Genomic DNA, 144,179 nt, shown 5'->3' with positions numbered 1-144,179 from the left:
TAAGCGTCATGGCACCCCCACTGGCCCCTGCCACCTAAAACCATAGATGAAAGACGACAAAAAGACGGAAAGCGAAATACTGCTGGCAACGCCACCGCGGTGTTGTCGCATCGGTTCTCTATGACCTCAGGGCTGAACTAAATCTCCTTGGATGTAGTTATTTTACATTGACTGAAAGGCTACCTCGTATTTTAAAGGAACTAAAGGCTCAATCTAAAATGATTCGAGAACTTTTTGTCATGTCTCCACAAAGGGCCCAAATACTGTAAGATATTTTTACGAGGCATTGCGTATGAGCCTGCCATTAAAGGACCGCTGTGCTACGCTTAGAAGAAGAAGACGGGACATGCCTCATGAGATGCTGTCAGCCATTCTCTGGCGGCAGCAGCGTATAAATGTTGTCTCTCAAGTGTACTTGTGAATCCCCGTGACAATTTGGTGGAGGTGCGGGGTACCAGAAGAAGTGCTGTACAACGGAGCTCCGCAGTGGTCGTCAAGTCGGGGTCATCATTATGACAGACGAGACCACGACCACGCCGCCTTCGCCGGCCACTGCGACGCCTGCACCAGCGCCGATCACAACGTCAACGATCGTCGTTACCCATCCTAAAGACCCGGGAACATTCTGCGGTACGGATGAAGTTGACGCCGACGATTGGATTGCCAATTATGAACGCATCAGTGAGGTCAATCGTTGGGACCCGACGATGATGCTGGCGAGCGTGCTGTTTTACTTCAAAAGAACGGCAAAGGTGTGGTTCGATAACCATGAGGCAGAGATTGGAAGTTGGGACCCTTTCAAAACCAAACTTAGTGCCCTGTTCGAGAAGCCCATCGGTCGAAAGGCGGCCGCAACTCAAGAGCTATCCATACGCGCTCAGACGTCCACTGAACCATACATCCTACATTCAGACGTCACGGCTCTTTGCCGTAAAGTGGACATGAACATGACGGAGTCGGACAAGGTTGGTCACGCACTAAAGGGAATCGCAGACGATGCGTTCAACCTATTACTGTGCCGAAATTGTGCGACAGTCGACGCAATTATTGAAGAATGCCGGCGTTTGGAGCGAAGTCGGCGTATTGCGAGGTCATTCGCTCGGCTACCGAACACCGTCCCGACGTCCTCATGCGAAAACGGACAGGCATCTCCTCTGTAGTCATCGCCGCCATCGGAAATTACAGGAATCGTCCGTCGGGAAATCGAAGCAATTGCTCCTGTTCTCCCCAACAACGGCCACGGCGATTTTCACGTGCTGGCCGTTTCCTTGATCCAGTCCATTGTGCGGGAGGAACTCGGCAACTTGGGTTTCGCCATCTGCACCGTTGATCAGTATCGGACAACTGACTTTCGCCCTAGGTCGCCGCCTCGCCCGAGATCACCGCCCCAGGAACAACGGTTTTATCCGCGCTCTCGTAATCCGGCTGAATGGCGGACGGCAGATGATCGGCCGATTTGCTTCCACTGCCGCCGTATCGGTCACGTCGCGCGCCATTGCAACAACCATTGGGTGTCGCCGTTAACCCGGGATGACACTGCTAGCCGCACCGACAACTACCGCCGTTTTCAGCCCGCTCAGCCATACCAACCATACAACACTGATAGCTACCACCGCTTCCAGCCTTTTGAGCCGCACAACGTCGATGCCACCTCTACGCCGCACAGTCGTTCCCCGTCGCCCCGAGGTCACCAGTCCCGTTCGCCGCCAGCGCGTCGGCCGTCGTCTCCTTCGCCTCTACGACGGCGTCCAACATCGCCGCTCAACAACCTTCAACAGGGAAACTAAGGGATGCAGCTTTTAGAGGTGACGCAGCATCTTTGACTTCCACCTCAAATCCTCTCGTAGTATTGCCGAGGCGACGAAACTTGATCGACGTTGACGGCTTAACGGTTCCCGCACTCGTCCATACTGGGTCACAAATATCCGTGATGAGTAATCACCTTCGTTGCCGCCTCAAGAAAGTACTTGCCCCCGCCGCTACTGGTATTATTCGCGCGTGATGGAAGAAGTCCCACAGTAATCGGAATGTGCACAGCTTGCATCACCATCGCCGGTCACCATATATCGGCTTTGTTTACTGTTCTCGAGCAATGCCCCAACGACGTCATTCTCGGACTCAATTTCCCTTTCCGAAGCGCCGTCCGTTTTAGCTTTGAAGTGAGCCGGAGAAAGCCTAGCGACGATATCGGCGCCGTCGAGCGATCGGCGGCGGTGAGGCTACCGCACAAATGGGTCCCGGTCTCATCCTCTCTACGGCAAGGAAATCTCACCGTTCGCGAGGAAAACCACCGTCGAACAGCTGCCCGCGAATGGCAAACGGCATGCGGCGAGTTACCGTGCCGCTATATCGGGACGTGGACTCAGTGTTTCTCGGCTACCCGCAGTTGCTGCGGTGCCGGCCCGTGTTCATGCGAAGCGTGCCGCTATAGACCCTATGTTGCGCGCTCGTCTAGAAAGGCCAACACTGTCGCACTCAATTCGCGCAGCTAATCAGACCACTAAGCACGACTGTGTTGGAACGTGAGGGATTTGGCACTTGCGTTGCGGGCTGTAGTTACCGACTCGCAACTGCGCACATACGAGCAACACGACGAGGAAGAGCAGAAAGCGCGTGTAGCTGCTAGCAGACAAACCGTAAGTCGTAGGTTCTTGTTCGACCAATGGACATCGTTTCCGCAGTTGACATCACCAGATTCCCCTGCTGACATCGTGACGACCGCTGGGGTTACCGGAAAGGCGAGGCGCGGAGGACGGCATTGTTTTTTTTTTTTTTTTGTTTTTTTTGTGGCGCTCCCGCGGCGCGTAGCGCTGCAGCGTTTGGCATCGTTGATCACGACGGCATTCTGAACTCGATGCGCGTGTTTACTTGAATGTTCAAAAATATCTGAGGTGGTTTAGGGGCCCTTTAAGACTTGAGGATATGTATTGGTAAGCGCATAGGTAGGCAGGTAAGCGAGTGAGGGTATGGGTAAGTTTGTGGGTAGGCGAGTAGGTGAATGGGTCGACGGGTTCGCGTATCTGGGTAAGAACGTTGGTGAGCGGATTCATTAACATTGGTGTAGGCGAGAGAGTTAATCTTTAAGGTTAATGATGAAACTTGAGAACTAGCTTTTAAGGGCCGCGAGACGAGCGATTGAACGAAAATGTTAGGCGCTAAATACAGCGGTATGCATTAAAAAGCAAACAGGTCTTTGTGGTTCAGAGGAAGGCATGCAGTTGGGCAGGTCGTGTAATGAGTAGAGGAGATAAGCTTGGGCATTTAGAGCAAATATAATGGACATGTCTGCGTTTGTGTACGTTGTAACTTACTCACTGCAACTGCAAGCTACACAGGGTGTTTCAGCAAACAATTTCAAAAATTTTGAAATGTTGCCTGTGGCAGGTAGCACAATTCTAGTTCATGAGCTGGTCTACTGGACGACGTGGACATTACTTGTACAACAAAATTGAAATGCATAATTGACTAATAAATAAAAAACACTAATTATTTTTAACTAACTACCTTATGGCCCGTATTGCAATTTACAAATTCTAGCCGTGGAATTCGCAACGCGGATCCACTTGGAGGGAATTCTCAGGATGACACCAGTTTCGAGATATTATTCCCGAACTTTCTTAACAAAACGTCGTTTTATGCACTGAAGCATAAAAGTAACTGCAACACTAATGCATTTCTCTGCCACGTTCGAAAATTAATATCTCGAAACTGGTGTGATCCTGAGAATTTCTTCCAAGTGGATCCGCCTTGCGCACTCCACGGCTAAGAATTGTAAATTTCAGTATGGGCCATAAAGTAATTAGAGAAAAAATTTGTCAGTTTTTGTAAATTAGTCGATTATGTATTTCAATTTTTTTTACAAGTAATGTCCGCCTATTCGAGTAGAACCAGCTCATGAACTAGAACTGTGCTATCTGCCACGGGCAACCTCTAAAATTTTTGAAAAAGGCCGCTGAAACACCCTATACGCTCTCGTTCACCCTCTCCTTAGGCTATGTAATGCCGTAAACAGAAAGCCTGTACGTGAGTCATTTTACTTTATCTGTTTCTCTTTCTATAGACTATTCTACGAGCTTCACACCCGTGCTATCGACGAGCTGTTCTATCGACGCACCGTCGACTTTCACCAGATCAGTAACACCTCCTTCATATATTCGGTTCCGTTCGACGCGGTAAGTATTATCTGCTGCTCGAACTCTTCGTTTTTCATATAGTGTCATGAGCGCACATGTTTGGCCCATGTTATGCGTGCATAAATTCACCCGTAAGCCCTACGCCTTGTAATCACTTTTTCCTCTTTCGGCCATTTTTTTTTTCCTTTTTATGCTAGCGTCTTGCGACAGGGCTAGGGTGGCTAGAAGGGAGAGGTGTGAATACCGGCGGCGCAAGCGTGACCCCCCAGCACCGATGCCGCAGGGCGGCGCTGCTGACCGAGGCGCGGGAAGGCGCGCAGCCGAAATGAGCGCATCGCCAGCCTCGGGTATCGCGCGCTTTCTGCGAGCGTCATGGAATACGTCTTTATCATGAAATCAACGTTTTATCAGCACACATCATTACTCCTGTGAGATTTTACGGGCCCAGTCCGCATTGCATCGATAGATTCAAACGCGTTTTTTTTTTTCGTTTTTTTCTCCTCCGGATCAGGATCATATAGGCTGTGGGCTCTGGAATAATTTCGACCACTTCGGGTTCTTTAACGCGCACTGACACCTTACGGCACACGGGTGCCTTGTACTTCGACTACCTCAAAATGCGACCGTCGTCCTCGAGGTCAGCAGTAATCACCCTATGCGTGCCGTAAGTATGACCTGTAAACTGCAGTCATTACCCGATTACTTCTCGACGTACAACCACTTCATGCCAGCGCTTGCTGACCTGTAGCATGTCCTTTCGACGCTCAAATAAGCAATTTCCTATGATTGCAGACAGCTACAGATCTGGTCATAAAATCGTATATTTAAGTGAGGAAAAAAACTATGGGAAAATTTGATCTACAACACGCAAGATTTCAGTGCTTTTAGTTTATTCTCAATGTCCTGCTGAATGACACCTTTAAGCAAAAAATGAATCCTTGTTACACAATAAAACGTACAACTGACGATGTCAGGGCAGCAGAATGCTCTAGGCAACCAATTTTAGCACATCACGACTGCAAAGCACACCACCATGATCGACTGCATAAACTCTGCTACAGCTTTGGCATGCAAACGAGTGAGCTTGTTTTCAAGGGCATCGACCAGCTTGTAGAATGGTTCTGATGGATAAAAGGCCCCCAAGGTCCCTTCTGTTTGTTCTTTAGATTCCACAATGGTTTCGTTGTGACGCTGCCCAGCCAAGTAGATGCTACAGGCAAGTCCTTCTCCAATGAAGAACACTACCATTTTGATTATCACAACAGCCGCGGCATTTCATTCATTGTAAACTCTGCAGTCTGGTAACGAGCAATGTTTTGTTTAAACTTTTGCAGTGACTACAGTTTCAAAGGTCGCTTAAACTCGAAAATTAACAATTCTTCTGCGACTGGATTGGGCATTCCGTCCCGCTGTATTTGCAGCCTCCCTATCTGCCGGTGGGCATGTATTCCCCCGTCTTGTCAATAGACAAGCGCCGCTTCTCTTGTAAGATAATAATAATAATAATAATAATAATATAATAATAATAATAATAATAATAATATAATAATAAATAATAATAATAATAATAATAATAGTTTATTCGTACTCAGAGAGTCGAATATGTAGTCCAGGCATACAGGGTCACAGAAGGCGGAACTTGCTACACCGAAGTGGTTTGCGTGCCGAACCTGGGACCCGTGGAGCACGTGAGGCAACTCTTCTTTTTTTTTCTTTCGTCAGAGTCCTACTAATGTATTTTGGCAAGTTCGGAAGTACTGTTGGTACGGCATCTTCTGAGAGGGCAAGAATGCGACGTGGTATCAAGACTGCAGTTCCATTAATAAAGTCGTGAACGATAAACCTACGGAAAAGAAAAAAAAACAGATGGTGGTGATCAGATTGAGCTATCGTGAAAGGCCTCGTGAATAATACTAGGATGGCAATGCCACGACGATGCTGTGCAACACGCTATGTACCGCGTGAAACACCCCAAAACTGGCGACGAGACCAAAACTGACGGTGAAGGCACGGAGGCGAGGCCGGCATGCCTTCCCGCGCCGCGAGCGGTAGCGCCATATTTCCCCTGGTGGCATCGGTGCGCAAGGGGGTCACGCGCGCCTCAAGGAAAGCGCCGCCGGTATTCACACCTCCCCTTCTAGCCACCCTAACAGGGCGGTTGACATTAAACTTAATGAAGTCGACCGCAGCCACCATAGCTACGAAGTATTTCGTAAAATCGTGATTTTATTATACCGAATAATACAGTCTGTGTGCACTGTAGCAAACTGGCTGCATGTGTGGTTGAAACAGCCCTGCTCTTGCCCTCTTCCTAGCTCGCCTCACACTGGGAGCCAGGCCCCTCGCTCTGTTACACAACAGAAAGTTCTAGATTCGTGTTCCCTCAAACGAAACTTTGCGCATGCAATGCGCCGCGCCCTCCTTGCCTTGTTTTGTATACCTTTTTGCACATTCATTGGTGAACCCGGTCCCCCAACGCTTGGGCACCTTAAACTTAAAACTCCGCTATACAGAGTTTGAAAATGGGGTACCCAAGCCACGCCCATACTTTGGGGGGGGGGGGGGGGATGCAAACTTTATTGTGGGCCCTTAGCGCTCTTTCGAGCTCGATTTGCGTTCTTTTGTATGCCCGGACATTCACGTCCCCCTACGCTTGAGAATAGTAACCTAAAACTGTCTAATATAGAGTTTTAGGTCGCAGCTCACTCACCCAACTTCACAACTCGCGCGTCGAAGGTGCCCGGTACGCGGCCACCGACAACAGCCCTGTCTACGTGACCGGCAACCGTGCGGTGTTTCTGGGAACGAGAAAAGAAAGCCCCGTCGGCCGTGGTCCGACTGCAGATCAAGCACTCGGTCTTTGAAGAGAAATTCCTCAACATTTCGACCAAGGTGCGTGTCATCGGCGGTGGTGGTGGTGTTGGTGGTATCTTCGTCCGTCATAGTCCGGACAGAGGGCCGTGGCCACGGCCAGTGTGGCAGGTTCCTCCTTCCGGACTCAGTCAGACGAAGGAACTTCTAAACTGACCACAAATGCGATATGGGAGTAAGCGACAACGGAAAACCAGCTCCAATGTAGCATGGAATGTTCACTGAACCAACACGCGAAGAAAAACGGCCGGGAGCTGACAAACAGTCGAAACGAAAACTTTGCCGTCATAGGGTTTTACCTAACATCCATATCAAAGCTGCCTTCCTAGCTGTGTGAGGTGGGTTATATATTTTTATTATTATTACTTTCAAGACGATGGTGATTAAACGAAAATCTGCGGGTAGCTGCAGGTTGGCTTGTTCTGGCGATCGAGGCTGGCAAATGCTCCGTCTTGGCGTCTCTTGCAATGCCACTGGAGCACGTCACGAGACATCCAACAAAATATAGCCTCGCCGAAAAACACTGAAGTATACTTGCGAAACCAGGGCACTTTGTGGACGCAGAAGTGCCCTGGCTGTGGCGGTCACTTCTGGATCCACAAAGTGCCGCAAGTCACACATGCGGAAGGCGTTTACTATGAAAGTCAAAATTGTGACCCGCCCAATTCCAGCACAAAGCTACAAAAGACAGCAATATTCATATCACAGTTCACATGTACTCTGAACGTTGTCATATTCTGTACCCTGCGCTTGGGATTGTCAACTAATTCGGCCTCGGCCTTGAATCTGCTAGCCTTCTGGTTGGGCCAGATGTTGGAGCGACATGCCCTGAAAGACGTTGGTCCTGGTTTGATCCCCGTGTCAGGACGAATTGTTCAAACTCTGCAAAGCTTCCTTTCTGATATACCCGTACGGAGTTCCCTAGTTGCTTCACGCAACCATCGGGTGGGTGACATTACTTTTTTTTCTTCCTTTTATGAACCTCCCTCCACCTTGCGTGCTACGGCGGCTACGGTGGGTGCAAGCATCACGGTTAAACCAGCTTGTTAATGATGGACACCACACGCATTTGCCCAAAAGCTCGTTCTTTTTCCTCCAGACAGCTTTTCGACTATGCAAATTGATAATTTTCCACATAACATTGCATTGCAGTTGCAACAATTTGAAGTGAAATGCATGTGGGCAGTGACTAATTATTTGCTATGTTTGAGAGTTTTGGGAAATTTAGATAGACAAAGCTTGATAAATACTGTCACAAGAACGTTTAAACTCACAAGCACATATATATATGGTTACAGGGAGAAACTATATACACGGGATATATTTACAAGTCAAGGCACACAACGCTGCAGCAATGCTAGAGCTATAGTGCGTGCATACCGGATAGCCGCATCGTCGTTATCATCCAAGCACCGAACCACAGAACCGGAAGCGTGTCACAAATGACAACCGGCCGTGGCACGGCCCGCCGGTGGCAGAGGGCTACCATCCCGTGCAGTTAGGGCTCGGGTTGAGAGTGGTACGGTTTAAGGCGCGAGACAACGAATATGACACTCGTGATTGTCGCAGGTCATGGCCTAGGATTTAGCGCAGCGATCTCGGAGCTCACGTTAGTGACTTTGCGTACGCCGCGGTTAGGGGCCAACATAACGTGATAATATCTTGACAAATCCGCTTAGTTACTAGCCACTATTCCCATCATTTCTCTGCGTTTTTCTTTGCGCGCTTCAGTAAGAATTTTTTTTTTAAAACTCAACGGTACCAAAAATTATACCCTGATCTTTGCAGGCTTAAGAAGTCGTGTAAAACAGTGATAAAGCTGCATTGCGTAAATAAGAGGACTGAAATTGCCACACTGCAGCCAGGTGGCCACAATTTTAAGAGCTTATTGTTGTAAGACAGCTTTGAAGCTGTCCGGTACAGTCTTTGTATCACTGCCGCTACACCCTGAAACGAATAGTCGAATAAATTCTACGCAACGTGTGGTGTAGTATTTCAACAAACACGGCGAGTTAACTTAATTACAAGCGCTGAGTCTACTGGCGGCTCAAAAGGAGGCGGGGAGGGTGAATTCCGGGACTTTCGCGCTCACATTACTAAGAATGCGCACCCCTCCCCCCCCCCCTTCCCCTCAATGGAGGCTGCCCTGTATACGCCCCTGGTCAAGCCCCTGGTTAAGACTTAAACAAGGGATTTGGTTGCGTCTGCTTCAGTCATATTCTTGTCTTAGCGTTGCTCCGAGTTGTTGAGAACGTCAATTTCCTTTACCTTTCTTCTTTCATTACGAAATTCGCAGTGTAATTAGAGCTCTGTAATATGCGCTAACTTCTCGCCATCTTTTTCTATCCCCTTTCTTTGCTTGAAAACCTTGTTGCAGTGTCAGCATATCGCTCAAGCTTTTATCTCTCACTCTCTCTTGTTGCAATGCGAGAACCAGAAGCCCTGCTTGTACACCTGCGGAAACGAGGTATGTTGACACCGTCGCCACGTTGCGGCGTTTGGCGCTAATTTGCCACGTTTTGCGCTCGACACAGTTTGCACCCGACACTAATTTGCCACAGCAGGCGCGCATGCGTGCTCGGTCGGAGTTGCTGTTTGAAATCATCACTGCCTCAAACACCTCGTTGTGTGCGTCTGTCTTGCATTGTTGCAGAGACACGGGGCTGGAATTTGTGAGCAGAATACTCGAACACGAGTTACGTCGCCTTATAATTTGCCCGAAGACGGCATAAAATTAGGTGGAGGGATGAAGTCAGGAAATTTGCAGGCGCAAGTCAGAATCAGCTAGCGCATCTTGTATCGCAAGGAGAGGTCGCAAGGAGAGGCCTTCGTCCTGCAGTGGACATGAAATAGGCTGCTGATGACGATGATAATTTGACCCGAATTGCTTGTTCACTTATTTTGTTGGAACTGAATATAGTGATGGGGTCCTTCACAGCAGCCATAACACTATAGTGACGGGTTAAGTACAGGCGATGTAGAACCTGTGTAATAGTAGACCTTCCCGTCTGGTTTCATGGCACCAAGACACGGTAGATGCCGCTTTAGCGGCCGCACACCAATTAATAATGACTCGTTGATGTGCACCCAATTTAGACAGGCCAACTAGAGCACTGCACGGGCTCGGGCTTACCCGAAAGCCCGGGCCCGGCTGCGCCGGGTAGAACAGTATTTTCTCGGGCTCGGGCCGGGCTCGGGCACGGCGTGTGCTTTTTGACCCGGGCTCGGGCCGGGCTCGGTTTTTTGACGCGGGCCCGGGCCGGGCTCGGGCTTTGTGGTGTGTGCATGTAACGTGCAGCGAGTTATTTTTGGGCGTCTCAACTCTGAAAAACATTATTTTTCGGTCTCGGGCAGGGTTCGGGCCGGTTTCGAGTCGGGCTCGGGCCGGGCTCGGGCCGGGCTCGGGCCTAAGGTAAAGGGTGGCGGGCCGGGCCGGGCGGGTAACGTAGATTATTTCCGGGCCCGGGCCGGGCCCGGGTCTCACCATAAAGGCTTTGATCGGGCTCGGGCGGGCAGCCCAACATAAAACGGCCCGGCCGGGCCCGGGCTGAAAAATCGGCCCGTGCAGTGCTCTAAGGCCAACCACTGACAAGCGCAACTCTGCGAACATAACATTCAATTGAATCAAAAGGGACCCCCTCACTTTAGCAACTACACGGTGACATAACAGTCCATAGGCTATTATGACTGGCCCCCTCACTGTAGTGAGTGCATACTTTGTTCCTGTTCACAGGCAATGGCGCTTACCCACAACAGTTTCTAGGCAACAGCAGGTGGAATTGAATTATCCTTTTGCAAACAATAGCGAATCAAAGTAAAAGCTATAATATTGAAGTACGGGGGTGCTAGCCGCAAGAAAACACAGGTTTGCAGATATTGCATTATCTTAGGAGAATAATTTTGACCATGTAATTTAATACTTATCATCATTAATGATAATGATTGAAGTGGTGGTGCTTTATGGCACTCGGGTTGTGTACGGGCAAAGTTTAGTTTCCAATTCACCATCCCTGAACCTGGGGAAGAAGTCCCAAGGGATGGAACGACCGGCGAACTTAGGGAAGCCGAAGCTGGCTAGACGAAATTTCTAAATAACCTTATCTGTATTGAAATATCCGTTAAAGAATATAAATTAAAAAAATTCTCAATAGACTCTGCTGAAACTGTAAGTCACTGCAGCGCTGACCACTTCTTTCTCTTGCTTTCCACAGGCTTTGGACTGTTTCCTATTGGATAACAACTGCTTCGTCATCGTATCCAGCAATCGCAGTCAAGTGAGCCAATAATCCGCGCATCCATTGAACCGAAAGCTTTCGACGCAGTGCTAGTCGACGCCTCACAAATTAGCATGGCAGACTAGCTCTGCCGAAGCCCACAATATTGATACGGTGACCGTGGGCTTCTAGATGTCGATTAATTCGCCTCGCGCTACCGTGTGCTAGCCTCCGGGTCAGCTCAAATGGTACAGCCACCCCCCGGTCGCTGTTTCATACATTGAAGCTTAAAGTAACTGGAATGCCAATGCATTTCGTTGGACACGTTGAAATTAATACCTCGAAACTGGACCACTACAGGGAATTCGTTCAAAGTGCATACGCCTTGCGAACTCACCGGCTATAATTCGCAGATTGAAACATGTGCCGTAAAACAAGTGCATAAAAAGGTAGTCAGGGCAATTATGTTAATTATTTAATTGGATATTTTGATTGCTCGTAGAAGTAATGGCCGCCTCATCGAGCAATTTAGCTCAAATGCGAAAATTGTGCCATCTGACACAGGCAACTTTTAAAAATTTTGGACCTTCTAAAAATAACACCCTGCATCAGAAGATGGTTTTCATCAGGATCTTCTACCCGCCGTGGTGGTGTGGTCGCTTTGTTGTTGCGCTGCTGAGGAGGCGAAATGCAAGAACGCCTTTGTGACCTGCATTGGGTGCACCTTAAAGAACCCAAGGTGGTACAAATTATTCCGGACCTCCCGAGTATGGTGTGCCGCATAATAAACCCTAGCATTTTTCATCAGGAGCTTCTGTTTGTACCACCTGGGGTTCTTTCACGTGCACCCAATGCAAGGAGGTAGACTGGCATTCTTGCATTTCGCCCCCATCGAAATGCGGCCGCCGGGGCAGGATTTGATCCCGCGATCTCGTGCTTAGCAGCCCAACGCCATAGCTACTAGGCACTATGGTGGGTATTTGATCTATCATACATGTTGTGGTGTGCCAAAGATCTTTAGAACTTTTGCAAAGGACCCTAAACGATGTAATGGCTTCACCTGTGTTGTCAACTAACAATTCATATTTCAGTTCTCTTTGGGCACTCCTACAGATGAAATTTAGAAGATTGTAATAGCTGTTTTTTGGTTCCATGTTAGGAGCCACTAAGTAGGAGCTTCAGTTTTGTATGTGTGGGAGTTTTTCGCCTATTTTCCGAACTTTGTGTAAAGATTTTGAGGTGCTAATTTAAAAGTTGTCTTTTTTTTGTCCTTTAAAAGCAACAAGGTACGTTCAGTTTAACTCGCTGGTTGTGCAGTGGAAAAAAAATCTCTGAAAAGTGTCTGTAGGGGCTCTGCGAAGGACCTGCACATAGCTGAGGCCATGGAAGAGTAACTGATTCTTTTTCTTTTTATGTTACCATTTAACAGGTAGGAAATTTTTCGGTGAGATAGACGACACGGTTCCTGTCAATGGTCAAGTACAACGTTTACAAGAGGTGAGATTTCAAAAGCACTTACCAAAAGCGAGCTCAGCTCTCAACGACGGATCCATTTTCTTATCTTCGTGCTTCTTCTTTTAGGTGAGAATATACAACTACCAAGCTATCTGCAAAGACAATAACACACCGTCTGGACCCGCAACTTTCGGACAAGTATGAGTCGCGACTAAAAAACAATAGAGAGAAAGAAAGAAAACAGGTGGAAGAACGTTCGTTACACACTTTCCATTTCGTTGGCTTATGTGCAACTGGCGAGATTTCAGCTGCTGTAGTGTTATTCTAACATTCATTTCGCTCCCTGAGTGGCTAGCCAGAAGTACAAGCTACAGAACTGCTGTAGAAGTATGAAAGTTTCGGTCGAGATGGAAAGAGGATATACTGGTTACCAGCGCAACGTAGGCGAAAGGGTTCATCGATTGTCTCGCTGTTTAGCCGCAATGAACGGAATCAACTCTACAAGCTCTCCGATTACCAGCCAGCGCCTCCTTTACGTAACTTTCGCGTGAGCTCTAAGTGTGATTCCAATCCTACATTTCTTATCTCCATCATTCTGGGCTGCGAGCGCTGCGGTTGCAGTCTTGTAACCCAAAATCATGCGCTGCTGCTTCCGAGGTTTTGCACGTCTGCTATCATCACCAAAGCGACAAGCGCCGGATACCGGCATGTTCGGCAGCTTGGAAATCAATGCTGCGTTGTCGCGTATCAAATTACGACAAATTTCAATTTGAACCAAAATATTGCCTTTATAAGATGACTTAAGATACCGGACCACGCCGGGAAACCGGCTGCTAGCAGATTGGACTGTCACTCCGATTGGAAAACAAGCAACGCGATAGCATGTAGTTAAAGTGGTCATTAGCTCTACTGACATTTCGCGTGGCAGACCGCGGACAGAGCGCATAGGACTACATATTGTCACGCAGTAGTGACGCTGAAGAAAGCAGTCGTAAAACTGTGTATGACGAAACTGATTCTTTATTGGGCGAACCTGTGCCCACAAAAGCATCTGCTCTCAAAGCACAACGGTAGCGGCGAACACAGTCGGCGATCGTCGAAATCTGATCAGCGGCGAAACGCGTCCGCTTTTAAATGTGAGTCATCGAAGGTTCCAGATTAACCCCTGGTGTCCGCGCGTTTTCCAGAAAGTTCTAGACAATTCGCGTCGCTCATACAATCAGATTACTTGAGCGTCGGTGACGACAGATGTCGGATAGAAGCATCGATAAGGTTCGAGCAGCTTCCGATGCAGGCGCTTCCTGCGCTGAGCGATGACGTTTAACATTTGTTAGCTGGTGGAAAGCGGCCACCGGTGAAAGATAAACATGTACAGAGGGGTCCACTGCTAAAGGGAACACCGGAGCGCGTGGCTAAAGTACCTATATAGAAAAGTACCGCCGCCATCTACTCTTTCCTCCGCCGCCTCCTCTCCAAAGCGCTTGCTTTTTTCTTTACTTTTTGCTTGCGAAAGCCAAGTCGACGGTGGCGCACCTAGAAAGTCCACATTGAAGCTTTCAGGCCGGGCGCGCGCCGCCGCCGCCGCCGGCGACTGCGGCTGCGCAGAGGACTTTCAACATGGCTCTGAGGCGGAAAAAAAGCAAATATAAAAGTGAAAAGCGCGAGCTATCATCGTCCAATCGGATGCAGGAGAGAGAAGCGGCGTTTATCAAAGGATGGCGGTACTTTTCTTATACAGGGTGTTTCATTTTAGCTGCACCAAATCTTTAAAAGTAGCCTGTGGCAGATAGCACAATTATAATCCTTGATCTAAACTACGCAATGAGGCGGCCATTACTTCCACGAGAAATCAAAACGCCAAATTGAATAATTAACATAATTACGCTAATTAACTTTTTAATTATGTTACGGCACATCTTTTGATCTACGATTTATAGACGCCGAGTTTGCAAGGCGTATCCACTTGGAACGAATTCTCTGGACTGAACCAGTTTCGAGATATTAATTTTCAAAGTGTCCGACGAAATGCATGGGCGTTCCAGTTAACTTTGTGCTTCAATGCATAAAACAGTTAGCGTTTTCCTAAAATAGTTAAATGGAACGCCCATACATTTCGTCGCACACGTTAAAAATTAACATCTCGAAACTGGTTCAGTCCTGAGAATTCATTCCAAGTGGATACGCCTTGCGAACTCAGCGGCTATAATTCGTAGATTGAAAGATGTGCCGTAAAATAATTAATTAAAAAGTTAACGAGCGTAATTATGCTAATTATCAATTAGGCGTTTTGATTTCTCGTGGAAGTAATGGCCGCCTCATTGAGTAGTTTAGATCAAGGATTATAATTGTGCTATCTGCCACAGGCAATTTTTAAAAATTTGGTGCAGCTAAAATGAAACCCTGTATAGTGATTTTACGCGTGGCGTCTGCTCTGCGCCACCGCCGGCCGGCGGCTGCAACGAGCTTCGCGCAGGCGCAGTGAGCGTAGTGGGCGGTGCTCTTTCGTCGTCTGCTGACGTCTGGTGCCGCGCTTCTGATCGTCGCGGAAAAGCAGCTCGCGTGGTTCGTACTTGAAAGCAGCCACTTTCCTTCCAGCTGGAAGGAAAGTCACGGGATTGATCTATAATCAACAAATGTCACCCTGCACACCAGCAGCAATGACGCTGCTGTCTTTGGTTCGCCTTCGTGATACATACATAAAGCACTGCCCGCTTCAGAAAAGGTTAAGTGTGCACTTCGTTCGCCACTAATCCACGATGGCTCGAGTGCCATACGATGAAAGGCAGCGTATTGTTCAACTGTGGCAAGGGAAGTACAGACAACGCGCTATTACAAAACTTACGCAGAGGCCGCTCAATAAAGTTAATAGAATAGACAGTCGTCAGCGTTTGGGGCTGCATGACAAAGGATGGCCTCGGGCCTCTCGTCAGCTTAGAAGGAAAATTCACGGCCGACAAATACTGCGTTGTCATCGAACAAGTTGCGCTCCCTCATGCTGCAAATGGTGCTTTCCAGCCGCATGACTTCCTCTTCCAGCATGACATCTCCCATGTGCACACCACAAAAAAGCTCGATCACTTCTGCTGCGTCACCAAGTGGAAGTTCTGGGCTGACCACCAGTCTCCCGACTTGAACCCTATAGAAAACGTTTGGGGTACCATGAAGAAGGCCTTAGCAAGTCAATGCCTGCACGGGCTCTCCGCGGAGAGCCTTTGGAGCGCGGTCAAGGCCGAATGGGAGCGTTTGAAGCAAAGTGCCTCCTTCTGTAAAGCCTTGTATGCAAGTCTTCCTTCTAGAATAAAGGCAATGCTGGAGGCAAACGGCGACGCAACCAGATATTGAGCGACGCACGGGTTTTCTTTATTTGTTTTGACGCATGGTTTTCTTGAAGCCCAAGATGACGGTAGTTTGTCGGAGCACATTTTACGTCAAGTCCTAATAAAACGGTTAAGCACTCAGTGTTTTGAAGGCGTACCCTAAAATGCCTACCGTAATCAGAGAGGCACGATTTGTAAACGTAAACAACGTAAAGGTCTAGAACAATTTGGCATGCTGCTAAACTTCAACATCTACTCGTAACTAAAATATCCGCAACTGCGGGAGTTCAACACGTTACGCATGCCAATCCATTTCTCCATCGATCTTACCACTGTGAATTCTACTGAATGAGCTTCAATGGCGCTTATGGATTCTTTGTTCAGCATATATACCCACAACAGTGACTCCAATATGCCTTAGCCCGCATGAGATGGCCACTATACACGCACAAATACTGTCTATTATTGTGTCCCAAAGAGACAGTCCGCCAAAATTGTCATGTTTTCCTTGCGAGTTCGAACGGCAGAAGTTTCTGCGAGGTAATATTTTGCCCCGTCTAATTCTCGTTCAGCCTTGCAACGGCTAGCTATCCGAATGTGACCATGCAGCCTCCGGCAAACTTTCAGAACGCGTGAACGGGTTGCTTTGCGACGATACGAAGCGTGGCTGCAGACGGTAGCAGACGACGAAATAGCACCGCCCACATCGCTCACCGCGCTTGCGCGAAACTAGTTCTAGCCGCCGGCCGGCGGTGGCGCAGAGCAGACGCCACGCGCTCCGGTGTTCCCTTTAACAGTGGACCCCTCTGTACACGTGTATACGCTAGCATGTATACTAGCTAGCAAATAAACATGTATACGCTAGCAGATTGAACTGTCACTCCGATTGGAAAACAAGCAACGCGACAGGCATGTAGTTAAAGGGGTCATTAGTTCTACTGACATTTTGCATGGCAGACCGCGGACAAAGTGCATACGACTACATATGCTGTTTGTAGCGTTGTTACAGTAATAAAATTCCGGACATCGCACTTGACATCGACGACGGCTGTCGAACTTACAGCCCTGTGTGCAGCAATGAAGTTTATCGACCAGGAACCACCCCAGAAATGGTCTATCTTCTGCGATTCCAAGGCCGCCCTCCAGAGTTTGCTCTCTTCACTACACCGTGGACCCCACGAACGACTTGTCGCGGACACACACGAAATTTACTATCAGGTAGTTGACAAAGAATATGACATCGTCTTTCAATGGCTGCCAAGTCACTGTGGTATCTTTGGAAACGAGCAAGTGGACGCAGCCGCTCGATCTTCACATACCAGTACCGATTGCGCCGCTATCCCTACGTCGAGAACCGACGCAGCACGAACCCCGTGCGCTTGCTAGCCCACTGGAATTCAACGGACTTTAAAAACCAGCGCCTCTCTTCCCTGGATCATAATCTGAAGCTCCGCCTTCCACGTGGCTTACCACGACGGGAGGTAACTCTCATTTGTCGCCTAAGAATTGGAGTAGCTTTTACCAACGCGTACTCCTACCTTATCGGAATGGTCACAAGTCCAGATTGTGAAACTTGCAGGTGCAAAGAGACGATAGCACATCTTCTGTGTGATTGTCGTCGTTTTAGTGCACAAAGAAAAGTCCTCAGAACCACGCTCGACAAGATAGACAGCCGTCCCCTTACGGAAGCCAGAATTCTTGGTCCCTGGTCCCAGCCGACGTCGGAACGAACTGCTTTAAAAGCGCTAGTACGCTTTTTAAAAGGTACAGGACTTAGTGAAAAACTATAGAATTGGGCGGACTGGTGTGTTTTTTGTTTTTGCTTTTTTTTTCCTTCTTTTTAATCTTCTCTTGCTTTCTAATCTTTTCTGCCCTTACCTCATCCCCCTGAGGAATGGAAATTTCTTCGTTAGATCGGTAACTTCGTAAAATAGGGTTTTGTTAGGTCGAGCTTTAACTGTAATTCGCTTATTCGATATCATCTGTGCTATTGGCAGTGCATCCACATTATCTTCCCATAACCAGATAATCGTCCATTTTGCCTTCTCTTGGGGGGAGGGTATTGTGTAAGAGTCCGCCTAGTTGACTGTCCACTTCGGCTGTCGCCATTGGCTGCCACTTCACGAGCGCGAATGTGCCAGCCAGTCTCCTTCGCGCTCGTGAAGCGGCAGCCAATGGAGACAGGCAAAGTGGACAGCCCATGAGGTATACTCCTACAGAATAGCCCCCCTGTTCACTCGACGCGAGACTTCATGGGGATGCCGGCTGCAAGGGCCAGATTTGAGATGTTAGTGCATGCACAAGTCCGCCAACATCATTCCCCTGTAATAAAAACAGTTCTCGCCCCAGGTGCAAAACCTGCAGGCACCTTCAAAGTGACCTTAAAATTAAAAGAACCGCAATAGCTATACACACGAAGTGAAAACGGAAGCAAAAATGGCGCACACTGACGGAAAGATTATAAAACTTCCATTTTGCCGTTATGACATCAACGCCTTGCTACACAACTCCATCAAAACGTCTATGGAGCGACAATGCGACAACCCCGAACATCGACAAGAGCGCCCCTATAGACTTGACGCCGGTTTGCGATTCCGACTTCCACTTCGGATGCGGAGAGGCCAGGAAACACTAATCCATCGATTACGGCTTGGTGTGGCGTACACTCGCAAATACCTTCACAGATTGGACGGAACGGGACCCTGATTGTAGCGTCTGTCACACTACCGAGACAATAGAACACATACTTTGCGTGTGCCCTCAATATGCGACCAAGCGAAGGACACTAAAACGTAGTGTTGACTGTTTGGACTCCCGCCCCTTTTCGGAAGCCAAGGTTTTAGGCGCATGGAGAAGCGTTGATCATGCCCAGCGCGCCATAAGATCACTTTTAACTTTATGTGTGAGACGGGCTTAGACGGTCGTCTCTAGGACCTGTGCAGTGTGCAGTGCGCGAAATGTGTTTGTGCGATGACGTTCTGTGTGGACAATACTACTCCTGCGTGTAATGTGTGAAAAGTGCACAACCGCGTATTGGACAACGTGTGTAAATAGTAGCTCATTGTACGATATCATAATCATCTGTCACCTACCTCTCTCTGTATCTCCCACTCTGTAACACACACCCCAGTGAGGAGTAGCAGCTAGAGACACGCTCTCCAGGCCGATCTCTCCTCCCTTCTCTTCATTAAAATCTACTCTCTCTCTGTGCCAGTGCTCCGGCTTCGACTGCTGTAATGGAGGTTGTGCGCACACAGATTAGCATCCCTGTCGGCAGCTGTGCGCACACTACAGCGTGGTGAACTTCAAGTAAAATTGACGCATTCCTTTCTTTAGACGCTGACCGACGCCGACAGTTTTCCTTCGGTATCGTCTCGTGCACTACCGAGGTGCGACGCCGGCTGCAACGCCTCTGGCACCTCTCATCGCGCCAGGGTACTGAGACGGCTACGACACAACGTTAAACGTCGCCAACGTCGTTAGCGATGTTTCTACAACACATCGTTCTACAAACGTCGTCGCCATAACACAACGTTAAACGTGGTTAAACGTCGCTTTAAGTTCTTCGCCTTAAGGCGAAACTTACCAATGTTTTAAAAGCGATGACGCTCGCCTCCGCGCATCCGCGGCGTCGGCCTAGCGGGGAAAGAAAAAAAACCGGAAAGCTCGCCTTCGCATATTCGCGCTGCACGATCACGAGAAAGTAAGCGTTTCTTGCGGATAGTATGGATTCGAATTGCGCTACCTATAACGCATGCGCATGCGGCTCTGAAACCACGATGAGTTCAAGGTGTCGGTCGTAGTCGCTAGTAGTCAGCGACTTCGCTTAACAAAAGGATGGGTATAATTTGTATGCGCCAGCGCTTGTTTGTGTATGTATGTGCGCGTGTTTCAACTCTCTGTATACTTACAGAAAGCTTCGCTGCATAAGGATTTCAACTCGTTGGATCTGCCGCATTTTCTTTTTGAGATCTAGAATTACCATGCGCTCCACGCTACGTATACGCCACGTACGATACGCTCCATCACCTTGCCTGCACTGAAATAAAGAAATGGGGCACACTTTGCTGAGAGCAAGATTTGGTTGGTTTGGGAATGAAGATTATGGTTGATACTTTCCATTCTTTGGGAAGTGTACCGCCTTTACGAACCTTTGCCGAATTCACAAAGTTTTCTTTCATTAATACTCTCTGCCATTCGCCAACCGCATTCGCTAATATGTCGAGCATCAGGATGGCTGAAATCTTTTCTTACGAGCAGTTTTAGCTCACGAAAGTTTTGTGAATTCGGCCCCTTGTGATTTTTTCTAAGTACAGTTGCCTTTCTGACACATTTCTGAGCTGCCTTTTCAGTTATACCATCTAATCCTGGCGCGTTATGAAGGTTTGTTTTCGATATGACCATAGTAACCAGGGGCTAAAGAGGGGGCGGGCACACCGAGCACCTCCCCCCTCTCCCTCCCCATCATGGTCGATTGCCGACAATACCGGAATCAACAGACACATGATGAAAACCACATACGTGTCGCCTTAATTGTACCTGGAGGCAGAAACCAGTAAATCAAGGTTCCGGCAAGGCACCGTATATGGCACAGGTCGGCACACACACAGAAAAAGGTAAACAGATGCCTTTGCCAACGAAAAGAACGACTGAAAAAATATGCAGAAGAAAAGTAATCACATGATGTTGACACCAACAGGAAGAAACAAGTTCATTAGTCGAACGGAGGTAGCCATGCATACGATGCACAAAAAAAAAGGACCTTCGTCGATCGCCTTTTGTACAAAAAGCCCATTGTCTCGCGTATATGTATTGTGCTTCCCTGAAGTGCTTCCAGAGTGGAAGTGAAACAAGAAAATAGGAAAATTGCGACAAGGGATGAAGAATAACAAGAACAACACTAAAACTGCACTCGTCGCCGCCGCAATGGTAGTTATTAGGTTCGCAAAAGTTAAAGGGATACTAAATATGACGCTTGACAATATTGACAACACTACGACAAGCCTGTTCAGGCTGGTATTCTTTCAATAGTATCTGATTCGACAGTCTATCTTAATTGACTTAACGCGAAAATGCCTATTAGTGGAGTAAAAAAAGGCCTAACGTCCTTTTGAATTTCGCGCCATAACGCCAGCACAGCTACGTTTTTGTGACGTCATTAAAAAACTTTTTTTATTTAGGCCGTTTTTTGCGCCGGAAAAGTTCTCGAGAAGTTTGTTATACGTTGAGCCTCTCACTCGCTTTTAATTAAATGTGGTCATTCTCAACTGCAATACAATTAAAGACTTCAGCAGACGCTGCCAACATCCGTGACGACAGGACGAACTGGTGTGGGTACTTGAGGGTGGGGTCACCACCTATGATTTCGGTATTGCACGTTTTCTCCTGTAAGCGCGCACGTTTTGCAGTGCGAGAGTGTAATTCGCTAATATCTTAGAGTAACGTTATTCTTTAGTGCCCCTTTAAATAAATACGCAAAACATGTGAGGAAGCAGCTGGCAGAGTTTTACATGGAGCTCGCTGAAAACTTGCGTCGTCTGGAGTTAGGAGACGGCAAAAAAGGAAACTCTTTCCGCGCATACAATTGCAAAGGGTGGTCATTTGCATATTACAAGTTTTCTTTCTTTCGCACGTTTTATTACCGAGACTTACGGTGCTAACCGTATGCGGCCTTCCGCGCTACGCCATGGTGCTGAAACGCCCAAAAATGGCGCATTACTTTCACAAAAAAGCACACGCACAGTTCACGGCGTGTGTTTTTCGACCAGGAGTGTGACCGCGCACAGCATGGCACTTTAAAAACATATTGCCATAGCGGACGCAGAGAGTCAGGCGCATGGCTAGAATCTACCCACTTCTGTTTAAAGTATCGTTCATGCAAGAAACTTCGCTGACAGCTTTGTTTTTCTCTTGCTACTACACCTGAAACAGAATTTTCAAGTGGCACCGTCAAGACGACGGTCATCCTTTATGTACTTAGCAAACGTCGTTAAAACGGTACAGGGGAAAAGCTTGACTGTATGCAGACTACGCGTTTTGCGCACCTGTGTCGATACCGGCGAGTGAAGTCGTTTCCTTCTCACAACAATCAACAAGGCTCCGCCAGAGAGCAAAACAAAGTCTAGACAATCAACAGGAAGTTGGCGAGTTTCTCACGTCACTTTTCTAACTGCAGAAGTCGGTTGACGTCACGAAACTTCCATGTATCGAGCTCTAGCACATATACTTAAAAAACTGTCGACATCGACAGATGAACAGAAAAAAAGAAGGAAGAACAAACATGGACAGTAGAAGGTGGCAAAGGAGTCTAAGTGGTGCAGACAGGCAACCCGAAACAACCGGCAGCATTGTCGATAATAATGTTAACGCACCTATTGCATCACAAAAACACACGGACTACCGAAATGTGTCGCATCGGCAGTTTAATTTCCTCCAACTGGCGCCTACGAACGACGCCCCCTTAGCAGAACGCCCAAGCTTTAGAACGCAGAAAGTTTGGTTTGACTGCTAGTGGGAGTCAGTCTCTGCAGTACAACTAGACGTCTTACGCGATTGGTTGATCAGCTATGAATACTCAGCAGACCTTGCATGCACGGACATTTCGGTTAATTACTTTCACGACGACGTAGATGCAGATGTCTACAACCGTTAGCTGAGTTTTCAGAAAATAAAAGCAGTCTGACGAAGATTTGGATAACCGCACGAACGGAGGTTCCTGACGTGAACCACGTGATCCCAGCTAGTCGACCTCCTCTAAAGTTGGTAGCGATTGCAATCAAGCAGTTAAAATTAGCTGTCCATGCCCGAACAAAAATTGTACATCACAATAAATAGGGTCACAACAGAAAGTATGCAGAAGAAAATAATAAGTCCTAGGAATACAATAGAAGTTACCAAACTTCTGTAAGGGAGGACGCTCATCGGCGAACCACAAAGCAAAAATCCGGCTGAGTCACTTGCATAAAACCCAGCGTTCCATCCGTAAAAGTCGGCATTCATTCGTTCCTGCTCTCGTAACTGGCGCGAGGATTTCCCATACGCTCCCTGTATTAGCGTTTTGTAACGTCACAACTAAACACACCAAACACAGCCATTGCTGCAAGGGTGCACCGCACGCTGTCGTTCGCGGCCGCATCATGTTAACAGTCCGATCGTACTGTACACGATACAAGTCAGCACCATGCTATGGGCGTGACAGTGAAATCCGAACGTTGAACAAACTACGCACGTAGCATTGACATAGCCTGTGAGATCCCACGGCGTGCACGGCCTACGCGTTGTCTTGGATCTCGAAGGCCACGGCAGTGAATCGTATTTTGTAAGCGCTCCGTCAGGGAGCCTCTGTTTCGCATGTGTGTGTGTGTGTGTGAAGTACTACTGGAAAGAAAGCTCTTGAGAAGGCGTTATACAACTAACAGCTCAGCACCGTGAAAGCTGACGCACAGTGTTGCTATCTTTCCCATCTCTATTCGCCGACGATTAGAAGAATTTGGTTAGTCACTTAAAACACTTCTGTATGCGACGTGAAGTCGTTGGCGATCGCGTTCCGTACAACCGCTACGAGCTGTTTGCCCCTAATAACACCGCAAAAGCGCTAGAAATCGAAAAGAGGCTACAATAATCGTTCAAGAAAACTCGCCAGCTATAGCCGAAGGACTATCGCTCACGCTCTACAGCCGGCGTTTGAAAAATGCCGTTTTTTTTTTTCTTCTTTCCACAACAACAGGCGAGATGTATGTTTGGAAGCGTAACTGTCTGTGCACGCGTGATAGGATTACAATATTTCACAACGCTGCGCACCTCGATAAAGTTTTGTGTCGAAACACACCATTGCACAAGGACTTGTGTGAAAAAGATAGCAAGACGACGAACACACACATAAAGGGCGCTATCACGACTTGCACATATCGCTTGAGCAAGAACTGTTCCAGTCGTTTTCCATGATGTGATGCAAGTTCGAGGGACAGGCGATTGCGATAACACACACGCGCACACACAGTGACAAACGCACAAAGAAGACCGTAGGTACTTCGAGGCGGGCATTTGTGAACACATCTCACTATGCACCGAGCATTCATGAGTACATCAGGGAGAAAACGAAAAAAAGAACACGTATATGGTCTTTTTTGAGGAAGAACGGTCGAACGTCGTTTACAAAGCCAATGCGCATTCCGTTGCTTCCGGTCACAATAGGCGATGGAGAATCTTAGCTCTTTGTCTGGTTGGATGGCGTTACCCATAGCTTTCTCTTCGCAAGCACGACGTCGGTGAGGTGAAGTGAAGTAGTGATACCCCGAACAGCGGCGTTGAAAACCGCATTATTCTTTACGACTAGAAGGAGTAAGTAGTTTGCTCATTTTAATTCGAGAACCGTGCCTGGTTAGAGAAGCAAAGTCAAATTGGCTATTCTGTGCGGAGCGAAACTATCTATTCATGTGTAATCACTCCATATTAACACTCGCAAGGCCTAATGAATGCGTAATCAGTTAAGATGGAGGCTGTTCGTGTTTTGGTTCTACTGTGCATAGAATAAGAGTTCTTGACTACTACAAGGTTTCGCCAGGTGTCAGTGACCATAACAAGCTCATTACACGCTCACGGAGCGACGTTGCGCACCAAGTCGCAACATCGCTCTGTGGAACAGCCTGGACATCGTCCACGTTCATTCTTGCCACTCTGCGAAACGGTGCCACGTCCTACCTCAGTCGTGCACTAAGCTCTAACCAAACTGTGAGCGCTGATAACCTGCAACCTGATAACAAGAAGCGACTAAACAACTTTAACTTCTGCTGGACAAATGTTTGCCTAACAACGGCACGGGACAAAGATGATTCTTATAGCTTGGGCCTATTTGTTTCCGGAAATTTCTCTTGCCTGGACATGTATTTCTCCAGAACTGGCGGTAAAGAAGTGACTACCATGTAAATTTTTTTTTTCCTTCTCTCTCTCGCTGAATTATAGTCGAGAAGCTTGCGCAGAACGGGCGTTCTGACACTGCTACAAGAGCATCGGACGCGGCTGTAAGATTAGAATGAAGTCACAAGTGACACCTTTCCCTTTCCTTAGATTTCCTCTCAATTTAGCCGGTTTTTGTTAATGACGCACCGGATTCTTAATCATTTCACAAGGCGCCGTCTCTCAACTATGTGCTTCAATGCCGGCCCTCTGCGGTTCTTGAGCTATGGTTTCGTTATCCAGCACCTTCAGAGCCTACTCGAAGAAGCAGGACTCGAAGTGCGTTTCTGAAGCAGCCCATCTAACCCCAGAGGAACGACGTCGAACCATACAGGCTCCTTCAAATGTGTGGCAACGTCATCTACAACTCGAAGAAGTTGAGTTAACTCTCTCCAAGTGGAAAAATGAATAAAGAATACGGGCTTAAATATGACTTCCGAAATGGAGCTGCGCGCGGATCTCTGGGGCTATTGTATAAGCCTAAAATTTTCGCGCCTCAAGTCGCAGCAGCATTAAGTCATTAAAGAATACGGGCATAAACATGGCCTTCGCGATTGAGCTGCGCGTAGATCAATCTATGAGATAAGTCTAACATGCTCGCTCGTCTGGTCGGGGCAGCATTAAAGAAAGAAATGTCGGTAAGCGAGCAACTTGTTTTTCCAGTCTCATTTTCACGTTTTTCGTACCGGCTCTAGGCAGTGAAGAGTGCTACATGGTATAAGAGTGGGATCGCCTCTGATGGAAATGTTACAAGTGCCATCTATCGATGCCCATAGCGACACTTCAACAATCGCTGCTTCATTTTCCGCGACCATGATGTGGCGAGAGGGGCTAAAAGAATGCTGAAGTAGCGACAGAAAAACTTCGTGAGTTGGTCGAGAAAACTGACGTAACATTGAAGTCATACACGCTAACAGGCGACGATAAAAGGGGTAGAGAAGGTGACACGCAGAAAGACACAATCCTAAACAGTTAACTGATCCGCTATAGACGACACCACAGGCACACACACGCACGAAGGAAAAAAACAAACAAACAAAGAATTCAGTAGCAAGCCAGGAAAAATGGCGCTTCACATCGAAATGTGCACTTTCAGGGGGGGGGGGGGGGGAGTGAGCGGTTGCTGAAGACAGAGATAATCATCAATTTGGAGTCATTTCACTGGTGCCACATTAGCGGCAGACTAGATAAAAATGTCACAATCACCGTTCCTAAGCGTAGTTGAGTTTTGATTCTTGAAGGAAAAGTGCCCCGGTTGACGGCACTGACTTGCGATGGCTGAACGCACACCTATATGCCTTGATCGAGTTATTTCTGCGAGGCTCGACTGGTTTCACAAGCCGTCACGTGAGACGATCCTTAGTGGTCCATCTGGTTTGCTTGCGCTTATTTCGGTAGAATCAGCAGGGGGGAACGATATAATCACATCGTTCAACAACACCTCGTTTGAGTTAAACGTTCGAGCAGGTAGAGGTTCATGGAAGTCAACCATCACTGCGTTCCTTTTGTCTTTTGTCAGATAGACAAAAGATAGACTTTTGTCTATCTGCAGCTCTTCCTTTAGGAGCTGCAAACGTGGAGCTAGCCAAAACACAAGATCGAGCTCGATTCTCTGTAAAATGGCCTTCAGAACTTCTGAAAGAAACGCAGGTCGGTGTACTGAATCAACGGCACAAAGCTGGCAGTAGCAATCGTGTTTATATACTGCAGCCGCGGTTCCAAAGGCTTAAATCTGCAGTGTTCCTAGAACCCATCTCAGGTGGGGAGGAGGGTTTAGCAAGCTTTCGCACTTGTAATGTGGCAGTGATAAAGAATGCAGAACAGGCGTCTTCCAAGATAAGTGGGTGAACTCGGGACGATGGAAGCAATTTCAGGTGGACGTGTGCATCTCAGTGGCGGTGCAAACGGTGCGGCATAGAAAAAGAAATTCAACAAGAACGGACACTCGGCAAAAACTGGCAACAGGAAACACGTCACCATACGTCACGTTATAGTATTTATGCCGAACGTTAGCTGCCGCGAGCATCGAAAAAAAAAAAGTGAAATTAACTTAACAGACATGATGTTATTTTAAACTCTTTTTGCCGCGGAAACTAAAACATTTTGCGTATAAACAACTTAAACTTTGCGACTCATTTTTCTTGCCTTACCTAGCGACAGGCCAATGACGCGCCAGATGCATGCGTCATCCGCCAGACACTCCCCAAGCCGAGGACGGCTGTGCGCGCGTTTGAGCGCTGACGCGCGGCGACCCGTCGTCTCCATTTTTTTAATGTAATGGTTTTTGGGCTCTCGGCGTATTATTGCGTTCCTTATGCAGTGGGACAAGACACCACTGCCCTATAGGACTACGGCAAGGTGAGAAATTTTGTGTCACAGTCTACGACGCAATTAGGCTTACGGCACGGAACCGAGACTTAAGACGCAGTTAGCGAAAAACAGCTCGGCCATCCTGGCGCACTTAATTTGAGTTAATGAATCGTGCCGGGACATGTTTCCAACGCTCTCTAGGGGATTATGGCAACTTATTTCGGATTTTCAGACACACTGGCCGCACAGGGCGCCGTGTCGCAGTTAGCGAGAACTAACTCGGCCGTGGTGCGTAGCCTAGTGCATCTTGCTAGGAGAACTTTGTGCTGCTTTCTCGGACGCCAAACATTACAGAAAAGTAATTTCGTTACTTTCTGGGGTACTTTTGAGGCACGCTGGCCGCACAGCGCGCTGTGAAGCAGTTAGCGATAAGGAGCTCGGCCGTGGTGATAAAGTTAGTTTGGCGTGTAATCAGTCTTAGAGGGACAAGTTTGTGACGTTTTTTGTGGCCCCGCAACAACATATAGACCACGGTGTAAGAAGAAAGGTGCTCCTAAAACCCCTATATATAAAAGTAGCGGCACGCTTTGAAGAATGCCGCCGCCTCCTCGCACACCCTGTCCGAGGGCGACGCCGCGTCGGTATTGGCCTAATGGCATCACGTGGACGGTCGCGCCGCCGGGCGCTGGCTGCGTTTTTTACGATCACGCTCCATCGCCATTTTCGCCCGAGAAGCGTCTACCGACTGCCGAGGAGCACAACGATAGCGGCGAACACAGTCGGCGATCGTCGAATCTGATCAGCGGCGAAAGATAAACAAGTGCACGTGTTTCAAGCGGTGTAGGCGGCGCAACGGTCGAAAAAGGAGCGCGAAGGAGAGGAGAAACGAGGAGGAGGGAAGGCGGAGGGAGAGTGTCGCTACTTTTTATATATAGGGGTTTTAGGTGCTCCCACGGCGCGCCCGCGCTGGGGCGAGAGAGCGGCCACTTCGTGTGACCGGAAGTGAGCGCCGCCGCTAGGGGCACACTCTAAAAAAAAAGGAGTGACCCTTGCTCCTTTAAAGGAGGAACGGCGATGTCCCCTATGTTCGTCTTTAAATGGAGGAACTTTCCTCCCTCATGGCTGGGAGCACTGTTACTCCCTTTCCAAAAGCAACATGGCCGACTCCAGGCAAGTGAAGCCAGCAACACGACTATAGGCTTAACAACTAGGATTGAAGCTACTAGGGGCGCCAATACAAGGCTTCGTGATTCGCACGCACTGAGCGATGGTGTCGGAGGCTACAGGCAATGAAATGTTTAAAATATTGTATGTACAAAAAGATTCTTCCCACACGCGAAACATGTGTGAACGTATTATTACAATATTGACACACATTTCTTATATAACGTTCTATTTTGCAGACATTCTAAATATACACTTAATTAATAGAGCTTACACTGGTCATTCGCCTAGAGCAGTATTCAAATGTACACATACGCATTCAATTCATAGAGCACTTGACAATAACACACGCACATAGTCACACTGTCCGGTTTTATATAATACACATGGTTACATTAACACATCATACATTTTACACATACGTAATCAAACAGATTCATGACACAATTCATAGGGCACTGACAGAACCACTCGCACACATTCGCATATAACGACACGGTTCACGTTTCTTTTTTTTTTTACATGCTTTGTGTACCTGCGTACGATCTTATATAGTCACGAAATGCGACCCCCAATTGTGCCGGAATGCAAATTAGTTTTCTGCCAAGTTAAACAATTGCTAGTAAGAGAAAGCTAAACGTATTAGGTTATTACAGGTGCAGGCAATGCACAAGACCTTTTAATATAAAGATGCAGAATTTTGAACGGTTAATTACAGGGTTTTAACGTAGTCCCGTGGCTACGGCGTTGCGACGCTAGCCACCCTACCGCTGGGCTCGAGGACGTGACGGCCGCTTTTAGGCAGAAAGTAAAAACGCTCGTACAGTGCATTGAATGCACGTTTAAAGACCTCGAAAATACATTACAGAATTAACCGTTTTGTCTCGCAACATAGTTGGGCGCAACACGGCTAGTTAATCATGTATCACGGAGGCCACCACAGCCTCACTAGTGTGCAGGTGGCGCCGTTGTCATTCCTCCGTCTACAACGTGCTTGTTGGATGTGCGAGCGTTTGATCGTGTGTTTTGTGTTTGCGGTAATGAAATGTGACGTAGTTAGCTTCAATAATAGTGCGAGAAGATAGCTTGTGTCTTGCTGCAAACTCGCCTTATGCGTGGCGCGCCAGGCAAATGTGGACCAACGATTTTCGTGCCGGGTAGTGCGTTGCCTTTGTGTCATGGTTGCGGAAAGTTGGGTGCATGGCGCAAAGAAAGCATGCGAATTATTAGCGTGCCTGAGCTCGTCCACTACGCAGCGGCATATGCTGCGACAGCGTCTCCTTTATTTTTAGAAAAATAGAGGAGGCGCTGGCTGGGACTAACATCGTCGATGCAGCACCGGCAACTTGGAGAGCGCTTTTAGACCGCGTCGTACCGTTTGAAAGGTAAGTAATCGTGCTTGCTAACTACACGCGTATTGTGCGTGCTCCCCATGTGTGCACAGAATGCGTGAACGTAGGAAATGGTACTCCCACGACAACAGTAATACCTGTGCTGATGCTTGCTGAGCGCCGGTTGGCAGAATTCAGTTATGCGAGTTTATTGCCTCAATGCGAAATTGAAAATCTTGATAAGCGTCTTCTTCCGATGAGAAATATTACGTTCGGAAATAATCATGATCATCATGTGCACCTGTGCTTTTCTGCTGAAGTTGCATAATAGCGACCCATGTGCTTCACCGATTCTTACTGCAATCCCGTTTCCTCGCTTATAAATGCTTCGACGTCGTAATCTGCTTATGAGGTTTTCGGTTTACGAGCAGTTTTTAGAAAAAATCACAGCTTGCTACTAGTACAGCTTACTTTTTAAGACAAGGTTTGTTGACATAACTTATACGCAACTAAACATGACAGGAAAGTTGCTTATGAAAGAAAAAAGAAATGAATTGTTGTGTAAAGAAACATTGTTTGTGATGTGCTGCTCCTGCGTGTGTGAAAATTTTACCGAGATGAAGGGGCCCTATTATCATGTGCACTGTTGCCACCCTGCACTAGTGCAAACATTGTTTTCATGACTATTTTTAGGTGCTCCTCGCATGTGTTCACCATGTGACAGCTTTAATGGGCTACTGCTATAAGTTAACACAACTTATTTTATAGTGGCAAGGCTGTGACCACATAACGGAGGGGACTCCTTGGCTATGGCTGCCGTGGTGCAACGTGTAATCTGGATGGTCGAGCCAGGTATGTATGAAGTGTACGTGTTCCAAATAGGATCTCGGTATCATTCGTCGATAATTAGTCGACATATTACTCAACTCAGCTTACTAATTGCTAAATATTATGCAACTTGCTGCTATTTGTTCATAGCTGTGTTGCGCACATTTCATGTTCTAAAGAAACTAGAACCACATGTTGTGATGATATTTTTTCTTTCAAACAATCACTTGGCTGCGATAACATTACATTTTGCTAAGTACACGGTGTGTTCATTACTTTTTATTTTGGTTTCATTTGTTCTGAAACTGTTTTTCATGCTGTAGCGTTTATTTCGATTTTCATCTGTTTATGCTACATGCTCGTGCAGTATCTGCGTATGTAAGAATTCAAAGTTGTAGTGGGCCAAATTTGTCACAGGTCTAAGCACACGGCGTGCTTAGCATTGTTTAACATTTACAATTATTTGTCTTGTTCCCAGAATAAATGCCACGGGCAAGTGTACATTCGACGAGCTTGGAACTTCTTGAAAGGATACATGAAGGCCAGTATTCACTGTGCGTAGCTACTACACCAGTGAGGGTGTTTCTAGTAAGCTTGCTATTTTATTTTATATTCATGGCAAGCTATTCCGATGCATGCAAGTAGGCATTGTAGCAGTTGCGAGTCTGTCCAGTTACATTGTTTTTCACTTACGTCAATACAGCATAGACCGCAGAGTTAGCTGGTAAATAGTCGGTGTATTGATACTGTCTCATTAAAGAAACACACTACTTCGCACATAGTGCTTAAATGTCTGCTTGCTCTTATGGCATTTGCTGGTTATTGCCCCCCCCCCCAATGTTGCTCATCAAATGCTTTGATTTCAACATGACCACACAGAACATTCTGATTGACACTAGTGTAATTTAATAGTGATAATCAACCAGCCAAGGCTTAATTCTACAGCTCTCAAGAATTATTTCTAGTACTTTGGGTTCCTTTCCATGTGTTCTGTTTCATCCTGTGTTTCATCAGCACAGTGGGCAGTCCTTTAAAATTATTCATTCTACTTGCGCTGTTCAGGTAGAAAATGTTAACCAGCAAGTCCAAATTATAATGCTATCGGTAAGACTTCTATTACTGGGTGGATAAATACAAAGTGCTATATGTAATTGTAAAAGTATTTTTGACAAAAATACCGGTGTCTAGAACAAGCACCATATGCACTGCAACTCTTATAGTGTTAAGTTGGGTAGGCAAGTATCTATGCCAAGTATACTTGCACATATACTTTCTACATATTAGCTAGTATTTTAGCTACATGAAAGAGCGTATGTTGTGACTGCTGAAGTCAAATTTATGATTGATGTGCCTGCCTGTTTTTGTTGTGCACTTACTGCTGTGGTGTCTTAGCATTGTAGCCATGTGACAACTGAAGTATTGCAACAATGTGTAAGCTAGCTTGCACCTACTATTGCTACAGTATTCCAACAGATACCTATCACCATATTTAGGCATTTTCTGAGAACCAGCTGTGTTGGCTATGTGCAATTTGTAGTATCCTTATGAGTTTGCCGTCAGTTCACGTAACTTTTGATGACATAATTCGCTCAACATGGCCGTGCATTGTCATGATAGGGCTTCAGGTCGGATTAAAATTGTTCATCTGTTTTCACAAACGGGGAAAGAGTGCCAAGAGAAATCAGTGAGCCATAGCCACATAAATGATACGTGTAAGCCAGCCCCGTTATCAATGCATGAAAAAGCAACCTTTCTTGATGACAAAGCGAACAAAATTAGTCTGTGCTTATCCACCTTTTTAATGCAAATACTGTTTATCGTGATTTTATGCCTTTGTATTACAACTTCTGTCTTGCCTCTGATAGGACTTGCGCAAGATATAAGCACACATCTAGTTTTATTGTTATTTTGAATCCTTCCATCAAAATAAAAAGTCCCTTTTTAACAGCATTCATGTTGTACTGTTTCCCTTCCCTCTCTGTAAATTATGTCATCAAAAGTTACGTGAACTGACCGGCAAACTCATAAGGATACTACAAATTGCACATAGCCAACACAGCTGGTTCTCAGAAAATGCCTAAATATGGTGATAGGTATCTGTTGGAATACTGTAGCAATAGTAGGTGCAAGCTAGCTTACACATTGTTGCAATACTTCAGTTGTCACATGGCTACAATGCTAAGACACCACAGCAGTAAGTGCACAACAAAACAGGCAGGCACATCAATCATAAATTTGACTTCAGCAGTCACAACATACGCTCTTTCATGTAGCTAAAATACTAGCTAATATGTAGAAAGTATATGTGCAAGTATACTTGGCATAGATACTTGCCTACCCAACTTAACACTATAAGAGTTGCAGTGCATATGGTGCTTGTTCTAGACACCGGTATTTTTGTCAAAAATACTTTTACAATTACATATAGCACTTTGTATTTATCCACCCAGTAATAGAAGTCTTACCGATAGCATTATAATTTGGACTTGCTGGTTAACATTTTCTACCTGAACAGCGCCAAGTAGAATGAATAATTTTAAAGGACTGCCCACTGTGCTGATGAAACACAGGATGAAACAGAACACATGGAAAGGAACCCAAAGTACTAGAAATAATTCTTGAGAGCTGTAGAATTAAGCCTTGGCTGGTTGATTATCACTATTAAAATTACACTAGTGTCAATCAGAATGTTCTGTGTGGTCATGTTGAAATCAAATGTATTTGATGAGCAACATTGGGGGGGGGGGGGGGCAATAACCAGCAAATGCCATAAGAGCAAGCAGACATTTAAGCACTATGTGCGAAGTAGTGTGTTTCTTTAATGAGACAGTATCAATACACCGAACTATTTATCAGCTAACTCTGCGGTCTATGCTGTATTGACGTAAAGTGAAAAACAATGTAACTGGACAGACTCGCAACTGCTACAATGCCTACTTGCATGCATCGTAATAGCTTGCCATGAATATAAAATAAAATAGCAAGCTTACTAGAAAACACCTCACTGGTGTAGTAGCTACGCACAGTGAATACTGGCCTTCATGTATCCTTTCAAGAAGTTCCAAGCTCGCCGAATGTACACTTGCCAGTGGCATTTATTCTGGGAACAAGACAAATAATTGTAAATGTTAAACAATGCTAAGCACGCCGTGTGCTTAGACCTGTGACAAATTTGGCCCACTACACTTTGAATTCTTACATACGCAGATACTGCACGAGCGTGTAGCATAAACAGATGAAAATCGGAAATAAAAGCTACAGCATGAAAAACAGTTTCAGAACAATGAAACCAAAATAAAAAGTAATGAACACACAGTGTACTTAGCAAAAATGTAATGTTAATCGCAGCCAAGTGATTGTTGAAAGAAAAAATACTGATCACAACATGTTGGGTCTAGTTTTCTTATAGAACATGAAATGTGCGCAAAACAGCTATGAACACAAATAAGCAGCAAGTTGCATAAATATTTAGTCAATTTAGTAAGCTGAGTTGAGTAATACGTCGACTAACTTATCAACGAATGATACTGAGATCCTACTATTTGGAACACATACACTTCATATATACCTGACTCGACCATCCAGATTACACGTTGCACCATGGCGGCCATAGCCAAGGAGTCCCCTCTGTTATGTGTTGACTTATAGCAGTAGCCCATTAAAGCTGTCACATGGTGAATACATGCGAGGAGCACCTAAAAATAGTCACGAAAACAATGTTTGCGCTAGTGCAGGGTGGCAACAGTGCACATGATAATAGGGCCCCTTCATCTCAGTAAAATTTTCAACACACGCAGGAGCAGCACATCACAAACAAATGTTTACTTGCGTATAAGTTATGTCAACACGCCTTGTCTTAAAAAGTAAGCTGTACTAGTAGCAAGCTGTGATTTTTTTCTCATAAACTGCTCGTAAACCGAAAACCTCATAAGCAGAGATTATTTACGACGTCGAAGCATTTATAAGCGAGGAAACGGGATTGCAGTAAGAATCGGTGAAAGAGCACATGGGTCGCTATTATGCAACTTCAGCAGAAAAGGGGGAGCTCACGCACAGGCGCACATGATCACGATTATTTCCGAACGTAATATTTCTCATCGGAAGAAGACGCTTATCAAGATTTTCAATGTTGCATTGAGGCAACAAACTTGCATAACTAAATTCTGCCAACCGGCACTCGGCAAGCATCAGCACAGGTGCTTGCTGTTGTCGTGGGAGTACCATTTCCTACGCTCACGCACTCTGTGCACACACGAGGAGCATGCACAATGCGAGTGTAGTTAGCAAGCACGATTACTTACCTTTCGAATGGTACTACCCAGTTGAAAAGCGCTCTCCTAGTTGCCGGTGCTGCGTCGACGATGTCACTCCCAGCCAGCGCCTCCTCTATTTTTCTAAAAATAAAGGAGGCACTGTCCCAGCATACATGCGTATAGATGTTGAGACTATAAGAAGCATTGAACAATCTATATCGTACATTATAGTTTAGCATAGAAAGAAATTCTATAATGTATTTTCGAGGTTCTTAAACATGCATCCAATGCACTATACAAGCGTTTTTACTTTCCGCTTAAATGCGGCCGTCACGTCCTCAGTGCCTGAAGGCGAGAAGCGAAATATCACTGAAGTGGAACGTTTCGGAAGACGTCCTCAGTTGTTAGCCGTATTTCTGCGTATTATGTGGAATAGAGAATTGCGCGGCATCATTTCGCCGTTACTTCGCCTACAAGAAGCACGTGTATCGCGTTCACACAAAGGCCGCTGGCATTAGCGCCGATGAGCATACACCTGACTTTGGCTGTGGTGAAGCAACTGGAGAAAATGCATCGTTACTGATGCCTCAACTTCATCAGATACAAACAGTGATGACACTGCTTCGAACTTTGACTTCATTGCGACAATCAGGGAAGCAGATAGCTATGTTCTACATCAGAATCATGGAAAAGTTGCAGCTACCGTTGAGTACCACAGATGAAATTTTCACCCTTGTGAAAGCCCTCATTCATGATGTCATAGAAGGGATGTTCAAAAAAACTGCAAAGCTCCTAGAGGAAAAAATGTGGCACCGTGCACAATAGAAAACCTGGCATGCCAACTGAATGCTGCGGATATTGTTGCCAATATATTTTCCGACTTGACAAGTACTCACATGAGAAAAAAAATACATTTCGGAGCACTTTATTTACACTGAAGCTACTCAGATGCCACTGCAGACTGGCAGTTACAAAGACTTTACATGTTATATTTCTATCTCTAAACTGTCAACAATTTCCTGAAATGCGAGGACTTGCTAGAATGCATTCACAGTCTGTGTCAAAATCGCAAGATGTGCTCTATGACTTTGCTGATGGCAATGCATTCAATCAGTACCGTCAGCTTGCACAGGATGCCAGTCATAGCACTGTATTTCTGCTTTTGTACACTGATGAGATGGAGCTTGTAAACCCTCTAGGTGGTGCTGCTGGACGGCACAAAATTTTACTAGTTAACTTTTCTATTTTGAATCTGCATCCTCGGCATCGGTCAAAACTCAGTGCCATTCACTTGCTTCTAGTTGTGGAGTACCGTGTCATGCTACGGCATGGCCTGGCCTAAGTGCTACTGCCACTCGTGCAGGACCTAAATTTAATATAAAAGAATGGAGGGGGCACTGGCAGTCTGCACTTTAATGTTGTGACTGTGGCATTCTCTGGAGATACCTCTCAATGCACCTCTTGGCAGGTCTCCAGTGCTGCTTTAGCAGCGGCACAGTCTGCCATTACTGCTTAGCTCAGCACAGACAATTGCGGATGCTGCATAATTTGGATGACTGTATCGAGAGGACAAGTGCAGCACACAAGAGCCACCTTAAAGCATTCACACTTGACCCAGCTATAAATGGGCCCTTGTACGGCATTACAAATGTGTCGCCATTGCAAGGCCTTGAAAAGTTTGATGTCACTGAACAATTACCTCCTGATGCCATGCATGACATACTTGAAGGGACTGTGTTCTTACCCACGTTTTGGAAGGTTTAGTTGCTGACGGAGTGATCCGCAAGCAGGACCTTGGAAAAAAATTGTCCTTCAAGTATAGCTTTCATGACAAAAAGGCCATACCTCCTGCCATTAGGGACGCATTTCGTAGTGGCAAAGCCAGCCTTAGGGGATCAGCAAGCCAAAAATGGTGCCTCTTTCGGCTGCTTCCCCAAATATATGCAGAGTACATTCCTGAAGGCAACCCTCATTGCATGGTGTACTTGGCATTCAGGCATCCCAAAGCCACTGAGAAACCAGCACTCTTCAAAGTTCACTTTCATGTAGGCACAAAAAGGCACTTAAAAGCGGATCCTAACGGCATATACTTCTGTTGGCATTTATATGTCACAGGCACCTTCCCTTCAGGATGCTCAATGGCTGGCTTTCGCATCAGTTCTGCACATTGAAAAAATGGCTATTTCGCCCCTGTTTTGCTTATTTGTCAAGATATAACTTCTGAACAATGCTTTGATGCACACATGCCGAAACCCATCTTTTCTTATGGCTGCTGGTGACATTGAACACGGGTTGACGAGGTGGAACGCATAGAAATGCATGTGGTGCGTTGTTGAAGGCTGTGGTTTGTCATGGCCCCTTTTGGTGCCGCATGCTTTCTATTTATGTGCCATATTGCCTGCATCTTCGAGTGTTACAGATGGATAATAGTCACCACGGTCGATTTTATTTGTAAGGCAAGTTACAATAAAGAATTGCTATGTATTGATTTGCAGACATCAACTGTGCCACTGTACGTATTACTAGTTGGCTTTGCATACAATGTTGTAGAAGTGTACTTTTTTGTTTTTTTGCTTCTGGAAGAACCATAATGTATTTGATCAGACTATTGTGATGCCTTATTGAAACTGTGGCACACACCTGCTTATTTCTTCCACAGAGTCTTAAAACAGTTTCTTGCTCAGGTAGTGTGCTTTTGTTCATCATAGCATATTTGTTGTTCCTTTTGTTATATGTTGATTACATTACTTTCGTTTTTAATCATTGTAGTGCGATTCTTTAAAAATCGTTGGATGGCAGTACTTTTGAATTGTGCAGATTTATTATGTTATTAGCTAGTAAAAGGTGACAGACTCTTAAATGGCAATTTGGGCGTGTTGATAATTTATTACAAGCAGTAGATGTATAACACAACTATGTATAGGCTTTTAAGGACTGGCACGGCAAAGTAAGGCTGATAATGATGTGGACTAGTGGGAAAGAGGGATTTCATGAAGGAGTAGCTAAAAACTAATTCAGGACAACAACGATTCGAAAGCATTTTTGATGCATAACACCTAATGCTCGTGACCTCTGAACATCCAACATCTCACCTGTAAAGCTTGCCAGTTTGGCTGACAACACGTTAAGTTTGCTTTCGTTTGAAAGCAATTTTAAATTAAGATAGTGACGGAGGCAAGAGTAAATAAATGCACACTTTATTACAGCAAGGCAAAATTGCTTTATTATCACACACCTTTGCCAGCAATCCCGGTAATTTTTAAGCAGTCAAGATTGGTGGCATTCAACAACATTGATGGAAATTCATGAAACAATTAATTATTGCAAGACATCACAACAAAGCAGCAAACACAACAAAATCGGCAATTGTGTCATTTATGGTTCGCTCTGGCGTCTGTATTTATTTTCAGAAGCCATGCAGGTTATAGAAGCAATTAAGTCGCGTCTTTTGATGTGCTGAACTTCCACTTCGATGATGTACATATAAAGGTCCATTGCTTGTTCCAGTTAGCCATGTATTCTAAAAGGAATAAAAAATTGAATTGTGAAAATGTCATTCTCAAATGCAGTAACGCATGACACTGAAAAAAGTGGACAAAGTTTTTTTCAAACCGAATATGATGTAGCATGGTGCATGAAAAACAAATCAGATCACTTGTCCTTTGCTTTGAACCACGTAAACAACATATAGTTAAATAGCTGTAGAATAGTATGTTACAATTTGCATAAAAACTTTACAAGAGACTACAGTTGCTTTCAAATTCCGCCCCCACCGCAATCGGCCACAGGAACCGGAGTCGAAGCCGCGACCATAAGGAAATAAAGCACCATAGCCACTGCGGCTATAAATTTCAGTGGCGATCGATTTCGGGATACTATCGGTCACTTTCTGCACCGCTTTCATTACACGTACGCGTTTACACATATTTGTTTTTGTTAACGCAACTTAATAGGCACTTTCGCACTAATAATAATCGCACGACAGCCGCATGTACCGCGAGAATAAAGAAAAGAAATATCCTTAAGCATTATCCCCTACATGAGCAAGAAGATCTAGATTACCAATACATTTTAAGGTCTTGCTTGCATCTCGGTGCAGTAAATACTGTCTAACAGGACTGCGTCTAAAATGTATATAGCCTATTGCTGAGAGCAATTCGTATGCGCATACCAATGATCGAGAATAAAATAACTTGCCTGTTTTACGATCAACCTTCCTCCACCGACGTTCATGATATCGCATGCGCATCGTTGCGCGATGAAGTATCCACGCAGCACATTGAAGGCACTCAAACACAGTCAGTGGGTGAAGTGATCGCCTATGGTGCTCGTAGAGATGGAACCGATCGGTCGCAGCCGATGAAATCGCAATGCGCTGCACGGGATCACGGCGCAACTCATTTTCAGGTCCCGGGGTGCTCGCGCTAAGGGAGGAAAGTTCCTCCATTTACGATTGCCGCAAGAGGGCGCAGCGCGTGAACCTTGCTCGAAGGAGGAACTCGCTGGCCTGAAGGAGAAACAGAGCCTGTTGCTCCATTCTCACTCCCTTTTTTTTTAGAGTGCAGCACATGTTCAGGAGGCCTTGCAGAAGCGGCACAAGAGTGGATAATTTACAACCTCCGTCAGCATTTAAACACCCATACTTAAACATGTGCAAATTTTCGTTATTCAGACGCCAAATCCGGAGCAGGTAGAATGTTTCATGCCACTTACTGTCAAACTACCGTCATTTCCAACACGAGAGAGACGCGTCGTCTGCTCGAGCAGACGGCGCGCTGCGCTTGCCGCTGCTCGCCGCATCGGAGTCAATCGGGAATGTTGGCAGAAATATAAAGGGACGTTCCTCTAACCAAATAGAGTCGTTTTAAGCAGGCTAACGACATATATGCATCGAAATAAAGCACCTCTGCCGCGCGTGCTCATAAAAGCGCCAGCAAAGCGAGCGAAAAAGTGGCTCCCAGAACAGGTGCTGCCCCTTGCGGCAGCGGCGTGCGTAGAGGCACACTAATGGTATCTTCGACTGGTCGCATCCATCCCCCGAAGCAGAGTCGTGCAGATCCGCCGTTCCCCGAACTCAGAGGTAGAGGACAAGCGCGCAAGCCGAACGTGTGACTCGCTCTCGGAGCGCGAAATGGCAGAGGCGAAACCACGTGACTACATGCTAACGTCCGATGTTTCGCCTATCCAAAGCTAAACCGGCGGATGTGCCGGTGGGACGACCGTTCCTTGAGCGCCAGCATGATGTGGCCTAGGTTGCCTAGGCTACGGTGGACGGTCGCCAAGAACGGCGACGCTGTGCTGTGATGGCGTTGCTGGAAACGCTCTCATCTCGTCGACTGCTCCGACGACAGGGCGCGGAGCGCCTCAGAGCGCTCGACGCCGGAGGAGGGCGATCGAAAAGAACCAGCCGAACGCAAGGCGCGCCCCTTCTTTCAACCAGCCGAAGATAACGCCGCTCGCGAGAGCGATCTAGAGCGCTCCGAGGCGACCAGTCGAAGATACCATAAGTGGCCGCGCCTCGCGCCGCCGTCGGATCATCTTCCACCGTGACATAGACTTTTTCGCTGTTTACAAACATGCGCCCCGGACGGCTTCCGGTTTGGCTCAATGACGTAGTCCGCTAACTATAGCGAGGAAGAAAGGCAGTGGCGGTGATATAGATTAGCAGGAGTGCGCTTTGTGATCCGACACAGTAGACTGATAAGGCCCGTGACCGGAAATTTCTTGGGAGCACACTATCGCTGCTGTTGAAAACGCGATGCACGATTGCCAAGAGTGATAACATGGGAGTGTGCTGCTAGTGCAGGTAAAACGCACGAAAGATAACGCCGAGGAACATATCGGAAACTTGTAATACGAAAATTCCGTCTTCTAAAGGACTGAAAACAGGCTTTGCACCCACGCATTTGTCTTGAGTGCCTGTTGCGTCCGTCTGTGTGTATGTAGCGTACAGTCGCGTCGCCCGAGGTCAGGTTTTGGAAACGCGAAGTCGTCCGTGTATTTGTGCTGCCAAAGTGCAGGAAATAATGCCCGGAAATGGGGGGAACGCTTGGAAATCAGATGTTTTCATATTTTAGGGTATTGTTTGGGATAAGTCGGGTATTTTCTATGCCATGTATGTAAAAGCGGATTGCTTTTGTTTGTAATGCCACCCATTCACCGCTTTCGCACGTTTCGCTTTTAAACGCAGTATTCCTATGTCTAAATACCAAAATGACACATGCTTGTAACATGCTGTTACGTGCTTGTAAATGTAACATGCATGTAATTTAATTTTTTTCAGCTGATGCCATCTGGTGGAGCTTCATACAGGAACTACTGCTTACCTGGGGCCACAACGTTGGATGAACGCACAAAGCGCGGAACGAGCTTTTATATAGAGCAAAATAAATATTTCCACATTTCACAAAAGCTCTTGCGTCTACTTTGTGAACTTGAACGTGGCACAGATTCGATGGGACTTGACGAGATCGTTTCCAATCATTTTTATCAAATAATAAACCGATTCCGCACGAAGAGCAAGAAAAAAAAAGGGGGGGGGGGGGCGCAGCCGTCGTGCTTGCTTGCGTTCAAAATGTGCGCGCCTAAAACCGAAACCGGAAGTGATTTAAGCCGACCGCTTGGCGCGCTGCACTTAATTCGGTCACTGGGCTCTATGGGAGTGTTCCCTCTTGTTGTATTGCTTGCTCTATGGGTGTTACAAGAAGGTTCAAGAGATGGCGCCACCATTCCTTACGTACGCTGTTTACAGTAGTGTACACACTGGCCGCGCGCCACTTCTGAAACCTCCACTCCCTCCGTCGCGGCACCCTCCACCTCTATGAACTTGGAGCAGACGAAGTATCAAGTTGCGTCTGGCCCTCCTGCTCCTCCCCTGCTCGTCGGCCGCCCCGTCTACTCATTCTATTCTCTGTACCTCCATGTAAGCCCCACCCATTCCTATGTACTCCATGTTTAATAAACCCAGTTAACTCCCGTTAACACAAGTCCAGTGTTCTATCGTCCACTAATGGAGACATAACGAAACATGGTGTCAGAAGTGAACTAGTTCTAACGTCAGCGCATCAGCAATGGAGAAGATTCCTGCACCTGCGAAATTCGACTCCAGAGGAAACGCTGCGGAACAATGGCGAGCCTTCAAGCAGAGCTTCACGCTGTACCTCAAAGCAACTAACACAGCGACAGCACCATCTGACCGGCAAGTAGCACTTCTTTTGACCGTCGGTGGTTCTTCACTGCTTGATATCTACAACACTTTGGACTTCGGGGAACCAACTGCGGAAAAGCCAAATCCAGAATTTAGCTTTGCTTATGTCATCAACCTTCTCGACACGCATTTCTTACCGAAGCACAACGAGCTGTACTCGCGATACGTCTTCCGAACTCGCATACAACGGGAGGAAGAGCAGTTCGACAGCTTCGTAACAGATTTGAAGCTCAAAGCGCGCGACTGTGGATTCGGAAACGAAAGAGAAAAAATGATCCGTGACCAGATCGTCTGTGGCATCTATGACGAAAAGGCTCGTGCAGACATTCTCAAGCTGGAAGATCCGACCCTAGAGAAGGTTGAAAAGGTGTGTCGAGCACACGAAGCAGCGAAAATTCAAATGAAAGCATTTAAAGAGGGTACTACATCAAGCAACGAGACCGTGCACGCAGTAAAGAAATTCGTTCATCACACCATGCAATGCCAACTCGAAAAGCGCAAAAGGAAAGCCACAGAAATCTAACATACCAAAATGCAGGTATTGCGGTGGTATCCACGAGCGCAAAAGAGAAGCATGCCCAGCTTGGAAACAAACATGCAGCAAGTGCAAGAAACGAAATCACTTCGCAGCAGTTTGTAAAAGCAGCAGGGTAGTTGCTGGCCTGGAAGTAGACAGCGACGATGAAACCATACTGGCAGTTCAAAGCAACAAAGTAAGCTCAGTCCACACGTTTCTGAGAGTGAACGGAACACAAGTGAAATTTCAAGTGGACAGCGGTGCAGCTGTGGACGTCATCCCGTCTAGACACGTCAAGCTACAGCAGATACAACCGTGCACAACAACACTGCGAACGTGGAATGTAAGCAAGGTTCACTGTTCAGGCAAAGCGCTACTACAAGTTACAACCGCAAACGGACAGATACATTCTGTAGAATTTGTAGTGGATAAAGATGACTTGACTCCTCTGATAGGAAGAACGACAGCCGAGAAAATGGGTATGATAACCATAGACCACAACCTTGTGGCTGGAATCGATGAAATTCCAGAAGAGGATTTCACTCATCATATAGTGGGAAAATACCCAGATGTTTTTGGAGACACTCTAGGAATACTGCCGGGAAAAGTACACTTGGTGACTAAGCCAGATGCCGTTCCGAAAGCGATAACAAGTTGCAGAGTGTCTGTCAGGATTACACCGCAATTAGAACAAACATTGGCGAGCGTGGAAAAAAAGGTATCATAAAAAGCGTAACAGAGCCAACGCAGTGGGTGAGCAGATTAGTTGTTGCAACCAAGAAAAATGGTGAAATGCGAATATGCACTGACCCACAAGCGCTCAACGAGGCTCTCGAACGAGAACGTCACACATTGCCCATCCTCGATGATGTGTTACCCGATCTTGCCAAAGCGAAAATCTTCTCAAAACTAGACCTGCGACAAGGGTATTGGCAATGTTCTCTCGATGATGAGTCGAGCTTTATGACCACATTTCGAACACCAAAAGGTCGTTACCGATGGCTCCGCCTGCCGTTTGGACTTGCGGTAAGCAGCGAAATTTTCAAGAAAAGACTTCAAGTGGCACTTGAAGGACTGAACGGAGTTATCTGCGTTGCAGACGACATTCTTGTCATTGGAGTGGGTAAAAATGAAGAAGATGCTGTCAAAGATCATGACAAGAAATTAGAGAGTCTACTCCGGAGATGCCGACAAATTGCAATTCGTCTCAACAAAGAAAAAACGCAGCTTAGAGCCTCATCAACTGTCTTCCTAGGACACGTGCTAACGAAAGAAGGACTAAAAGTTGATCCAAATAAAATCAAGGCAATTGAACAGATGCCAAAGCCAGTCGATGTCCAAGGAATTCAACGCTTCTGCGGAATGATCAACTACCTCTCCAGATTCCTGCCGAAAATATCGCGTGTATTGGAGCCATTGAGGAAACTCACTGTCAAGGATACACCATGGCAATGGGGAAAACCACAAGAAGAAGCATTTCAGAAAGCAAAATATGCTGTGACAAGAGCTCCAATTCTGGTCTACTTCGACTCACGAAAGCCGCTAGAAATTCAATGTGATGCAAGCGATCTTGGACTAGGAGCAGCTCTCCTTCAAGACGGACAACCAGTCTCGTTCGCCAGCAGAGCACTTACACCGACAGAAATCCGCTTTGCACAAATTGAAAAGGAAATGTTGGCTATTGTCTTTGCATTAAACAAGTTCCACCAGTACACATTCGGAAGAGAAACAAAGATAATCAGCGATCACAAGCCCCTTCAAGCGATCCTGAATAAACGATTGGATCAAGTTCCAAGACGACTACAAGGCATGATTCTTCAGACGCAAAGATACAACAATGTCATCGAGCACAGACCAGGCAAGGAATTACTTTTGGCTGACGCGATGTCACGAGCGTTCCTTCCCAATGAAAGCAATCAACAAGAACTGGAAAACGTCAACGTCGTACACTACTTTCCTGTGAGAAAAGAAACCCTGGAGAAGATTCGGTCTGCGACTGAAAGAGATGAGTCACTGCAAAGGTTGAAAACAATCATCTTGTCAGGTTGGCCTCAAGATAAGCGTCAACTACCCCAAGACATGCGCGTGTACTCCACATACAGAGATGAGCTTGCAGTTGAAGACAACCTCATCTTCAAGGGATTACGTCTGATCGTCCCAATCTCTCTGCGAGGTCAGATCAAAGCAACACTCCACTCATCACATCTTGGGATTGAGAGCTGTCTACGACGCGCTCGTGAATGTGTCTTTTGGCCAGGAATGAATGCAGAATTAAAAGACCTCATCGCAGGATGCGAAATATGTCAAAAGCACGCACACTCCCAGCAACGAGAAACACTCTCTCCTCATCCAGAACCAAGCTATCCATGGGAGCGAGTTGGATGCGATATCTTCGAATTCAAAAGAAAGAACTTCTTGATCACAGTGGATTACTACAGCAACTTTCACCAGCGAAGAATTTGACAACTTTTCAAAAAACTGGAACTTCGAACACAAAACATCAAGCCCCGGATACCCGCGTTCCAATGGAATGGCTGAATCATCCGTAAAGACGGCAAAAATGCTGCTCAAGAAAGCAGAAGACAGCCACTCAGACCCAAAAATGGCGTTTCTTGATTACAGAAACACTCCGCTGCAAGAACTAAACGCTAGCCCTGCGCAATTGCTCATGGGTCGCCGCACTAGAACGACTTTACCAACATCGTCAGAGCTACTGCAGCCCAAAACAGTCGACGTAAGCGACAAAAGAAAGGAGAAAAGGCAAAAAACAACGTTTTACTATAACAAACAAGCAAAGGATTTGCCGAGTCTCAGAGAAGGCCAAAGCGTCCCAGTTCGACCACTGAAAGGCGGGACATGGGTCAAAGGGACAATAATAAGAGGCATTGACGAAATATCGTATGACGTTCACGTTGGCGACAGCGTCCTGCAAGGAACCGAGTATTTATCAGAGCGATACCTTCTGCGACTGTCGATAATAACCAACACGAACAGCCAGACACTACAACGCAACCGAAAGATACCAGCGTGACAAGCCAGACAAACCGCACTCCCGTCAGACCTCCAAGAACGACAAAACTTCCCAAGAGACTCGAGGATTATGTCGTCGGTTGAAGGGTTGTGTCCAAAAAAGGAACGATGTTACAACAAGGTTCAAGAGATGGCGCCACCATTCCTTACGTACACTGTTTACAGTAGTGTACACACTGGCCGCGCGCCCCTTCTGAAACCTCTACTCCCTCCGTCGCGGCACCCTCCACCTCTATGAACTTGGAGCAGACGAAGTATCAAGTTGCGTCTGGCCCTCCTGCTCCTCCCCTGCTCATCGGCCGCCCCTTCTACTCATTCTATTCTCTGTACCTCCATGTAACCACACCCATTCCTATGTACTCCATGCTTAATAAACCCAGTTAACCCCCGTTAATACAAGTCCAGTGTTCTATCGCCCACTAAAAGAGACATAAAGAAACAATGGGTGTGGCTTCTGCGACAAATCGCTGTATGCAAAGAGGAAAGTGGCGCAAAAGTTACACCGTGGCACGTCCATCATCGCGTGTAGTCGGGTTTTAAACGCGCCGTTCTCAGAGGAGAGCGCACCCAAACATTTCAAATTGACACAGATTCGGCGCTGCACACACACACACGTAGAGACAAATGGGCAGTCGCAGCGGTATCGAGGTCATCGCGCCGTCTGCTACGAGCTTCGGTTTCCTTCTGCGCAGTTTGTTGAGCGTCTACGTGGAGGCAATGACGTCAGCGTGCTTTTGTAGCGTTAGCTACACTGGCCTAGCCAAGCCCGTTTCGCGCGGCACATCAAGAGCCGTGCTGCGCATGCGCAAGGATCAGTGATGTCACACGGCTTGCGCACCGGAGCCACTGGAGCCGGCACCTCTCGCGCACTCCGCCGCCGCCGCGCGCGACTCACCGCCGCCGGTCTGCGCATTCCAGAGGAGTGACGTCGTAGCCGTGGTAGACGCACTGGCGCCGGCGCTCGCTCGCTGTGCAGTCGCCGTCTGACACTGCGCTGGAGCCGCTGCGCTTCTGACTGGCGTTTGCCAGTGTGGTATAGCCATAGAGAAGGAGAGCGCAAATGCTGCTCAACAGCGCAGAAGAACGGAGAAGCTTGACTCATCGGATCCCGAAGTAGTTGCCTGGCAATTAGCGGTTGAGCGTAGGAGGAATGAACAGAAGAAGGCTAAACGTGCTGCGGAGACACTGGAGCAAAGGGACGAAGTCTAGCAAAGCGGCGTCGCCAGGAGGCTGAGCGACGTGCCCGACCACCCCTGCAGCAACAACAAAACGCCGTCGATGACGTCAAGGCTCGCCGATCGACTGAATATACTGTGAAACTCAGCGAAAGCGCCAGTGCGACTCGGACCTTCCAGACGGACTTCGTAAACAATCCGTTTGGATATGTGTGCGACGTGTGCGAAAGACTATGGCACATGAAAGACTTGACGCCGCTGAGTAGTGCCATGCGTGAAACGTTGAGTTTAGCGGCGGTGCCTCAGTGGGCTGAAACCGTGGCGCGGGTTTGTACAACGTGCAAGAACTTTCTCGTTAAGCAGAAGATTCCACTCTTTAGCGTTACCAATTGATATCGTTACCCGCCCATGCCACCAGGTCTACCGGTTCTGAACGATGTGGCCGACTTAGCTCACGCTACGTATATCCTGGCATAGCCGAGCTAAGCCACTGCAACCTTTTTCTCTTTTTTTCTTCGTTTTTGCTTGCTATAATCAGCGGTGGCGACTATGTTGGTGGTGGCGGCGGCATCGGCGGCGTGCGGGCCCTTTCATACCCAAAACCAGGACGAGGATTTCGCGAAAAGCGTGGTGGTGAGCAGAAGAGTAAGTGAAGGCGGTCTGCGATGCGCTGGTGCGGCCACATTGCCTTTTCAGTTCGGCCTCCTGTGAGCAAACAGAAAAAAGGAGAACACGTAGAAGAACACGTAAGGAACAGATGCATATGGAAGATTTCAAACTACGTAAATTGGGAAGTTTCAGCAGCGGTGGTCCAAGAATTAAGGTATTTCGTTCATTTCCGCTAGTTCGATGCCCGCAACGTTATTTGGCATTACACCGATGGTGAGGGGAAATGACAGATTCAGAAATAAACGCAGAGAGACAGAATTATATATTGTACAATAGAAACCTCAACAGACTTGGGCAACCTCGCGAAATCACGACGCAAAATTACAACCCCCTCTAAGCTCACTGAACACCGGGTAAACTACAGGAAATGAAACGCTTCCAAGGTCTTGCAGAGGATATGACTGATATTTCGCGATCGTGTTCTTCAATGTATATGCTTTATGGTCACAAAGCTTTCAGATGATACACCAAGTCTAAGCAGACTGCAGCATTCCCACCTAAACCGCCATTCCGTTTGGCAGGGCACGTAAACGTGGCATCATTTATAAGTGCGCACATTCTTATGCTTTCAAGTTAGCGGGCACTAAATACCCTAAATAATAGCAAGAGCCGAGCGCGCCTGGATGTACTGGTCATTTTTCGTTACGCCTAAAGGTGGCGTCGATGTTATTAACATTTTCAGGAGCAACATACAGTCAACTTGAGCGCCAGGCGTGATGCCAGGTATCCGGTAATATGGCCCTTAGATCCCAGTTACACATTATTGGCTCCACCAGTTGTTACGGCGACTGATGCAAACTTTAGGCACAACATTACTTTCGGCCTAATTTTAGCATTATGTAGGGTAAATTACCATCATTGAGGGCCAACAGCGCCGGTTACCCTGTGAAAGCGCGTAGATTTATAAAGGTTAGGGTGTTTAGTGTTTTAACACTCTAAACAAAGCGGTGCACAGGTAAAACATTGTAACGGTCCAATGTCACACAGGTATTCTTTCGAATCGAGCCCGACGAAGATTGAGATCCATACGCGTCGAGTGCTGCTTACGTTCGCTTTCAATCACTACTGTGCTCGATCCCCCATCCAGCCAATCGCGATCGAACTTCTAGGTGACAAAGCTCACCCAACTTGATTAGGATTCTTGATCCGTGTAACAGCGATCACTGTCGATCGCAATGGACAAATTCAGTACCGATCGGGCTCGGTCACGATGAAAAGCGCCAATATGACACAGTTACAATTGCGGCTTTGCAGCTGCTCTAGCTTGAAGTGTCCGCAAGGCACTGTAGAAGAGTGTAGAAACGTGCCACCAAACACAGTGCCGTAGCCTGCCAGTTGCAGACGATTTCCAGAGGGGAAAATTCGCACATGGTCTACGCTCACGTGTTCCCTTTAACAGTGGCACGTACTGTATAGTCTTCGGTACCGTTAAGAAAGGCGCCCGCGTAGGTGTGTGCACAACGTGCCTCGGCATGGTAGTTGATGCAGACGTCGGGCGTCTGTCGCGGCAGGCTGCTCTGGTTGCAGAAGATGGCCTTGTCGGGAACCACCTCGCGCTGTGCCAGAGGTGCTGGTGCAGTTGCAGTCTGTGAACACGGCCAGCACGACCAGGTTGCTGGAGAGCACCGGCTGCACGATGAACTGCTTGTCGCAGCTGCGGTCGCTGCAGTTGGACAGCTTGCCCTTGATGGGCTCCGGCTCCATGGGCTGCATCTCGAACAGCTCGATCTCCATGTCGCAGGTACGCGCCCGCGTCTTGCTAGGGATGGGCGGCGCGTCGTCGGCCGCGTAGTCGCCGTAGTCATAGTCACCTGCACGCGCACGACAAGAAGAAATGCTGCAGAAACCGTCGAAGGTGACTGTCGAAGTATACGCGAACAGCCTTATGTGGTCCACAGAAATCAAATGGACATACTTGAGACTTGTCAAATCAGTTCTTTGGAAGTTCTTCGGCTAGAAAGTTCACGAAAAGGGGATAAATTACTATCCACCCGATTCTAGCAGGAAGCTACAAAGGAAACCCATACGGCTTCCTCAGAAATAAAACTCTTTGTAGTTTCGTGCCACTAGCTGGTTGGGTGACATTTTTTTTTCTTTTCACAAACTTCCCTCCACCTTGCGGGCTACCGAAGAACTCATTTGCCGTACGACTGCTCCACGACGGCGGTGGTAAGCCGACGACGGAAAAGATGGTTGATTGCCGATGGCCGACAGTCAATATGAGCCGAAACAGTACCTATAGCTTAATCGTATCGCACGCAACTGCTCCTGCTCGTGACATGAGCTGGCTGCAGGCGACGAAATAATGTTGCTTGACTGTTTTCAGCGTTTCAGTTTCCTTTGTGTCTTTTACGTTGCTTCGCACATTGTTTGCTGATGACTTCGGAACAAGCGGTTCTTTGGTAGCCTATTTTCATATGCCTGCATATGGCTAGCTGGCTAGACACAATTTTAGCTTGTTGATATTGTTACAATAATATTACTCGTTGCTATCGTTACTAATATAAGCAGACGGACAACGCAGAACACGCAGTGAATATGATGCGAAGCGCGCGAATCAAGGAAAGTCATCAGGGAAACCGTACGTTCTTTTTTTTTTTTTGCAAGTAAGATTCGAAACCTAGAGGTTGGAGAGACTACGTGATCTTATCCGAATGGAAGATTATATGAGAACCAACAAAATAAAACAATTCAAATTCAATTTGGCTAAAAGAAAAGGAAGCTTGGAATATTGAATTCAGAGTTTAAAAACAACTGATACTAAAAGAAAATCTTGGATGGCAGTGCTAACCTTCTCGTCGTTGTGCTCAAGAGTAGAGGCACCCAAAGATAGTAAATTTTGGACCGTTATATCTAATCCAAGAAGGCGAAGGGTTTTTCTGCTGCTCGTTTTGCTACGGTTATAAGTCGGCTACCAGAAATTAAAAAAAAATGTTCTATGGTCTCGTCTTCCCGACGCATATGACAAATTAGTGAGGGTGCCAGACCTTTCGTGTGCAAACAAACATTTAAACCAGGTATGGGACAGCGAAGCCTACTAATTGCTGCTCCAGGTCTTCTCGTTTACCATAGGTTACTTTTCGAGGGGTACAATAAATGTTTAAAATTCGTCGAATTTGTTATAGATGGCATTTTCAAAAGAAAGTGAGCTGCGTGCCAAACTTCTTCCTGGTCTTACGTTCCTGCCCTAAACCTAGCAATGATGCTTGCTGCCTGCCATTCACTCTTGGCTGATGACAATTAGCCTGAAACTTCGTACTCACTACCGAAACTGACCAAGAAAATATTTATCTCGTATTTTGATGGTAGGTAACACTGGTCAATAAAGTGTTAATGGCCGTGTTTTAGCTAGGTATATTACACTGTTACTCCAAACCTAAACATTTTTACACAATCGTGCGAGAGTAATTGGTAGCACCTGCAGTTATTCTTAAAGCTTTTGGATAAACCAGTTGAGTAATACTGTAAACGAAAGCATGGACAATTGAAGTGTACATTGATAACTAATCTGTGCATTAGCATCCTCTCCCATAAGGAACGCCTCTTGTTACGAGGAATATAGGACTGTCATAAGGTTTTTGACATGATGAGAGAGGAGCCGAATTGAACGACGCTTTTTTATGGCCAGGAGTGATATCTCGCTCAACCGTTCATGTCTGGATAATAATATATATACAGAGGATGAACATTCCGAAATGTAACACTGTCGAAAATACTTTAGTTTTGTCATATCGCAATGCCCCTAGAAGGCGTAGTCGTGCAGGTAACAGCTACAAACTTTCCTTTGTTTTTGTTTTTGTCCCACAGATTCACATTTCAGCGGCATCCGCTGACCTCGCTGGCGCGTGTCTCTGTTGGACTGTTGGTTTTATGTGGCAACCACATCCACGCGACACTGAAGCGAGAACGACAAGCCACGCGAAAGGCAGACCCTGTCGCGCTGTCGCGTCGCAACGTGGAGCAACCACATGCACGCGACATCCCGGAAAAATGGAGCGACAGATTTACATTGTTGTTCGAGTAAATACAATTGTGCGCTCGTAAAGACATCGCAAATGTACCAGGAGACCAGTGTTTTAACAGAGGTGCATTATTACTAGTACTAATATGTTGTCATCGCCAGTGAAAATCAGTTCCACGCCGCCAGTAAGTATGGATGGATGCTATGAGCTTCACCTTTGAAACGAGGGGGTAGATTGCGCCCCCAAGCTCTTGGTATTATTTTGCCTAATGTCCTTCCCAATATTTTTGAAAAAGCATTGCCTAATGTCCTACCTATATTTTTCAGAAAACATCCAGATCCGCAGCTCTGCACTACGGTGTGCCTCGTAATCAGAACTGGTTTGGCACGTAAAACCCCAGAAAGAAGAAATAAGAAATCACCCAGATGCAAAGAATTCCCAGCATCAAGATTTTTAACCATTACGGGGAACTCTTAAATACAGATGCTAACTTCCCCACGAGAACTAGTACCTCCACTACCAGAGATACAACCCCGGATCGACATTCCTTCGGCGAATTGAAGGCTCGTGGGACAATCTGCAGGAGAATTTAGGAAGTGATCATTACATAATTGAGGTCATCTTACAGACGCAACCACCACCACTAAGGAAATATAAGTACGTGGACTGGGATCTCTTTCGTAAGTTGCGTAAGGAAACCAGTATAGATGGCGAATCTTATGAAGAGCTTTTAGATCAACTAAAGGTAACGATTAAAAAAGCTACTAAAGCAGTCTCAACAGAAATCGAAGTCCCGAAAATGGACTCCAAGCTCGCTCACATGCTGGAGGCAAAGAATTTCCTTCTAACCATATGGAAGAATCACAGACTTCATAGAAGACTTGGAGCCAAGATCGCCCAAGTTAATCGTGATATCGAAACCTACGCGGCTCAACTCTCACGTCAACAATGGGACGAATCTTGCTCGGAAACAGACGGCAGATTGCGCAGAGGAGGCAAATGGAATCTATTGAAGAGCCTCCTTAATGACAAGCTCTCCAGAGGTACTACAAACCTCGCCGTAAACAGACTCGTCAATAAGCAGGTGACTATAGGGCGGACAGCAAGAGAGGTCGCAAACGACCTCGCACACATGTACGTGCCACTTAAAAATGAACTTGAGAACGAAGAAGAAATAAGCGAACCTTACTGCGGAATATCGCAACCGGACTTGGACAGTGAGTTCACTGCAGCTGAGATAAGGCACGTACTCTTTAATTTAAATGGCAGATCTGCCCAGGGTCCGGATGGCATCACAAATAAGTTTTTGCGAAACCTGGACGATGACGCCATAGACATAATCACGGTCAAAATTAACAGTCACTGGAGATCCGGCACGTTCCCACCGGAATGGAGGGAGGCCACGGTGACGTTTATACCGAAACCTGGCAAACCACTAACAAAGGAGAACCTCAGGCCCATATCACTAACATCATGTATTGGCAAGGTAGCCGAACATGCTATTCATAACAGAATAGTAGAACACATACAAAACCAGGAGCTTTACAGGCACAATCTCGTAGGTTTTCGGAAAGCATTATCCACACAAGACGCCATGCTCATGGTCAAACGTGCTTGACGACCCTAGCAGGGACGTAAAGGGCCTCCTGGGTCTGGATCTTATCAAAGTATTTGATACGGTGGCACATAAACATATCAAAGATAATAAGAATTGAAGAATTATAGACCCATTAGCCTGCTTTCAGTATTATATAAAATAGTCAGCAAGATAATTTCGAATAGAATCGGGGAAAACGACTTCATCCAACCAGGAGAACAGGCTGGCTTCAGGAAGGGATATTCTACGATGGATCATATCCATGTCATCAATCAGGTAATAGAGAAATCTGCAGAGTACAATCAACCTCTCTATATGGATTTCATAGATTATGAAAAAGCATTTGGTTCAGTAGACATACCAGCAGTCATAGAGGCACTGCGTAATGAAGGAGTACAGGAGGCATACGTGAATATCTTGGCAAATATCTACAAGGATTGCACAGCTACCTTGGTTCTCCACAAGAAAAGTATAAAGATACTTATCAAGAAAGGGGTCAGGCAAGGAGACAATCTATTCTATGCTATTCACTGCATGCTTAGAAGTATTCCAGCTCTTAGACTGGGAAGGCTTAGGAGTGAAGATCAACGGCGAATATCTGAACAACCTTCGGTTTGCAGATGACATTGTCCTAGTCAGCAACAATGGGGACGAATTACAGCAAATGATTGAGGACCTTAACCGAGAAAGTTTAAGAGTTGGGTTGAATGTTAACATGCAGAAGACAAAGATAATGTTAAATAGCCAGGCAAGAGAACAAGAATTCAGGATCTCCAGTCAGCCTCTAGAGTCTGTAAATTAGTACGTTTATCTAGGTCAATTACCCACAGAGGAACCTGATCATGAGAAATAAATTTACAGGAGAATAAAATTGGGGGGGGGGGGGAGCGCATTCGGCAGGCATTGCCAAATCCTGACTGGGAGCTTACCACTGTCGTTGAAAAGAAAAGTGTACTATAATTGCATTCTACCAGTACTAACATATGGGGCAGAAACATGGAGGTTAACAAAGAAGCTCGAGAAGAAGTTAAGGACCGCACAAAGAGGGAAGGAACGAAAAATGTTAGGCCTAACGTTAAGAGACAGGAAGAGAGTGGTGTGGATGCGAGATCAAACGGGGATAACCGATATTATAGTTGACATTAAGCGGGAAAAATGGAGCTGGGCAGGCCATGTAATGCGTAGGATGGATAACCGGTGGGCCATTAGAGTTGCAAAATGGAAACCAAGAGAAGGGAAGCGCTGTCAAGAAGGGTCGAGAAGGGAAGTGCTGTCGATAGGTGGGGTGAAGAAGTAAGGAAATTTGCAGGCGCAAGCTGGAATCAGCTAGCGCAAGACAGGAGTAATTGGAAATTACAGGGAGAGGCCTTCGTCCTGATGTGGACATAAATATATACTGATGATAATGATGATGATGATGATACCTCTCTACCGTGCAGCCGGCTTCCTACAATGATCCAACATGAAATGTTTTCGATTTTGACACTCCTAATGCTAATGCATTGAAAAAAAGACGCTACCGGCATTTTCACGTAAAACGTTAATAAAGTGTTTCAATCGATAGCACGTGCGTTCTGTTGAGGTGGCGAGTTGCACAAACGCTTACAGAATGCACGAAGGACGGAGCCCATGACAACGCCTTATGTGGCATACTCTCGCGCGCAAAAGTTTGCAAAAAAGCTAGATGAGCGTTTCGACAGTACTACCTAGTAATTTAAGTGAATGCCTCAGGAACGGGCTTGGGACGCCGTCGCGCGTGCAAGCCGACGCGTTCCATCGACAATGGCTAGCGCCTTTCCCGGTCTCGGATAGCCAGCGCTTGCGTGGCTGAGTGGTAGAGTATCCACGCTTACGGGGTTTTTTAAGGAGGTTGTCTCCACTGTGCGCTTCCTAAGCGTACGTTTTTCAAAAGATTACCGGAGTTCTGTCCAAAGAAAAAAGATGTACAGGGATCTGTGCTACACTGAATTTCCTGCCAATTTAGATAGATCCGTTTACACAAGTAGCCAGGGCAAGAATGTACTACAAAGGGTAAAGTGGATGCAAATTCCACCAGGGGTGAAAACCTCTTTTTTTCGAGGTTCATGCAGGAACGCTTTCAATAAAGACAGTTTTGATAGAAAAGGTTTTTTTTTTGTACCGTGGGGAACACATTGCATAATCTGTAATCAACCCGAGACAATTGACCACGTTTTTCTACATTTTTGGGAGGGAGTGTTCTTTTGGGATGTTTTACAAGGGACAGTTAAAAAAGAATTCCCTCTAGGTCCCCACGGTATCAGATATCTAGCGATTGAAAACGACGATGGGCCTCCTTTTGATCTGGCAATGCTCGTTGGCCTTCACAGCCTCTGGCGCACCAGAATGGCTGGTTATTACTATGACACAGACGCACAACCAGCGAATGCACTTCTGAGAGAGTATAAACGCCTTTCTGGAGGTGCAGAAAGCGCACGAATGCGCCCCGGAATGGTTGTCGAGGTTAGAACCCTTGGCAACATTAAGATAATTTTGATGTGATTGCAATCATGTTGGTTGGTAAATGTTACAGATGCTTTTCACGTGTTACTTCGTTGAACTGGGGTGTTGATAAATGAGTGTATTTTGCACATGAGACAATAAAGAAAAAAAAGTGGTAGAGTATCCGCCTCCCACGCAGCAGGCCTGGGTTCGATCCCGGCGGAGAGCGGGTACTTTTTTTCGCATGCGATAGCGGCTACGGGGCGGCGGCGGCGGCATCATCGCGAACCGAAACGGCTATTGGAATGAGCCCATAACAGCTTACGCTGTAAAACGATTCGTCACAGTCTCGGCATGCATGCTGAAATAAAGTGGCAAAGCCTACCAGCGCCTATTCGACCAAACCAATCTTCTGAGACAATTCGAGGCTTCACGGTTGTGGTAGACAAATTTTAGTTTTTCGCTCGCCTCGTGGTCTCTGGGAGTTTCCTTGCAACAGCGCGTTCCACGGACACCTGAATATACCACGACACGAGAGGCCGCGGAGCACTGGGATACGATTTAGCCTGTGTTTAGTCGACGCCAATCACTTGCTGAAACAACCTAAAGGACCCACACGCCGCGCGATACTCTTCTATGAACCCAACCGTTGCCTCGCGGGTGAAAGGCGAAGCAGCTCTCTGATCTCGCACCGCTCGGAATTTTGCGAGGTGAAATGATCCAGAATTTCGCCGAGAAATGAACAAAATGTTGCAGCCGATAACCTCCATGTCCTTTTCGGTTGAACGTGCAGGCCGGAAGGATCGTTTCTGAGGGGCGTATGTGTGACGGCATGCAGCTGCAATAGCTGTCTCTGAAAGACTGCGGGTGAGAAAGCGTGGGGGCACAATCCGGACGGTGTCAGGAAAACAGAATCGTGATAACGTCGGCGATAAATTCGACGAGCTGTTTTGTACATTGCCTTAGCGATAAAATTTTTACAGTGATTATAATGCCTACTGCTCAAGCACACAATGCCCTTATAAAAATGACTATTGAAATGTTGTTGGCATATTGTTGAGGAATTGTTGACACAATATCCTTTCAATAATGTCTCAATAGTTATTGAACGTGCACAACAATACCTCAACAATAAAGTTGTTGAGCGCTTCACAACAGTAAAATCATTGACTAATTGTTGTTGACATTGTTGAATAATGCTGAGTACTGTTGAGAATTATCGAGCAATATTGACATTAAATATATATCTGAAACACACACATATAGACGTGTATGTGTTTTACACATATATATTGTTTTATTGTTCACTTAATCACCACTAAATATATAGAGTGTCACATAACTTGAACCAAATGCCTATCTTTCGAGTCGTAACTGGGGGAGCTTGTGGCAAGACGACGCTGCCGCAGGCGTTCCGCTTCGTTTGCCCTAAATTCAGGGTCGGCGGCTCTTCGCTGACGTTTCGCCTGGGCTTCGGAAGCCGTCACGCTAGAATCAGCATGCTAGAATCGGACGACAAGCTTCGCTTACTAGAATCGGACGGCAAGCTTTGGTTACGTAAGATATGCCTTTGCTTACGTAAGATGCTTACGGCGACAAGCTTTGCTTTAAGATATATATTCAATGTCAATATTGCTCAACACTTCTCAATAATACTCAACATTATTCAACAATATGTCAACAACAATTAGTCAATGACTTTACTGTTGTGAGGCGCTCAACAACATTTTTGTTGAGGTATTGTTGTGTACGTTCAATAATTATTGAGGCATTATTGAAAGTATATTGTGTCAACAATTCCTCAACAATATGCCAACAACATATCAATAGTCAGTACTCCATTTTCTCGACAGAGAAAGGGCTGTTGATTTTGTCTCTTTGGGTCCCACGTATGACAAGGGCAGTTCAAGGAAGCGTCCGCGTGCCCACAGGAGATATGTGCCATTGAGCTTGGACCCTTTCTGCACTGCCTCCAGGATCGGCCCACATGAAAGGGGTGCCATTGATCTTGGACCCTTTCTGTACTGCCTCCAGGATCGGCCCACTTTATCTGCCCCTGTATCTTTCTGCTTTTTGAACGTCGCCATTGGAAATGACAAATAAAACTTCAGCGTAATAGAAGTTACAGCTTGAGTGATATTGTCAAGAAACATTGGGAAGAACTCGCAAGCACTATTTTTTTGTAATTTGTTTGGAGAGTAACTAGCATGTGTAGTAAAGGGTTGGTGCCAGAGACCGCCTTTTTTCAAATTTGACTGGTTGCTCGGATGATCTCGTTTTATTCTCGCAACTTGTCATAGTGGTTTTTGATGTGTGGCAAAGTCAGTGTCAAGCAGACACTATTTACTATTTTGTTTGCTCATATGTTTTGTTTATATCAAGTACAATGCATTGTATATACGGTACGCTATATTGCACTCTACGTCCATGCCACAGTTGTACTCGTGCCTACGGGTGACTAAATTTCATTTTCAACTTGCCGGCATGTTCTCGTTTTGAATGCCCGGATAACAGCTTTGGCTTTTGGCTCAAGGTCACTTGAAGATCGCCGACAACGGGAGCTAAAAGCATTTCATGCTTAAAAGAGTAGGCAACATTAAACTTTGACTTAGGTGTTTCTTTTTGGCACTCGCATCCCGGCGTTGGTGTTCTGTGCTTTGGTAAGGAGTAATAAGTGATTCCTGATCAGTTATAATTATTCCAGACACTTCAGTAACTCAACTTGAACTAAGCTTATGCTTTGATATCATGTCTCTAAAGAAACCGATGGATTTTGCACTGTACTACTTTTTTTCTTTTTTCCTGATTTATTTTTAATCTGGTCTCAGCTAATTAGTTATAATTATCCCAGACACTTCAGCAAGTCAGCTTGCAAGAAAACTTATGCTTTGATATCATATCCATAATGAAAGTCATGAATTCTGAAATGAACCATTTTTTTCTATTTTTCTGATTTACTTGGATTGCGTCCCCGGTCGTCTCAGCTAATTAATTCTAATTATTCCAGACACTTCAGTAACTCAACTTATAGCTAAACTTATGCTCCTGATATCATATCTATAATGAAATTCGTGATTTTGTACTGTACTATTTTTTCGATTTATTTTCACCTCTTGATCATCTCAGGAGGTGAACCGGAAGTACTGTCCAAAGAACAAATGGCACTCGACGCTCCTGCCACTAAAAACTCCCGATACAGCTTTCTATTGCTCAATACGTGCAACATAAAATTGATTTTTTTTCTTTTTTTTTTTCGAGCGTGAAAGAAGCCCGCGAATACACGCAAAATGGCCGCACAACTAGCCGCTCGAGGCACTATGCGTGTGTCCGCGGGCTTCTTTCACGCTCGGAAAAACACTGTTATGTACCACTTATTGGGCAACAGAAAGCTGTATCGGGAGTTTTTCCTGTTGCTCTATAATTTTCTGATTGACACTTTTAATCTAAATATAATATCTGAGAAGCTAATTATTTATTATTAATTGAATACTAATTAATAATTATAATGATTATCTAATCATTTATCTAATGCAAAAAATTGAGTATCTGTAAGCGACGGCAAACAACATTACCTTGGTTCTGTCCAGCTACGTGGCATTTGCATATATTTAAGTGTCGGTGCAAGAAAGTTGGGACATCCTGTATATACTGAGTGTTCAAAATTATAGGCTTTACGAAAATTTTTAAAAATCGCTTGTAGCAGGTAGCATAATTCTTATGGCTTAGCTTGGTTATTCGAAGAAACGGACATTAGTAACACAAGAAATTGAAACTAATATTCTAATAATTAACAAAAATTTACAAATGAACTTCTTAGTTAATTATTTTACGACACATATTGCAATATATGAATTGTAGCCGGTGAGCTTGCAAGACGCATCCGCCTAAAATGAATTTCCAGGATAACACCAGTTTCGAGATATTATTGCCCAAAGTGTGGGACGAAATACATGGGCGTTTTAGTTACTGTTGTGCTTCAATGTATAAAACAGCATTTTGGTAACAAAGTAAGTGTAACAACAGTGCATTTTTACGGCGAGTTTGATGGCGCATATCTCCAAACTGGTGTCATTCTGGAAATTCATTCCAAGTGGATACGCCTGACAAGCTCACCGGCTCGAATTCGTAAATCGCAATATGTGTCGTAAAGTAATAAAATAAGAAGTTAATTAGTGATTTCTTGTTAATTAGTTGAATCTATGTTTCGATTGCTCGTGCTACTAATGTCCGCCTCATCGATTAACCCAGCTCAATGATAAGAATTATGCTCTGCCGCAGGCGATTTCTAAAAATTCTGTAAGACTTAAAAATGACCACCCTGACCACCCTGACCAAATGACCAATTTTGTGTATATATATACACAAAATTGGAGCACAAGACAAACGTCCCTACAAGCAGTGACCAATGACCGATGATTGGGCACCTCCTGGATTCCCATCGGCTTCTATTGTAAGTGGCCAGTGCCCTGTCTGTGTCAGAAAACGGCATTGCCTCCATGTTAAATATGGGCAAGATGGTGGGAAAAGTAGTATGTAAGCATAATAAATAAATATGTTTTTTAAAGAGTGCGTTTTGTTTAGTTGTTAGCCCTTAGCGCACAATAAAATGAAACAAGTTTGGGTGATCTCTGCGACGTGGTGTCCATATTTTACATGAAAGCCTAGGTCTATTCTGTAACACGCAGAGACGGGGTGCTGGCCAGTGTGCTGGGAAACTGCTTCGTCACCACGCACAATCTACGCTGTTATACTCTGCCGGTGGCAAATCGTAGCGCAGAAGCACAGGTACAAATGTTTAATCAATGGGACGGCATGCTGTCTACCGTTCGTCATGATGTCAAACTAACAAGCACGAACAGCGACAATTGTGTACGTTGCTGGTCCGTAGTTCATCTCGCGCCGGCTGCTTCACGTATTAAAATAAATATTTCTTTTTAATACAAACCATTAAAACTGTGCGCGCACACAGAGCGCGACATTTGCGACGTTTGAATTTAGCACTATTTCCCGCGCGCTCCGTACGTGACCGGCCGGCGCACTGCGTTACCGCGATAAAGAAAATAGTTCCTCAAGGAAGCTAAGCAGAAAACTTTCACACTCTTGCAAACCACAGAAATTGTTAAGAAATAACATTATATTACAAGATTTGTTAATAAGTATGGCAATTCATATTTATGAAAGCGTGGATTTGTATGCGCGTTTTTGTGTGAATGCGCGCTTGCGCTGTTGACTCTTTGGCGCATTCCAGAACTTTGTGCGTGCGGCGTATGTGTGCGGGTTGCGTGATGAGTTTGCTGCGTTTTCTGTGCCCTTTGCCTCGCTGTGACATCTTTGGTATATTCCAACTTGGTGCTCGCTCTTTATGGGCTACACGTTGCCTCGAAGATCACCATAATCGCCTCCGACTCAGCCACATCGAAGGTGAGTGAGTGTTTCGAATTCCACTTGCTCGTTCTTTGCGACGCTATCAGCAAAAGTGCGTACAGAGCCCGTGCGTGTCTTCCACGCGCCTCTGTGCTCGTTTTCATTACTAGTACTAACCTGCCGTTGCGAGAATATGTTGTGCAGCACTAGATTTGTGATATTGAGCATGAAGTTTTGTCCTGATTTAACTTCACAGCGCGCTTGCGGTGACGTAAAGCATGTGGAGCCAGCTAAAACAGGGCATGTTGTGCGCGCCACGATTTTTGGTACGGTGTTCCAGCACCGATTGAAATTAGCCTTATTCATGAGCGCTTGTGCTCTGCCGTTTTGGTGGGCAGCTATGTAGAGCCAGCTAAAGCAGGGCATGCTGTGCGCGCCACGATGTTTGGTACGGTGTTCCAGCACCGATTGAAATTAGCCTTATTAATGAGCGCTCGTGCTTTGCCGTTTTCGTGGAAACAATGCGACGTGAAATAATCCGAAATGTACTGTAATCAAGTATATTTCGTTCGCGCAACGCCGTCCATTGACGTGCATCTACTACATGGCGTGTCGAGATCGGCGAAAATATGCGCGGGCCGTTTTGCCGTTCTAATGTATTCTGCTGCGCTGTTCGCTTCAGGATCGAGTGCCCAGAGTCCGCTGACACGCCGTGCGGTAGACACGCGCTGTGGCGCGATAATAATAAAGAATTCAATGGCGTATATATGTGATTCTATGTGATAGGTGAGATAAAAAAGGGCTGATGCCAGTGAATGCTGTGAAATCATCAGGTTATGTGTGGTTTGTTTTCCGCCGGTACGCGCGCGGTGAACTTTTTTTTAACCATTATCTCCCTTCGACGCCATCGAGTACTTCGCGCTAACGCCATCGCGTACGCGCTCTATATTCACGGAAAAGGCAGATTCTGTGGGATTCTATGTTCTGCTTTAGTGGGATGAAACATTCAAAATAATGTCATCGTGTGAAGTTTCAGCCTTTGGCCCTTCAGTAACTGATTGATTTAACTAAGTTCGAAAATCAGTAAAGGAACGAGATGCTTGGGCAAATTTGCCGTGTCGTCCCACTGTGATCCCAGTGGCATGTAAGCGTTATCGACAAATGTCAAAAATTAGCAAGGCTTTTTATGAGATAGAAGCAGAAAGCTATGTCAATAAGTTATTTTTGCTTTGAATTCACACACTAAAGAGGAGAGAGAGTTAAAGGGGAGCGTATCCTTGTGATCTAAATGATGGTTTGCCATAAGCTTGGAACAATGGTTTGTTGGTGGAGCAGTTCTGTGGAATACTTAGAGAGTAAGCAAACTGCAGTAGCAGCAGTTAGACAGGGAGTAAAAAATGCAACACTGGTTTTATATGAACGAGCTACCTTTAAGATGTGGCCGCAACAGTTCATGCAGTAGATGAGCAAAAATAATTTTAAGATTTAGGAGAGAAATTAAAAATAAATTATTTGCCCACCTTACAGTGCCAGTGGCAAGAGCAGCCATGCTTTAATGTTTTCAATCAGTCATTTATATCCATCCATTTATGTCGGCCTAATCGTCCATGTAGATGTTTTGATTGTTGCTTTTGAGTTATCGTGGCGTCACATTTTAATACTGACATCTGTTTTCAGAATCAAAATGAGCCTGGAGACGCCGCAGCCGGAATGCGAAAGGTGAATTCTTTGGCCATTCATCGTCTAGCGTCACCATGATCAAATGCATTGTTGCCAGGAGAATGTATGGCCGGGAAGTATTCTCCTTAAGATTTAGTAAAAATGGTAGCATAGCCTTTGATTTGCGAGTCGATTCATTTATTTGATGAGGTGGGCAGTTGGCACACCCTGTCTTTGTGTCTTATGTACACATTCAGCTGAGTAGGTCTGGGACACAGCAAGCGAATCTGATGTGTAGTGGTAATCGCATTAACGTGGACAGTTATCTTTCTGTTTGAGCTGCTACTGCTGCTTGCCAACACAAGCAGCAGTTGCCCACGATGGCGTGAAAGAGGTTCATTGAAGAGTGGCACATACTCTGAGTCACATACCCAGAGATCCAAGCAGGTCCATCAGATGGTTATTAACCCACTTCCCGTCTACATAGCAGCCCTACCCATTAGGCCATTGACCACCAAGTGACGCAAATTGGCTGGAAAATAGTTAAAGACAGACACCCGAAAGTATGTGAAGTATCCTAACAATGCTACTTGCATTAAAATTTTCGATGCTTTGGTTTACTTACTATTTTATTTTGTACTGGGTGAATCCTTGTTTTTCTGAAGCACATGGCATCCTAACCGCATAACAAGCTATGACATTAGTTTTAGTTGTTTTTATTAGTGACATTAGTTGACATTTTAGGTCTGGAGCAGGCAGTATTTCTGTGATTTATTCGGAGTGTGGCTGTTGTGTAAATGTGCTTAAAATCCTTAAACTACCTCACTAATATTTACCTAAACGTGCCGTTTCACATAGGTTGGAGAAGTGCTCATTCAGATGATCCTGGCACAGCTTGCCATGGTGCACCAGGCAAGTTTGCAAGGGCCTTGATTCACCATGTGTTCACAGAGAACCTCATGGGCCACTGACTTCTCGGAAACAACACCACCAATAGGCAAAAAGAGGCTCTTGGCCTTATCAGGGTCAACGTTGTTATAGGCAAGTACCGTACATCCTTTTTCCCATTGCATTTTTGCATCCACATTTTGTACTTGGAATTACCAGCTTGCAAATGACTTTACCAGCACAACAAATGACTTTCAAGTAGCCTGTGTCTGCAACTACGTGCTACAATAGCCTACTATTAGGAATGAATGTTCATTTGATCTCAAGTCTCTAACGCCTCCATACTAAAGTGCTGAATTTTAAAAGCAGCCTTTACCGCCAGAAGTGATTAGGTGGCTCCAACTGACAAAGTTAGGTGTATTTGTGCATTAGCTGCACTACTTGACTGTCATTGCAATGAACAGTTGCAATGAAGCAACTACCAATCTGTAGTACCAATCTGTGAAGCTTGCTACCAATCTGGTGCTATAGCGGGTGTGCTTAAGTAGCCTGAAAGTGTTGTTATAATATAGGAATTGTGGAGAAGCTATGCTCAAGTGCAGTTACTGCTCAACTTGAGGGACAGCACTTCCACGAAATTTCAGCAATCAAAATGGCCCTCCAGATTCTGTAATGCAAAACATAGTGGTTTCACCTATTTCAACAGACCACATTGAATTAAAGTTGCTCCTGTCTTGAAGGAAGTCCATGTGGTGGCAGACAGTAGCCTTTAAGCAGAGGGAGCTTAAGTTATGGGGCATAATTGTTTGATTGTTTCGATCAAAGCAACAATAGGAACAGTTGCCAACTTCGTTGTCAACATTGCTATGTTTAGCAATGTCCATTCATTCTAGGCACTAAACCAATTAAGATCCAATTTATCACATTGTATTCTAGGATGTGGAAAAAACAGGTATTTATTTGACTTTTCCTCACGTTCCCATAAAATGATCAGTACTCAATAGGCCCTTGGCAGCTACTATATAAATCTTCTTGCAGAACATGAGGCATGTCCACAGCTCCCACTCTGAAATTGTTGGAAATGTCTCCTGCTTTCTTACTTCAAAGACTCACTTGCCTGTCTTCAGCGTTATTATAAACCAGTGCTCAAGTACTATGGGTTTAGATTTATCAAAGATTGAATGAGCTTTGTAGGTGTTCATGTTTAACCCTTTGAGGATCACATATTTTCTCGCAAACGTCCCCCAATTTAAGCGTTATATTTTGTAGCGTTAGCTACACTGGCCTAGCCAAGCCCGTTTCGCGCGGCACATCAAGAGCCGTGCTGCGCATGCGCAAGGATCAGTGATGTCACACGGCTTGCGCACCGGAGCCACCGGAGCCGGCACCTCTCGCGCACTCCGCCGCCGCCGCGCGCGACTCACCGCCGCCGGTCTGCGCATTCCAGAGGAGTGACGTCGTATCCGTGGTAGACGCACTGGCGCCGGCGCGCGCTCGCTCGCTGTGCAGTCGCCGTCTGACACTGCGCTGGAGCCGCTGCGCTTCTGACTGGCGTTTGTGTGTGTCATTGGAGCAGCAGTAAGCATGACAATCAAGCTAATCCTTGACAATCTAGACAACCAGGAAAGCTAAGAATAATCAGCTGAGCCTTTGCTAACGCTACGTATATCCTGGCATAGCCGAGCTAAGCCACTGCAACATTTTTTTTCTGGTTTCCTGCCGACCTCGACTGCGCTTCCTTTCTCTTGGTATCCATTCTGTAACCCTAATGGTCCACCGGTTATCCATCCTACGCATTACATGGCCTGCCCAGCTCTATTTCTTCCGCTTAATGTCAACTAGAATATCGGCTATCCCCGTTTGTTCTCTGATCCACACCGCTCTCTTCCTGTCTCTTAACGTTAGTCCTAAGATTTTTCGTTCCATCGCTCTTTGTGCGGTCCTTAACTTGTTCTCGAGCTTCTTTGTTAACCTCCAAGTTTCTGCCCCATATGTTAGCATCGGTAGAATGCAATGATTGTACACTTTTCTTTTCAACAACAGTGGTAAGCTCCCAGTCAGGATTTGGTAATGCCTGCCGTATGCACTCCAACCCAATTTTATTCTTCTGTAAATTTCTTTCTGGTGATCAGGGTTGAGATGGGATGATGAAGTTAGGAAATTTGCAGGCGCAAGCTGGAATACGCTAGCGCCAGACAAGGGTAATTGGAGATCGCAGGGAGAGGCCTTCGTCCTGCAGTGGACATAAAATATAGGCTGATGATGATGATAATTTTTACTCTGGATTGTTCTTTAGAGTGACCTTTCGAGAAAAAAAAATGGGTAAATAATTTTTTAGGTCACAAAGTGACAAAGGTTTCGTAGTGTCCGCTGTTTTACACCATGTTTATTGTAGCATGCAGGGCAAACTAGCATAATCACATTTTTAAATGTAATGACACTCACAAAACATTAAACTAGGTGAATACTCCCAAACTACTGCAGTGATGGGCACCATAGAATAAAGAGAAAGATCAGTTTTCGAAAAAGCCAAGGGACAACAGCACAATCAGGATTTTTGTAGAAGTCGCAGAAGGTTACAGAATCTGTAATGTGATGCTTGGGGACACTTCATTCTTAAAAGGTATGCTTATTTATATGTTCTTTCGCCGCCTCATATTTATGGTCGTGACCACACGATTTGTTTCCAACACTCTACATGCATGGCAGTGACCCTCAAAGGATTAGCAGAGCCAGTCAACTTGCATATTTCTCTTGTAAGACTGAGCATTTCTTCGTATTTTTTCGCATTTATTTGTGTTAGGGTAACCAGGTCAGCGTGCAACTGCAGTAAATCCTCGTTATAAGCAGTATTTTGTTTTCAGTAGAGAGGCATAAGAATGGTCATCATGATGCGAGAAGTGCACTCCAGTAGCACATGAGCTCGTAAAACAAATTCAGATATACCATACTCAATTCTGGCTGCATAACCGTATTTAGAGCAACTCCTGCAAGGAAAAGTGCAATAAAGTGCTGCACATTTTGATTATGATTGTTGAGAGAACTAATTTTAGTTGCCAGTAGTCTACCTTTAAGTTTTTTCACCAACAGTATGAAGTATTGTTTCCGCCATTTTGTTCCTAAGCAAGCAACGTTCACATTTTCACACCAAGGATATTTATGAAGTTATTCTGCCACAGTGGGCTTTTCCTGTTTGCCTTCTGCATATTGTACTAAGTGGAGTCCTCCAGTGCCACTCCACTTTGAAAGCTGGTCATTCTCTAGAATTGAACACGTGAAGACTTGGAATAAACAAAACAAATCAAACAGTTTCATTATAACAGGGCGTACTGTATGTCGCATTTTTGCATGTGGAACATTGATCTTTAACGTCATGTGGTTTTTCCTTTTTTTACAGGCTTTACCTGTCACAAGTTTCCTGGGACAAACATGGCCTACATTAAGAACACTCTGGCCTCACTTCTCGCAAGGGACCTGAAGTGTCCAGAAGAGCTCAAGTCTGTGGACAGTTCAAGTGTTGTGCACTTGCAGTCCTCAACATTTTTTATTATTATGATGTTTCTAGTCACCTGAGGTTGGATGGTTCAGACACAAGTACTGTGTTGTGATTAATAATTAATTGCACAAGTGTTGCGCTTTGTATTTTAGTACATTTTTACGTAAATCTTTAATATGTTTCTACAAAAGATAGTGTTTCTTGACTATTTTATTTCATAGGTATCTCAGGTCATTTCATGCAGAGACTGTTCCATGACGGCACACCATTTCAAGTTTGTTTGATAAAGTAAAAGTAGGCCCAGTGAGAAATTTTACAGAAAATTAGGTTGCATGCGTACACCGTAAAGTGGAATCTGTGCTATTGTCAGAGTGGTTCTGTTTAAGAAAAACTACATATTAACATATGTTTGTAGTAATGGTTTATTTTGCTATTTCAAAACAGTAAGAACTAAATGGTAAAAGTTTGCTTAAGTTCAGAGTGCAACAACAGTTCTCGGGCAAGGCAGCGATGTGCTTTCTTTCATGTACGCATGAACCTGATTTCTTGCAAATTCTTTCATTCTAACTTGTTTTGCGGCACCCAAAAAAAATTTCCTCATGCCAGTTCCATTTAAGTCTTCCAGCAGGTAACTAATGGCCACTGTGTATCAGATAAAAATCTTAAGTAGTTAAAGTGAATAAATCGCTTGGTATGTAATGACCTGCCCAGGAACCTAGTAATCATGGCAGAAAACGCAACTGGATCGTGCAACAAGCAATGCGGCACAATAAACTGCTGCCATGGCACAAGTTATTGTAATTACCATGTCGTTTCAGAGGTAGATAACATTTAGTAAAATGGGCACACCATTTAACCAATAAATAAGAGTCTCAGTGGGCTCATGCAAATTGTGCCATGATTATTAAGTTACTGGCTACCAAATAGAGAAATCAAGTACATTTTAAATGGTATTTACTGTAATGCTTGTATAATATTTATTTTCTATTTATTTCAATTTTGAGAAATGGTTTACTTTAGGGCCACGTAAACTTTACATCTCTCAGTATTCAATTTCGTTATTGTATCAAGCTGCTGGCAGTTTGTAGATTGTGTTAGGAATTTTTTGATCTCAAGGCACACATGGCTGTACAGTTAACAAATGTTTGGCTTCAATAAACAATTCATCTAGAAAAAAATGCTTTTTGTCCACATCAATTTTGAGCTGTTGATTTCGTGAAGGAGTATTGATTTTGTGTGTTAAGCCAATTCAAAAACTGGCATAATGGTTCTGCTAGCAGCTCTATAATATGTTTTATTACAGGCTATATCTAAAAGTGGTTTTGATCCCTGGGTGACCCAGGTCTGCAATACAGAAGTGCCTGCATTTAAGTTTGCCCCTGTCCTCTAGTATGCAAGGACCACATCAATATGGATGGCATCAATGGTAATGCTATGAGAGTCAACGTAGCTCAGCGGTACTTAAAGAAAAGTCTAGTGCAGTTTTCAACACTATTCACCAAACAGCATATTTCAGTGGGCTCTCAAGTGATTTCAATAGTGACGTTCAACACTGCTCCAATAATATTTAAATGGTGTTGCACTATTGACTAACATTGCGCGTTGGGCTTGTTGGTATAATATAATGGAGGCAAAAGGCATAGTGCATCAGAAACAGGACACAAGAGGAAGAACACATACAACACACACGTTTGCTACTTAACGTGTGTGTTGTCTGTGTTCTTCCTCTTGTGTCCTGTTTCTGATATGTAGCACCTTTTGCCTCCATCAAGCAATATTGACGTTTAACGCTCATCCAATAATACTTCAATGGGGTTTCAATATTGATGTTGAACAATGCTTCAATAATATCTCAATGGGGTTTCAATATTGATATTCAATACTGCTCCAATAATATTTCAATGGGGTTTCAATATTGACATTCAACGCAGTTCCAACATCATGTCAATGAGGTTTCAATATTGGCATTCAACATGGTTTTAACAATCCATCAATGACTTCTCAAATTGAAACGACCCAATGATGTTTCAACAAAATGTCGCGGGCGAATTTTCAACACCTGTCAACAATTTCCTCAATAATGTTTCAACAAAGCCTCAATGTGCTTTCAACGCTATTTGTTGACATTGACCAATGACTTTTCAACAACTTTTCAACAATTTTTTGTAAGGGTGTGTTGTAACGCTCAAGGGAATCCTACCAAGGGGATTTAGCGCACAGCTGTTAAGCGCCCGTTCTTACGGCGATCGTCGTCGGCGGCGTAACCGAGCGAACGAGCACAGCGAAAGATGAAAGCGAACGTGGAGCGCAGCGGGGGGATGAAAGACGCGACCAGGAAAGCGTAGAGGAAAGTGCAGCGCAACCCTGAGTTTGGAAAGCAGAGTACCGGGAGACCAGGGATGCGGGCAGCTCGGAAACAAAATGCTGGCGTGTGCTTCAAACTCACTGCGCATGCGCTACTTGCGGCGCCGCCAGCGCCAGACCATGCGCTCCGCGCGAGCCACGCGTTCCCGCATTCACGCTTTCTTTCTGAATAAATAAGCGACGCAAACGGTGGAAATGCTTCGTCTGCCGCTGCTTAAAACGATCTGGCCGAGCAAAGGCTCAGCGTCACCGCCGAGAGCACCCTGTCAATAAGAATTAGATTGTGTGCCATGATATATCGCGAATTCAAGACACCTAAACAGCTGCGCACGGAATTCGCATTAAGGAGTATTCTAATCGTCGCTGAGTATTTTTTTTTTGGTCAAAATGTCATTGAGAGTGCCTTGTGGCAGTAATCTTGATAAATACAAATTTTGATCTCGTATGAAAAATTGTATTATTTTTAAAGAACAATGTTTCTCTTCTCAAAGTCGCGGGATCGAATCCCGGCCGCGGCGGCCGCGTTTCGATGGAGGCGAAATGCAAAAACGCCCGTGTGCTTGCGTTGTAGTGCACGTTAAAGAACCCCAGGTGGTCAAAATTAAACCGAAGCCCTCCACTACGGCGCGCCTCATAATCAGAACTGGTTTTGGCACGTAAAACCCCAGCAAGAAGTTTCTCTTCTCAATAGTGCTTTCACACTATTTAGAAGGAATGTGAAAGCACTGTGTTTGGTGGTATAGAAGCACTCTGTTCGAGGGAGTACTAGCCCCTTTTTTTGGAAAGGAGGTTACTGGAGCTCTCTTTGTGACAGAGTACTAAAACTCTTTCGTGGGGTGTTACTGCACTATCTTTCTCGAAAGGAATTGAAAAGCTCTGAAAAAAAGAGCGAAATATGGGACTAGCAAATACTCCGTCAAAAGGAACTCCCAGCACTCCTTTTTTCTATGTGTATCTATTTAACAACTGTAAAGTGCTTGGGAAGAGGCAAAGAGTACTTGGCAATAAGCAGGGATGATTTTTTGTACAAAACAGGAAATTGTGTCTATAAAAATATCCAGTTATTTTTTTCACTCGGCAGCACCTTTTTGTTTCATTCATTTTATTTAACGCCACAAAAGCGTCGTAAGTACACTACACATTGACTGCACTGTATAACCGAGGCTGGCCTTCTCACTTCTTGGTGATTTCCTCACATCTTCCTATGGCGTCGTGAATGGCATTGTCAAGCGCTGCACCAAATCCTTCAGCTTCGTTCGGGGCCATGATAAGCGCGGCTGAAAATTGTGAAAGTGAATATTGTGCATCGTTTATGCAATTTGTAACGAATTAGCCAAAAATTGGCAATCGCATACACAATTTTTATTTATGTTATCGTCGACATTCTTACTGGCGTATCAAAAAAGCATAGCAGAGTGATTAATTCCAGGATTGGCTTAATAAAAGAACATGCTGAGTCTATTGTCAAAACTGACTCTTGGCTGGTAAGAAGACACAAGATCAGCTCGACAAGACACCGCATCTATTCATTACATGCACCATTGGCTAGAGATTATGCTGTGAGTAAAATACAAACAATACCAACGGGCTATGAATGTTGAATTTAATTCATGAACAGTCTGCTAGCAAGGGAAATCTCAACCAAGAGTCCAATTTGATATGGGGTCTTGCTTCGTCAGGGCGACAGACACTTTGCTTAAGGGTTCGTTTACATCCATTTTGGTCCTGACAAATCTTCAAGTCAAAACGTTAGCTGAGATTTTCTTTGATTGTCCATGAGATAAGTTGTAAATCGCGCACAGGAGCAAGAGCCGATGACAATATTCAGCAAACATATCAAGGTATTTAATGCTTCTAGGTTTTCCCGATTGATCACTTTCAATTCGTGAAAGTATTCGAACAAAGTTTTTGCCTATATTCTGAATGATTAGTCTTCACAAAAAGCATGGTGATTCCGGAGAATTCTACAGGCGTGGACATTTTATATGAATATACCTACATAACCAACACGTTCTACGGTTTCCATACATAGCCAACTTTGCTAGTATTACGCGTTTAACTTGTGTGTACAGCTAATGCTGTAATGCCTGATGTACCTACATTATGCATTTCGAGATGTTTTGGTTTGGCTGTTTAACACCCAAATTGTTTCATACAAGAGTGTACAAAGTTGCTGTTTGTTTTTATTGCAGCGAATTAGTGTACTTTATATCTGGATGTTTCATGTGCGGTCTATCTTCTTTTTTCTCCGGAAAATATTAATAAGTAACATTCGTTCTAAAACAAACACTTTCTGCACACTTTTAAAGTTTGAGCATAATTATCTCAGCAGATTATAACGAAATGACAGGAAGGCGTTAGGGGAAGGCATCAAGTACACCATCGCAAAGCAATGACGTCGCGAGCGACGACGGGGCTTTCAGACAACGTTTCTGGCGATATTCAAAGAAATATCTAAGACAAGTACTGTTTACGTTTGGTAGGTAAACTGTTGTGAATTATAAATTCACAAAGCTGTATGCGCCAAAATTCGCAAATGCGAGTGGCTACGACCTTATGTAGTATGAAAATTAGCAGACAAATGCTATTCGAGCAATTTGCGCAAACTAATACCAGCGGTATCTATCAGGCGGGAATCGAGCACAATAGTTTTTAACAGCGGAGCTGTTTAAGCCAGCCGTTAGAGGGCTATCCGCCAACAGAAAATGTGGGCCGATTCTGTCGGTAGTGAAGCACAAGGTCCAATCGCAGTGGTACATACCTCTGTGAACTAGCGAAGCTGAGCCTGCCTATGTCTAGATGAGCATGGTTGGGACTACTTAAGCTTAGTCAGTCATCGATAGCCAATCAATAGCTAATTGATAATCGAATAATTATAAATTCCGGCCAATACTGGGGATGACTTGGTAGTGCTTCGTCATCATCAGCCTGTATTTATGTTCACTGCAGGACGGAGGCCTCTCCCTGCGATGTTCAATTACCCCTGTCTTGCGCTAGCTGATTCCAACTTGCGCCTGCTTATTTCCTAACTTCATCACCCCACCTAGTTTTCTGCTGTCCTCGACTGCGCTTGCCTTCTGATATCCATTCTGTAACTCTAATGGTCCACTTGTTATCCATCCTACGCATCATGTTAGGCCTAGCATGTTTAGTTCCCTCGCTCTTTGTGCGGTCCTTAATTTGTTCTCGAGCTCCTTTGTTAACCTCTAAGTTTCTGCCCCATATGTTAGCATCGGTAGAATGCAGTGATTGGTGAATTAATCGACAGCTCATTCATTAATCGACAACTCGAGTTGTACATTAATTTGCCATCGCGATGCGACCTGCTAGCCTCCTGGTTAGCTCACATGGTCGAGCGACCTCGCCGGAAAGGCGTTAGTTCCGGGTTTGATTCCCGGACCAGGACGAATTTTTCCTCGACAGCGAATCGTCCTTTCTGAGAAACCCTACCTTTGGAGCATCGGGCTACATTCGGGTGGATGACAATCTCTTCCTTTCATGATACTTCCTCTACGTTGCGTGATTCCGCACAACTGATTTGTCTTGACTACCCTACGCGTGTGTTTGCTTCGTGTGACTAGAGCACCATTCTGGCTCAATAGGAAGGTTTCCCTGCATATATATGCACAACACAACTTCATATTATTAGACAATCTCCATTGGAGAAAAGAAATGCCGAGTCATGCAGGAACTGAACTATTCAAGGCGGCCATGAAAGGAATGATTTATTTGTTCTGTTGCTTTGCATCCATCTTCTTAAGACGAATGGCAAGTAATGAAGCTCATCAAAAAACTCATGCCGATTCTCCACAAGCAAGCCAAGAGACTTCGCTTTATCGTATCTGCCGACCCCAGAAGTGCCTACGCACCATCTCGCGCCGTCTCTCAGACAAGTCATTCAGGAGCAGGTCTCCGAGGTGCTGCCGTCCGCCTCTCAGCCGCCACCTGTTCCCGCACCACTCACTTATGCGGCTGCTGCTGCATTGCCTCCGCGTCGACCGCCAGCCTTGGCCCCTCAACCTCACGACAGCCACCGGCGCCATTCCCTGGTGCACAGCCGCACATCGTCAACCCGTGGCGCACTACCGACAATCGACCGATATGCTACGTTTGCGGAATTCCCGGTCACGTCACACGCTTCTCTCGTAGGCGCTTCGCGGCTGCCTCAGGGGCACCAAGATACCGCGACTATTCATTCCGCCCCCGGTACTACACTCCACAAGACGCGCCACCTGAGGTATACGCACGAGACCCCCAGACTGACTCCGACTTTCAACCCTTTGCGTCCCGTCGCTCACCCTCGCCACGCCGCCATTCTTTGTCACCGATGCATCACCGACCCACCGCGGAGACGGAAAACTGACTTCCGCAGCTCCGAAAGCACGAGCTGCCTCGATGTCGACCCGTGTAAGTCCACGCTTCTCCCCAGCCAACGTTGTCAAAGTTTTTGTTGTAGGTATACGAACTCTTACGCTTGTCGATACCGGTGCCACTATATCTGTCATTAGTCAGAAACTTTGCCGCTCACTTCGTAAAGTCACAACGCCACCTACAGAGTTTTCCCTCAGTACTGCAAGCGCACAGCGAATCCATCCGATTGCAGCATGCACGGCTAAGGTCGTAATTGGCGACGTACTGTACAACATTGAGTTTATTGTGTTTACTTCGTGCTCTCATGATGTGATCCATGGGTGGGATTTCTTGTCGCGCCATCACGCCGTTATAGGCTGTGCTCACGCTCAGGTTGAACTGTTTGTATTTGGCGATGTACCTTCTGTCCATATGCCCGTGTCTGGTGTTGACAAGCTTGTCGTGGCTGCTGACACTGACCTGCCCCCTCTCAGTGCCGTCATTGTTCCTGTTTACTGTGCTGCCGTTACTGAAACTACAGTTCTGTTCACGCCGTCTGACGTGTTCAGTCGCCGCCACCATGCGTCGCTGCCATTTGCCGTCCTAGCACTTCACCAGGATGCCTCCAGAATACTTATTTCCAACGCTACCTCATGCGTGTCACGTTGCGCCGTAATGAGACGCTTGGCCACGTTCAGTCAGTCGACGATGATGTTATCGTGCCTATCGATTCCTACGTGCACAATCCGAACACTGAGCTGAACGCGCTGACACTTCCCCTTGCATCCGATGACTTGTCCTCGGACGTATTTTCTCCTGCCATCGACAGCAACCTCGCTCCAGATCAACGTGCGCCGCTTATTTCCCTTCTCAACGAGTTTAGAAGCTCTTTCGACTTCCCTCAAGCATCATTAGGTCGAACGAACACCGTTGTTCACAGAATTGACACCGGAACCAACACCCCTTTGCGCCAGTGCCCTTACCGCGTATCACTAGCGGAGCGTCCTATAATTACGGAACAAGTTAACGACATGCTTCAGCGTGGAATCATCAAGCCTTCCTGTAGTCCTTGGTCATCCCTCGTTGTGCTGGTCAAGAAGAAAGACGGTTCCATTAGGGTTTGTGTGGACTACCGGCGTCTCAACAAAATTACTAGAAAAGATGTTTACCCTCTTCCTCGCATAGACGACGCCCTCGATTGTCTACAAGACGCCAAATTCTTCTCATCGCTCGACTTGCGTTCGGGTTATTGGCAAGTCCCGGTGGCCGAGTGTGACCGTCCAAAGACCGCGTTCGTCACACCAGATGGCCTGTACGAATTCACAGTCATGCCATTTGGACTTTGCAATGCCCCTGCAACATTCGAGCGAATGATGGACAGCATTTTACGCGGTCTAAAATGGCAGATCTGTCTCTGCTATCTAGATGACGTCGTCGTGTTCGCCCCCGATTTCGCTACACATCTCGCCCGTCTGCGCACGATTCTCCAATGCCTTACCAACGCAAGCCTTCAACTCAACCTGACGGAGTGTCGCTTCGGGGCTCGCCAGCTCACCATACTGGGTCATGTAGTGTCAAAACACGGTATTCTTCCTGATACTGACAAACTTCGCGCCGTTGCGGAGTTTTCTAAGCCGACTACACTAAAAGAACCAGCTTTGTGGGCTTATGCTCGTATTTTTGTCACTTTGTCCGGAACTTTGCCTCCATCATGGCACCGCTTACGAAGCTACTTGCTCGCCCTGGTGACCTATCAAATTGGACTCAAGCCTGCGACGACGCCTTCACTACATTACGGCATCTGCTTACCTCACCACCGATTCTACGCCACTACGACCCGACTGCGCCAACCGAAGTACACACGGACGCCAGCGGTGTCGGTCTTCGTGCAGTACTCGCGCAACGCAAACCAGGATTTTCCGAGTATGTTGTAGCTCTTGCTAGCCGTGCCCTCACCAAGACGGAATCCAACTACTCAGTAACTGAAAAAGAGTGTCTGGCGATTGTGTGGGCAATAAGGAAGTTTCGTCCATAGTTGTACGGCCACACTTTCGACGTGGTGACTGACCATCACGGTCTGTGTTGGTTGCCTTCCCTGAAGAATCCTTCTGGTCGCCTTGGACGTTGGGTGCTTCGCCTGCAAGAATTTGACATTCGCGTGGTGTACCGATTGGGGCGAAAGCACTCTGACGCTGATGCTCTCTCCCGATCTCCCGTGAAATCGGCTGAAGAGCCGCATTCAACTGGTGCCTTTCCCTTGGCTGCTCTGACCGCCACAGACATGCCATCTGAACAGCACAAATACCTTTGGGTCAGCTCTCTCCTGAATGTTCTTTCCGCACCGCCAACTTCTGCACACCCACGTGCCCTTCGCCGCCAAGCCACGCATTTCGCGATACGGGACGAACTATTATATCGTCGCAACTATCGACCGGGTGGCCGTAAATGGCTGCTTGTCATCCCTAGCCACATGCGGTCCGATGTCTGCGTATACTTTCATGCTGACCCCCAACATGATCACGCTGGTGCGCTGAGAACGTATGAGCGGCTCCGCCAACGTTATTACTGGCGTGGACTATATACCTATGTCCGAAATTACATTCGGTCTTGCCAATTGTGTCAACAACGGAAACCATTTCCCCATTCGCCCGGACTCCTGCAGCCTTTACCGTGTCCTGCACGACCCTTCTACCGTGTCGGAATCGATCTTTATGGCCCACTTCCGTGCTCCGCCGCTGGTAACAGATGGGTGATCGTCGCAGTGGACCACCTAACGAGGTATGCGGAAACAGCCGCTCTTCTTTCGGCTGGTGCTCGTGATGTTGCGAACTTCGTCTTACGTCATTTCGTCCTCCGCCATGGCACACCACGCGAGCTACTGAGCGACAGAGGGCGTGTGTTTTTATCCGATGTCCTTCAGGAGCTCCTTCGTTCATGCCTTACAGTTCACCGCACGTCTACAGCCAACCACCCACAGACCAACGGACCCACAGAGCACTTCAACCGAACGCTGGGAGAAATGCTGTCCATGTACATTGCTTCTGACCACTCTAACTGGGATGTCGTTCTTCCGTTCGTCACTTACCCGTATAATACCGCGACACAGTCGACCACCGGCTGTTCCCCATTCTTTCTTTTATATGGCCGCGAACCATGCACCCCTCTCGACACCATTTTGCCTTATCGTCCGGACGTCTTCTAATTCAGCCCAGTTTCTGAAATGGCTCAATATGCTGAAGAGTGTCGTCAGCTGGCCCGTTCATTTACTTCAGACAACCAATCCCTCCAGAAAGATCGCCATGACCGCAATCTGACTGAACAGGCTTTCGCCGTCGGCTCCCTCGTATGGCTCCGCTTACCGTTCCATTCCCCTGGCCTGACTCCTAAGATTGCTCCCAAGTACCAAGGCCCTTATCGCGTCATTGAGTGCCTATCTTCCGTCACCTATGTCATTGAGCCGCTCAACCCAACCTCCGACAAGCGTCGTCTTGGCCGCCATGTGGTCCACGTGAACCGCCTAAAGCCATATCATAACCCCCTTGTTCTCACGTCGCCTTGAGTCGCCAGGATGGCTTCCATTCGCCGCCGGGGTATTGTAGTGGGGATGAAGCAACGGACTCAGCAGTGGGACTCTGTCTTGGCTGGAGGTGCGAGCGTACATGGCGAGCTGCTGACGCCGGCTGAGACTGTTTTGTGCCCGTCGTGCAATACTTCCGCCTGCTGTGCGGCGTTAATAAACCCCCTTCCAAAGCTAAATTTTGATGTATTGTTTGTTGGCCATTGACAAGTTTCCCTGTTGCGGGAGTATTTGCAAGCACTGCCCAATCTTACCTATTAAGACCGCCATCACCACAAGGAAGTACTTTCCGAGAAAGGAGTCCATGTCTCGACTGCAAATGAATGGATGGGAAAATCATCTAGAGAGGCCAGGATATTTTGTTATCTTGCGCATTCGAAAATAGGAAATTGCAGCACTGATCTATTTTGCTTTTTATTGAAGTTAACAAGTAAAGCTAATGAATAAAATAAAATCACCCTTTTGTAAACACTTTGGCGTATCATGGGGTCAAAGTGTAGCGCCCTTGCAAAAGAAGATGTGAAAATTTTAGTCTGCGGGAATAAATGCATCTTAATAAGTACAGAATTTGCTCTGGACAACATTTGAGATTCATTTGACAAGAATACTAAATATAACCTCTCAGGAGTACACACAGGTAGGGAGAGATTAACTGAAGTTCCTACAACATAAAGAATAAAACAGCATATAAAATACCCATTTGTGGCTTCACATGTAGGCCCATTATTTACGAGTTTTCCTTTCCTTGATGGATGTGTGTTCAGCTGTTTCTTGAAAGTACATTTAAGAGTTCATAAATGTCGTATAACCTTTCGTTTATAGATGTAGATGTAGATATAGATGTAGACCCGAAGACCAAATTAAATGATCGAACGGCAATTACAATGTAAGAGCGGGATATGAATGCGGGCGTGCAAGGTATCTAAAATTTCCCCACACTACATCCAAACATGCGGAACATCGACGCGAAACAAGGAATCTGCCGAAGCTTTCATTTTGTTTTTCTATACCCACGTCGGTTCGTGTATAGGTGTGCATGGTCCACAAGACAAACATTGTTTCGATCTATACATCCTGACCACACTTCCACAATGTGGGGCTCGCAGACATGCTGCTGCCGCTCCTCTTCCCGTAAGCATTACCAAATATTGGACAAGATTTCATGGAAGTATGACGACCTTCTTAGACAGCGCTTGATAATCCCAGCACCGTGGGTTGCATGGCAAGTATGGTTCTGTGGTGTGAGAATGTGTGACAGCGCGTGATGTACGCCAACGAAGTAAAACCACTAGACTATTTCCTTTTCTTCTTAGAAGCTGCCTCTTTTTATGTATCCTCTGCACTCCCTATCTTAACCCTTATTCACACAATAGACCCTTTAACCGTATTTGTCCACATGACCTTTCAGGTGCCATAAGGCAGTAAGGAAGTTACGGTGGCTGTGGAAAATCCACTTTCTGTACTGCATTTATACTATATTTTGTCTGTCTATTTATTCGGTATGCACCAATAAACAGTCTCAGCGGTGGGGGGCCTAGAGTTTCAGAACATGCCTGATATAATCTGACAATGCGCGCATAATAATGATGCGCTTGAAGTACTTCGATAAACTATCAATGAATATTTGAATTCTAGGTGGGCCACTAGATATAGTAGATGCACAGGTAGTGCTTGCTATATGCTAATTCTTATTTTTCTGGTGACAGCGCCGCGGCATCTAATTTTCATATGCGAGTACCACACGCTCCCTCCTCAAAAGAACAAAACATACAAGGAACTTTTCCGCTCTAACGCGAATAGTCTGTCACAAAATGTAGGCGATAAGCGGAGCTACAACGTAAACGTCTGCTCGATATCGATGAAGATGTCTTACTTCGATTTCATGTGCATAATCAAACACGCAACTATTTTAAAATACTTTACAATAGCATCCGCTCGGAGCCACCATAAACACAGAGAAGGTGCCCCTTTTGTTGTGCACAGCGAATATGCTTATCAGTGACGTTTTTTCCGTGAAGGAGCACAGTGAAGTCAGCAACGGAGCGCTGTATGAACGAAGAAGAACCGCGGTCCACCTTTTATAGGGGACTAAACGTTTTCACCCATCAACAGAAAAACAGCTAGGGGAAATCGGGGGCTGTAGAACTAGCTACATAAATTTGACAACTAGATGTGTACCTAATTATTCTCATTTTCCATATCATAGCTTCAGGAATGTGCAAATTACATTTTAGCTTACGTCCATCAAAAAACACAAGGAAGGCCGAAACAGACGGGAAACGACTGCACCTGTATGGCTGACAAATCCGTCTACTGGAATGTATGTACAGAGGTAATTAAAAATAGAAATTTCATTGTACGTAATCTACTCTGTGTTCCTCTGCAGAGGACTGCCATTACGACAATGTCACTCAGGCATAGAATTTCTTTTACTACATTTAATGTGAGAGATAGAAGAAATCTGACACAGTAAAATAATAAATACCTTTCGTAAAGGCTAGCTTACAGAATTAATAGCGCAGGATTGGACGTTAGCTGAAGTACAGCAAACGCAAGAAGAACCGTGGTTCGCATTTTATAAAGAACTAAAAAAGCGGCAGAACGAATAGCAAAAATTTGACAACAGGATGCGGGAAAGATTGTCCTCGTTTTACAGATGATAGCTTAATGCAGGCGAATTTATTTTCCCAGCCCACGTGTCGTGGCAGAAGAGCCGAATTAGGCGAGATTGCCCTTTCACTGTTATGACTGACAAGTTTGTCTGCTTCAAGGATATACATGTACAGACTTAATCTAAGTAATCACTATCACTGTCAAGAATCTACTTTGTTTTTGTTTTTTTTGCAGAGAACTGCCATCACGTCAGCTTCGTACCAGGAAAGGAAAATTCGTGTTTCATAATGGGAGACTCAAAACAATTCTGACACTGAAGCTGAGTAGAAAACATTTGTAAAGGCTAACTTAACAATAATCAGCACAGCATTAGATGTTAATTACAACGCATCAAATCCAAGGTAGGGTTGTAGATCATTACAGAAAACATCGTCAAAACGAAAAGAGATTCCGGATGCAACGTACACCTTGAAATCTATGGGGAGCGAATATTCAGTGCAGCGGTTAAATCAATATTATACAAGAAACTCCAACATGTGTAATTATATTTATGTTTAGTCAGGTAGTTGTATTCTCATGAAATCTCCACGATTAAGCACCTCAAAGGTATCAGTGTGAATAAGATTAAATTGTTCGGCACTACGCCACTCACAAACTGCCACAATACAAATAAATCAGCGAGATGTACAGCGTGATATTGTAGCGCTCATCGACGAAACGCACTAAAGAAACTGGTTTATTTTGGGCGTACTTGTGCCCGGAAACTCAAGACTAAAACACTTTCACACATTTTTCAAGCAGAGTTAACTGGAGCCTATTCAGCAGTCGAGCACGTCTCTACACCGAACCCAATTTCTCGCGCCCCGATGGCCAGGAGCCCCGCCTTGACTTCTAATTGGGCGGGGACTCGGGCGCTGTCACATGCGGGTTCACGAGACACACACGCTATTTCGTCATGCGCGAGGTGTTGCTGGCGCTGTTCTAATGGCGGTGCGATGAGACACTTGGAAGGATACCTCGCGATAGTCCTCGTAATAGGCATATGGAGAGACCTCTGCGGCATTATATGTCCACACAACGATGTCACCAGGGCAAATGGAATTCGTGTCGCTTGTAGAAAAAATAATGGTGATGAATAGACCGCATGGTAATACACTCAAAGTGCAGTCAGTGAAACAGTCATTTAAGGCATATAAGGCGCCAAATACCGTCCCGTACCCCCATGCATACGCTCAATCAATAAGAACTTCCACTATAACGTTTTCTAAGGGACACAGCCCTCTAAACCTCTGTTTTTTTATTCGTTTTATGTTCCCGATAAAACAAAAAAAGACAAGTTGCGTAGATTACAAGATTTATCTGAATACTAGCGTGACTATAGACACGAGGAAAAACGCTTGAATTCAAGTTAAACAAAGACCATCTCAATATTTTGGGGTTTCGTTTTGTGCCTCTCTTTAATGCGCAACAGTTTCTATGAAGAAAAGGAACGCTCAACGTTAGAGGCACGAATACTTGTACTTTGGAATGTTCGATGATCAAACGCCCAGTTTAGAATTGCAAAACGTTCGGAAATGAGAACCTTTGACAGTTAGTGCAGTACTGAAAACCCGGGAGTTTTGACCGAGGCACATTAAAGATTCAAACTAATTGTGTTAGCAACAGGTCCACTGTGGAGGCGGCGAGGCCTTCCTGAACGTTCAAAATCAGCTGAAACTTGCGGGTCGGAGTTGCGCCCGAGCATTCAAGTTTCTCTGTGATGTTGGTTTTTGCGAAAACGTCTGTACTGTCGGCTAAAAATGTGAAGTGATACGCTAAGCCACCTTGAAGTGTATCACCGCGTAGAGCAATTTGAGCTCTTTTCACAGCCGTGCTCTCCTATTCCGCAAAGTAGTTGATAACTACCTTTACACCGGCAAAGTGTTTGGGAGTATAACCAGCTGCTGACAGCAAAGTCCCTAGCTAGTATAATGGTAAAAAGTATAACAGGACAACGGGCTTTATTACTTCTTATTATTACGGAGACGAATAGCAACTTATTACGACGACAAATTACTCCTCACTTGAAATTTCCATTTCTTTACTTTTCGGAAGCTCTTTCAACCTTAGATGAACCCCGCGTGTCTTGTAAACAGAATTAAGTGGCTTCCTTACAGCACATGCTTATGATGACATATAATGAAACTTCTATAAATTTCTGGAATTTTTGGTGAGCGCTTTTTTTTACGAGCCAATCAGTGTTGCAATTTTAACTTACGGCGTAAGACGCGCATTTCTGTATCTGAAGTCTATCGAATGTTATTGCTGGTTCTATACGTTGTCTGTTTTCACCGAACCTTGTGCAACCTTACTGTATGCGCGGTGCAAATTGCGTAGTACTTTCCAGAAACCGCGCGGACACCAGCAATTATGCTAGTACTTTCCATGAGTCACGTATCAAAGCTGACGTGCTTGACTCGCAGGTCTGGTTTTGAACGATTTCCGAGTGTTCTGGCCACCGACACTGTTCTGAATGTTACTTGTTTTGCTGAGCACAGGCTCGCCCGATGAAGAGTTGAAGTCGCAACTTGGTTTTGACACTGCGTCTTTCTTTATCGTCACTACAACGTGAAAATGTCGTGAGATTGGCACATGGACTCATGTGTACATTCACACACACTCATTCCAAAGGCTCAAGTGTCAGCCTGAGTAGGCGTGAGTGTGAACTGGATTCAATACCATTGAGCGTGAGTAGACGGGAGAATGAACGAGAGTGAGATCAAAGCCTGAAAGGAGTAATGGTGAGTTAGTATGCGTGATTGCTCGCTTACAGTGCCGACTTATGCCTGCCTCTAATCAGTGTAGTCATGAAATATAGTGATTCACTTTGGGATATTCACAGCACCTGTCAGCAATTGTCACAATGAATTTTTTAAGCTTTATCATGGTATTGTTTTGTTTCCTGCTGAAAATTTCATTTGTAGATCCATCGATAGAGAAGATATTTAAATATTGACACGGAGTAAGCTGCCCACTACAGGCACCGATCGTCATAAGTCAGCTGCCCACTACAGGCACAAGATCACCAGAAAAAAGACGACGAAGGGTGCTGGTGTGCGCGCGTTCTCTTGAGTGTCGGCCATCATTAAAGGAGGCTTCTTTCGGCGAGTTCTAATTAATTATCTTTGTGACATTTTATTGGTGGAGGTGCGGGCTATATGATACCATTGCCGGAGACGCAGTGTACCCTGACTCATCTCCTGTGAGTAGTCCGGGAGAGATTACTCCTGTGCACGTACGCACCAACCGCCGTCTTCAAGGGCTCCAACCTGAGCATGGTCTGTTGCCCGGTCGTATCCGGACGCTGAACCTGAGCCCACAGGAGGCCAACAGCTTCCTGCTGCTGCAGCTGTTTCGCCGGCGCAGATCATCTTCAACCAGCCACAGACGCCGATTGCATTCCATGGAGATGCTACTGAAGACGTGGAAGATTGGCTAGACCATTTTGAGCGGGTCGCCAAATGAAACGGATTGAACGAAGACCGCAAGTTGCGCAGCGTGAACTTCGCGCTCCAAGACTCCGCGAGGACGTGGTTCCGTAACCATGAAGCGACATTGACTTCGTGGCACGAATTTCGACAGCAGCTGGTCGCCACATATTCCAACATGAACAGGAAGGAGCGAGTGGAGCTGGCAATACAAGCAAGATTTCAAGCCCCGAACGACAGCGTCACCACGTATACTGAAGACATGGCTCGGCTCTTCAGACGTGCGGATGCCTCAATAGCCGAAGACAAGAAAGTGCCACATTTGATGCGAGGTGTGAAGCAAGGGATCTTTGCTGGACTTATTCGGAATCCGCCCACAACACTTGCAGACTTCCTTGCTGAAGCGACAGCAATGGTAAGGGCCCTTCGACAGTGTGCCAGACAATACAACCGCAACGTGATGAAACTTTCACACAGCCCCTCTAGCATGACCTCGGAAAACCACCTCGAGGACCTACGGGAATTGATCAGGGCTGTGGTAAGAGAAGAGCTCCACAAAATACAGGTAACCGACGTGCCGACAGCTCGAATTTCTGCGGCGGAGATAGTGCACGACGAGATTAGGCAAGCCGTCCAAGCTTCTGAATGCTACGAGGTACCACAACAGCGGGAGCCAGTCCGAATGACTTATGCGGACGCCGTACGACGACCGTCGCTGTACGGCCCCTCAAGCGTCATGCGCCCCTCCGAACAGACTGAAGTAGTGTTCAGGCGTCGCAGTCCACCGTCCATCGAGGAGTCCAGGCCCAAAAAAAGCGACGTATGACGGGCTCCTGACCTCAGGCCCCTATGTTTTCATTGCGGGGAGGCTGGCCACGTCTACAGGATGTGCCCCTATCGACGCGTGGGCCTCCGCGGGTTCCCTCCAGGTGCACCTCGTCCACGATCTGGTCAGCGCCCGATGGAGATATTCGTCCACGACCTGGTCAGCGCCCGATGAAGATAGAGAACTACATCGCGAGTCGCCACAGTTCATTCGAGCAGCGAAGGCACGAGCCCCGTTCTGTATCGCCTGCTCGATACCGATCGTCAAGTCCCTCATTTCATCGAGATGCTCGTAGACGTCGTTCACCCAGCCCTGCAAACCCGGAAAACTGAGTCCAGCGACCTCCGGAGGTGAGGCCGCTGACGCCGAGCGCTTCGAATATCCTCCATCACGACGACAACGACGACAACGCACCAACGTTCAGTCACACTCCGGTGCCCAAAGGCAAGTGGTAACGTCAGACATACTGCTTACCATAGACGACGAAGAAGCTACCGCTTTAATTGACACTGGTGCTGACAGCTCGATTATGAGCAGAGAGCTTGCGTCAAAGTTAAAGAAAGTTTTTACGCAGGGGACTGGCTCACATGTCCGTACTGCTGGAGGGCATCTACTAATTCCCGTGGGCAGATGCAACGCTCAGGTAAATATTCGTGGATTTACGTGCGTCGGAGTTATCTTTATTCTGCCCAGCTGCTCGAGGGACTTGATACTCGGCATGGACTTTCTACAGGCGAATGGAGCCATAATTAACCTGGAAAAATCGAGCGTGACGTTCTCTACGGCAAAAGCCATAGCAAGCGACGCTGGCGACGAGAATCACACCATAAAACGCCTTGCGCATCGTCGAAGACAGCATAACGGTACCGCCAAGAAGCAGCCTACTGACCCTGGTAACGTGCGACGGCTATGAGGGCATCGCCGAGGCGAACATTCCGTTAATGCTTGAGCGGAAAATCTGCATTGCACGGGGCCTCGTTCAGCTTCAGCACAGACGCTCATTAGTCCTGCTGACAAACTTCAGCAACGAATATCAGCACTTACCGCAAGGCACAGCTGTCGCCTTCCTCCATGAAATTGCTGCCTTCACTGACGTCGCCTTGGTAGAAACTGCTTCCCCTAATTCATCGAAAGAGGCGCACCTGAGCGATCGCATTCAGATTAACCCGGGCTTATCGGAACGACAGAAACAGGAGCTCCTGGACCTTGTCAATGACTTCTCTGGCTGTTTCTCTACCCAGTCTAAAGTACGGCGCACCTCCGTTACGAAGCATCGCATTCCTACGGACGAGTCAGCACGCCCCGTTCGTCAGCATCCTTACCGCGTTACGCCTACGGAAAGGGAGGTGATAAAGCGCCAGGTTCAAGAAATGTTAGATGATGACGTGATTCAGCCATCCATAAGTCCATGAGCGTCACCCGTCGTTTTAGTTAAAAAGAAGGACAACACACTACGCTTCTGCGTAGACTACAGACGACTAAATAGTTTCACCAAACGCGATGTTTATCCTCTGCCATGGATCGATGACGCTCTGGACCGTCTACGCCACGCCCAATTTTTCACCTCGTTGAATCTTAAGTCTGGGTACTGGCAGATCGAAGTAGATGAGCGTGATCACTAAAAAACGGCATTTGTGACTCCTGATGGATTATATGAATTTAAAGTCCTCCCATTCGGCCTGTGTTCCGCACCTGCCACATTTCAGTGGATGATGGACACTGTTCTCTCTGGACGACGTTGTGGTGTGTTCCAGAACGTTTGATGAACATCTCGAACGACTCAAGAATGTACTCCTCGCAATCACCAAAGCAAATCGGACTATCAAGCCTGAGAAATGTCATTTTGGCTTTCAGGATCTTAAGTTTCTCGGAAACGTAGTCAGCCCCCGCGGTGTTCGGCCAGACCCCGAGAAGCTAGCTGCCGTCTCTGAGTTCCCGCGTCCAACAGACAAGAAGGCAGTTCAGCGATTCTTACGGTCTCTGCGCGTACTACCGTCGTTTTGTCGAAGGATTTTCAAGGATCGCCGAACCATTAGTGAGACTAACACGCCAAGATGTACCCTTCGAGTGGACGAAAGAACAACAGGAAGCCTTTACAGAATTGCGGAAGCGACTGCAAACAGCCCCCGTACTCGCGCATTTCGACGACAAGGCTGACACAGAAATCCACACAGACGCCAGCAACGTGGGGCTCGGTGCTATACTCGTTCAGTGGCAAGACGGCGCCGAACGAGTACTAGCCTACGCGAGCCGCAGTCTCACAAAGGCGGAGGTCAACTATTCCACGACTGAAAAGGAGTGTCTAGCTGTCGTTTGGGCCATCGGCAAGTTCCAACCCTACACTTACGGCCGACATTTTCGCATAGTAAGTGACCACCACTCACTGTGTTGGCTTGCGAGTCTTAGGGACCTCTCACGTGCACCTATACCTTGGAAGCCCGGTGACGTAGAGCAAAATTTCCCGTTTCTTGGTGTAGTGGACACTGTCGAGATGGCTGACCTCCAACGTGCAGACAGTACATTGCTTCCCCTCATCAGATACCTTCAGGGAGCCGACGTTGTCCCACGACCGATGTTACGAGGTCTGACTTCTTACTGCCTCCGGAAGCACGTGCTCTACAAAAAGAACTTCGAAAACAGCCAAGAAACGTTCCTGCTTGTCGTCCCAGTTTCACTGCGCGAAGAAGTGCTGCAGGCATGTCATGACGACCCGTGTGCCGGACACTTAGGCTTCGCCAGGACGTTAGCGCGCATACGCCAGAAGTAGTACTGGCCACAACTATTCTCGTTTGTTCAGCGCTACGAGAGAAGCTGCCGTGATTGTCAACGGCCCAAGGTTCCACCTTTGAAACCTGCTTGTCTTCTGCAACCCCTGGACCCTCCTCCTGCACCGTTTCAACAGGTGGGAATGGTCCTCCTCGGTCCGTTCCCCACGTCATCCGCAGGAAACAAATGGATAGTCGTCGCAACAGACTACCTAACGAGGTACGCAGAAACCAATGCTGTGCCCCGCGGAACCGCTACAGAAGTCGCGATGTTTTTTGTCCATGAAATCGTACTACGTCATGAGGCCCCTTCCATCTTAATAACCGATCGAGGAACTGCGTTTACTGCTGACATAATGCAAGAGATCGTCACGCTGACCCACACCAATCATCGGAAAACCACGGTCTATCACCCACAAACTAATGGACTAACTGAGCGCCTCAACAGAACTATGGCCGATATGATCTCGGTGTACGTTGACGTAAAGCACAAGTCATGGGACGAAATTCTACCACACGAGACATTCGCATACAATACGGCTGTGCAGGCAACCACCCGATTCACACCATTTGAACTGGTTTATGGCCACTGCGTAACAACACCTTTAGACGCCATGCTCCCGGTAGACAACGGAACAACAAGAAGTGACAACGCTGCCGACATCATCCAGAAAGCCGAAGAAGCTCGACAGCTTGCTCGCAACCGCATCCGCAACCAGCAGAGTGCCGACGCCCGCCGTTACAACAGTGGCCGAAGGAACATCCAGTAGGAACCCGGTGACTATGTTTGGGTGTGGACACCCGTCCATCATCAGGGACTGTCAGAAAAATTACTGCGCCGATACTTTGGCCCGTACAAGATCGTCAGGCGACTCAACAACGTTAACTACGAGGTCGTCCCTCAGAGTACTAATATGAGCTTGAGCCGACGGCGAGCACGAGCCGAGATTGTGCACGTAGTACGGATGAAGCCGTACTACGCCCGCGAAGTGCCCCTCTGATCAACTCTCTCCCACGCCCTCTGTAGCCCTTTACCATCTCCAACCGGCGACCGGGACGGTCGTTTTTCACGTGGGGAGTAATGACGCGAAGTAAGCTGCCCACTACAGGCGCCGATCGTCATATGTCAGCTGCCCACTACAGGCACAAGATCGCCAGGGAGTAGACGACGAAGGGCGCTGGTGTGCGCCCGTTCTCTTGAGTGTTGGCCATTATTAAAGAAGGCTGTTGTCTTTCGGGGAGCTCTAATTAATTATCTTCGTGACAATATACCTATGATTTTTGAGTGAGTATCCTTGCTACATATGGTACGTGGCACGAGATGGCACGTCATCAATGCCGCAGAAATGTTACTTTCCTATGTAAATGTGGAAAACACTCCGAGAATATGGATAATGAACGAAACGAACAGAAACGTTTTCCCCATAAATAGGGGGGAAACACCAGGCATAAAACTAGAAGTGAGCTTTACCTCAAAGCACTTATGACTTCAACTGAAATTTTTACTCGCAGCTCTCATCATATATTACCCATTGTGTAAATTTCATTTGTTTTACGTCACATGTGTGACACCAGTGCAACCCGAGATCTCGTATCGGTCTGTCTCCTCCGACCGCCATTTCCAGATGTAGATGTAGACTGGCACGTTCCCACTCTGGGGGACTGGCCAAGAAGCATGTAGGTCAAAGTAAAGTGTTACAGAAGATGAGAAAATTTTACAATACGTAAGTTAGATTCGAAAGGTAAAGATTGGAGAGCCTACGTAATTTTATGAGAATAAAAAGTTATATGAGAACCATGAAAATAATGCAGTTCAAACTTAATTTGGTTTGAAGAAATGGAAGCTTAAAATTTTGAATTTACCCCAAACGAAAACCTTGGATGGGAGCGCTAACCTTCCCGTCGCTGTGCCCAAGAGTAGAGGCACCCAATGATAGGAAAATTTGAACAGTTAAGTCTAATCCAAAAAGACGGAGCAGTTTTTCTAAGGTTTGTTTTCTGAAGTTAAAAAATGGTATACTAGAAATAAAGAAATGTTCTATGGTCTCATCTTCCTTACACATAGGACAAATCGGTGAGGGTTCCAGATCAGTCCTGTCTAAATAGAAATTTGAAGGAGGTCTGTGACAGCGTAGTGTACTAATAGCTACTCCAATTCTTCTCGTTTGACATAGGTTACATTTCCAGGGGCACAAAGAGTGTTTGACATCTGAGGAATTTGTTATAGATGGCATTTTTGAATAGAAACGATTTTCGTGCCAAACTTCTTTGTCCTGCATTCCTGCTTTAAACCAAGAAATGCATCTTGCTGCGTGTCGTTTAGTGTTCGCTGAAAACAACTAGCCTGGAACTTCATGCTGAATACTGAAACTTAGCAAAAAAGAAATGTTTCTAGTATGTTGCCTGCATGAAACACTCGTCAATAAAGGGTTATTATTGGCAACATTTCAGCTAGCTATTACATAGTTACTCCAAACTTCAGCATTTTTACACGATGATGCCATACTAATTTGATGGACTTGAAGTTAATTTATAAACTTCTTGGCCGAACCACTTGAACAATGTCGTAAGCGAAAGCGTGGCTAATTGCAGTGTACACCGACTTCTAATATGTGCATCATACTTCTCCTCCGCCCACAATAAAGAACGTGTTCTGTTACGAGGAAAATAGGACTGTCATGAGGTTTTGACATTTTGATAGTGGGGCTTAAGTGAACGAAGCTTTTTCTGTCTGTTTATATATTATGATCATGTCTGGATCATAATATATAAAGAGAGGATGAACATTCCGTAATGTAACGTCGTCGAAACCGTGCCAATTTTTACATATCGACATGCCCCGAGTAGACCAAGTCGTGCAAATAACAGCTGTAAATTTTGCTTGTCTTTAGTTTCTTTATCCCACACATTTACGTATGAGCGGCGTTTACTAACCTCGGTGGCGGGCGTCTCTGTAGGATTGTTCGCTTTAAAGTACAGGCTCTATTGCAGCATAGAAACCCACGTTAAGCGAACAAGGCGTACATAACTGGTAGTGGCCCAGAATAGAAGCACCTTCTTCAATAATCCTAGTTCCTTTGATGGTACCCTGCAAACCTCTTATATGCTCGGGAACTCAGTGACCTATCTAAATTCCGGCATCGGCTCTTTCCCATAAGTGTCGTTAATTGTGCACATACCAATGGTGGCGAAATCATGTTGAAAAATGGGTAAAATTCAGATGGCCTGAATCAAAGTAGTTGTAGTGACTATCATAATGAAATAATGAAATATCATAACTGATTGCTGCTGTCAAACTGCAATGGCAGATTTAGCGCAGCAATATACCGGGTGTTTAGGCGAACACTTTCAAAAATCTTAAAGGTTGTCCGTGGAAGATGGCACAATTCTTGTCCATGAGGTGGCCTACTCGAGGATGCGGACATTACTTTCATAAAACATTCAAATGCATAATCAACAAAATACTCAAAGCAATTAAGTTACTCAAATGACTGAATTATTTCTGTTTCGTCATCGCACGTTATCTGCGTATCATGTGGAGTGCTAGCCAGTCAAAAAATGTTTTGCACTTGGGTTGCCTGAGAATAATTTCAGAAGTAACCTTTAGAAATCATTATATCGTTATTTCTTGTATATGACGCCGTCGTCAATAAGCAGTGGTATATCAGACGCTTACTCTCGACGTTGTTATTTTAAACTTATAACGTAAAGAACTCAAAACAAGCCCTTGCCTTCGCCCGGAATTTCGAGAGTGCCGGTGCGTACCTGCTCTAAAATATTAACGTTTTGTTATTGGTTGGACAAAAACTATCTGGTTTAACCAGCTGTACTGACTTCGAAGTGAAGCTCGCGGAACTTAGTGATCAGCCCTTTGAGAAACACCCGGACAATAGCTTTGGCAACTTCCTTAAAACGTCAATATAATTCATAGCACGCAATCGCCATCATAGCCCGGGCGACACTAGGCTTATCAATTTCAAGTTTCAAGTTTATTTCTCCAAAGTTAGTACAAATTGTGTGCAAACACTGTATGACCCTTTAGCCAAAGCCTAGTAGTGAGGTCATTTACAAATATGTAATTGGCAGTAATCCTGTCTGTGACACTTCAAAGCACAAAATAAATATAACGAACACATAGAGCATATAGACAAACAGTAAAAGTTTCTGGGCTTCGACTCCTCGATGGACGGTGGACTGCGACGCCTGAACACTACTTCAGTCTGTTCGGAGGGGCGTATGACGCTTGAGGGGCCGTACAGCGACGGTCGTCGTACGGCGTCCGCATAAGTTATTCGGACTGGCTACCACTGTTGTGGTACCTCGTAGCGTTCAGGAGCTTGGACGGCTTGCCTAATCTCGTCTCGCACTATCTCCGCCACAGAAATTCGGGCTGCCGGCGCGTCGGTTACCTGCATTTTGTGGAGCTCTTCTCTTACCGCAGCCCTGACCAATTCGCGTAAGTCCTCAACGTGGTTTTCCGAGGTTATGCAAGAGGGGCTGTGTGAAAGTTCCATCACGATGCGGTTGTATTGTCTGGCACACTGTCGAAGGGCCCTTTCCATTGCTGTCGCTTCAGCAAGGAAGTCTGCAAGTGTTGTGGGCGGATTCCGAATAAGCCCAGCAAAGATCTCTTGCTTCACACCTCGCATCAAATGTGGCACTTTCTTGTCTTCGGCTATTGAGGCATCCGCACGTCTGAAGAGCCGAGCCATGTCTTCAGTATACGTAGTGACGCTGTCGTGCGGGGCTTGGAATCTTGCCTGTATTGCCAGCTCCGCTCGCTCCTTCCTGTATATGTTGGAATATGTGACGACCAGCTGCTGTCGATATTCGTGCCACGAAGTCAATGTCGCTTCATGGTTACGGAACCACGTCCTCGCGGAGTCTTGGAGCACGAAGTTCACGCTGCGCAACTTGCGGTCTTCGTTCAATCCGTTTCATTTGGCGACCCGCTCAAAATGGTCTAGCCAATCTTCCACGTCTTCAGTAGCATCTCCGTGGAATGCAATCGGCGTCTGTGGCTGGTTGAAGGTGATCTGCGCCGGCGAAACAGCTGGAGCAGCAGGAGGCTGTTGGCCTCCTGTGGGCTCAGGTTCAGCGTCCGGATACGACTGGGCAACAGACCATGCTCAGGTTGGAGCCCTTGAAGACGGCGGTTGGTGCGTACGTGCACAGGAGTAATCTCTCCCGGACTACTCACAGGAGATGAGTCAGGGTACACTGCATCTCCGGCAATGGTATCATATAGCCCGCACCTCCACCAGTAAAATGTCACAAAGATAATTAATTAGAACTCGCCGAAAGAAGCCTTCTTTAATGATGGCCGACACTCAAGAGAACGCGCGCACACCAGCACCCTTCGTCGTCTTTTTTCTGGTGATCTTGTGCCTGTAGTGGGCAGCTTACTCCGTGTAAATTTTTAAATATCTTCTCTATCGATGGATCTACAAATGAAATTTTCAGCAGGAAACAAAACAATACCACGATAAAGCTTTAAAAATTCATTGTGACAATTGCTGACAGGTGCTGTGAATATCCCAAAGTGAATCACTATATTTCATTACACTGATTAGAGGCAGGCATAAGTCGGCACTGTAAGCGAGCAATCACGCATACTAACTCACCATTACTCCTTTCAGGCTTTGATCTCACTCTCGTTCATTCTCCCGTCTACTCACGCTCAATGGCACTGAATCCAGTTCACACTCACGCCTACTCCCGCTGACACTTGCGCCTTTGGAATGAGTGTGTGTGAATGTACACATGAGTCCATGTGCCGATCTCACGACATTTTCACGTTGTAGTGACGATAAAGAAAGACGCAGTGTCAAAACCAAGTTGCGACTTCAACTCTTCATCGGGCGAACCTGTGCTCAGCAAAACAAGTAACATTAAGAACAGTGTCGGTGGCCAGAACACTCCGAAATCGTTCAAAACCTGACCTGCGAGTCAAGCACGTCAGCTTTGATACGTGACTCATGGAAAGTACTAGCATAATTGCTGGTGTCCGCGCGGTTTCTGGAAAGTACTACGCAATTTGCACCGCGCATACAGTAAGGTTGCACAAGGTTCGGTGAAAACAGACAACGTATAGAACCAGCAATAACATTCGATAGACTTGAGATACAGAAATGCGCGTCTTACGCCGTAAGTTAAAATTGCAACACTGATTGGCTCGTAAAAAAAAGCGCTCACCAAAAATTCCAGAAATTTATAGAAGTTTCATTATATGTCATCATAAGCATGTGCTGTAGGGAAGCCACTTAATTCTGTTTACAAGACACGCGGGTTTCATCTAAGGTTGAAAGAGCTTCCGAAAAGTAAAGAAATGGAAATTTCAAGTGAGGAGTAATTTGTCGTCGTAATAAGTTGCTATTCGTCTTCGTAATAATGAGAAGTAATAAAGCCCGTTGTCCTGTTATACTTTTTACCATTATACTAACTAGGGACTTTGCTGTAAGCAGCTGGTTATATTGCCAAACACTTTGCCGGTGTAAAGGTAGTTATCAACTACTTTGCGGAATAGGAGAGCACGGCTGTGACAAGAGCTCAAATTGCTCTACGCGGTGATACACTTTAAGCTGGCTTAGCGTATCACTTCACATTTTTAGCCGACAGTACAGACGTTTTCGCAACAACCAACATCACAGAGAAACTTGAATGCTCGGGCGCAACTCCGACCCGCAAGTTTCAGCTGATTTTGAACGTTCAGGAAGGCGTCGCCGCCTCCACAGTGGACCTGTTGCTAACACAATTAGTTTGAATCATTAATGTGCCTCGGTCAAAACTCCAGGGTTTTCAGTACTGCAGTAACTGTCAAAGTAACTGTCTGATTTCCGAACGTTTTTCAATTCTAAACGGGACGTTAGATCATCGAACTTTTCAAAGTACAAGTATTCGTGCCTCTAACGCTGAGAGTTCCTTTTCTTCATAGAAACTAATGCGCACATAAGAGAGGCACAAAACGAAACCCCAAAATCTTGAGATGGTCCTTGTTTTACTTGAATTCAAGCGTTTTTCCTCGTGTCTATAGTCACCTAGTATTCAGATAAGTCTTGTAACCTACGCAACTTGTCTTTTTCTGTTTTATCGGGAACATAAAACGAATAAAAAAACAGAGGTTTAGAGGGCTGTGTCCCTTAGAAAACGTTATAGTGGAAGTTCTTATTGATTGAGCGTATGCATGGGGGTACGGGACGGTATTTGGCGCCTTATATGCCTTAAACGACTGTTTCACTGACTGCACTTTGAGTGTATTACCATGCAGTCTATTCATCACCATTATTTTCTCTACAAGCGTCACGATTTCCGTTGGCCGTGGTGACATCGTTGTGTGGACATATTAACGCCGCACAGGTCTCCACATGCCTATTATGAGAACTATCGCGAGGTATCCTTCCAAGCGTCTCATCGCACCGCCATTAGAACGGCGCTAGCAACACCTCGCGCATGACGAAATAGCATGTGTCTCTCGTGAACCCACACGTGACAGCGCCCGAGTCTCTGCCCAGTTAGAAGTCATAGCGTGGCTCCTGGCCATCGGGGCGCGTGAAATTGGTTTCGGTGTAGAGACGTGCTCGACTGCTGAATAGGCTCCAGTTAACTCTGCTTGAAAAATGTGTGAAAGTGTTTTAGTCTTGAGTTTCCGGGCACAAGTACGCCCAAAATAAACCAGTTTCTTTAGTGCGTTTCGTCGATGAGCGCTACAATATCACGCTGTACATCTCGCTGATTTATTTGTATTGTGGCAGTTTGTGAGTGGCGTAGTGCCGAACAATTTTATCTTATTCACACTGATACCTTTGAGGTGCTTAATCGTGGAGATTTCATGAGAATACAACTACCTGACTAAACATAAATACAATTACACATGTTGGAGTTTCTTGTATAATATTGATTTAACCGCTGCACTGAATATTCGCTCCCCATAGATTTCAAGGTGTACGTTGCATCCGGAATCTCTTTTCTGTTTTGACGATGTTTTTAACACGAAAGTGTTTTATGCCGGGGTCCACCAAGACTTCACTGACGTATTTCCGTCACGGAAATACGTCACACGAACATACACGAACATAATACAAAGAAAGAAACCAGAAGAAAAAGTTCCACAAACATGCAAAATCTGGAAATCGAACCCACGACCTCTCGGTCCGCGACAATAGATCGCCGAGCGTTTAACCTATTGCGCCACAAACGCATTTGCAGAGAGCTACACAGACGCGCCTTATATATCTAACACTCCTCCGTGTACCCGCGCTCTTGCTCGGGGCGGTGCCGCCGCCTACGAGCAGAAAAGAGAAGTACTGCATTATGACACTAACGCGCACCGACAGTGAACGCTTCGGTGGTCTCAGCACTACGACGCCTCGATGCCAGCATTCGAAGGGACGCTGGCATCAAGAAGCACTACCAACGCGTTCTCGCAGAAGCACTACTAGGTGGCGTTCACCGTACTCAGCACAGCGGAGCGTGGCCTCCGCAATTAGCTCTGAAAATGTTTCTGAAGTTGATCGCGGAGGCTGCAATTACGACGCGCTGTACGCGCTGATTTGACTCGGTGACGATTCAGTTACGTGCTTTGTCTTGCGCGTTGTATTAGTGTGTCAGTTAGGTGCTTCGTCTTTCGCGTTGTGCTAGCGTGTGCAGCGTAGTGCAGCTTCCATATGCACGACGGTTGCTCATGGTCATCGACGTTGGTAGTCGTGATGGAGGAGACGTGCCACCAGGCGTCAGCGTGGGTGCATCAACGCCTAAGGGCGCTTTAGCCACAAAACACCAATAGACATTATATATCAATGTGCAATAAACATTACACTACTTCTGTGAAGACACGTTTCACTTTCGTGTTCTATACCGATTCCTATATAAGAGGCATCAACCAAATTTTTTTGTAATGATCTACAACCCTACCTTGGATTTGATGCGTTGGAATTAACATCTAATGCTGTGCTGATTATTGTTAAGTTAGCCTTTACAAATGTTTTCTACTCAGCTTCAGTGTCAGAATTGTTTTGAGTCTCCCATTATGAAACACGAATTTTCCTTTCCTGGTACGAAGCTGACGTGATGGCAGTTCTCTGCAAAAAAAAAACAAAAAACAAAGTAGATTCTTGACAGTGATAGTGATTACTTAGATTAAGTCTGTACATGTATATCCTTGAAGCAGACAAACTTGTCAGTCATAACAGTGAAAGGGCAATCTCGCCTAATTCGGCTCTTCTGCCACGACACGTGGGCTGGGAAAAGAAATTCGCCTGCATTAAGCTATCATCTGTAAAACGAGTACAATCTTTCCCGCATCCTGTTGTCAAATTTTTGCAATTCGTTCTGTCGCTTTTTTAGTTCTTTATAAAATGCGGACCACGGTTCTTCTTGCGTTTGCTGTATTTGAGCTAACGTCCAATCCCGCGCTAATAATTCTGTAAGTTAGCCTTTACAAAAGGTATCTATTCTTTTACTGTGTCAGATTTCTTCTATCTCTCACATTAAATGTAGTAAAAGAAATTCTATGCCTGAGTGACATTGTCATGATGGCAGTCCTCTGCAGAGGAACACAGAGTAGATTACGTGCAATGAAATTTCTCTTGTTAATTACCTCTGTACATACATTCCAGTGGAGTAGACGGATTTGTCAGCCATACAGGTGCAGTCGTTTCCCGTCTGTTTCGGCCTTCCTTGTGTTTTTTGATGGACGTAAGCTAAAAAGGTAATTTGCACATTCCTGAAGCTATCATATGGAAAATGAGAATAATTAGGTACACATCAAGTTGTCAAATTTCTGTAGCTAGTTTTACAGCCCCCGCTTTCCCCCAGCTGTTTTTCTGGTAATGGGTGAAAACGTTTAGTCCTCTATAAAAGGCGGACCGCGGTTTTTCTTCGTTCAGAACAGCGGTCCGTTGCTGACTTCACTGTGCTCCTTCACGGAAAAAAACGTCAACGGTAAGCATATTCGCTGTGCACAACAAAAGGGGTACCTTCTCTGTGTTTATGGTGGCTCCTAGCGGAAGCAATTGTAAAGTATTTTAAAATAGTTGCGTGTTTGATTCTGCACAAGAAATCGAGGTAAGACATCTTCATCAACATCGAGCAGACGTTTACGTTGTAGCTCCGCTTATCGCCTACATTTTGTGACAGACTATTCGCGTTAGAGCGGAAAAATTCCTTGTATGTTTTGTTCTTTTGGGGAGGGAGCGTGGGGTACTCGCATCGGAAAATTAGGTGCCGTGGCGCTGTCACCAGAAAAATCACAATTTGCATATAAGCACTACTCGTACATCTACTATATCTAGTGGCCCACCTAGAATTCAAATATTCATTGATAGTTTATCGAAGTACTTCAAGCGCATCATTATTGTGCGCGCATTGTCAGATTATATCAGGCATGTTCTGAAACTCTAGGCCTCCCACCGCTGAGACTGTTTATTGGTGCATACCGAATAAATAGAGAGACAAAATATAGTATAAATACAGTAGAGAAAGTGGATTTGCCACAGCCACCGTAACTTCCTTACGGCCTTATGGCACCTGAAAGGTCATGTGGACAAATACGGTTAAAGGGTCTATTGTGTGAATAAGGGTTAAGATAGGGAGTGCAGAGGATACATAAAAAGAGGCAGCTTCTAAGAAGAAAAGGAAATAGTCTAGTGGTTTTACTTCGTTGGCGTACATCACGCGCTGTCACACATTCTCACACCACAGAACCATACTTGCCATGCAACCCACGGTGCTGGGATTATCAAGCGCTGTCTAAGAAGGTCGTCATACTTCCATGAAATCTTGTCCAATATTTGGTAATGCTTACGGGAAGAGGAGCGGCAGCAGCATGTCTGCGAGCCCCACATTGTGGAAGTGTGGTCAGGATGTATAGATCGAAACAATCTTTGTCTTGTGGACTGTGCACACCTATACACGAACCGACGTGGGTATAGAAAAACAAAATGAAAGCTTCGGCAGATTCCTTGTTTTGCGTCGATGTTCCGAATGTTTGGATGTAGTGTGGGGGGAAATTAAGATACCTTGCACGCCCGCATTCATATCCCTCTCTTACGCTGTAATTGCCGTTTGGTCATTTAATTTGGTCTTCGGGTCTACATCTATATCTAAATCTACATCTATAAACGAAAGGTTATACGACATTTATGAACTCTTAAATGTACTTTCAAGAAACAGCTGAAAACACATCCATCAAGGAAAGGAAAACTCGTAAATAAAGTGCCTACATGTGCAGCCACAAATGCGTATTTTATATGCAGTTTTATTCTTTATGTTGTAGGAACTTCAGTTAATCTCTCTCTACCTGTGTGCTCATGAGAGGTTATATTTAGTATTCCTATCAAATGAATCTCAAATGTTGTCCAATTGGCATATCGTCGTCTGATTGTGGGCAAATTTTGTACTCAGTAAGATGCATTTCTTCCCGCATACTAATATTTTCACATCTTTTGCAAGGGCTTTACACTTTGGCACCATGATCCGCCAAAGTGTTTACGAAACTATGATATCATTTTATTCATTAGCTTTACTTGTTAGCTTCAATAAAAAAGCAAAATGCAACAGTGCTGCAATTTCCTATTTTCGCATGTGCAAGTTAACAAAATATCCGGGCCTCTCTAGATAATTTTCCGATCAATTCATTTGCAGTCGAGACATGGACGCCTTTCTTGGAAAGTACTTCCTTGTGGTGATGGCGGTCTTAATAGGTAAGATTGGGCAGTGCTTGCAAATACTACCGCAACAGGAAAACTTGTCAACGGCCAACAAACAATACATCAAAATTTAGCATGGACAACTTCAATTCGTCGAATTAAATACGGCCCGCATTTCCGCTAATTTCTCCCCAAACAGATTGAAATGAAGGGTATCCTAAGGCCCCCAAGAGGGTATCAGCATCACGAGTGCAATACGACTGCACAATGTGCCAAATACATTCTCTCTGTGTTGCATTAAGTTTAATTCCTTCGAAACGTTGTTTTCATCCTTCTATATTCTTGAACGCAAAACTTCGCTAAGATTTCCGCGCATGCAGTTTTGAAATTTCGTTTCGATATAAAGCATGTAAAAACCTTAGCAAATCTGTACAAATATTCAAGAAGTGAAGTCTTTTGGCTTGCTTGTGGAGAATCGGCATGAGTTTTTTGATGAGCGTCATTACTTGCCATTCGTCTTAAGAAGATGGAAGCCAAGCAACAGAACAAATATATCATTCCTTTCATGGCCGCCTTGAATAGTTCAGTTCCTGCATGACTCGGAATTTCTTTTCTCCAATGGAGATTGTCTAATAATATGAAGTTGTGTTGTGCATATATATGCAGGGAAACCTTCCTATTGAGCCAGAATGGTGCTCTAGTCACACGAAGCAGACACGCGCGTAGGGTAGTTAAGACAAATTAGTTGTGCGGAATCACGCAACGTAGAGGAAGTATCATGAAAGGAAGAGATTGTCATCCACCCGAATGTAGCCCGATGCTCCAAAGGTAGGGTTTCTCAGAAAGGACGATTCGCTGTCGAGGAAAAATTCGTCCTGGTCCGGGAATCAAACCCGGAACTAACGCCTTTCCGGCGAGGTCGCTCGACCATGTGAGCTAACCAGGAGGCTAGCAGGTCGCATCGCGATGGCAAATTAATGTACAACTAGAGTTGTCGATTAATGAATGAGCTGTCGATTCATTCACCAATCACTCCATTCTACCGATGTTAACATATGGGACAGAAACTTAGAGGTTAACAAAGGAGCTCGAGAACAAATTAAGGACCGCACAAAGAGCGAGGGAACTAAACATGTTAGGCCTAACATGATGCGTAGGATGGATAACAAGTGGGCCATTAGAGTTACAGAATGGTATCAGGAGAAGGGAAGCGCAGTCGAGGACGGCAGAAAACTAGGTGGGGTGACGAAGTTAGGAAATTTGCAGGCGCAAGTTGGAATCAACTAGCGCAAGACAGGGGTAATTGGCGATCGCAGGGAGAGGCCTTCGTCCTGCAGTGAACATAACTACAGGCTGATGATGACGAAGCACTACCAAGTCATCCCCAGTATTTTCCGCAATTTATCTTTATTTGATGATCAATTCGCCATTAATTGGCTATCGATGACTGACTAAGCTTAAGTAGTACCAACCATGCTTATCTAGACATAGGCAGGCTCAGCTTCGATAGTTCACAGGGGTATGTACCACTGCGATTTGACCTTGTTCTTCACTACCGACAGAATCGGCCCACATTTTCTGTTCGAAAATCGCCCTCTAACGGCTGGCTTAAACCGCTCCGCTGTTAAAAACTATTGTGCTCGATTCCTGCCTGATAGATACTGCTGGTATTAGCGCATATTGCTCGAATAGCACTTGTCTGTTTATTTTCATACTACATAAGGTCGTAGCCACTCGCATTTGCGAATTTTGGCGCATACAGGTTTGTGAAAATATAATTAATAACAGTTTAACTACGAAACGTAAACAGTACTTGTCTTCGCTATTTGTTTGAATATCGCCCGAAACGTTGTCTCAAAGCCCCGACGTCGCTCATGACGTCATTGCTTAGATATGGTGTACTTGATGCCTTCCCCTAATGCCTTCCTATCATTTCGTTATTATCTGCAGAGATAATTGCGCTCAAACTTTCAAAGTGTGCAGAAAGTGTTTGTTTTAGAACGAATGTCACTTATTAATATTTTTGGGGGAAAAAGAAGATTGACCACACATGAAACATATCAAATCCAGATATAAAGTGCACTAATTCGCTGCAATAAAAAGAAACAGTAAGTTTGTACACTCTTATACGAAACAATTTGGGTGTTAAAGAGCTAAACCAAAACATCTCGAAATGCTTAATGTAGGTACATCAGGCATTACAGCATTAGCTGTACACACAAGTTAAACGCTTAATACTAGCCAAGTTGGCTATTTATGGAAACCGTAGAACATGTTGGTTTTGTAGGTATATTCAATATAAAATGCCAGCGTCTGTAGAATTCTCCGGACTCACCATGCCTTTTTTGAACACTAATCATTCAGCATATAGGCAAAAACGTTGTTCGAGTACTTTCACGAATTGAAAGTGATCAATTGGAAAACCTAGAAGTAATAAATAACTTTATATGTTTGCTGAATATTGTCATCTCCTCTTGCTCCTGTGCGCGATTTACAACTTATCTAATGGACAATCAAAGAAAATCTAAGCTAACGTTTTGACTTGACGATTTGTTAGAACAAAAATGGATGTAAACGAACCGTTAAGCAAAGTGTCTGTCGCCCTGACGAAGCAAGGCCCCTTGTCAAATTGGACTCTTGGTTGAGATTTCCTTGCTAGCAGACTGTTCATCAATTAAAATTCAACATTCATAGCTCGTTTGCATTATTTATTCATTTTTTAAATTTATTATATCCTCAAGGTACAGTTGTACATTGCGGAGGGGAGGGGCAAGGCAAATCACACAATCGTTGATTATAAAAAAAAGTACAAGTACAAATAAGCAAAAACTTTCCATGAAAACGTCAAGCTAAATGCGTGGATATCAATGAATAATAAAAAGAACAAGAAAAAATAAGGAAGGAAGACAAAAAAAGAATAAAAAAGAATTGTCCTGGAAATTTTAGATAATTACTTGATGCAATACATGCGAAAAAACATGGCAGAACATCGCAAAACGTGGTATCCAAAATGATAAGAATGGTAAATAGAAACTTGGTAAGCGTAGCAAAAATACATGGCGTAACAAAAAGCAAAGAAATAGAAAAAAACATATCATATAAAAAATACAAGCCATAACTTAAAATTATGGTATAAGAACAGATATTATGCAGAACAAGCAATCGTAACATTAATTTTTAAAATGAAAGTTTGAAGTGTGGTTTTAAAGCTATTGGTGACAATTATGCTTGTAAGTGATGCCGATAAGTTATTCCAATGTTTGCTCGTCTGGGGAAGAAATGAATATGAAAAACCTACGGTGTTGCAGCGCGGTATGTTTACCTTTTGGTGGTTGTCAATGCAAGATGAAATGTATGGTGGCGGTTGAACAAAGATAGAACGTAAATATGCATTGTGGTATCAGATTTTATGGAAAAGACATAGATAGTCTTTTCCATAAGACATAGCTAGATAGAAAAGACATAGAAAGACAAAGGCGAGATAGTTTTCTGCGGGTTGATAACAGCGGGAGGTGTAGGAGAGCTTTCATGTTAGTGACACTCGGAGTTCTTTTGTAGTTAGTGAGAATGAAACGGGCTGAGCGATTCTGTATTGCCTCCAGAGAATGTATGAGGGTGTCATGACCAGGGTCCCATACTGATGATGCGTACTCAAGCTGTGGACGAATGTAAGTTGTGTACAATAAGATTTTTAGCGATGATGGTGTTAGAGAAAATTTCCGACGAAAGTATCCCAGTGTACGAGTGGCCTTAGAGATTATGTGGTCAATATGAGTTTTCCAGGATAGATTGCTGGCAATGTGAAGCCCCAAGTATCGGTATGACGTTACACATTCTAGTGGGATGTTATTTAGCGTGTAGGTAGGGCAGATCACGTTAGTACGAGAAATCCTCATAGTCTTACACGTTTTCATGTTTAATTCCATGCGCCACGTACGACACCACTCATTTATGTTATTGAGATCCTCCTGAATTGCTAGAATATCTGAGGGATTATTTATTTTACGATACAAGACGTAATCAACCGCAAATAGACAAATGTTCGAAGAAACGTTAGTGTGCAAGTCATTAATGTAAATTAGGAATAATAAACGACCAAGCACGGACCCTTGCGGGACACCGGAGTCAACTGGAGCTAAAGGCGAGTTAGCGCCATTGGTGGTTACAAATTGAACACGTGATGTCACAAACGCGCGAATCCAATTAATTACGGCAGGGTCTATGTTTAGAACTTTTAATTTATGAAGAAGCAATGCATTGTTTGTATTTGACTCACAGGATAATCTCTAGCCAACGGTACATAGAATTAATAGATGCGGTGTCTTGTCGAGCTTATCTTGTGTCTTATTACCAACCAAGAGTCAGTTTTGACAATAGACTCAGCATGTTCTTTTATTATGTCAATCCGGGAATTGCTCACTCTGCTATGCGTTTTTGATACGCCAGTAAGAATGTCGACGATAAAATAAATAAAAAATTGTGTAGGCGATTGCCAATTTTTGGCTAATTCGCTACAAATTACATAAACGATGCACAATATTCACTTTCACAATTTTCAGCTGCGCTTATCTTGGCCCCCAACGAAGCTGAAGGATTTGGTCCAGCGCTTGACAATGCCATTCACGACGCCATAGGAAGATCTGAGGAAATCACCAAGAAGTGAGAAGGCCAGCCTCGGTTATACAGTGCAGTCAATGTTTAGTGTATTTACGACGCTTCTATGGCGTTAAATAAAATGAATGAAGCAAAAATGTGCTACCCAGTGAAAAAATACAACTGGATATTTTGACAGACACAATTTACTGTTTTGTGCAAAAAACCATCCCTCCTTATTGCCAAGTACTCTGCCTCTTCCCAAGCACTTTACATTTCTTAAATAGATACACATAGAAAAAAGGAGTGCTGGGAGTTCCTTTTGACGTAGTATTTGCTAGTCCCATATTTAGCTCTTCTTTTTTCAGAGCTTTTCAAATCCTTTCAAGAAAGATAGTGCAGTAACACCCCCCGAAAGAGTTTTAGTACTCTGTCACAAAGGGAGCTCCAGTAACCTACTTTCCAAAAAAGGGGCTAGTACTCCCACGAACAGAGTGCTTCTATACCACCAAACACAGTGCTTTCACACGCCTTCTAAACAAAGTGCTTGTAGTCCTCTCAATAGTGTGAAAGCACTATTGAGAAGAGACACATTGTTCTTTAAAAATAATACAATTTTTTCATACGAGATCAAAATTTCTATTTATCAAAATTACTGCCACAAGACACTCTCAATGACATTTTGAGCAAAAAAAAATATTCACCGACGATTACGATACTCCCTAATGCGAATACGAGCGCAGCTGTTTAGGTGTCTTGAATTCCCGGTATATCATGGCACACAATTTAATTCTTATCGATAGGGTGCTCTCGGCGGCGACGCTGAGCCTCTGCTCGGGCAGATCGTTTAAAGCAGCGGCAGACGAAGCATTTCCACCGTTTGCGTCGCTTATTTATTCAGAAAGAAAGCGTGAACGCGGGAACGCGTGGCTCGCGCGGAGCGCATGCTCTGGCGCTGGCGGCGCCGCAATTGAAGTAGCGCATGCGCAGTGAGTCTGAAGCGCACGCCAGTATTTTGTTTCCGCGCTGCCCGCACCCCTGATCTCCCGGTACTCTGCTTTCCAAATTCAGAGTTGCGCTGCACTTTCCTCTACGCTTTCCTCATCGCGTCTTTCATCCCCCCGCTGCGCTATAAGTTCGCTTTCATCTCTCGCAGTGCTCGTTCGCTCGGTTACGCCGCCGACGACGATCGCCGTAGGAACGGGCGCTTAACAGCTGCGCACTAAATCCTCTTGGTAGGATTCCCTTGAGCGTTACAACACATTTTGCACTTGAGCAGTAGCCATCATAATCACTGTAAATTTTTTATCGCTAAGGCAATGTACACAAAATCTCGTGGAATCAATCGCCGTCGTTATCACGATTCTGTTTTCCTGACACCGTCTAGATTGTGCCCCCACCCTTTATCACGCTCCGTCTTTCAGAGACAGTTATTGCAGCTGCGTGCCGTCACAAATACGCACCTCAGAAACGATCCCTCCTGCCTGCACGTTCCGCCGAAACGAACATGGAGGTTATCGGCTGCAACATGTTGTTGATTTTTCGGCGAAATTTTGGATCATTTCACCTCGCAATATTACGAGCGGTGCGAGATCATAGAGCTGCTTCGCCTTTCACCCGCGAGGCAACGGCTGGGTTCATAGAAGAGTATCGCGCGGCGTGTGGGTTCTTTACTTTAGGTTGTTTCAGCAAGTGATTGGCGTCGACTAAACACAGGCTAAATCGTATCCCAGTGCTCCGCGGCCTCTCGTGTCGTGGTATAAAGAAGTGTCCGTGGAACGCGCTGTTGCAAGGAAACTCCCAGAGACCACGAGGCGAGCGAAAAACTAAAATTTGTCTACCACAACCGTGAAGCCTCGAATTGTCTCAGAAGATTGGGTTGGTCGAATAGGCGCTGGTAGGCTGTGCCACTTTATTTCAGCATGCATGCCGAGACTGTGCATGCTGCAGACTGTGCAGACTATCGCATGCGAAAAAAAGTACCCGCTCTCCGCCGGGATCGAACAAAGGCCCGCTGCGTAGGAGGCGGATACTCTACCACTGAGCCATGCAAGCGCTTTTTTTTTCTTTCATGGTGTTTATTACTTTAACATGTAATCCAATAAAACATTCACCAATTGTGCATAGTCACAGAATGGCGGGCACAATGATTCACACACAGAAAAACTGAAGAGGCACTTTTCCGCTTTAAAATGGTGGTAAGGCTAAGCACCTCGCCAAAATGGGGTACCAGTCCGGTTGAACGACAAGTCCATCATAAATACGAGGGGCGTTCATAAAGTTCGTATTATTGGCATGAAAAAAATAGAGACAAGGACATGAAATTTTATTATAAGTTTTTTCTTTCTCTACATAATCTCCTCCTAAAGTCACGCACTTCTGCCAATGATGCATCATCGGAGCTGCCGCAGTTCAGTGGTGTAGAAGTCTTCATTTTGATAGTTCAGGAAGAGCTCGACTTGAACGATGACTTCTTCGTCGTCCCGAAAATGTTTCCCGCGCAGTGTGCTCTTCATGCGAGGGAAGAGGAAGAAGTCACTTAGTGCGAGGTTAAGTGAATATATGGCGGGTGAGGCAAAATTTCGTAGCCTAAGGAGGCTGAATGCGTCACCGTCACATGCGCTGAGTGAGCAGGTGCATTGTCATGGAGCAGACGGACGCTTTTCGCGAGCTTTCCTCTAGCGCTTCTCCTTGATAGCACCTCGCAATTAGGTGAGAAGCTCGCAATAGTATTTTGCTGTAATAGTTTCGCCTTTGTTGGCATAATCTGTGAGAAGAGCACCACGGCAGTCCCAGAAGACGCTCAGCATGACCTTGCCCGATGACGGCACAACCTTGGCCTTTTTTGGCGCGGGTGAGTTTCCGTGTTTCCATTGTTTGCTTTGAAGTTTAGTTTCAGGGTCATAACTGTGCACCCAAGACTCATCCATGGTTATCAGGCGTTCAAAAATGTCGTCAGGGTTACTCTCACAAAGCTTCAACATTTTTGCGGCTGCTTCCTTCCGCAAGTCTTTTTGCACTGGCGTCAGCAAATACGGAACCCAGTTCGCGGCAACTTTCGTCATATGCAGGTTATTGTGAAGTATGTTGTGCACAGGAGCCTGCACTCATGTTAACCTGTGCTACTAATTCTTCAACAGTTATCGGCCGGTCAGCGAGTACGAGAGCCTCCATTTGTGCCGCAACTTGTGGTTCACCATCGAGCGAAGGGCGGCCACTTCGTTCGGCGTCGTTCTGCCTCGTCCAGGCTTGTTTTACCGCACTGAAATCGTATGCGCTATTTGACAACAGTGTCATAGGCTGGGGCATTGTCACCGTACACTGCCACCAGCTCGGCGTGAATTGTCTTGGCATCTAGTTCCTTCAAATACAGAAAGCGGATCACTGCACGTGCTTCGACTTTCCTGATGGGTGCTGCCATTTTTGTTTTGGCCCCCTATCGGTGGTGCGCAGTATTATAAAGAACATTAATTTTATATTAGGCTAAAACTAGACAGACGCACACTCATTTTGATGTATATTGCGCACGCCTTTTCTAAATGTGTCGCACTGATAATACGAACTTTATGAACGCCTCTCGTATGCTTTAGATGCACAGTCATCTGGATGAAATGTACCCTTCTAGGTACAAACGGTTCGGCGTTGCTGTCCATCATTCGCGCATTCCACAAACTGTGCATTCCCATGACAAAAAAGCATGTCGAAAGGTACATTGCCATCAGAGGTCGGTAGCAGGTATCGCACTGCATGGGGTTTGATTTCAAAGTCTTTCTTTAGAGTCCGTTGGAGGATATCCCAAAATAGAATGACATCTTTACAGCCAATAAAACAGTGTTCAATTGTCTCTGGCACTTCACAAAGACGACAATTAAGAGAGGACACAAATATGCCCTTTTTCTGTAGCCATGTTTTTACCGGTAACGTTTCACTATGTAGTTTATAAAAGAATGTTTTGCAGCATGGGGATATGTACATTTTACGAACGCGCTTTCGTACATCGTGGCCTGGCCATTCAATGTATACTGATATGTAAAATGGAGGCGGAAATAGCATGAACAGTAAATCTTTGTATAACCTTTTACGTGACACGGAGTACAAGTATTCAGTGGAAAACCGAACTGTCAGGAAACGAACCACCAAGTAAACCTCTTGCATGAACCCCAACAAGCATAAACGCGAAAAAAAATCAGGCAAAGCATCAACAAGTGTGACTTGTATGAATGGCCAAATTATTGGATGCGAAGCATCGCGAAAGATGAGGAAACGAGACACTATTTGCCACACGTAAAGATGCACTAAGCCGAGCCCACCCTCACTAACTGGTCTAAAACATTGTCTCGCCTCATGGGCTCAAAAGTGGAGGACAATATGAAAGTTGCGAAAATTCGGTGAAAGCGTTGGATGTAGAGCCTGGCACAGTGAATAACTTGCAATACGTAGTAAATTTGGTTGCCCAAAACTAATTGCAGGCTTCAGCCTGGCCGAAAATAGAAAGTCGGTATGGAACGAATGTCTGAGCGTAACTTTGCAAGACCGAAACCCGTTCTTTCCAATAGTGTGCGCTTAATTTATATGCGTCTAGCGGCACGCCAAGATAGGTTGGCGGATCATTAGTACATTAAATACCGGCAAACTGTTCTGGCTTATAACACCAGGAGCCGAACCCTAAGCCTAAGCTTTTCGAGGAGTTCATTTGTGTTCCTGATACGCTGCCAAATTTCTCTATTGTAGCTACAATCTTTTCAACACTGGGCTTATCTGTGCATAAAAACGCTAGATCATCTGCGTAAGCTAACACCTTAACCTTATTACCCAGTATGTTGAAGCCATTGATGGAACTTGACTGAATTACGCTTAAGCATAGTGGTTCCTGGTAAAGGGCGAAGAGTAGTGGAGACATCGGGCATCCTTGCTTTACCGAAGAGGAGATAGCAACTGGTTTGCAGAGATGGCCATTAATAACTAAACGAGTAGAACAATGGGTGTAGCAAAGCCTAACGTCTTCAAGCACAATGGAGCCAACATCGGCGCGTTCCAGGAGAGAAAATAAATAGGAATGACTGACTCGATCAAAAGCTTTAGCAAGGTCTACTTGGAGCATTGCAAGCTGCTCAGTGGAACCGTAACAGTACTCAAGAAGTGTACGGACGATGTGTATGTTGGTCTGAATTGATCGACCTCTCATTCCGCACGTCTGATGGGAACCAATGAGAATCGACATTGCAAATTGTAATCTATTAGATAAAACTTTTGAAAAAATTTTGTAATCAACGTTTTACAACGTTATTGATGTGTAGCTTTCAACAGAATGCAGTTTTTCCTTATCTGAGCTTTTTGGGATTAAAACTGTGTGGTTTTTGCAAAAATATTGTGGAAGGGCGTCCACCTGTAAACTTGTAATAAATATATCCAATAATATGTAACTGATAATTCCTTTGAACGCTTTGTAAAATTCGCTGGAAAGTCCATCAGGGCCGGGGGTTTTCGATAAAGGCAGCTGATCAATAGCTAGCTAATTTTTGAATGATAACAGTACCACTGATGAATGCACCTTCCTCATTCTGTAAAGGTTTTACTAGAGACACGAAACTCTCCAAGACTTTTGCATCATGATCTTCGTGAGGTGCACTAAAGAAAGCATTGTAGTAACTTTCAAACGGTGAAATTATGTCATTCGTATTTGTTACAAGACTACCTTTGGAGTAAATTTCCGAAATACTTTTGAAATACCGTGACGTCCCTCATCAAGTAAAGCTTGACGTGTGAGCTGTTAGTGGAAAGCACGGCGGTTTCGAGATCGAACTCGCGCACCTCGGTAACGCAGTGCGTCATACTTTTGTAACTCACATTTAATATTTTCCATATCTTCTATGTAAGTGCCTGGCATTTCTCATTCCATCTCGTAAATGCTACTTAGGCTCTTGAGAAGCATTTTCTCTTCATTCTTTCTATAAAATGATTTCACCGACCCAATTTCTATAGCCACTGTGCTCTTAGCCACTCTTGCTTAAAGAGTTCCCAAGCAGCAAATAATGGCAAGTCTGTCGAAAAGCAAGTTGTTAGGGCCATACGCACACGATTCATAAACTCCTGATTATTTAGGAGTTCAGAGTTAAGTTTCCAGAGTGCCCACTGTGGTCGGAAATTGGTTACAGATTTCTCACCAATCTTTGCGATAACCATACAATGATCAGAGAACGAAACTGGGATAGTACTGCAAGACAGTCCTCGTGAGAGGAGTGATGAAGAGACATAAATTCGATCAACGCGGGCTTAAGAGTGACCTTGAATTCGTGTATAAGAGCAAGAACCCTGTCCCGACGCTCTTATATCTATGAGCCCTGCATTCTCTATCACGTTAGACAAAACTTCACCGCTCCTGTCTCGCTGGATGTTAATCCCGCTTCGATTACTTGGATCACATACAGAATTGAAATCTCCCATTAACACATTGCAGCGTTCACAGTCGAGTAGAATAGACACAGTATCAAATAAAAAATCGTTTGGCAGCGTCATTAAATGCGTAGAGGTTAACTATTCGCCATGGCACACCCTGCAACACAAAATCGCAGTATATGCATCGGCCTTCAGCGTCCACATGGTAACTAAATGCTGAACAAAGTAGGCTTTTCAGAAGCAGGAAACAGCCCGCGGATAAACCAAGGGCGTGTGAAACGCAGACATTATACTCACACAGAAAAGGCCGCAAGGCCCTTTCTGTTTCGTCATCACTCTCAATCTTCGTCTCCTGGACGGCGACGAAGTCGAGGCGATGCCTAGATAAATGCCAGCGAAGCTGTGCCTGTTTCTGCAAAGACCTAAGGCTCCGTACATTCAAAGTTACGAAGAGAAGTTGCTGTGTCAGCGCAATGGTGACTAACCACTATACGGACCTAATGATCTATGTGGTCGGTCCTTCGGGGCAACGGTGAGGCTCCCTCCGAACCCCCACCAGGCCTCTTGGACCGTGATCGTCGGCACTTTCCTGAGTGTTTCGATGTCTTCCGTCGACGTGCTATTCTTGTGGTACTGGTCGTGTCGCTGTCCGTGCTTGTTTCTGATGTGTTTGTCGCGCGGCACTTCGGAATTGATGTATCCGCGTTACTTCGTCTGTCCTCTACCAGCACAGGGCACGTGTCGAGAAGCTTGGGTGTCGCAGATGATTCATTATAGGCTGCCTCTTTAGCTTGCTGGGTAGGAACTGGCTGTGTGATTACGGGCGCCTCATTGCACTGTTGTTTGGACTGATCATCTGTCGCTTTGCTACCTTCCTTGTCCTTGGACGGTCTTTAACATCTAGTCTTTGTCTAACATTGTATTTAACATCTAGACGAGACTTGCTGGCACAACTAGTTTCCGCGGCAGATGGAACATCTCCGGTCGCGTCGAGCACCTCCGTGGCATCCATTATGTGTTCTTGCAAGCATTCACCAGGAGGTCGTGTGCTTTGTCATAACTTGTCGGCGTATGTTACCACACATTCTTCAGTTGTGTGGCCAAAGCGCCGGCAGTCTTCACAACGTGGGGTTCTGCAGTTGCGACGAAGATGGTCAACCTTGTTACAGCGGAGACAAAGCGGGGGTATGCCTGGAATCAGTACAAGGCTCTGCACTACACAGACAGGAGATGTGGAACGTCACCCAACACCTACTCCGTCAGCAAGAGACAACACCACATCACGATTTAGAGTACGCATTTCTTCCATCTCCGATACTCTACAGCTGTCTGCTGATATAGATTTCACTTTCCCGTAAGCCTGGAGTGAATCTCGAATGTAGGCGTCTTCCAAACGCTAAGATAGCCATAAAAGCTTCATATTTACTTGCGCGGGCTCAGGGTCCATGACGATGCAGCGTCTTCATCTCACTGATAAATCCCCGCACGTGACTAAATTTGATTTTGTCATTCGTGACTTGCACGTCACCGTCCACACGTGCGACATCTGAAATTGGCCAATTGAACTTATTTCCTTTAGGTCAATAACATTCCAAAGGGCGTCTCTGAAGTCTTGGGCTCTATACGGCTGACCAGCTAAGTCAGCATGCAGGAAAACGGAGTCCACAACCAGCTTACCGGAAGGAAGACGAGGTAGCACAATACGGTAGTCATTGCTGCTGGCTGAAGCCTGAGCAGCACCTCAGCCAGGGGCCCATAAATCCTTTGGAGCGGAGAACATGAAAATGATGATGATGACCTTATCATCTCTGGCGCATACCCACTCACGGGGATCGGCCAAGAGTCGGGCAGATTTTGTATACGTGCTAAGTGAATAAATTTAGCAAATGTCTAATTTTGGTAAATATGCTAAAGCGAATAAATTCTAATACGATTCAGTGGACAATAAATAAATAAAAAGTAGGCACAATAGTACAAGAGGCAATGAGGTAATGATAAATGGAAGAATTTAATTAACAATGGAACCGGTTTGATTCAACAATTAATTTCTCTATGGCGATGCATACATTCCTGTGTCAGTGTCCAAGCACAGAAGCTCCGAAAGACAGCAGTCCCGGAGTGTTCAATGGCAGGCCGAGCTGTCGCATTGCAATTTGCAATGTTCTTTTTCTTAGGGAGGAGAAACGCCGGCAGTTCAGTAAGTAATGGTCGATCGTTTCGAATGCGTTACAGAAATGGCACAAAGGGGAAATCACCAGACCAGATCGGTGCATGTAGAAATTTAGGCGGGGGACTCGACATCGCAGTCTTGTTAATGCCACTTCTGTTTGTCTGGATTTTTCAAAAGTTCCTGCTCCAAGGGAATTGTAAGTGGTGCCGTTCGGTGGATGATGCTAGATATGATTTTGATGCCATAAGGGTGTATCTTCTAAACCTGGCAGACGTTATGAAACCCGTCGTTGGAAGAAGGGAACACACAGGGCCGGTAATAGAAGCCTTTGCCAGGCTATCTGCCACTTCATTCATAAATATGCCTTTGTGACCAGGTACCCATACTAATCACAAATTCCGCAAATGACTTGGAACCAATGAGTGCAAAGTTTTCACTATATGCGACTCGCCAGGAGCAGTAAGTGAGGTGCACAAGGATAGAGAGTCTGTTAATACTACCGCGGTTGTTGTGGGAGGCTGTAGCTTACGCAAACCTAAGACAACAGCTAAGAATTCCGCTAGGAATATTGGAGTGCAGTAGGGGAGCCGAACAGAAAAAGACCAATCTGATGCAGATGAAAAAATTCCAACCCCGGCCTTTTCCTCACTCTGCGAAGCATCTGTAGCTATAATTACGTTTGTTTGGAGCTTGTCCAAATGATCTTGGAGTAAGCCGTTAAGAATATGCCAGGGAAGTTGCTTCGCATGGTTGGGGTATGTTATCATAAGTAATAACCTATGAATTTTGGATACTGCTTACCGTGATTATATCATTTAAACGTACATTTAACGGATTTAATAACAATTCTGTTTTATTCACCTGTGGCGTGTGAAACCGAGGCCACGAGACTACAAAAAATAGAGCTGGTTGACTAATAAATATCGACTGGGATCTCCTTATTGGTGATTCATAGAGCCTTATGAATGTTTGAACAGTGAGTATTTTAAATTTCATTTCTAGGGAAGGAAGTCGTGATTCTTTGTAGAGCACGGCGTTTGCTACAAACTTTGGCAGCCCCAGACATAAGCGAAGTGCTTCCCTTTCCAGGAAAAGTAGTGGACGTAGTTTATAAGCAGGGGAGCCAGAGAATAACACACAGCCGAACTCTAGTATTGGCCGGATATACATGCGGTAAATCATAAGTGTGTCTCTGCGCATGCCCCATCGACTATTGCTAATTCTTTTCAATATCCCCATTGCACGGGAAGCTTTTGAAGTTATATTTTCAATATGTTGACGCCAGTTAAGGTTTCCATCATAAATAATTCCTAGGTATCTTACTTTTTCCACTTGTGGAATAGTGGAATGGCGGTACGAAAGGGATATCGTAAGTGGGTCTTGCACCAGAACAACAAGAACAGCGCTCTTATTTACATTAAGAGACAAGTGGATACTATCCAGCCAAGCTTCCAGCTCGCATAAATATTCCTGTAAGTACTCGTAAAGTGACTGAATATCATTTGCCGAAGCAAAGAACACTATATCATCAGCGTAAACGTACATGTATATATTCTGATGACAAGGAATGGAGCTCAGCAAGATATTAAACAAAAGCGGCGATAACACTGAGCCTTGTGGAACCCCGCGTGCTTGTCTGAATTTTCCTGATGCAATTCCACTTTGCGCACAGTAAAACTCCCTGCCCTGCAAGAACTCAGCAGTCCACGTTACGAAGTAATCAGGTAATCTAATTTCCTGCATCCTTTTGGTTAAAATAGGGTATTCCCCACTATCGTATGCTTTTGAAATGTCTAATGTAACTAGAGCTGCACATTGGTTGTGGTAGCGAGCCAATTGAATTCTGCTTTCTAGGTCGACGAGTGCGCACCAGATTGACATTCCTGGCCTAAATCCAATTTGACAGGGGCTCAATAATTCTCTTGTCACAAATTCAATTATGTGGGTGTATAATAATCTTTCTATTAATTTTACAAATTTTGATGCTAGAGAGATCGGCCGAATATTGTCTAGTACATACCCTTTGTTTTGGTCTTTAAGCAGTGGAATCACCTTCGCGATTCTCCACGCAGGAGGGCTCTAAGCATATTGTATTGAGTGATTTAAAGTATCTAACAGAACGTTAGGACCGATATCAAATAGAAGTTTCAGCATCTTAGTAGTGAGTCCATCAGGACCTGGGACTCCAGCTGATAAACATGAAACAGCCTCTGACAATTCTGACAAAGAAATCCCTTCGAAATCTTCAAATGTGCCCTGTCATGAAAAACGCGACCTTTCGGAACGCCGTCTTCTTCACGAGCCACGCAAGCGCTGGCTATCCGAGAGCGGGAGAGGGGTTAGCCATTGTCGATAGAACGCGTTGGCTTGCACGCGCGGCGGCGTCCCAAGCAGGGCGCGTCGGCCGCATTGCAATGGGAGCGAATGTGACAGCCGTAGTTGCATTGTCGGCAGCTTGGCTGGGCCGAACGGCGCTAGCCATCGGCGATGGAACGCGTCGGCTTGCACGCGCGACGGCGTCCCAAGCGCGTTTCTGACGCATTTACTTAAATTACCAGGTAGTACTATCGAAACGCTCATCTAGCTTACGCTGTGACTGCGCTGCGTGTGCCGCGCAGGCCTGGCATTTTTTCTTTTCATGACATCAGTGGTCCGCAAACTTTTGCTCGCAACAGTATGCCACATAAGGCGTTGTCTATGGGCTCCGTTCTTCGTGCATTCTGTAAGCGTTAGTGCAACGCACCGCCTCAAAAGAACGCAGGTGCTATCGATTTAAACTCTCCATTAACGTTTTGCGTGAAAATACCGGTAGCGTCTTTTTTTTCAATGCATTAGCCCTAGGAATGTCAAAATCGAAGATATTTCATGTTGGATAATTTTAGGTGGCCGGCTGCACGGTAGAGAGGTATCATCATCATCATCATTATCATCAGCATATATTTTTCTCCACATCAGGACGAAGGCCACTCCCTGTAATTTACAATTACTCCTGCTTGCACTAGCTGATTACAGCTTGCGCCTGCAAATTTCCTAACTTCCTCACCCCACCTAGTTTTCTGCCCTTCTCGACAGCGCTTCCCTTCTCTTGGTTTCCTTTTTGTAACTGTAGTGGTCCACCGGTTATCCATCCTACGCATTACATGGCCTGTCCAGCTCCATTTTTTCCGCGCAATGTCAACTAGAATATCGGTTATCCCCGTTTGTTCTCGGATCCACACCACTCTCTTCCTGTCTCTTAACGTTAGGCGTAACATTTTAACACGAAAGTGTTTTATGCCGGGGTCCACCAAGACTTCACTGACGTATTTCCGTCACGGAAATACGTCATAGAACATAATACAAAGAAAGAAACCAGAAGAAAAAGTTCCACAAACATGCAAAACTTGGAAATCGAACCCACGACCTCTCGGTCCGCGACGATAGATCGCCGAGCGTTTAACCCATTGCGCCACAAACGCATTTGCAGAGAGGTACACAGACGCGCCTTATATATCTAACACTCCTCCGTGTACCCGCGCTCTTGCTCGGGGCGGTGCCGCCGCCTACGAGCAGAAAAGAGAAGTACTGCATTATGACACTAACGCGCACCGACAGTGAACGCTTCGGTGGTCTCAGCACTACGACGCCTCGATGCCAGCATTCGAAGGGACGCTGGCATCAAGAGGCACTACCAACGCCACCTAGGTGGCGTTCACCGTACTCAGCACAGCGGAGCGTGGCCTCCGCAATTAGCTCTGAAAATGTTTCTGAAGTTGATCGCGGAGGCTGCAATTACGACGCGCTGTACGCGCTGATTTGACTCGGTGACGATTCAGTTACGTGCTTTGTCTTGCGCGTTGTATTAGTGTGTCAGTTACGTGCTTCGTCTTTCGCGTTGTGCTAGCGTGTGCAGCGTAGTGCAGCTTCCATATGCACGACGGTTGCTCATGGTCATCGACGTTGGTAGTCGTGATGGAGGAGACGTGCCACCAGGCGTCAGCGTGGGTGCATCAACGCCTAAGGGCGCTTTAGCCACAAAACACCAATAGACATTATATATCAATGTGCAATAAACATTACACTACTTCTGTGAAGACACGTTTCACTTTCGTGTTCTATACCGATTCCTATATAAGAGGGATCAACCACATTTTTTTTTCGTTCCTTCGCTCATTGTGCGGTCCTTAACTTGTTCTCGAGCTTCTTTGTTAACCTACAAGTTTCTGCCCCATATTTTAGTACTGGTAGAATGCAATGATTGTACACTTTTCTTTTCAACGACAGTGGTAAGCTCCCAGTCAATTTGGCAATTTGGCAATGCCTGCCGTATGCGTCCCCCCCCTCCAGTTTTATTCTTCTGTAAATTTATTTCTCATGATAAGGATCCTCTGTGGGTAATTGACCTAGATAAACGTACTAATTTACAGACTCTAGAGGCTGACTGACGATCCTGAATTCTTGTTCTCTTGCCAGGCAATATCTTTGTCTTCTGCATGTTAACATTCAACCCAACTCTTACACTTTCTCGGTTAAGGTCCTCAATCATTTGCTGTAATTCTTCCCCATTGTTGCTGAATAGGACAATGTCATCTGCAAACCGAAGGTTGTTGAGATATTCGCCGTTGATCCTCACTCCTAAGCCTTCCCAGTCTAAGAGCTTGAATACTTCTTCTAAGCATGCAATGATAAGCATAAGAGAGATTGTATCTCCTTGCCTGACCCCTGTCTCGATAGGTATCTTTATACTTTTCTTGTAGAGAACCAAGGTTGCTGTGCAATCCTTGTAGATATTTGCCAAGATATTCACGTATGCCTGCTGTACTCCTTCATTACGCAGTGCTCTATGACTGCTGGTATGTCTACTGAACCAAATGCTTTTTCATAATCTATAAAATCCATGTAGAGAGGTTGATTGTACTCGGCAGATTTCTCTATTACCTGATTTATGACATGGATATCATCCATCGTAGAATATCCCTTCCTGAAGCCAGCCTGTTCTCTTGGTTGGCCGAAGTCAAGTGTTGCCCTGATTCTATTCGAAATTATCTTGCTGTCTATTTTATATAATACTGAAAGCAAGCTAATGGGTCTATAATTCTTCAATTCTTTAAGGTCTCCCTTCTTTGGATGAGTATAACGTTGGCATTCTTCCAGCTTTCTGGTGCACTTGAAATCGTGAGGCATTGCGTATAAAGGGTCGCAAGCTTTTCAAGCATGATATCTCCTCCATCATTGATTAAATGTCGATTTATTCAATGATGGTTATTGCATCTTCTCCAGCAGCTTTTCCCCTGGTCATGTCTTTGAAGGCCCTTCTAACTTCATCGCTAGTTACAGAAGGACCCTCTTTATCTTGTTCATCACTACTTCGAATGAAAGTAGTTTTGGTACTCTGGTAACTGTACAGGTCAATATAGAATTCTTCCGCTGCTTTTACAATGTCATAGAAATTGCTGATGATATTGCCCTGCCTATCTTTCAGTGCATACATTTTGCCTTGTCCTATTCCAAGTTTTCTTCACACTGATTTCATGCTGCGTCCATATTTTACTGCTTCCTCAATCTTTTCCACGTTATAATTTCGGATATCCCTTACTTTCTTCTTGTTGATCAGTTTCGACAGTTCAGCGAATTCTATCTGGTCTCTCGAGTTTGACACTTTCATGTTTTGTCGTTTCTTTATTAGGTTCTTTGTTACTTGGGAGAGCTTACCTATTGGTTGCCTTGGTGCTTTACCTCCCACTTCAATTGCTGCTTCTGAGATCAGCCTTAGTTACGGTTTCTTTCATTACCTCTATGTTGTCTTCATCCTTCTGTTCTAAAGCTGCATATTTGTTTGCGAGCACCAGCCTGAATTGGTCTGCTTTTACCCTTACTGCGTCTAGGTTGGCCTGTTTCTTCTTGACAAATTTTAGTCTTTCTTAGACCTCACTAACCTATGGTCCCTGAACTTTACCCTACCTAACACTTCTACATCCTGCACTATGCTGGGATCGGCAGAGAGTATGAAATCTATTTCATTCCTTGTCTCTCCATTAGGGCTTTTCCAGGTCCACTTCCTGTTGCTGCGCTTTCTGAAGAAGGTATATTCATTATTCGGAACGTATTCCTTTCCACGAATTCTACTAGCATCTCTCCTCTAGTGTTCCTAGAATCGATGCCGTAGTTGCCAATTGCTTGCTCACCAGCCTGCGTTTTCTACACTTTTGCATTGAAGTGGCCCATGACTACGGTATACTGAGTTTGCACTTTTCTCATTGCTAATTGAACGTCTTCATAAGACTGTTCTATTTCTTCGTCATCGTGACTGGAGGTTGGGGCATAGGCTTGTACTACCTTCATTCTACACCTCCTATTCAGCTTTATTATAGCGACTGCTACCTTCTGATTAATGCTGTAGAATTCATCAATGTTGCCCGCGATGTCCTTATGGATTGGAAATCCTACCCCGAATTCTCTCTTTTCTGGAACCTCTGTAGCAGAGGACGTGGCCGTTAGTCAGCACAGTATAAGCCTCCCCTCTTCATATAACCTCACTAAGGCCGATATCTTAGGCAATGCCTGATAAATCCTCAAACAGCATTGCTAAATTAGCCTCACTCGATAGGGTGCGTGTGTTGAACGTTGCCCGGTTCAGTTTCCAGTGGCGGCCTGTCCAGACCCAGACAACTCTCAATCCGTTATTAACGCAAGTAATAGTGCCACTGAGAGCCTCGTTGGCTTCACGGATGCAGACTCGCTCTCATTTTGCGACCGAAACTCTTACGTGCGACTCACGCATTAAAGAAACAAAAACAAAGATCTTGCTCAAATTACGCGCTCAAGGCTACAAGATTTATTCGCGCTTATTTAGGTACTTCCACGGACTAAATGAACTCAAATGCTGCCGTCTTCTGAATGCACGTGCGAGGCACGCACAGCCGTAAACATACCCTTCCATAATACGCCGAAGAGAAAAGAAATCTGTAGAGTATATCATTACTAAAAGCAATCCGCCCAGCCCGTTTCTAAAGCGCGGTACACTTTTCGTGCGTGTGGGAACAACCATCAGGCAATTTCCAAAAATCAGCTGAAGTAGACTACAGAACAACCAGTATCTAACCTGATACAGCGTTATATTCAGAAATCGCGAAATCCGAAAAGAAAGTCTTATTTTAACGGAAACTCACGCGAACTATCTAAAACAAGTCGCAGCAAAACTACACTCAGGTTTTTTATCTTCTGCCTACATATCTCTGCGAAAAAAAAAAACACTGACGCTATCCTTTCTCAAGCGTTCAGCCGTCGCCTTTTCCTGAAAGCAAGCATCAAATTAACTCGAATAATTATCTCCCTCTGTCACGATCGGAAGAGACCAACACTGCCCTCTGCCTAAAATAACGTTCCTAAACCTTGTTCCAAAGTATCCTCAGGGAAAATAATAATAATGCATGCAACTTAACAAACGTGCCTCGAAAGAAAAGCCCTACTGTCAAACAAAACACGACTTCTCACGAACTCGCGCAGAAGCGTCGCTCTTCAACTGGTGACCTTGCAAACTATATGACGTTGATCAGCACAGAAGCAACCCCGACCGCCCGGCCGTACGGCGCCCGTTAATCGGCAAGTCGCCGTCTCGAAACTATGCCGTACTGTGAGAACACGACGTTTTGACGCCCGTTAATCGGCGTTTCGATGACTGGAAACTATGCCACTCCGTGACACTGCCCTGCCACTTTCAGAATATTAAAACATAATATTTATTTTCACGAGTAGCATTTTCGGTAAAAAAACGTTCATCGAATAGAACGCTACACGTCTATGCAGACAACACCAAAATCCTCCAACTTAACTGCAGAATGACCCTAAATAATTGATGATTGAAATGTCATATGTTCGTACTCTACATCCGTTATTAACGCACGTAATTGTGCCACTGAGAGCGTCGTTGACTTCACGGATGTATTATCAGATTCGTTCTCATTTTGCTATCAAAACTCTTGCGTGCGACTCGCGCATTAAAGAAACAAAGAGAAAAAGCTTGCGTAAATTACACGTTCAAGACAACAAGAAGATTCGCGCTTATTTATAAGTACTTCCACGCACTAAATGAAACTCAAATACTGCCGTCCTCTAGATACGCGTGCGAGACACGCAAAGCCTTAGACATACCCTTACATAATACGCCGAAGAGAAAAGAAATCTGTAGAGTATACCATTACTAAAAGCGATCCGCGTAGCCAGTTTGTAAGGCGCGGTACTCTCTACTGCGGGAACAACCATCCGGCAATTCCTAAAATGAGCTGAAGTAGACTGCAGAATAACCAGCATCTAACCTGATACGACTTTATTTTCAGAACTCGCCAAATCCGAAAAGAAAGTCTTAGTTTAACGGAAAACTCACGCGAACTATCTACATATCTCTGCGAAAGAACCACTGACGCTATCCTTTCTCGAGCGTTCAGCTCTCATGTTTTGCTGAAAGCAAACATTAAATTGGCTCGAAAATTTATCTGCCTCTATCACTTTCAGAAGAGACCAACACCGCCCTCTGCCTAACAGAACGTTCCTAAAACTCAAAGTTGATCCAAAGTGTCCTCAGAGAAATGAATAATAATGAATGCAAAGAGGCAACATCACGTGCTGTAGCTGCCGATAGGGCAGATGTTTCGGCGTATTGCGTCAGGTGGTCGACTGCCACAATGGCCCAGCGATTTCCAGCCGACGTCAGGGAAAGGGGCCCATTCAAATGAATGCCGACGCATCCAAACTCCCGGCTAGGGCAACGTAAAGGTTGGAGACCGGCTGGTGAGAGGAGGGGTGAAGATTTCCGGCGCTGGAAATCGGGACAAGAGCGAGCAAACTTGTGAACGTATCTGTACAACCCGCGCCAGTAATACCGCTGTTGAAGACGCTGGTAAGTCTTGAAATTGCACACACTGCGGATCAGCATGGAAATCTGCGCAGACTTCGGAACGCAGATTGCGGGGTACCACTAACAACCGCTGGCGCCCGTCGGGGTCATAATTGCGTCGGAGCATCAGGTTGTCGTGAATGGCAAAATCACGTGCTTGGAGACGCAACGTCCGAGTGCTTGGTTGTGCAGATGAACCAGAAAGCAAGTCTATAAGGGAGGCAATCCAATGGTCCTTGCGATGCTGAGAAGCGACGGTGTTGAGGTCGAGCGAGAAAACCATAATCTCGTTTAGTGAGGAGCAGGCATTGTCAGGCAAGGGAGAGCGCGAGACGGCGTCGGCGTCAGAATGCTGGCGTCCGTTGCGGTACAGCAGGCGGATATCATAGTCCTGCAGGCGAAGTGCCCAGCGAGCAAGACGGCCTTCAAGGGTCCTTCATACAGGGTCACGAAATACCTCGGGTAAAAGGATACAAATACCTTGGTGTATGGGTAAACGAAGGCGATAGATATCTAGAGACAAAGGAAAAAACATAATAGCAACTTCAACGGAAGAGAAATTCGGTCATATTGAAACACAAGGCGCCATGGGGATTCCATAGGTACGAGGTGCTCTGGGGTATGTGGGGAGGTTTAATGGTTCCAGGGCTTACATTTGGAAATGCGGTTGTTCTAGAAGTCAGGCGTGCAATTAGGACTCAATGGCAACCAGAAGTCAGTGGGACGCCTTGTATTGGGCGCTCACGGAAAGACTTCAAATGAAACTGTGCATGGTGATATGGGCTGGACAAGTTTCGAATTAATGGAAGCTCAGAGTAAAATTGAGTTTGAATATCGACTGAGCAATATAAAAGGATGTAAATGGTGTGCGAGAGTGTTCAGATATTTGTAAAGAAACAACATTGACTCATGTGATACATTGGGCCAGCAGGGGGAAAGTAAACATGTCCGCAATGAAGCTTAGTAAGATGCCATTGGAGGTTTGGTGGCTGAATAGTATAGGGAGGCTACAAAGAACGGAGGCATAGAAAAACTTTCTGGGGTTTTACGTGCCAAACCAGTTCTGATTATGAAGCATGCCGTAGTGCAGAGCTGCGGATCTGGATGTTTTCTCAAAAATATAGGTAGGACATTAGGCAATGCTTTCTCAAACATATTGGCTAGGACATTAGGCAAAATAATACCAAAAGCTTGGTAGCGCAATGCACCACCTCATTTCAAAGGTGACGCTTAGCATCCATCCATACATACCGATGGCGTGGAACTGATTTTCACTGGCAATGACAACGTATTAATTCTAGTACTAGTGCACCTCTATTAAAACATTGGTATCGTGGTACATTGGTGATGTCTTTACGGGCGCACGATTGTATTTATTCGAGCAGCAATGTAAATCTGTCGCTCCATTTTTCCGGGATGTCGCGTGCATGTGGTTGCTCCACGTTGCGACGCAACAGCGCGACAGGGTCTAACATTCGCGTGGCTTGTCGTTCTCGCTTCAGTGTCGCGTGCATGTGGTTGCCACATAAAACGAACAGTCCAACAGCGACGCACGTCAGCGAGGTCACCGGATGCCGCTGAAATGTGAATGTGTGGGACAAAAAACAGAGACAAGGCAAAGTTTGTAGCTGTTACCTGCACGACTATGCTTTCTAGGGGCATTGTGATATGACTAAACTAAAGCTTTTTCGACAGTGTTACATTGCGGAGTGTTCATCCTCTGTATATATATTATTATCCAGACATGAACGGTTGAGCGAGATATCACTCCTGGCCATAAAAAAAGCGTCGTTCAATTCGACTCCTTTCTCATCATATCAAAAACCTTATGACAGTCCTATATTCCTCGTAACAAGAGGCGTTCCTTATGGGAGAGGATGCTAATGCACAGATTAGTTATCAATGTACACTTCAATTGTCCATGCTTTCGTTTACAGTATTATTCAACCGGTTTAGCCAAAAAGCTTTAAAAATAACTGCAGGTGCTACCAATTACTCTCGCACGATTGTGTAAAAATGTTTAGGTTTGGAGTAACAATGTAATATACCTAGCTAAAACGCTGACATTAACACTTTATTGGCCAGTGTTACCTACCATCAAAATACGAGATAAATGTTTTCTTGGTCAGATTCGGTAGTGAGTACGAAGTTTGAGGCTAATTGTCATCAGCCAAGAGTGAATGGCAGGCAGCAAGCATCATTGATTGGTTTGGGGCAGGAACGTAGGACCAGGATGAAGTTTGGCACGCAACTCACTTTCTTTTGAAAATGCCATCTATAACAAATTCCTCGAATTTTAAACATTTATTGTACCCCTGGAAAAGTAACCTATGGTAAACGAGAAGAACTAGAGCAGCAATTAGTAGGCTACGCTGTCCCATACCTGGTTTAAATGTTTGCACAGGACTGGTCTGGCACCCTCACTAATTTGTCATATGCGTCGGGAAGACGAGACCATAGAACATTTTTTTTAATTTCTGGTAGCCGACTTATTACCGTAGCAAAACGAGCAGCAGAAAAACCACTCCACCTTCTTGGATTAGATATAACGGTCCCAAATTTACTATCTTTGGGTGCCTCTACTCTTGAGCACAACGACGGGAAGGTTAGCACTGCCATCCAAGATTTTCTTTTAGTATCAGTTATTTTTAAACTCTGAATTCAATATTTCAAGCTTTCTTTTCTTTTAGCCAAATTGAATTTGAATTGTTTTATTTTCTTGGTTCTCATATAATCTTCCATTCCGATAAAATGACGTAGTCTCTCCAACCTCTAGCTTTCGAATCTTACTTGCGCATTATAAAATTTGTTCTGTAATGTACTTTACTTTAACCTACACAACCCTTGTCCACTCTGCGCCAGAGTGGGCAGAGTGGACAGTGACCAGTATCTCCAAGGGCCTACATTTACATCGACAAATCGGGGTCAGAGGAGGCAGACCGGTGCAAGATCTGCATCAGTGGTGTCACACATGTGACCTAAAATAAATGAAATGAAATTCTTTATTTGCCACCCTATACATTTACAGATGGGGAGACTGTAGAAAACAAGCTATCCTTCAACAGCTTGACGTGTCATCAATCCCTGTTTCAGCAGGGAGGCAGCATAACATATGCACAGACACACACACACACACACGCACACACACACACACACACACACACACAGACAAGCACACACACACACACACACACACACATATATATATATATATATATATATATATATATATATATATATATATTGTAGTGAAGAGGAATAACCGGCGCTGCAGCCACATCGCCAGTCGTCCGGGAGGCGCGAGCTCGAGATTGCCTGAGCTGCTCTGGTTGAGACACGCTGCCTGCTGTTCTCTTGTCCTGTATTCATATTAGATTCTGGAACCGTATGAACGTGCCAGCAACACCAACAAATGGGACGATCCCTTCAAGCTCAGCAACGCGATATTCTATTTATCGGGCGTCGCCAAGTTCTGGTTCAAAAACCACGAAGCAGATCTCCGCACGTGGGCTAGCTTCAAAACCAGCATCGCAGACGTTTTCGGCCGCCTTGGCATGCGCAAACTTCGCGCTGAACAACGCCTACGAAGCTGATCCCAGCAAACTGGTGAAACGTTCACCAGCTACATTGAGGACATCGTCGACCTCTGCCGGCGTGTCAACCCGACGATGGCGGAGGCGGACAAGGTACGTCACATCATGAAGGGCATTTCCGACGATGCCTTTCATATGCTGCTGTCCAAAAACCCAGGCACTGTTTCTCAGGTCATTGAGTTTTGCCAGACTTTCGACGAGCTCTGCAGACAGCGTCTTCTTACGCGACGCCCACCTGTGTCCGGCGAAACCCTCGCGAGCATGACCGCGGCTCCTGAGATGGACTCCCTGCTTGGCCAGATAAAGGAGTTCGTCCGTGCTGAGGTTGCTCGTCAGCTTTCGCTGCTGTCCTCAACCACGCCACCACCCTCGCCTTTGCCGGTCAACCATCGCCAGGTCATCCACGAGCAAGTTTGCGCAGCCCTCCCTTCTGCCCGCGAGACTCCCACACAGCAGTGGACAATGGCGCACTCCTGACAACCGGCCAATATGTTTTGCGTGTGGTCTACCTGGCCATATCGCACGATTTTGCCGTCGCCGCGCACCATCCTACCGCCGTAGCTTCGACAACGAACCATACGTTTCCCCATACCCGTCATCCTCCGCGTCTCAGAACCCTGGCCCGATGTCTTCCTACTCCGACCACCGCCCTTTTGTTGACAGCCGTACGCCATCGCCTCGACGCCGCTCGCTTTCGCCGATGCGTCCTCGTCCTTCTACGCCTGAACGGGAAAACTAATCGCCGCAGTTCCAGAGGCAAGAACTGCGTCACCCACGAACAGACCAAGGCCTCTCCCTTCTTCGACTAATGTTATTGATGTACAAGTGGACGGCGTCGCTGCATTCGCTCTCGTTGCCACTGGTGCCGCAGTTTCAGTTATTAGTGCCAGAGTTTGCCGTTCGCTCAGAAAAAATGTCACAGTTTCGCCCTAAGGGCGAAGTAATGAATGCGATAGCAACACAGCAATGTCATACGAAGTAAGGTGAGCGGCTTTGGTAGCAATATGAATTGTAGTAAACATGAGCTGATTAAGTAAGCAGGTGTGCTGCAGCGTAAGTAGACCGACATGAAGAGTGACTCGATGACCACGAGAAGGCGCGTGTGAAACGGTGGTGTTGATGAGAAGCGCTTCCCGTGGGCAGCGCGTGCGAAGGGACACACCTGTAGTGCTGCACTGCCGATCCGGGCAGCATTGCATGTGTAGCGTGCGTTGGAAAATATGGCCCGACTATTACTAACTGAATGAACAAGCGTGGTGCGAGCGCGCACAAACAAACATGAAGAGATCACACTGAATGACTGGAGACAACGACTGTCAAAACGCTGGCAGCGAGCGCATACGCCGCCGCGGCGAAGGTACGTGCGGTCTATCGCTTCAACGGAAACTGAGCGGCGAATGCACGGCGCATAAAGGTCAGAGCCGTGTGGAGATAAGAGACGGTGCGGGTGAGCGAGCGACGAGCGCGGTTGTTGGCAGAGTAGAAGTGCGCCCCGCGCTCCCTCCGGCGCTGGCTTCCCGCTTCCTTGCGTGCGCGTGGGTGATTGAGTGCGTTCGCTCTCCGTGATAGCGCGCGTCCCCGCACGCTTCCGCTCGGGCATACGGCGCGCGGCGAAGATTTTATCTATAGGGAACCTCACGGCGACGGCGACGACGACGACGACGGCGACGGCAGAAATCCGGTTGAAGTGTCCATATAATTGCTATCGCAATAAAAGTTACGACGCGCCTGTCAAACGTATCACTTCGTACTGCAAGCGCCGACCGCATCACACCTCCAGCTGCGTGTACTGCTCGCGTTGTGATCGACGGACTCCTCTACATCGTCGAATTTTTGGTGCTGTGTTCTTATTCGCACGATCTTATTTTGGGCTGGGACTTCCTTTCCGCTAATAAGGCCGTCATCGACTGTTCTCGTGCTGCAGTGGAATTTCAAACGCTGTGTCATGCCCCACTCCTTGACGCTCGTGAACCTGAAGACAAAGTATTTGTTGCCGAAGACGTTACAATTCCACCGCACTCATTTGCCCTAGCCACGGTGTCATGCAACATTGTTGATGGTGCCAGCGCCCTTTTTACGCCGTCTGCAATTTGCGCTCGCCGCAAATGTTCCCCGCTGCCTTTCGCTCTTTTGGACGTTCATGCCGGTGTCAGCAGACTGCTCGTCGCCAACCGATTGTCCTGTCCTCTCACTTTGCTTCGTGGGGAGTGCGTTGGCCGCGTCCAGTGTGTAGACCCTGCTGCCATCATTAACATGCCAACTGGTTCCATCACCACTCAAGAGGTTGCCGGAGTGACATGTAACCCCGCGCAGGAGCCGACTTCGCCCGATGTTTTACATGGCTCCAGCGCCGACACGTTGACTGTTTCCTAACGCGCCCAGCTTCTACGCCTTCTCGACAAGTTCCGTTCGTCTTTCGACTGCCAGCATGTTCCCTTGGGCCGCACGTCAACTGTTTGTCATCGCATCGACACGGGTACCAGTACGCCACTACGACAAAGACCGTATCGTGTATCCGTGACAGAGCGCCGTGTTATCGATGATCAAGTAGCTGACATGCTCAAGCGCGGCGTCATTCAGCCTTCGGATAGCCCCTGGCCATCTCCCGTTGTTCTTGTTAAGAAGAAGGATGGATCGAGTCGATTCTGTGTCGATTACCGTCGTCTTAACAAAATAACTCGTAAAAATGTTTACCCTCTTCCGAGAATTGACGATGCCCTTGACTGTATCCAAGGCGCGGAGTTCTTCTCTTCCATCGACTTACGAAGCGGCTATTGGGAAAGTCCCCATGGCACCCGAATACCAACCTGAAACGGCCTTTGTAACACCAGATGGCCTATATGAATTTCGTGTTATGCCTTTCGGGCTTTGCAACGCCACCGCAACATTTGAACGTATGATGGACAACCTTTTGCGTCGTCTCAAGTGGCAAACGTGCCTGTGCTACTTAGATGATGTGGTTATTTTTTTGCCCGATTTTCCCACCCATCTCTGTAGGCTGGAGGAAGTGTTACAGTGCCTAACTTCCGCCGGCCTTCAGCTCAATCTGAAGAAATGCCACTTTGGCGCAAGTCAGCTCGCCATCCTTGGCCATGTTGTATCTAAAGACAGCATTCTTCCCGACGCCGCGAAGCTCCGTGCAGTTGCTGATTTTGCAAAACCTTCCTCCGTAAGAGAAACTTTAATAGAAACTTTATTGTAATGGAAAAGATATTAAGGAGGGGTGGTCGGAGCCTCTCAGTTCAGGCCCCACTGGCCTCTGCCGCCTGCCTGACCTGGCTAATTGAAGACTTTTGCCTTGCCAGGTCGGAGCGGGCGAGCTGTGCCTCCAACTGCTCCATTGTGTCAGTGGTATTTGGTGTATGAGGGTGCTTAGCGCACTCCTAAGTTACATGAATTAGGGTAGGTATGCCACAGCACCAAGGACAGTTGGCCCTATAACGAGTGGGATACAGCGCGTTTAGCAATTTTAAATGGGGAATACCCCAGTCTGTATTTTACGCCAATCGGCGGCCTCTTCCCCGCTAAGTTGTGGGTGAGGCGGCGGGTATTTTCTGTGGACTCCGCGCTGATGAGCAAGCATGGCTTTGGCATTTAAATTGGTAGGAGTTTGTGAGGGATAGTGCGAGTGGTTGGGGTTAGAAGAGGACGCCGTCGCTCGGTTAGTAAACCCTCGAGCTAACGCGTTAGCCTTTTCGTTCCCCTCTACCACCGCGTGGCCCGGGCACCAGAGTAGGCGATGATGGTGGTTGAAGGATTTGGGGATTATCGCAAGGCTAGCCGCAGTCATGTGCCCCTTAAGAAACATGCGACACGTCTCCTGCGAGTCCGTGACAACGACCGAGTCCCTTTGCGAACGCTCCGCATGAGCGAGTGCGATCGCCACTGCTAATATTTCGGCCGAGGTGGGGGATCCCGCCGTGGCCGATGCGGTTATTTGCTGCTGGCAGATCACGTTCACCACTGCCAGTGCGTACCTCCTTTGATAGCGCTGCCCAGTCGCCTCTGCATACACAGCTGCGTCTGTGTAGTACGTGTTGTACCTATGGTTATTAGAGTACGTTGATTGAATGTGTTGTGCGCGTGCTTTGCGCCTTTTTTTGTTGTACTCGGGATGCATATTCTTCGGAATTGGGGCTCCTGTAATTTTGGATCTCACCGAAGGATGGAGAGGTAAGGCCTGTTCGGTGAGATACATGGGGTATGCTGGGATATTGAGTCTAGCCAATATTGCTCTACCAGTTTTTGTGAAGCTGAGGCATTCCCTCTGCCACATCAGAGTGGCCTGCCTCAGTTCGTCAAAAGTATTGTGCACTCCCAAAGCTAACATGCGCTCCGTGGAAGTACATTTAGGCAGGCCCAGAGCAGCTTTGAAAGCGGTTCGGAAATATTGTGTTGGCCTGCCTTTCCTCCTCCCTGTTCAGGATTTGGTACGGTCAGCCATACGTGATTCGACTGACCACTAAGGCCTGTACGAGCCTTAGGGTATCGTCTTCTCGCATTCCCACTTTTCGATACGTCACGCGACGTATCATTTGAGCTATGTTGTGGGTTGTGGATTTTAGAGTTTTGAGCGTCTGTACTGCTCTCCCGTCGCTCTGCAGCCACAAACCCAGGACTGGCATCGTGGGTACCTCTCGGACATCATGATTGGCATCTCGGACATCATGAGCACATCAGGCTGCTCCATCTAGAAAATTTCTCTACCGCTAATACTGCGCTTTGGAGCGTATATTCCTTATCCCCTAGTGAACCTCTGCTCGTCCACAGCGTGATGTCGTCCGCATAGAGCGTGTAACTTAGGTCGGGTATCCTATCCATATCGCGAGCGAGACGACACATCGCCATGTTGAAGAGCAGAGGAGATATTATCGCTCCTTGAGGTGTTCCTTTGTTAGGCATTTTAAATAAATCCGATGTGATTTGGCCAATACTGATGCTCACCTCGCGGTTCGAAAGAAACGCTGTTAAGTAACTATATGTGCGCCCACCACAACCCGCGAGTTCCGGTTCCTCCAATATTGCGGCGTGAGAGACGTTGTCGAAGGCTCCTTTGAGGTCTAGTGCTAGGACTAATCTCTCGTCGCCGTACGGTATATTAGTTAGAATTTCGACTCTAAGTCTTTTTTCGTCTTTTCGTCTTTCGGCAACGAATATGCCGATGAAGCTGCTCGATCTGCTCATGAAGACGGCGCACAGGAACCAATCCCGCTGTCAAGAACAGATGCAGCAGCGAAACTTCGAGTGCTTGCAAACGACGCCACACAATCGTTGTGGAACACACCTAGTTTGCAACACACACGTCTGCATCGACTGGACCCCTGTCTTCGACTTCGACCTTCACCTGGACTATCCCGACCCGAAACAACGGTACTTTGCCGATTGTGGCTTGGTGTCGCATTTACAAAGTCGTTTGCTTTCCGCATCGGATGGGAGGATAGTGCTGCGTGTGATCACTGCGGCGACAAGGAAACAATCGAGCACGTACTTTGTCACTGTCCCCAATACAGCGCACATAGGCAGTCACTCGCGACCACGCTGGCACGTCTTGAAGACCGGCCGCTTTCAGAGCAGACAGTCCTGGAACGCCGGCCTATACAGTCGTCACACAACAAGTCAGTCAAGGCACTCTTGAAGTTTTTGCGATCGAGTGGACTATCTGACAGACTATAGTTCTCACAAACGTTTCCAACCTCCTCCTTTTTTTATTCCTTGAATTTTTTTTTTCGTGGCTGCTTTTTCTCTTCCCTATTCTTTCCGACTTTCATTTCACCTTCCCCTTCCCCCAGTGCAGGGTAGCAAAGCAGAATCTTTTCCGGTTAACCTCCCTGCCTTTCCCACCACGTTTCTCTCTCTCTCTCGTCTCTAAGTAGGAGGAACGCGTCCTGGCAAGATAAACCCGTGCGAAATCCTATCATGGAGTCCGGGAACCAGCTCCGCTCTTCCAGGTATCGCTGCAATCTGCTATGGATCACCCTTTCATAGAGCTTACCCAGGCAGGACGTGAGCGATACCGGCCGGAGCGTATCGATCGAGGGATTCTTTTTTGGTTTGGGGATCATGATTATTTCAGCCAATTTCCACTCTTGGGGCAAGTCTCCCTTGGCCCAGTACTCGCTATTAAAAACCTTTGTTATTTTCGCTAGGGCTACCGAATCCATGTTTCGAATCATTGAATTTGTGATCGAGTCTGGGCCCGGTGCCGAGTTTTTAACAGCGGATTGTGCCGCCTCATACACTTCCGCGTACGTTATTTCTTCGTCTAATTTAGGGTTGGCCTCCTCAGGGTATGGTCTCGTCGCGTAGGACGATCCCATCGCGGGTGAGGGTCCTATGTACTTGTTCTGAAGAGCATCGACTAGATCTTGGTCTGTACCCTCGAAGTTGTCTGCTATAATTTGGAGCTTCTTGTTATTCTCAGTACGTGTGCTCATTGGGTCCAGCATGCTCCGTAATATTCTCCACCTACTGGTCGTTCCCAGAGTTCCTGATAGGGTTCCACAGAACGTCGCCCACTCGTTTTTCGCTAGCTCGTTGGCGTGGCCTTGCGCTTGCTCTGTCGAGAGAGCGATACATTATCTCAGGTGTTTGTTTAGACGTTGTCTTTTCCACCTCTTGTCCAATTTACGCCTCTCTTCCCATAGGCTGACCAGGTGAGAGTCTATCACCGGCACCTCTACTGTGCGCTCAATGGCTTTGGTGGTGTCCCCGTGTGCTCGTTGAAGGAATTGAGTCCATTCCCGGATGTTGGTCGGGGCGGTATCCGACTCATCCAGTGCCCTCTGGAGTGCTCTATAACGAGGCCAGTCGGTTAACCTAGTGATTCCTATTGTTCTCCGTATGTTGGGCGTCGAGAGCGCTATTCGGATTATATCGTGATCGCTTCCCAGATTTTCTTCGAAGGAAACCCATTGTGCCTCTGTGACGTTAATTGTAAAGGCACGGTCGGGCGCCGTGTCTCTGCTGACGCTGTTATCCGTGCGCGTCGGTTTGCCGATTTGATTGATTGCCCGTAAGCCCAAGGCCGTTGCGGTGCGCTCGAGTAGGAACCTTTTGGGCGACGTTTTCGCGTATCCCCATAGTATGTGTGGCGCATTAAAGTCACCCACTATCACAGCCTTATCCCTGGTGCCCGCTAAATCTTTCGTTGCTGAGAGAATGTGGGGTAGGTCGTTCCCTTTGCTTTTGGGAGGACGGTACAGATTTGTGATTATTGTGTGTGCCTTACTTCGTTTCTTTGGCATCACACTGATAACTATGGAATTAGTATCTCCCTCAATTTTCGGAAGTGTTAATAATTGAGCGTTTATCGACTTGCTCACCAGCGTGGCGACCTTCGAATTTTGAGGATCGCTTAGAGTGTAGTATCCCTGCAGTTTGGCCGGCTTGGCCCCGACCTCCTGCAGGCATATCACGTGCGGAGCGATTTCAGAGTTTTTGATAAACTGGTGCAGCACTGCCGCTTTCCTGGAGAAGGAGCGGCAGTTCCACTGCCATATCTCTAATTGTTCTGAATTTTGTATTCGTTGGGATTTCTTAGCGTGATTAGCCATGTTGCCCACTCTTATTTTAAGCCCGTGACGTTTCTGTGTCCGAGCCGTCGGATTCTGTTACGCAGTGGCTTATTTTAGTTTTTACCGAACCCGCTCCTATCGCGATTGCGCGTTTTTTGGTGCGAACAGCCTTCGAGACTGCCTTAAGCTGTTCCGCCACGAATACCTTCTGTTTCTCGAAATCATTTGTGCATAGTTGCTGAAATCCCGCTAGCTTTTGGTTAACTAACGTCATCATTTCATGCATGAATATTTCCAGGTTTTCCGCAATCATTGTTTGGATCTGCGTTGCCGTTATCTGTGCGCTATTTGAGATTTGGGTTGCGCTAGACTGCGCGGAGACCGAGGTTATATCTGCCGCCGCCTTTGTTTTGGATATTTCTGTAGACTGACGCGGCGTATCCAGCTGTTGTATTGTGCTATTGAGGCGTGCCTCTAACTCTGACATTTGTTTCTCAATTGATTTTCGTTTCCGTTCTTCTCCTGAGAGCTGTTCTCTTAGTCGCGCGTTTTCCTTTTCCAATTTCAGAATACGTTTATCATTTTCACCAGCACACTGTTTTGGAGCAGTGGGAGAAACAACTCTCGCCCAGCTCACCTGCTGTTTTTTAGGCAGTGGCGAATTCGACCGCTGCGAAGCCCTGGAGCTGGAGGGGTCCCGCGAGGGGGTATTGCTCATCGCTCTGCTTCCGTGGGGCGATCTGGATCTCGATTGGCGTCGGTAGAGGTCCTCGTCCTCCGTCGACTCGAACCAGCGCCCCGGTGCCTTTTTGGTGTTCTGTCCCGACGGCTCCCGCGATCGAGACTGGCGACTCGAAACTTCTTCTTCTTCTTCCGTAAGAGAACTTCCCAGCTTCCTTGGCCTGTGTTCTTACTTTCGCCGCTTCATTCGAAATTTTGCGTCCATCACCGCTCCCTTTGCTACAGACAAGGACATACCCAAGTCCAGATTTTATTAACAGGATCTATCCGGAGAGGGAAATTCAAACCAATTGTAATAAGTGCAATGGCATCATTACTCTTGACCACATGCTTTGGCAGTGCCCCGCGGTCTTCGCAGACTGTGACAAGGAACAAGAATGGTGGCGGCAAATGCTATGAAGTGAATCACTCTCGGACCAATTACGGGCAGTCCAGAAGGTCCGCAATGTAGCTGAAGGGCTCGGCCTGACAGTCCCAACGTGGGAGCGGCCCGCGTCAACCCAGGGTTGACCTTCAGGACTCAATAAAGTTCTCCATACCATACCGTACCGCTCCCTTGAATCAGCTTCTACGGAGCGGCTTGAACGATTACGCCTGGTCGCCCGCTTGTGACGATGCTTCCAAGAGTTGCGTCGCCTACTGACCTCGCCGCCTATTCTGCGTCACTTCGACCCGACAGCTCCAACCGAAGTACACACCGACGCTCACGGTGTCTGACTCGGCGCTGTGCTCGCGCAGCGCAAATCTGGATTCGACGAGTACGTCGTTGCATACGCAAGCCGCACCCTCACCAAAGCCGAGAAGAATTATTCCGTTACGGAGAAGGAATGTTTGGCCATAATCTGGGCACTTGGTAAATGTCAACCCTACCTCTATGGCCGCCCCTTCGACGTGATTACAGATCACCATGCACTTTGTTGGCTGTCCACGTTGAAGGACCCCTCTGGTCGATTAGCTCGCTGGGCTTTGCGGTTGCAAGATTTCGACGTGCACGTTGTCTACAGGTCTGGCCACCGCCACACTGATGCCGAAGCGCTTTCCCGTTCAGCCGTGTCAAACGAAAGCGATGCCTGCCTCTCTGCCGTTGACGAAGTGCTTTTGTTCGCAGCAGGCTGCGACATGGCGTCGGAGCAACACAAGGATGCCTGGATTAGTGCTATTACCCACTTCCTTTCAAACCGTTCGACTGTTCCTCCACCTTCTCGAGCTTTGCGCCGTCAAGCATCTCACTTAGAAGTTCGGGATGGACTTCTCTATCGCCGGAATTACGTCTCTGACGTCCGCAAGTGGTCGCTGGTCATACCTCGACATCTTCGTTGTGCAATATGTTCTGCCTTCCATACTGACCCGCAGTGTGCACGTGTGGGTGTCTTCAAGACGTACACCCGACTTCGCTCCAGATTTTATTGGCGTGGCATGTACACCTTTGTGTGCAAGTACATTCGGTCGTGCTCTCAGTGCCAACGCCGCAAGATTCCTGCTTAGCATGTCTCTGGTCCACTCCAGCCAATCCCGTGTCCGGCCAGGCCCTTCGATCGCATTGGCATTGACCTGTATGGACCCCTGCCGAGCACGGCTTCCGGAAACCGCTGGGTAGTCGTCGCCATCGACCATTTGACGAGATACGCAGAAACAGCCGCTCTGCCTGCTGCCACCGCTCGTGATATAGCCTCCTTCCTCCTGAAAAACTTTATTCTCCGTCACGGTGCACCTCGAGAACTTTTGAGTGATAGAGGACGTATCTTCCTCTCCGAAGTCGTAAACGCGCTCCTTGCTGAATGTCGCATCGTTCATCGCACCACCACCGCCTACCATCCTCAAACTAATGGTCTGACGGAAAGATTTAACCGCACACTTGGCGACATGCTCTCCAAGTACGTCGCCTCTGATCACACTGATTGGGACCTCATTTTGCCATTCATCACGTTCGCCTACAACACTGCACCACAGGCGACCACAAACTTCTCCCCATTCTTCCTCTTGTATGGTCGCGAACCTTCGACTACCCTCGACACCATTCTTCCGTGCAGACCCGACTGATCCGAATGTACGCCCATCTCTGAAGCTGCCCGCCGTGCCGAGGAATGCCGTCAGCTCGCCCGTTCCTTTACAGCTGTCTACCAATGGCAACAAAATCTCGACTGAATAGTAAAAACCAGTCAAAAGACGAAGGACAGAGAAGAGACGTGGCACACACGACGACTCGTCGTGTGTGCCACGTCTCTTCTCTGTCCTTCGTCTTTTGACTGGTTTTTACTATTCAATATGTACCAACTGACCCAGACTGCTACTCTACTAAAATCTCGACGTGACGATGATCACCTGCATTGTCACTTTCTTCCGGACTCCCTTGTGTGGCTTTTGGTTCCTGCCGTTCCTACTGGTTCCTGCTTGTTTCCAAATTTCAAGGACCCTACCGTGTTGTCGCGCAGACATCGCCTGTGAACTATATTGTCAAGCCTGTCACGCCACCTACGGACCAACGCTGTCGTGGGCGTGAAACCGTCCACGTACAACGCATGAAGCCGTACTACGACCCAATAATTCTGTGTTCACCGTGAGTTGCCAGGATGGCTCCTTTTCCGATGGGGGGCGATTGTAGTGAAGAATAATGACTGGCGCTGCAGCCACATCGCCAGTCGTCCGGGAGGCGTGAGCTCGAGATTGCCTGAGCTGCTCTGGTTGAGACACGCTGCCTGCTGTTCTCTTGTCCTGCATTCATATATATATATATATATATATATATATATATATATATATATATATATATATATACATCGTATATCGAGGATGTTCTTGCGCTTTGCCGCCGTGTGAGTTCATCTATGTCAGAGTCAGACCAAGTGCGCCACGTTCTGAAAGGCATTAGATCAGTCGTCTTCAATGCCCTTGCCATCAAGGACCCCGCTACAATTACTGACATCGTCACATCATGTCAGCGCCTCGACGAACTTGAGTCTGTTCGCCTTCAGCCGGACGTTGGCGACTATTCTTCTACGGCGGACCCACATCTCCGTGTCATGATACGAGCTATGATACGCGAAGAAGTACAATCTGTGGGCTTGTCGTCATCGTTGGTGTGCCCCAGTGCGCCTTCTAGCACGGCCTTGCATGACATCATCAGGGATGAACTGGCGTCCTTGACCTGCTCCACGCGCGTGCAACCCTCCGTCTCGTCCGCTACCAACGTACGCGAAAGTTGCTGCCACGCCTCCAGGCAACGCAAACTCCACGGTGCCGCTACCGACGTACGCGTCGTTTGCTGCGGCGCCTCTAGTAAACATCTCGTCGATGCCGCCCGAGCTTTCATCAGCCCATATGACTGCACTGGCTTACGGAGCACCTAGCCACCTGTATTATCCGCCATGGTGTCTGTCACGTCCCACGTGGTATTACTGCGGCTATCGCGACCATATTTCACGTTTCTGCAGCAAGCGCTAGCAGGGATACGACATCTCCGAACGCAACTTTTCCAGTGGAGCCTCTTCCCAAAGCCGGCGTTTCTCCTCACCTCCGTCGGCAGACGCTCGAAAATCTCACGCAATACATCAACGAGTGCTGGAGAAGTGGAAAGCTACCCAGGGCGTGGAAGACGGCTGATGTAAGCTTCATTCCCAAGCCGGGAAAGGAGGTGAACATCAATAACCTGAGGCCAATCTCGCTTACATCGTGCGCAGGGAAGCTTATGGAGAAGGCGGTGCAACTTCGCCCATCGACGTATCTAGAAGACCAACACCTTCTGCCTCACACGATGTTCGGGTTTCGGGCACACTTGTCAACCCAGGACGTATTACTACAGCTGAAGATGGAAGTGATCGATCCCCCGCGCAAGTGCAACAGTAGGGCCATACCGTCGCTGGATCTTAAGGGGGCTTTCGACAACGTGAAACACTCCAAGATTTGGAAAATCTACAGGGTACTCATTGCGGAAAGCGTACCTTTTATTACATCAAGGACTTCTTGCAAGATAGGCAAGCCCACATCAAGATTGGTGACACGAGGTCCGAGCCGATACTCATGGGCACCAGGGGTACGCCTCAGGGAGCAGTCCTTTCTCCACTGCTCTTCAACGTTGCCCTCATGCACCTGCCGGAAAAACTGAATGGCGTAAAGGGAATTCGTCACGCCCTTTACGCGGACGATATAACCATATGGGTAACGGAGGGCAGCTTGGGACAGATGGAGGGGGCCCTCCAAGAGGCTGCCACCACAGTTGAAAACTATGCAGCAGAATGCGGACTGCGCTGTTCCCCGGACAAGTCGGAGCTCCTCGTCTTGTGCCGGAAGGGGGATACTGCATCGCTGGAAATATCGGTCCACGACACACCTATTCTCGAGGTGGAGACACTACGTATTTTGGGGCTGCTCATTAACAACAAGGGCGTGAACGCAGTCGCAATCACTAAGCTCCGAACGGTCTGTGAGCAAGTCATCCGTATGATATCTCGGATCACAACCAAGAGGGGTATGCAAGAAAAGGACACCCTTAGGCTAGTGCAGGCGTTTATCCTCTGCCGAATAGCGTACGTGGCCCCGTACAATCGGATAAGGAAAAGCGATCTAAACCACATGGACGTTATCATTCGAACGGCTTATAAAAAGGCGCTCGGTCTGCCCATGAAAACATCTACGGAGCGTCTGCTACAACTTGGAGTACACAATACGGCTGATGAATTGATTAGCGCCCATCTTACAAGCCAGGTAATGCGATTAGCCACAACCAAGACGGGCCGCAAGGTCTTGGAGGACTTGAACATCGGCTTTCCGCAACAAGTGGCTGGACGACAAGATATTCCTCGGGAGTGGCGGAACAAATTCCTCACGCTTCCTCTTTCTAAAAACATGCACCCGGAGCATCATCAGGCCAGAAGAGTGGCAAGGAGCAAGATGATGAACAAGTGCTATTCCAGAACAGAAGGAGCCTTCTTCGTGGACGCTGCGGGCCCTGTAAAGGGGATATCGACAATCTCAGTGGTGCACTAAATGCAGGTTGTAGACGGGCTTTCAGTTCGTGACGGGGAAACCTTGGCTGTGGAGGAAGTGGCGATAGCCCTAGCCGCGACACACTCCGCGTCAGAATACATTATTACAGATTCGCAGGCGGCTTATAGAAACTATATGCGTGGTAGAATCACGCCGCTTGCATGCAAAATTCTTAGTCAAGCTAAGACTCGCGCTGCACCTAAGCAGCTGATATGTGTACCAGGTCACGAGGGGGTTGAGGGAAACGAGCGTGCACATGCTTCAGCCCGAGCTTTTCTTCCCCGGGATCCTTCTACGTCCTCCTTTGCTGACTTTGTCTCCCGCTCTCCGTTAACAACATACTCAGAGATACTACAGCATCTTCGCCTTGAGAGGCAGACACTGCCGGGGCACGCTAGGGGTCTTAATAAATCAGAAGAGTGTCACCTCCGTCGGCTACAAACTATGTCTTTTAATAATCCATCTAGGCTTCACGCCATAGAGCCCGAGTCTTTTTCGGCGCAGTGCAAATTTTGTGGCCAAAAGGCAGACTTATATCATATGGTATGGGCTTGTCAGAAAAATAGCAGTATTGCCATAATAAATCAGCCAACGTGGGAGGACTGGGAGGCGGCCGTGTATAGCTCGGACCTCGAGGAGCAACGAGCCCTCATCGAAAGAGCACGGGCAGCGGCTTTTGCCAACGGTGTCCCGAACTAGGGACCTGACCATATCTTCCCGTAACCCAAGGTTTACTTTCTTATTTTCAATAAAAGTTTTTATCATTATCATCCTCACCTCCGCTCCGCTCTACTTCTCCGCCCGCATCGACGGAAGACCGCAGCACTTACCAGCCAGACGCCGCTCCTCTTCGCCGTTCCGCTGCTCCAAGTCACCACTACGGCCCGTCTCCCTCAACTCTAACATTCGTCCGGAAAACTAAGCGATGCAGTTTTTGGAGGCCAAACTGCGTACGACACCAGGACTGAAATTCCTCCAGCGCGCCCGTCCAATATGCTCTCGGTGTTTGTCCAAGGAGTGCCCGTCGATGGTTTGGTGGACACAGGCGCGACAATTTCCGTTATTCACGCAGATTGATGTTCCCGTCTCAGGAAAGTCACGACGCCATACGATGGACCGACGCTAGTTGCAGCCCAAGGGGACACTGTTCGACCTTCCGCTCTTTGTACTGCCCATGTCGTGATTGATGATATTCAGCACCATATACAATTAGCTGTGCTGTCCCCGTGCGCTTCAACTTATTTTAGGGTGGAATTTTCTGTCTTCTGCTTCCGCGGCTATTTGTTGCAGTCAACGCGTCGTGCATCTTACGGACACCGACTACTTACTTGGGGAAGACACGTACACGCCGTTGCGCCTGATCGCTGCGGAAGATACTGCACTGCCTCCTAGCCGACAGCGAATTATTACCATTATGTCGACCGATATCGACCATGGTGACCTATTGGTCTTGCCCTCGTCCCGTTGTCTTCATAAAGGCATCGCTTTTGCACCAGGTGCAGTTCGATTTTACAATGGCTCGGCGCTTGTCACCGCCACGAACGCTACATCGGAGAAAATTCTCCTTCCGCAAAACACCACAGTGGCTTGCGCGGCCGATCCAGGGCCTATATGCGTCGTGCCCCTTGCAACTATGTCTTCCAAAGACCCTTCTACTTCTGCTACTGCTTCTCCCTCGACCCTTACTGCAGCCATCAGCAGTGACTTGCCACCTTTACAGATGCAGCAGCTGCTTGCTTTGTTGAACAAACACGCAAATTTTTTTGATGTCCATTCGTCGACTCTGGGCCAAACCACAGCTGCAGCGCATCGCATTCAGACAGACGACGCGTCCATAGTGCGCCGACGCCCGTACCGCGTGTCTCTAGCCGAGCGGAAAACAATAGAAGAAAATGTCATGGACATCCTACAACAGAAGGTCATCCGACCCTCAGCTAGCCCTTGGTCATCTCCGGTTGTTTTGGTTAGAAAAAAAAGACGGTTCCGTGAGCTTTTGCGTCGATTACCGGGCCCTCAATAAGATCACTCGAAAGGACGTATACCCATGCCTCGCATTGACGACGCCCTTGATGCACTACAAGGTGCAGAATACTTTTCAAGCCTCCATCTGCGCTCCGGTTATTGGCAAATTCCAATTCACGAAGACGAAAAAGAAAAAACACCGTTTGCCACCCCTGATGGACTTTATGAATTCAACGTTGTGCCTTTCGGGCTATGCAATGCACCTGCGACTTTTGAATGCATGATTGACACCGTGCTGCGTGGCCTGAAATGGAAAACTTGCCTCTGCTACCTGCATGACATTGTCGTCTTCTCATCAACATTTCCTCAGCACCTGCAACGCTTAGATGAAGTTCTGAGGTGCCTTGCCGACGCTGGTCTTCAGCTCAACACGAAGAAATGCCGTTTCGCCAGCAGATCTATTAAGGTCCTGGGGCATGTCGCGAGCAAGGATGGCATACGTCCTGACCCTGAAAGGATTGCTGCGGTCCTTCGCTTCCCTCGCCCAGAAAGGCCTAAAGACTTGCGAAGCTTCCTTGGCCTCGCGTCTTATTTCCGTCGCTCTATACGGAACTTTGCCTGCATCGCTGCGCCGCTACACAAGCTACTTGCTTCCAGTGTACCCTTTCTCTGATCTCAGGAATGTGAAGCAGCCTTTGACATGCTGAAGGGCGCCCTCACGCCTGAACCTCTGCTTTGGCATTTTGCTGAGACTGCACCGACTCTCTTGCACACAGACGCTAGCGACCACGGCATCGGTGCCATTCTCCTGCAACGCGACAACTCTTCGCGCGAGAGAGTCGTTGCATACGCCAGCCGCGTACTCACCGATGCCCAGAACTGTACGATAACTGAGCGGGAGGGCCTGGCTGTTGTTTGGTCCGTACAGAAGTTTCGTCGCTATTTGCACGGGTGTCATTTTACAATTGTTACGGACCACCACGCATTATGCTAGCTCTCCACTCTCAAGAACCTGACTGGACGCCTGGGTCGCTTGGTTCTCCGCCTGCAAGAATATGACTTTGACATTATTCATAAGTCAGGCAAAAAACACCAAGACGCTGACGCCCTTTCTCGTTGCCCGCTTCCTGCGCATCCACTCGACACCTCGGCAACTGCGTCGCAAAGCAGCTCTTCAGATGTCACTTCTACGCCGGTTTCCTCTCTAGCCTCAATAGACCGCCTTTCTCCGGACGACGATCAAACATTTGCATCTCGCCAACAGACTGACCCATATTGTCGGCGTATGATACAACACCTCTCTGGCGCTTCTCGACCACCTAACGCGCGGCTTTGACGCCAACTCGCAGAATTCAAGCTGGACAATGGCGTGCTGTATCGGCGTATTTACCACCTTGACGGTCAACGCTGGGTTCCCATTCTGCCGCGCTCTCTTCGAGCCCATGTCCTCGAACCATTCCACGATGACATGACTGCTGGCCATCTCGGTTCCCACAAGACCTACACGATCGCATTCGAAGCCGTTACTATTGGCCTGGCCTTTCAACTAGTATGAGGGACATGCGTCGGTTCCTGTTCTCCGTGTCAGCGTCGCAAACTCCCAACCTCTGCTCCTGCCGGCGAATTACTGCCTATTCCGTGTCCCACCACTCCATTTGAGGTTCTAGGCATCGATCTTTGCGGGCCCCTTCCTGTTACTCCAACTGGCAATCGGTGGATAGTGACCGCCATCAACCACCTCACGCGCTACACTGAGACATCAGTGACCACTGGCTCAGCTTCGGAGGTTGCCGACTTCGTCCTTCAAGCTATGATTCTGCGCCATGGTGCTCCTCGGGTACTGCTAAGCGACCGTGGAAAGGTATTTCTTTCGCAACTTTTAACCGAAGTCCTGCGCGCCTCTGGTACCCCCCACAAAACAGCGTCGAGTTACCATCCACAAACTAACGGCTTGACAGAGCGATTTCATCGCACGCTTGCCGACATGATCACCGTATATATTCAGCCTGATCACAAGAATTGTGACAAGCTTCTACCATTCATCACTTTCGCCTACAACACGGCCGTTCAGCATACCACCGGCTACTCGCCATTTTACCTAGTTTACGGACGGTCGCCTACTTCCCTTCTAGACGTTTCTTTCTTCGATTCTCCTGTCCACCCATCTGCATCGTCTAGCGAAGAATTCGTTTCACGACTCGCCCAGTGCCGCCAGCGTGCTCGCGTAAACACAGCGGCCAGACAGCAAGACCGGAAGATCATTTACGACACCTTCCATCGCGTTGTGTCCTTCCAAACTGGTGACGAAATACTTCTATCGATGCCCCTTCGCACGCCTGGTTTGTGCGACAAGTTCCAGCCCCAATTCATCGGGCCCTACATAGTCCTGGAGCAGACATCGCCCGTCAATTATCGCGTGACTCCTGTTGTCGGCGCAACAGACCGCCGTTGTTGCAGCACCGAGGTCGTTCATGTCTCCCGCATGAAACCCTTTACGCGGCGTTCTTCGTCACCTTGACCTGCGGCCAGGATGACCGCTTCCACGTGGGGGGAAATTAGTGTGGGCGTTTATTGCGCATGTCTTCTTCATCTGTATATTATCATCATCATTTTACGTTGCTCTATCCTCATCTTCAGTTATGTGTGATCATCATCATCGTATGTGTGCCTTTGCTGGTTCGCACCCGATAAGAAATTGGCAATTGAAAATCTCAGACCCATCTCGCTCACATCCTGCCTCGGCAAGGTGTACGAGAAAACCATACACAAGAGACTACAGAGACACTTAGAAGACAACAAGCACCTGCCAGACACCGTGTCTGGTTTCCGCGCAGGCTTGTCCACACAAGACGTTTTACTTCAAATCAAGGAAGAAGTCCTTAGCAACGTTCACCGCAGCGGCGAACATGCCGTCCTAGCAATCGACATCAAAGGAGCTTTCGGCAACGTCAGCCACCAAGGAATCCTAGAAGGGCTCGCCAACACCAACTGCGGCGAGCGAACGTACAAATACGTTCAGAGCTTCCTAAGCCACCGCACGGCAGAGCTGAAGATTGGGGAGATCCAGACTGCAGTATACCACCCTCCCAACAAGGGCACACCACAAGGAGCAGTCATCTCACCCACGCTCTTCAATGTCGCCATGATCGGCCTCGCAAGAAAACTGCAGGACGTAGAAGGCCTCCGCCATGCCTTTTACGCAGACGGCATAACACTCTGGACCACAACAGGGTCCCTTATTGAAAAAGAAGAAAGGCTGCAAACTGCAGCTGACCTCATCCAAGATTACGTCAGCCAACGGGGACGACAATGCTCGCCCGGGAAATCTGAACTCATACGAGTCTGGCGAGGCCGATGTAACCACACAGTCCCCAAAGATCCAACACGAAAACTCGAGTTACACCTCAACGAGGGCCTCACACCAGAAACGTCATTGCTCAGGGTGCTGGGCATGTGGCTGAAGTTTAACCAGGGTGCTACCCACACCCTTACGCTCCTCAAAACCGGTGTCAAGGCGATATCACGCATGATATCCCGTGTAACATCCAAGAATAGAGGCATGAAGGAAGGGGACACCCTCCGACTGGTCAAAAGCCTGGTGGTGAGCTGAATCACATACAGCCTGCCCTACTACCATCTCACACAATACGAGACGAAACAGGCCGACACGCTCTTGAGGATGGCTTTCAAGACCGATCGTCGCCTGCCGATGAGTACATCGACTGAGAAATTATTGGCGCTGGGGTTACACAACACCCTCAGCGAACTCACCCAAGCCCTTCAGGTCTCACAACAACAGAGACTTGCGCGGACTCACACGGGCCGGCAGGTCCTACAGACCTTGGGCTTCTAAGCCACGACAATACGAACCCAAGAAACCTGCACGATACCTCGTCATGTCCAGGACAGGTATCACATTGCCCCAATACCACGCAACACGGACCCTAACCTACACTCCGGCAGGAGGAAAGCGAGGTACCAGTACATAGAGAAAACATTCAGGTTCCATACCACGGCCCGTTTTACGGACGCCGCTAGGTACGGAACGAAGAAAAAGGGCGCAGTGGCAGTGGTCTGCGACCGCACAAAATGTCTGGCTCAATGACGTTCGCCGGGTACAGCAGCTTGCCGCATGAGATGACGCCACCACCCGTCTCATTGCCGCGAGTAAACTGAAAGGCACAGCTCGGAACTGGCACCTCGCTTTTGGAAATCAGCATTCAACCTGGGAAACGTGGAGCGCCGCCCTGAAGGAAACATTTTCGTCGGAGCTGACCCTCATCGAGTGGCAGGAACGCGTCATAAAGATCAGACAGGGCCCAGGGGAGAGCCTGCAAGAGTATGCTTATGCAAAGCTGCGTGTGATTGAAAGCTGCCCCGTCACCCTTACCGACACCCAGAAGATTGATTACCTACTACAAGGTCTTCAAGAGCCACATGTCATTGCAGCCATCGCGGCTAATAGGCCGTCAACAGTGCGTGACTTCATGTCCACGTGCACAAGCCTAGAAAAGTGCACTCAACATGCCCACGACAGGGCAAGCGTAAAGCAACCGGTGCTTCCACAGAAGCCACCCCCTCGTTCATTTCAAAGTGGCAATTCAGGAGGTCAGCAGTATAACTTCCAGCCACCAGCTCCGCAAACAGCTACAACAGCAGAGCGAAGACAGCGCATTTCAGATTTGCCCAAGGAACAACAGGAGCGAATATACGAAGAGATTTCTGCTCAGTATGGGGCCCCAGCATTTCGGAGCGGCCAAGACATCCCACAAGCAGTCTGTTACAAGTGTAAAGAGTTAGGACATTTGGCATCGGCATGTCCCTCGCGTAGCAACAGGGCACCACGAACCCCATCGTCAACCATCCCTGATGCCTAGCAGCCACGGGCCTTTC

General features: G+C 46.4%; 1 protein-coding gene and 2 long non-coding RNA genes across 3 annotated transcripts; 2 read left to right on the top strand and 1 right to left on the bottom strand.

The window, feature by feature from the left end:
- Positions 1-48,614: 48,614 nt before the first annotated feature.
- Positions 48,615-77,454, bottom strand: LOC125943412 (uncharacterized). The gene is made up of 3 exons (XM_049662706.1): positions 77,401-77,454; positions 48,992-49,240; positions 48,615-48,757 (listed from the first exon to the last, which is right to left on the bottom strand). Exons 1-3 carry the CDS (start codon positions 77,450-77,452, stop codon positions 48,615-48,617), a joined length of 444 nt encoding a protein of 147 aa, XP_049518663.1. The 5' UTR covers positions 77,453-77,454.
- Positions 60,702-63,483, top strand: LOC125942995 (uncharacterized). The gene is made up of 3 exons (XR_007465471.1): positions 60,702-60,869; positions 62,490-62,531; positions 63,330-63,483. It is a non-coding gene; the product is annotated as an uncharacterized LOC125942995 (long non-coding RNA).
- A 19,245-nt stretch (positions 77,455-96,699) lies between the features above and the next one.
- Positions 96,700-103,246, top strand: LOC119441441 (uncharacterized). Its single transcript, XR_005189902.2, has 3 exons — positions 96,700-96,756; positions 98,458-98,516; positions 103,022-103,246. It is a non-coding gene; the product is annotated as an uncharacterized LOC119441441 (long non-coding RNA).
- The last annotated feature ends 40,933 nt before the right edge of the window (positions 103,247-144,179 follow it).

The sequence above is a fragment of the Dermacentor silvarum genome, chromosome 2, assembly GCF_013339745.2.
Source record: "Dermacentor silvarum isolate Dsil-2018 chromosome 2, BIME_Dsil_1.4, whole genome shotgun sequence".
Taxonomy (NCBI): Eukaryota; Metazoa; Arthropoda; class Arachnida; order Ixodida; family Ixodidae; genus Dermacentor; species Dermacentor silvarum.
This window is presented reverse-complemented; position numbering and strand designations above follow the sequence as displayed.

Coding starts and splice junctions, on each gene's coding strand:
- LOC125943412 (XM_049662706.1), bottom strand. CDS start 77,452: ATGGACTCCTTTCTCGGAAAGTACTTCCTTGTGGTGATGGCGGTCTTA. Junction 49,241..77,400: donor GGTGATGGCGGTCTTAATAG/GTAAGATTGGGC, acceptor GTGCGCGTGCAG/GTGACTATGACTACGGCGAC. Junction 48,758..48,991: donor CAACTGCACCAGCACCTCTG/GCACAGCGCGAG, acceptor TGCAACTGGCAG/GCTACGGCACTGTGTTTGGT.